General features: G+C 42.1%; 8 protein-coding genes across 17 annotated transcripts in view; 7 read left to right on the top strand and 1 right to left on the bottom strand.

Moving 5' to 3' along the window:
- Positions 1 to 20,663, top strand: part of LOC306912451 (zinc finger E-box-binding homeobox 1-like) — a gene marked incomplete at its 5' end in the record, with an annotated part of 88,862 nt that extends 68,199 nt beyond the window's left edge. Inside the window, 6 exon segments of the mRNA XM_079488692.1 lie at positions 1,322 to 1,489; positions 2,929 to 3,131; positions 9,793 to 9,901; positions 10,446 to 12,211; positions 14,181 to 14,367; positions 15,926 to 20,663. Of these exon segments, the coding sequence (XP_079344818.1) occupies positions 1,322 to 1,489; positions 2,929 to 3,131; positions 9,793 to 9,901; positions 10,446 to 12,211; positions 14,181 to 14,367; positions 15,926 to 16,827 (3,335 nt within the window). The 3' untranslated portion in view covers positions 16,828 to 20,663.
- A 5,159-nt stretch (positions 20,664 to 25,822) lies between these two features.
- On the top strand, positions 25,823 to 49,577 carry LOC306943931 (uncharacterized protein). 6 transcript variants are annotated; one of them, XM_079530479.1, is made up of 8 exons: positions 25,823 to 26,101; positions 26,835 to 26,888; positions 28,898 to 29,002; positions 30,205 to 30,309; positions 34,101 to 34,220; positions 34,395 to 34,593; positions 35,672 to 36,848; positions 48,644 to 49,577. In XM_079530479.1, the coding sequence occupies exons 1-8, from the start codon at positions 25,845 to 25,847 to the stop codon at positions 49,084 to 49,086; spliced, it is 2,460 nt and encodes an 819-aa protein (XP_079386605.1). In that variant the 5' UTR covers positions 25,823 to 25,844; the 3' UTR covers positions 49,087 to 49,577. The 6 variants fall into 6 exon arrangements, with proteins under 6 accessions (XP_079386605.1, XP_079386609.1, XP_079386604.1 ...); XM_079530483.1 differs by having other exon boundaries at positions 34,392 to 34,593; positions 35,672 to 35,963; XM_079530478.1 differs by having other exon boundaries at positions 34,392 to 34,593.
- A 271-nt stretch (positions 49,578 to 49,848) lies between these two features.
- Positions 49,849 to 66,517, top strand: LOC306943930 (uncharacterized protein). Of its 3 annotated transcripts, none has more exons than XM_079530476.1 (9): positions 49,849 to 50,166; positions 54,078 to 54,155; positions 54,779 to 54,853; positions 55,651 to 55,777; positions 56,072 to 56,255; positions 56,568 to 56,763; positions 57,238 to 59,748; positions 61,151 to 61,228; positions 61,555 to 61,617. In XM_079530476.1, exons 1-7 carry the CDS (start codon positions 49,879 to 49,881, stop codon positions 58,636 to 58,638), a joined length of 2,349 nt encoding a protein of 782 aa, XP_079386602.1. In that variant the 5' UTR covers positions 49,849 to 49,878; the 3' UTR covers positions 58,639 to 59,748; positions 61,151 to 61,228; positions 61,555 to 61,617. The 3 variants fall into 3 exon arrangements, with proteins under 3 accessions (XP_079386602.1, XP_079386603.1, XP_079386601.1); XM_079530477.1 differs by lacking the exon at positions 49,849 to 50,166 and adding an exon at positions 50,270 to 50,946; XM_079530475.1 differs by lacking the exons at positions 49,849 to 50,166; positions 54,078 to 54,155; positions 54,779 to 54,853; ... (1 more) ...; positions 56,072 to 56,255; positions 56,568 to 56,763 and adding exons at positions 62,279 to 62,429; positions 62,639 to 62,846; positions 63,459 to 63,654; positions 64,360 to 66,517 and having other exon boundaries at positions 58,656 to 59,748; positions 61,555 to 61,629.
- A 1,843-nt stretch (positions 66,518 to 68,360) lies between these two features.
- On the top strand, positions 68,361 to 75,098 carry LOC306942990 (uncharacterized protein). Its single transcript, XM_079529196.1, has 7 exons — positions 68,361 to 68,985; positions 70,250 to 70,346; positions 70,509 to 70,639; positions 71,147 to 71,327; positions 71,703 to 71,871; positions 72,013 to 72,211; positions 72,629 to 75,098. Exons 1-7 carry the CDS (start codon positions 68,575 to 68,577, stop codon positions 73,832 to 73,834), a joined length of 2,394 nt encoding a protein of 797 aa, XP_079385322.1. The 5' UTR covers positions 68,361 to 68,574; the 3' UTR covers positions 73,835 to 75,098.
- Positions 75,099 to 76,835: 1,737 nt separating this feature from the next.
- Positions 76,836 to 85,138, top strand: LOC306942989 (uncharacterized protein). Its single transcript, XM_079529195.1, has 7 exons — positions 76,836 to 77,396; positions 81,188 to 81,284; positions 81,433 to 81,563; positions 82,132 to 82,288; positions 82,557 to 82,725; positions 82,869 to 83,067; positions 83,441 to 85,138. Exons 1-7 carry the CDS (start codon positions 77,043 to 77,045, stop codon positions 84,920 to 84,922), a joined length of 2,589 nt encoding a protein of 862 aa, XP_079385321.1. The 5' UTR covers positions 76,836 to 77,042; the 3' UTR covers positions 84,923 to 85,138.
- A 1,036-nt stretch (positions 85,139 to 86,174) lies between these two features.
- Positions 86,175 to 96,218, top strand: LOC306943212 (uncharacterized protein; the record flags this gene model as incomplete). Of its 2 annotated transcripts, XM_079529417.1 has the most annotated exons (11): positions 86,175 to 86,486; positions 88,189 to 88,318; positions 90,304 to 90,417; positions 90,667 to 90,820; positions 91,070 to 91,268; positions 92,730 to 93,708; positions 94,016 to 94,181; positions 94,341 to 94,828; positions 94,936 to 95,132; positions 95,252 to 95,426; positions 95,895 to 96,218. In XM_079529417.1, the coding sequence occupies 10 exons, from the start codon at positions 86,175 to 86,177 to the stop codon at positions 95,423 to 95,425; spliced, it is 2,913 nt and encodes a 970-aa protein (XP_079385543.1). In that variant the 3' UTR covers position 95,426; positions 95,895 to 96,218. The 2 variants fall into 2 exon arrangements, with proteins under 2 accessions (XP_079385543.1, XP_079385544.1); XM_079529418.1 differs by having other exon boundaries at positions 91,073 to 91,268; positions 95,252 to 96,218.
- Positions 96,219 to 106,144: 9,926 nt separating this feature from the next.
- On the top strand, positions 106,145 to 116,509 carry LOC306943365 (DEP domain-containing protein 7-like). 2 transcript variants are annotated; one of them, XM_079529652.1, is made up of 12 exons: positions 106,145 to 106,268; positions 106,928 to 107,113; positions 108,485 to 108,626; positions 108,756 to 108,851; positions 109,068 to 109,231; positions 109,685 to 109,886; positions 111,014 to 111,150; positions 111,461 to 111,607; positions 112,174 to 112,316; positions 113,953 to 114,078; positions 115,708 to 115,783; positions 116,210 to 116,509. In XM_079529652.1, the coding sequence occupies exons 1-12, from the start codon at positions 106,184 to 106,186 to the stop codon at positions 116,419 to 116,421; spliced, it is 1,716 nt and encodes a 571-aa protein (XP_079385778.1). In that variant the 5' UTR covers positions 106,145 to 106,183; the 3' UTR covers positions 116,422 to 116,509. The 2 variants fall into 2 exon arrangements, with proteins under 2 accessions (XP_079385778.1, XP_079385777.1); XM_079529651.1 differs by having other exon boundaries at positions 106,159 to 106,283.
- A 6,168-nt stretch (positions 116,510 to 122,677) lies between these two features.
- Positions 122,678 to 135,986, bottom strand: LOC306943022 (carbonic anhydrase-related protein-like; the record flags this gene model as incomplete). Its single annotated transcript, XM_079529227.1, has 8 exons — positions 135,693 to 135,986; positions 131,763 to 131,954; positions 130,260 to 130,384; positions 128,779 to 128,874; positions 127,855 to 127,917; positions 127,691 to 127,739; positions 126,892 to 127,004; positions 122,678 to 122,818 (listed from the first exon to the last, which is right to left on the bottom strand). Exons 1-8 carry the CDS (start codon positions 135,763 to 135,765, stop codon positions 122,678 to 122,680), a joined length of 852 nt encoding a protein of 283 aa, XP_079385353.1. The 5' UTR covers positions 135,766 to 135,986.
- Positions 135,987 to 144,179: the final 8,193 nt, after the last annotated feature.

Raw genomic sequence — 144,179 nt, 5'->3', positions numbered from 1 at the left:
GCATGTCCAACTGGGGGTCCTTGAAATTAAACGGGTTGAGAATCACTGCTAGAGCCGTAAAAATCTTCTTTTATGGTGGTCCCTGGCATATCTTTTCTAATGGGGGTCCACGGGGCTAATTAGTGTCACTTTTGGGGTCCTTGACATGAAAAGGTTTGGGAACCACTGCCATAGAGTAGCTGCACACCAGTGAGATTATTTCACAACATAGCACAACCTTACGTGTATTATTGCGATTATACTACAGTTTTAATATACATGATAAAACCGTTCCCTCTCCCTTTGTAGCACATCCAGGTCCTTGTTTGAAAGAGGGATAAAATCTTAATTGGGCCCATTTGGGGGTATTTTTTGATGCAGGCAGGCCGTTCGTCAGTTTAGGGTTTAATTGTGATCCAAAATCAAATCAAAAGAGATTTGTTCAAACCCAACAGGTATGACGCATTGTTATGATTAATTCTTGCCCAGTAGCAAACTGATAATGGTTAATGTTCCGTTGTTCTTTCTTGGCAGCTGGCAGCCGTTGCTAGGTTACAGGTATAATAAGCTAGGTAAATAAGGCTGAGTGATACTTTTATAGAGATGCGGTTGTTTTTTCGTGACTGCTGTTTTCAGAATATAGTGGCACTGATTACAATGCCCCTCAACCATCAAAATACCAAGTGTAGTATACATATCACACAATTCCCAGTCACAGTTAAAACCATTGAAATCAATAGTATACTTTGGGTACTTGGTTATCACAGAAAACCATGAACTGCCCTGGGGTTCCCTCTAGTGGTATGTTCTTGCAGCTGCGGGGGTTAATTCACTTTCAGCCTAATATTTACAAATAATGTTCATGAGGAGATTGTCATACCCAGTAGTTACTTTCATTCAGGCACTGGCAAAGAAATACTAACCATATTGTGCTTGTATGGTGGCATTTGGCACACGCGCACACACACACACACACACACACACACACACACACACACACACACACACACACACACACACACACACACACACACACACACACACACACACACACACACAGAAAGGTCCACTACCCAAAAAGGTCATGTTTTTTTTCCTATGGCTAATATCTTTTTGAAGCTTCATAGCTTCAATTGCACTCTGCATATCTCCAAAGCAACTTTGAAAACACTACAGTTCATAATGCACAGTACTTTGCTTGGATGCTATTCGTACCATACACACCAGAAGGACATTTGATGTAATTCCTTTGGGTCTTCAGCTTGGAGTTTTGTTTTGAAACCCTGCGTGCCCATTTGTTGCCTTGTATTTTACCGTGCATCCATCCGTCTGTGTGTTTCAGTGAAACAAGAGTGTGTGTCAGAGGGCGAGGAGGAGGAGGAAGAAGAGGAGGACGAGGACGAGGAGGTGGTGAAGGACACCTTCCTGGTAGAGGAGATTCTCCAACAGGGAGACACAGCCATCATCTACCCGGAGGCTCCCGAGGAGAGAGGAGGCTCAGATGAAAATGGTACCTACAGACAATCCCGCTAGACCTGCAGCTTGCTTCCAATTCCTAGAACTCAACTAGAAAACTACTAACCAGTGGTTATTATTGATACTTAGTAAAACTAAGTATCAATACTGCAATGTAGAAATACTCCCTTACAAGTAAAAGTCTGGTAATCATAATTTGAGTAAAATTACAAAAGTATTGTCGTGGGGGGCACGGTGGCACAGTTGGTAGTGCTGTCGCCTCACAGCTAGAAGGTCCTGGGTTCGATTCCCGCTAGGGGCGCTGTGGGTGCTGGAGGCGTGTTTCCTCCTCCGCGTCATCAGTGCCCAGGGTTGGCGAAAGGGCCTTTCTGTGTGGAGTTTGCATGTTCTCCCCGTGTCCCCTAGGGTAGGTACCCTCACATGCAGTAATCCTGGTCTCTAAACTGCCTCCCCCCGGCCAGCCGGGGCGCCTGATGGAGGGGAAAGGAATAACGTGTTCCTTCCACGCGCTACATCCAACCAGGGAAACTCCCCCTGTCAGGTGTAAAGGAGCAACTTGGACACTCAGGCATGAAGGAAGCATGAGTTCAAGTCCGTTGCTCTCCCCATGTCCCCCATATATGGGGACTAGGTTGGCAGAGGGTGTGTAGAGCCCAGGTTCACATTAGATAATTGACACAGGGGTGAAAAAGGGGTTACAAAATCGTGGGATAAAAAGTATTAAAAAAAAGTATTGTCGTCAAAATATACGTAAAATACCAAAAATAAAAAGTACTCATTATGCAGATTGTCCCGTTTCACAAGGTATCATTATGTATAAAATGTATTCAAATCTTATGGAAATAGCAGATCCACAAGCACACAATGCTCTGCTATTTTCAAATATCCAAAGTTTAAATAGGGCTGAAGTGGTTAATGTGTGTTTTGTAATAATAATAATTCAAAAAGGTCTACTACTCGAGTCCTACTACTAAAGTTTTCAAATAATTGTAGTGGAGCTTTAACGACCTTACAGGCATATGCAAAGGCTAAACTTTGCAAACTTTTAATTTAGACAGCATATTATGTAGACATAGCACTCTATAGTGTATATAGTATAGACTATTTCTATGTATTTGATATATTACCGTGTTGTTGCTTACTGTAAATCGCTCTGGATTAAGAGCATCTGCTAAATGATTAAATTGTAATTGTAAATTTTGTAAAACATCAAAACGTCATCAATTAAAAATAACATAAATAAAGACATCTAGGAATAAATAATTCCTGTTCAAGTTGTACAGTAGAATATAAAACAGAAGAGCGGTAACAAGTACTTCTTCCACCACTGATCATCATCATTGTACCATACATTGCTCTGCATACTTTACAATCACATACACTTATCAAACTCGTTGTATTATAATACAAGTAATGCCATATTGCATCTCCACATGTCCTCTTGCCCCCCCCCCCCCCCCCCCCCCCATGCAGGCACTCCAGATTCCTTCTCCCAGTTGCACACCTGCCCGTACTGTTCCCGCGGCTACAAGCGCAACGCCTCGCTGAAGGAGCACATCAAGTACCGCCACGAGACCAGCGAGGACAACTTCAGCTGCTCCCACTGCAGCTACACCTTCACCTACCGCTCGCAGCTGGAGAGACACATGAGTCACCACAAGAACATGCAGGAGCAGGTACTGCACACAGGACAGGACCAGTGGTGCCAATGCCAGCTCTCGTGAGAGAAATAAGCCAAAACCCACTTCCAAAAACAAGCCAAAAACAAAACAACTCTTGCCAGAGAAATAAGCCCCTCGAAAAACAAACCAAAACAAGCCGAACAATATGGCCATATAATCCTAATAAAAAAAGATTCAATGCATTATCATTATAAATACTATGCATGTCTATAATATTTTATGTTTTAGTAATTTATTATAGCATTACACACATACTTTAGCCAGGGCTTAAAGAGTAGGGACACCAGACCGATTCTGTCAATCAATGTGATTCACACTACTCCCCGAACATTTATAGTATAGTATACATCTCATCGTCCTTTTTTCCTGCAACTCTGGAAAAAAACAAATCCAAAGTTAAGTGGACTTGGCAACCCTGGACAGGACAGCTAGGGAACCTCATTTGGCACCCTGCCAGTGGGTGTTTTCTCAGTGAGTGGTCAGTTTAGAATACGTGTCTGCTGAATAGTCTGTTGAAATTTCAACAGTTGCTTAATAAATCTGTCCTTAATAAATGCATTGATTGATCTAACACACATTTGCACTCAAAGGACCACCATGGAAATAAGTATGCTCTAAAGGGTTTTTTGTGTTTTATCCTTTTGACAGATATGTACATAGTCATTCATTCATTCAAACCTTTATTTATTCCTGAGAGACATTGAGGTTTCCCTCATTTGCAGTGTCGTCGAGATACAGTACAACATAATTCAACATTTTCAAAGCAATAAACAAAAACAACAAAACAGAACAGCAACTGTTCTGTTTTGTTTTGCAACAGCAACAGCAACAAGGAAATCCTCATTGTGTGATCTAATTACTACATGTTTAAAAACAGTTGCAGACACTTGGGGGTAAGTCTGCAACCAAAGATTTAAATTGACTGTATGTAATGGGAGAGCAGATCTTTTAATTTAAGCTGTAAGTCATTCCATGTGGTTGGGGCACTAAAACAAAAGGCTGTTTTCCCCAGTCATACAGTACAGTCATGTACAGTATATGCATTTTTAACACAAACTCAATCAATCAATCAATCAATCAATCAATCAATCAATCAATCAATCAATCAATCAATGTGACAGGCAACAGCGACAGACACTGAGGCTGTTTTACCAGTTGTGTCATTTTTTCTATTTCTATTATCTCTATGGCTATTGTATTTTTGAAGCTTGGCCGTTTATTGCACTCTGTATAGCTCCTAAGCATTAACCACTTAAAAACACTAATGTACAGTACTTCACTGACCAGGGTGTGATACATTTGTGTAAAGTTAAAGCTCTAAATGCAATGCTATAAAGCTTGAGGAACCGAATATAAATGGCCACATGTTCTTTTGAATGGTGTGCTCGTCGTTGTTGATAGTGTTGAGTCACTGAGTGTTTGTTCAGCACTGCGTTGTGAGCTTGTAGATCTGCTATGTTTTCCAAATGGTCGCCTATTATGACGTGCCCAGAGTAGGGAGCGTTCAGGTGAGGTGAGGTGCAACATCATACACTTAAACGCCAGTCAAAAGGAGCCTCATTAATTAAATGAACGCGGAAGAATGCAGGGAGATTGAGTGAAACAAAACAAGCCCCCCCCCTCCCCTGTCATCTGACACCTGAGTGACACAAAACAAGCACTCCCCCGTCACCTGACACCACCATGTGGTCAGGGCTTCTCCAGACAATGAGGAAGTCACAGTGCAGTGCTTTGAATGTGCTGCTGTGCCTAGTAGTGCAGTCTTGGATTACCCACATTCTGCAGGATCAATTCTATGCATGCTTCAAAAGGATATGGAATAATACATTTGTGCAAAGAAAAAGGTACTGTAAAGCTCCTTAATAATTGACATTTACATGGACATATTGAGCAGAGACTATGTTTTTCTGAGGATTTAAACCACACCTTGATGGGACATAATGTGTGGATTGGGACTTTAATATAAATCTGAGCTAGTACTTCTGTAACCAAATGGACTCCAGAAGAGTGTATTTGTATATATTAATACTGGGAATTGTACTTAGTCAGTGAGAGCACATGGTGAACGAGTACAGCAATTAAAAATGACTGTCTGGAACTTGTTTTAGCCAAAACAACTGTTGGCCAATTCCAAAATTCACCATGTTCATTTACTATTTTGCTGGTGAAACTGATTTTGAATAGCCTAGAGCAGAGCATCCAAGCATGGTGGGTTACCTGATAGGCCAATGCAACTAGTCACTGCCACTGGGGATAATGGTAGCAAGTAGTTGCATGTTGCAAGGAGTTGCATTGATGTGGACTGGCCTTACTAGGTAAATGTTTGTGGCATGTATCAAAAAAGACAAGCAAAATACAATATACCATTTGCAATAAATGATAGACTGCAGAGGCTGTTACTATAGCTTTGCCTGGAATTGCATGGGTGAAATAGGCACTCTGAATACATAAATAAATACAAATAATATAAATAATGGTATGCTTTTTTAATTAATAAAATAACATTTTGTACAGAGTTAAAGTATGCTAATTCAATACAACTGATACAACTGGGGTGGTTGTATTGTGTATCCCTGCATGCTCTTTTATTGAGACATTTAGATCATTTGTGTCAAAGCCTACTCAAAGGTCACGTCTCACCTAGACACAGGATCTGACACCAAGATTAAATGTATTCCCACGAGCAAGCAGGCAGGCTCTATTAGCTCATTGATAAATATGTCAGCACTTCTTGCACAGCAAACCGGTTCAAATCCAGGGTAGAAGACGAGGAAAGTTACATAGTGCCAGAAGTCTGTTGGGCAACTCTGGCCGTGGCTCGGTCAATGGAGCTCTTGCACAAGCTCTGCTAAAAGACGGAGGCGGGAAGAAAAATCTTCTCCTCCGACAACAATAGATACATTGGCTGCCCCATTCGCACCTTTAACCAAGTTACAACATCTGCCAACGTGTGCATATCAATGGTCTATGTGTGACCAGTTAAGTACTGTAGTCTGTAGCTAGGCATAGCATAGTAGGCCATAGGCTACTGCCAGTTGTCCATGAGAATGGATAATGTTCCTGCATTCATGAATTAAATGTGCAGAGAATTCTAATTGGCCCAGTCACATTTTTATTCCACCCTACACGGCTGCATAATGCAGCTATAGCTGTAACAGAATAATAATAAAACACATGAATAAATCAGAACAGCTAAGTATGAACAAGGAAGCTTTCCTGTCTTTTATCAGTGCTAGTTAATCAGTAAGGGGCGACCAGGTGCACAGCCAGGGGTTATCTCACCTCACCTCAGGACAGCCCCTACCTCCGTCGCACACAGTCTAGATCAGAGGGGGGCTGGGCACCAAGGTTATCCACATGCGATAGAAAGGGCTGCCGAGCTTCATTCAGTATTTTTCAGTTGCTCAAGTACTCTACTGGTGTATTTCCAGTTTTACGCCTACTCCACTACATCTCAGAGTTAAATATTGTACTTATTCCACTACAATTATTTAACAACTTTAGTTACTAGTTTCTTTATAGATTTTTGATTATTATTACTGAACATACATTAACAACTTCTGCTGGACCTTCTGCACAATGAGTACTTTTGCCTTTGGTACTTAAAGTACATTTTTGTTTCTAATACTTTTGTACTTTTACTTTTGCTCAAAACTTGAGTACCGTACTTGTACTTGTAACATTAACAAACTATTTGTACGATAGGGTATTGATACTTTTACTTAAGTGAAAAATGTGAGTACTATGCCCCAATCCATTTGGTATTTTATGGTGGATGTGCTTTCAATAAAGTATTATTAGTATTATTAGTATTAGTATCAGCAGCATTCAAACCCCAAGAAGCACATTGAAATGATAAACTGCTGAGGCAATTTTGTTATAACACAGAATTTTGCTTAGAGCTCAATGCAAAGAAAAAACTAAGTGAGTTAGTCACCACCATGACCATGATAATGTCAACCCAACAACAACACATCATATTTTACTCTGTGCTAAGGGCAAATATTTGATAATTACCTAACAGTCAAGAAGGTCAAGAAGAGCCTTACCCCTGGAAGGCGCCAAAGGGTGTTTGTGTTTCTGTTCCATTAGCATAGAGCAGGTTCTGTGCTATTACTGCAGAGATAAGCTAATATTACAAGCAAGCAAATTGTTGACTGAAAAATAGCATACCTTTTTATTTAACCTTGTTTCTTCCTGGGCTCATCCTCGTCATCGCTTTCCAAAAACGGATGGTACAACATGGTTTTGGTGCCGGCCAGTGTGAAATACCTGTGTACTACTGAGTATGCAACAAGTCCAACGAGTCATGTCATGTTCTTGTCATTGTTGGCGTTGTTTATTGTCATTCCTCGCACGGTTGGACATACAAATCGGGGAAATAAGCTACTCTGTGTCTCTTCCCTGTGTCATCATTACAACCATGCACAATACAATTAGATGGTTTATGCTGCACAAAAGTAACACAAATCATGCAAACAAGTTGTTTTGTTTTGTGTAGAATTGCAATTTAAAATACATAATGTAACCCAGATAAAATAAGTTATCACATAAAAACACTGACAATAATCAATACCTATAGTACATAGTAGTAGTATAGTGTTAACACTCTAGATTTTTAAACCAATGTGTGTCCAGAAGTTAATAAACGGACAGATAGCTCTAAGCCAGTTAGACGCCAGTGTCAAAACTGCTCTAAGCCTATCAGAAGCTAGAGTAAACGCTTAGTTCCGCCCCTCACCTCCATGCTACTTCCTTGTTGGATAGGTTTGCCCTGGAGAAAGAGAGCACATGTGATCCAGAGAAGAGAGAAAAGAACTGAATAATTATCAAGTTAGTTATCAACCTAGACTTTGTGGTCAAAGTCCTAACATAAAGTAAACCGCTGAGGAAACTGAAGATGAATCTGCTCGCTCACCTGTCACCCTTGTGGAAGGATTTTTGAGGGGAGTTTTCTGAAGAAAAGAATTGGCCAGGTGTTTTTGGAGGGATTATTCCAGTCCCCCAAAGCAGCCCACCAGACCAGACATCGTGAAGATTTGCATGTGAAGATTTAGCTTTTCCTTGGACAGCGGATATCTATATTCAATCAGTTTGCTACACTACGCGCGTGGTAGGACTGTGTACACTCACATTCACTATTGAGTCCTGCTATTGAGTCCTAATAGTGGGACTCACATATTCCATTCACCTGGAGAGGGGGGGGGGGGGGGGGGGTTACAATGTGGGTGAGATTGGGAAATTTGAGGCACTGTGGGCCCTATTTGCGTCAGTGCTAAACCCCTTATCCCTTAACTTCTTTGCTGTTTTTAATATTTTGAAAAACATTTTTGAATAGTTCAAATAGCCGATCTACAAGCTCACAACGTGTTGATGTAGATCAGCTTGTTGAACAATTTTAAAAGGTTTTTTCAAAATAGTAAAAAATGCACAGAAGTTTAGGGATAAGGAGTAAGGCACTGACAAAAATATGGCCGTGTTTTTAAGTCCTTTGTTTCTTTTTGAAATTTGATATGCATTATAATCTGCCTGTAACACATGTAATTACTCAAGGGCTCAAGTGCTCATAATGCTTTATTTATTTTTTGCTTCGTAATGCTTTATAACCATGATAATAACACTTTATAAAGCATTCTATAATGGCATATGGTCTATATAAGTATCATTATGCAATGCTTTTACATTGAGGAGGACTGTGTTGCTGAAGGTTGAGTACGGGTTGCTGGTAGGCCACTCATTTTCTTAGATTAGATCTAAAGTAAACCCCCAGGTGCACCTAGACATTTAACTAGACCTAGGAAACCAAACTAAACCTAGAGTTAAGCTGACAAAAGCCCTTCTAAAAAAAGGGGGTTTTACATTCCATACAGGATCATGCGTTATCATATTTCGTGGTGTTTGTATTTTATAATACACAAGGCATATCTTTCTTTGTTCCGCTTATGGTCTGGTCTCTAGTGTTATTTTATGCTTACTGTTCTCCTTCTGAACCTAGATTTATGATCCATAACTGAGGGTAAGGTATTATCACGTAGACTCTACGTGATAATACCTTACCCTGTCTACGTCGTAGAGGGTGCTACATTAACTTTTCATACCACTTTTCTGAGTGGTATGGATTGCATTTCTTTGTGGGTCAGACAGACGCCAGAGGCTTGCACTCCATGCATTCTGGTATATGTAGGAGCTGTTAGACGGGCTCTGTGAGCTGGAAATAGTGAATAGTGAGGATGATTATTGCTTCAATGCACTACATCAGTGGTTTTCAACCTTTTCCATGTCCATTATTTATTCAGCATTTGAGCCACGGACCACCGTTTGATGACATTTAGCCTCTCCGACCCAACACTTAAAATATTTTGTTATTGTTGGATATGATTTTGTCCACAATTAACATTTTACACTCCATTTTAACATTGTTAAAATTGAGTTTTAATTTACAATGGGTTTATATAGGAAGGGGGTGTGTAATATCAAATATCTAAATATTGAATCAAGCAACATAAAAACTTTTGGGGTGCTCATAAAAGCCTGAGTAGACGTTAAAATGACCCTAAACATGTTTGAAAGTGAAAATATCTTTTTAAGTGGCCAAGTGAGTGGATTTTCTAATCACTCTCTCTCACCTGTCTCTTTCTCTGTGTGCTCCCTCCAGCGCCACGTGGCTCCCACAGCCGGCGGGAACCGCAAGTTCAAGTGTACCGAATGTGCCAAGGCTTTCAAATACAAGCACCACCTGAAAGAGCACCTGCGCATCCACAGTGGTGAGTACAATAATGAATGGACACTGCTCTGGCAACCACAGAGAACACACGTGCACACATACACATGTGCTCGTTCGCTTGCTGTAATCGAGGTCTCTGCTCAAGCCGTTAGTTGGTTGGCTGTAGTACGCTGTACCTCCTTTCATTAAGAATGTAATATGTGTTCTCATGTCTGTTTTCTGATTGCAGTTATCAAATCTACACACCGTTTGTATGTCATAAATTATAACAATAATACAATGATAAAATATTAACTCTTATAGAGGGTATGCGTGTGACATCATCATCAAACCCGGAAGTTATGTAGGAACACCTACTGAGTGGCAAAAAACTACTTTCTGGCCTTGACAGTCCATACATCCGAACAGAAAACTTGAATTTGATTTGCCACAGACAAATGTGATTAGGTTTATAAATATAAACTTAAGTTTCATTTGTATTGTTTTTTTTTAACCCAGACTGATTGATGTGTCATTGTGCTCTCCACAGGAGAGAAGCCATACGAATGCTCCAACTGATTGATGTGTCATTGTGCTCTCCACAGGAGAGAAGCCATACGAATGCTCCAACTGTAAGAAGCGATTCTCCCACTCAGGCTCCTACAGCTCCCACATCAGCAGCAAGAAGTGTGTGGCCAGCGCGACCGCCAACGGTGTTCCCCGGCCGCAAATCAAACCAGCAGCGCCCACTGCCCCGCTGCCTGGACCCATCATCACCATGGCCCGCACCTTGGCTCCCACCCGCGTAGTCGTGAAAGAGGACCCCGAAATCAAACAGCACCCCATCATCCAGATCAAGTCGGAACCTGTGGAGTACGTTTGCAAGCCGGTGGCGGTAGCGCCAACGGCGCTGACATTAACCAATGGGGTGGTAAACGGGGGTGTGGCCATGGCACAGACAACAATCACCACTGCGACGTTGTCCACGACGACGGGCCTGCCGCCAGGCGTCGCCATGGTGGTACCCACGGTAGGCCTGGTGTCGCCGTTCAGCATCAACCTGAGCGACCTGCAGAACGTCCTCAAAGTGGCCATGGATGGCAACATCCTGAGGCAGGTGCTGGGCACGGCCAACGGTGGCAAGGGCATTTTGTTGCAGCCGGCCCAGCAGCAGATCATCAGCCTGCCTGCCTTCGTGGACCAGGACGGGACGACCAAGATCATCATCAACTACAGTGTCAACCCCGCCGCCCCCGCTACCGCCGCCCCCCTGATCCTCAAAAAAGATGCTCCCCCTGCTCCTCCCACCACTACCAAGACCATCACCACCCTTGGACCCATGGTCCAGCCGTCGGACGCAGACGTGCAAAAGCTCCCCACGGACCTCAGCATCGTCAAGACAGAGCCCAGAGAGTACGAGCCCATTAGAACAACGGAAGTGGTAGGGCTGGTGACTCAGCCGGCCACAGAGACTGTTCAGACGGCAAACCCAGAGGCCGCTGAGACGCCGAAAGCACAGAGCACCAGCACGTGTTTGCTCTGTGATGAGTGTCCCGACGGCCTGGAGGCTCTACACCTCCTCCAGCACCGCAAAGCAGCCAATGGGGAGGCGGTGGACTCGGCTGCCCTGGACCCCTCGTTCGCCGCTCTGCTGAATGACGCTGGAGTAACCCTGGAGGAGTCGGAACCTGTGGACGACCTCCTCTCCCTCCTCAAAACGTACTTTGCCTCCAATGCCAATCCGAGCAAGGAGGAGCTGGCCAAGCTCTCAGACTCCCTCGCCATTCCCGTGGAAGTTGTCAGGAAGTGGTTTGCCAAGATGAAGGCTGGGAAAGTGGTGTCTGAGAAGACTCGGGCTGCAGTTTCCGACCTGGAAGGAACTGCAACTCAGAACGGAGACCTAGACAAAGGCTCTGCCCAAGAAACGCCTGCCAAATCCCTTACTGGTACATCCATTACACCACTAAACTCACTCATCGTTGTCAAAAGTGAGCCAGAAGACCCAGAACTCCAGGACACCCAAGCTGAACCCCTGGACCTTTCCTTGCCCAAGCAGACGCCGACTGGATCTGACACCCCGAAGTCCCCAGCGCCAACCAAACAGCAGGAGAAGCCCCTTAACCTGACCTCCCCGTCGAGGAAGGACCATATCATAGGTAGTACCATCTACATCACCTCGCCGGAGACTGGCCTCGTCACAGCAGCCCAGCTGCCCACTCTGGTGGCCCTTGCCGGGCAGGGCACAGTGGGGTGCCTGGGCGCCATCGGCACTGTCACCAAGCGCGCCATCCTCATCCCCCAGCTCACCTACACCTACACCACTACCACTGGCAGCACCACCGCCAAGACCGTCGTGCTGAATGGACACAAGGTCTGTAGGAGTGGGCTTTAGTTCCCAAGACAGCACTTCTTTTGTGATTTAAAGCAATGTAACAGTGCTGCTAGTGAATAATCCAGGGATTGGGTTTTTGGTTTTACACATTATTGTCTGCTTATTTGCAGCAGTCTATATGCATAAAAAACATTTAGGAGGAAGGGAAAAAACACATCAAATAATTATTATTGTCACCTACGTACATAAAGTACTTACTAGTCTAGATTGATTATGTAATATATCTGATAAAAACTACAGAAGGGCGAAAACACAGCAGGCTGCAAAACTATACCCATGATGTAACAACAACACAGCTGAAGCTAATCAAATTAACAATGGGTGTGTGGGGCGCCCGCTGGCCAAGTCCAGGCGCATGCCACATATAGGCTTTGGCCTGAGCGCGGTGCGTGTTCGAGTCCCGTTCATGACGGCCTTTGCTTCGTGTCTCTCCCCTCCTCTCTCCCTCTTTCCTTTCTATCTTCACTTGATACTATCAATAAAGGCAGAAATGCCAAAAAAAAAAAAAATTATAAAAGCAAAATGGGTGTGTTAGATTTGGCGTGTGAATGACAGTATTTTATGCTTGGTACGCCCACAGCTATGGGCACACCTAAATCTCGCACACCCATTATTAATTTTACTAGCTGCAGCTGCATTGCTTACTAGCCTGCTATGTTTTACCCTTCTCCAACAAAAGAACAAATTCACTCGGCATGTAAACATCATCATCATCATCATCTTCATTGTGAAACAAAACAAAGTGGGAAAACTCACATTTCTACACTCACATTCTCAGAGTAAAACTATAACACTCTGGATTGTAATGCGTAGACTACATATCGAAGTAGAGACTCCCTGATTTATTTATTACTTGAGCTTTCGGTATCTTCTTCAGAACACGTGAGAACACTTTGTACATTTACGAAACAAACTTAATACAGTAAGTGCTGCGAGTGGGAAAAGCTCAACATTTACTCTGTGTCCTGGCTAAGTCATTTGGGCTCCATCCAGGCAGAGACCTCCTCTGGTGTGATGACCGGGTGAGGTTAACCAATACCGCCTGTGTGCATGACTGCTGTAGACATTACAATAGCAGCAGCAGTTGGATTCTCTCCCAGAAAAAAAGGGTGGGGAGGGGCCGGGGTCAGGTAGAGCAGACACATTTACATTTGCCAGGCTCGTCATGTGAAACCCCCCTTATATGTCTGTCATGTTGACACAGGTGTCCCCACCTGGTGTTGCTGCTGTCCAACACAAATGCCTATGTAATGTATAAAAACATGGTGCCTCAATCTGAGACTTAATTGAATGCCTAAAATGTTATTTAAACCAATCTGCATGTACTGTATGTATGTTACTACAATATACAGTAGTACATGTGAAGTGGTTGGAGGTGGTCTACCTACTCTTCCATTGAAAAATGTAGACCATGAATAGGAGGGTGAGGGTTCATAGGGGTTAATATCAGAATGAATAGAGCACCAAAGTCTGACGTCAATATCGGTAGAGGGCGCAAATCTACGGGTTCAGGTACTTTTTATTTGCATTGTAATCCCCATAGGGGGACTTTAGACCGCCTCATATAAAAACTGTGTTTGAAAAATAAACATGTCATCCCGGGCCGTTTCACTCATGGATAGGAAGAATCAACTGACTGAGAGAAAACGCTATTGTTACTGCTACTGAAGTTACATTTTCGCTAGAAACAGATATATGAGTGACTGACTGTCGCAAACGATACAGAGACACCTCCCTGACAATAACGCAGATACAGCTTGTTCATTTTTGGACCACAATGCTTATATGAAACGATTTTAAGATGACCCCATGTTATTCTCCATAGAGAAATTACTTCTGTGAACCAGGCAGAACCAGGGGATGAGCGAGTGACATCAGGACTTCGGCACTCTATAATGCCATGTTGCATATTTGCTAATTATTGTTACATATCTTCTTCCGTTTGCAGCAACAGAAAAGGCCAGAAATCAGCACAGAGGTTGTGAGCCCGACAGAAGACCCAAATGACTCTGACTCGGCCTGGCAGCCCTACAAGAAGCGGCGGTTGTTGGACAATGGCGTTTTCCCTTGTGACCTGTGTGACAAGGTGTTCCAGAAAGGCAGCTCTCTGCTCAGACATAAATACGAGCACACAGGTATCCTCCAACTCCTTTTTCTATACAAGCTTATACAATTAATTGTGTACCGGCACCAACCCTAACCCAGAGCCATAGAGTAAGACAGAGTTACGACAACTCTGTTCACTTCACGGGGCCAGTCCAATGGAGGCATTTCTTAGTTTTTTGTATTCATTTATTTATGAAATGTTCGAATTTGTTTTGATAATAATGAGAAACTGAACAAAATGTGGGACATTTTTGAAATATTTTTCAAAATTTAGGAAACAAAACCACCCACAAAAATGTGTCTCCAACACACAAATGGGTCCCGACCCAGTGTTTGGGAAACAGTGACCTAACCCATGAGACTTCTTTTGCATTCTCATGCTGAACTCGAGCATATACTGTAGAGCTACTGCTGAAATACAGTTTAATTTCCAGTGGGAACTTTACCCTCCCACACATTATTAATTTAGCTACACAGGGAATGGATTGACTAACTTCATCAGTGTTAGTGCCATACCCAGGCAGGGGCATGTGCACTGCTGAAACATCAGCTTGTCTTGGGGTGACTGAGATATACATTCTGTAGATTGAGTGAGCCATCGGTCACTTGAATGTGTGCAGATGATGGCCTTAGCAGCCAGCAGAAGTAATACAAAAGTAAGGACATTGTTTCAGCATCAGAGTGTACCGTACTACTTCTAGTACTCTCTCTAGTACTAGTACACTACTATACTAGTACTGTATCACTTGATAAAATCAAGTGTTCAACCTATAATGCACCCACAGTACAGTACACATCTTCTGTACTGTAGTGTAGACCACCAAGGACCGCCCTGTCACTTATTGGAGAGGAAAGATAGTGCAACCACATTTACTGCAAGAGATAGACATAAATAAAGGGAGAGGAGCAGAGAGAGTTAAGTGCACACTTTGCACAGATAAACATTTATAATTCTTAGAAAATAAATACTGTAGCAGGTTAACCAAATGTAATTTTTCTCACAACCACAGCCAGCAGCAAATGTATAAAATCACAATTTACTCACGTACCATTTCTATAGATACACACCATTTTTGACAATCAAGTTGGCCTATTGCATGCACCTGCTGATGGAGATTAATGAATGCTGTAGGCATGGCAACACGTTACACTGGCTTCTAAGTTAATTCAAAACAAATGGTTGAAATATATTTCAACCACTTTCTTTTTTTTGTGGCTTTTTCTGCCTTTATTGATAGGTTGAAAGTAGACTGACAGGAAATGGGGAGAGAGATGGGGGCACTCCGTCAGGCTGGCTCAGCAGCCTAGGTGCCGGGCCATATTTCAACCACTTTTTGTTTCACCTGGTGTCGGCATAGCAACTTTATAAAAATAGCAGATCTACAATCTCACAACAAGTCACGGTGCAATACGTTGTATGGTGAAGTGCACAGGGCTTAAACATAAACAAATATAACCAAATAAATCAAATCGGGACATGGAGGTGCAAGATCACTAGCCTAGTGACTGGACATCCCTGACTATACAATACTGAGTCTAGACTCAACTCTGACTCATGGTAACTGTCTCTCGTTCTTACTTTTCCAGGAAAACGTCCCCACGAGTGCAACATCTGCAAGAAGGCCTTCAAACACAAGCACCATCTGATCGAGCACTCGCGGCTACACTCGGGCGAGAAGCCCTACGAGTGCGACAAGTGTGGCAAGCGCTTCTCCCACTCGGGCTCCTACTCGCAGCACATGAACCACCGCTACTCCTACTGCAAGAAGGAAGGTGGCTCGGGTTCGGGCTGCAGTTCGGTGGCGCTCCGGAGCAGGGGTCTGTCGTCGCGCAGGCATGTCAGGTCAGAAGGCATGATGGTCCGCAGCCCCGGCGGCGGGCCTCTGTCGGACAGCCGGACCACGACGCCGCCCTCGCAGCTGGACTCGGACGAGAATGAGAGCGATGAGGACGATGAGGACGATGACGAGGCCATGTGCATGGAAGACATCCGCGTCGTCCAGGTGGACGACGGAGAGTGCGAAATCTACGAGGGCAACTTCGAGGACGACGACGATGATGATGAGGAGGAGGAGGAGGAGGAGGATGGGGAGGGAGAGGAGGGGGCAGGAGAGTGGAAGTCGAGAGAAGAAGAGACGGAAGTGACAGTAGAGCTTGAGGCAACGACACACAGGGAGGAGAACGTGAGAGACGGGGATGAGGCGATGGAGGGGGAGGAGGAGGGCCCAGAGGGAGAGTTGGCAGAGGAACAGGAAGAAGAAGAAGAGGAGGAGGAGGAGGAGGAGGGCATGGAATGCGAGGTGCTCCATTTAGAATTTGATGAGGACGAAGAGGAAGAGAAGGAGGAGGAGCGAACAGAGGAAGCGGAAGCCGTGGTAAAGGATGTGGTTGTGGAAACGGAGGACAACGTAGCGCGTAGTGACACGAGCATCAGGGAGGAGTCGGACAGCGTCCAGCCAACAGAAGAAGTCGTGACAGGCGACCAATAAACATGGAATCAACATGATTTGTGGGACTGGGGATTCAGGATATACGGAAGTCATACGCCTGATTTAAACTTGGGTCGAGTGTCTGTATCGTGCACCGGAAATAGCTGTCTACAAAACGCTGCGATATGCGTTGTGAGAAGCTTGAAGATCGGCTATTTTCGGTGTGCTGGCCAAGTATAAGTCAGGCGATAGGTGTCAAATAAAAGAGACGAAACCACGTTTCGCCATCAATTGAAAACCACCGCGGTTGCCATGATATCGGTCCACTACTGTGTGCAAAAACCCAGGTGTGCCTGAACTTAAAAAAGGTAGACATTTTTCTTTCTTGAGGAAACAAATAAATATCAGTGTTAAAATTGTTTATAGTTCTATAGATTTTAAAACCAGAACTAAACTTACCCATGGACTTGTCAGTATAGAGTGGAACGATTTTAGGTTTTTTGGTTACTGAGACATCTCCGGTTGGGTTCTTCTTGTTTTGTTCTGTTCAGTTTTTTTCCATTTCATCAGTGTTACTAATCTTGTTGCTCATGTTCGAAGACCTTTTAACCTGTAAAGATGAGAAAGATTTCTATACCTTTTTATTGCCAATGAAGTTTGCTAAATCAGTATTTTATTGAGTTCTACGAACAAAAACCTCTGCACTACAGTATTCCTGGTTTACCTATGGATACAACATGCCTCATGCATTGCCTGCCCTTTGGTGTTATATACATACACTAGCTAGCAAAATGTTGTTCGTGTTAGCATAACTTAGCATATGCTAGCTAGCATATTTTTTTTGTTTTCCATGTTGACTGTTAGCCTTAAGGAAAAAAAAGTATTCTCTCGGGGGAGGGATGGAGCAGGGGGGTGATGAAGAAACTGGTTTATGACGTGGCTTCTGTTCTGTTTGCCATCACAACCAAACTTTGTCCTATCAGGGAAGGCAGTCACAACCTCAAAGCCAGCATTGGGTGCTTAACTTTTTGCTACCCAGCAGAGGCCAAATGGATGATTGGAGACTTCACCCTTTTGAGGATGGGATTGGTCCTACAAACGTGGACTCCACTCATAGGGCCTAACTGAGGTTCCTAAACAAAGAAAAATATGCCCGTTCTTATCAATCTTCTCCTTATTCTTGGTTTACTTTGGTTTTCAGTCAGTGATCAGTGTTATTCTCATACTGTGTGTGTGTGTGTGTGTGTGTGTGAGACTGTGTGTGTGTGTGTGTGTGTGTGTGTGTGTGTGTGTGTGTGTGTGTGTGTGTGTGTGTGTGTGTGTGTGTGTGTGTGTGTGTGTGTGTGTGTGTGTGTGTGTGTGTGTGTGTGTGTGTGTGTGTGTGTGTGTGTGTGTGTGTGTGTGTGTGTGTGTGTGCGTGCGTGCGTGCGTGCGTGCGTGCGTGCGTGCGCGCGCGCGCGCGCGTGCGCGCGCACACAGAGTATATCGTCTCTGTCGGGTGGAAACCTCATATGTCCAAAACTGTTACTTTTCACGATTCAAATTCAAAAACATCAAAAGTAGCACCTCTACAAGCTCAAAACGCTCCGCTTCGTGCCGCTTTGCATGCTTGTACATCTGCTACTTTTGATGATTTTGTGTGATGCTGTAGTATGATCAAGTAGGGTGTTAATTAACAAAAAACACAAAGTTAAAATATGGAGATATGAGGTTTCTGCCTGACAGCGAATATATAATCGCGTGCATGTTGTATGTGAAGGAACGGGGTTAGAACCCCACCCCAATGCCTCCAGCCTTATGCAAGACCTGTGTGCTGTTGAAAGTGCCATTGATCAGTCAGTGTTGTGCTTTTTTCTTCACAGATGTAGCCAGTATTATGTCCCCCTGTGTGTTACACCACAACAATATTGACTAATGTTTGTTCACTTGCTTGGACTTGTGTTTTCACAACATGGGTTTAAAATAGGTCGTTGACCGTTATTATGCTTCATAGCATTTAAAAAGCCTGCCACTGATACATTGTTTGACTACGAGCTGACATGGCCTTGGAATAGTAAAGTTACGTTAAGGCGCTTGTGTGAATTATAGTCGCCTTTTCATACAACGTACCTATATGAAAATGTTTACGTATGTACTGTAACACAGCAAATTATAAAGGCTGCATAAATTTGGCTGATGGCACAATTAATTAGTGGAAACTTTGACAAAACTTTACAATGGCCTTATCCCAGAGTACAGATCCAGGTAACTGCATTGTCAGACAATATATAACGACTGACACTGTGATTTATAGAAATCCTCTCAATACATACAGTAAGGTTGTTAAGACGTATATTGAGGACAAAATGTGGAGAAGTGTCATTCTTAGCTCTTAAGATTGTGTTATTTCAGCCTAGTAAGTATAACGTGTTAGATTTTCATCCTATTGTTTACATAGGCTATAACATTCACCCACATGTAGAGGGCCACTGTAAAGTATTTTAATTGATTTCCTACATGACCATATGGTACTCCCCATAGGCTCAGGAGAAAAGAATGTTTACTAAGATGAAATTGAGATAAGTATCCTGTATAGAATACATTGACTGTCCCCAGTGATGATATAAGCAGGGATATTTAGCCACATCAACCCCTGTTGTGGGCATGTTATTATAGTTCAACATTAAAATAAATAAATAATAAATATTTTCTGAATTTTCCAAATGTTTCAAAAATATCTGGTTTTACAAGCTGACAATGCGCCACCTCGCAATGTGTTGTAACTCGTGAGTTTATAGATTGGAAGTTTTACCTGTTTGTCGTACGATTAAGTATACTGTGTATGGCTATTAACACCAGCTGAACAAGGGAAGATCAGATGTTCCAATTGAAGCATCATTTAGATCTAAATTTAGTTCCAAAGTGAATTTTGGGTAATTTTGGGTACCCCCCGCCCCTCCTACAAGTCACTGTTTCTGGGGACAATTAATTTCCCCCTCCTGATTATGAGCCATTTAGCTGAGTTGAGTGCACTTGCTTTTCTTTCCTTTTCAAAGAAAATGGTGGCAGGCTGTTCCGTAGTCCAGGTAACAAACTTTAGTGAATGTGGTCCCTGTTTTTATGAATGTTTTAAGTTGTTGATTTTACCTAACAGTGTTCTTATCCAGTTTTGTTTGTTTTTTCCATGCGTGTCCTGTGTATGTTTTTTTTTACAATGGCAGTATTAGAATCCCATACCCTACCCCATGTGTACCGGTTTAGTTTTTAGAGTACTTTTTATATTTATGTGTCTTATTTTTATATTTTCTTTTATGGTTATTTATTACACATTGTAGTGTACAATACTGTAGTTTGGATTGATACAATAATATATTTTAGTATGAAAAATAATCTGAAGACAAACAGAAATCCCAATGTGTGGTTCTGGGAGATTACGTTTGTTTCCAAAAAGAAAAACACACAAAAAAAAAAGTATTACGTAAACACAAATTCAGTTTTAAGCTAAAATAAAGGAGAAAAAAAAAGACGGGAATGAAGTGAAAATGGAAACTGTTACATGTGCATCCGCTATCAGGTCCACTGGACCTATTCCTTGCGTTGTTATGAAGCTACTGAAAACTAAAACTCTGTGATTTAAAAAAGCATGAGTCCTTGGTGTTGTCATGAAGGATCTTGTTATGAAGATGTTGCCCCTGCCTCCCCAATCTCCCCCTTTATTCCAAAACCAAATTTATATTGTTGTGCATCCCTTTGTTCTGGTCTGTGCCAAATTGTCACATTGTACTGTTATGTCAAAGGCTACATATTGTCCCCCCCCCCTTTTGAACCCACTGTCATTTTGTATTGTTTTTATTTTAGTTTTGCTCCAATTTTATGACTCCCCATCACAATAAAAATAAAAAATATAAGCAAATGTTTGGAATGGCTTGGTTGAACTCTATAATAATGCACTATGTTTTGTCACTGCATGGTTGCCATAGGCCTACAGTAAATAGTAAATACCCATTATTTTATATGACCTAGGTATGTAGCCTACAGTATAGGACTTGAACCACATGAACTTCCGGTCACAATGTTGTTTCTCCAACCTCAGGGATTGGGCACCATAATAAACCCATTATATGCACATATAGTAATCTGAATAATATGTCATGAAATGAAAGCCAGGAAAAACAAGTGTTTTAGAGGTAGCATTGGTTCTCATCCTGTGGGTCGGGGCCCACGGTGAAAAAGACCATTAGACGGTGCATCGTAATAAAAAAAGTATACATTAAATCCTGGTCAAACATTGGCCAAATTGTCAAACAATATCTGAATTGGAGGACATCGATTGATTGATTGATTGATTGATTGATAATTGTATTAACGGTTTGTAGAATGGGTACAGTTCAACACAATTACAAGTCAATACAAAAACTGCTAAGAGGATAAAACCAGAAAACCGCAGGGCAGTGTAGGCCTAAGTGTTCCGTTCACATCTGTTTTCTCCCCTCCAGGTAGGATTGCATCCACCTCACTGTGCTGGATGCAGGAGGTTCCTAAAATGTGGTGGAAGTTTCAGTTTCTGGCGATGAGTTGAACAAGACATTGAGGGTAGGATTCTCATCGACACGATTTGGTCCTGATGATACTAGACAATTGAGTGATGACTGAATGATATTAGATAATGTGGGGAATGGGAACACGTTGAGGTACATTATTAAGAAAGAGATAGATACTCTCGACCTGTGGAGGTCAGCAATGAGCCGAAAGGCATCCATGCAGTCTGCCAGAAATTAGAAGAAGAAGAAGAAGAAGAAGACGAAGAAGAAGAAAGTTGTTGTAAATCTCCTCCAATCAGAATAGACCTCTCTACCATGTGCAGTTTATTTTGTTTACAATTTGGCGGAACAGGGTAAAATACCGATTCCAGCTGTACCAATTACAGAAATACATGCCAAAAGAATAATGATTAGGGAATGGAAGAAAGCTGTTAGTGAACAGAAGAAAGCTGCACAAGCTGAAAGGAAAAGGGCGCAACAAAAGACCCGAGTTTACATTGGAACGGCTATTGAACGTTGGAAACTGATCAAAGAAGCAAAGGCTTTGAGGAGCGACGCAGAAGTAGCGTTACTTCTAATGTATGATATTTTACTTTGCACTTTGCAGTGGGTATTCTAATGTCGTTAGGCATTTACACTAGTTGGTGTTTACACTTTTAGTTTTTACCCATTCATCGTTTAGCATACTATTTTTGTAAAGCACAGACTTGTTTACATCAAGGTCCTCCATTTTCAATTCGTTATATACACTTCTATGAAAAACAAGAAATCATCATATAAAGAAAGTAAAAAAGGGGGAAAACATGTACAGTATGGGCACTGCAAGTCTGCAATGTTAACTACGATAGGCCCAATTAACTTGAGTTGCTTGTTTTGATTTGCCCAAACATGGGGATATTCTCATCCTATACTATGCCTGGCTGGCATCAAGTGGCATGCCACCACAAATGTGGAATGTGCAAGTTGGCATCTCTATTTCTAGTTCCCTTTGAAATGAGGGGTCAGACACTGCCAGTTTATTTTGTACAGGTATTGTGTTAAATATGGAGTGTCGTGATTTTTATCCACCCTAAAACATGATCATCAGATATTATTATTATGTAAAGGTGGAAGAATTTTTTCAAAAAGGTGTACAGTATTTGTTAAAATGTCATTTTTATATGGACATGCCCACCAGTTCATTAAGTATGCCTGGTGGGTGCGGGTGGTGATAGGTGGTGATCCACCTGAACTGAAGGCGCACCCTATCTTGCCACAACAAAATATATGTACGAATTCCAATCAGAACATCCCACTCCACTGACACATGCCTCCTCTATTTGAGTAGCCTTGGTCGGTACCCAGGCTTTCATTTTCGTCAGCGCAAAAAATGAAAGTCTGGTCTAGAAGAGGCCTATCTCACAGCCCGCTTTCCACGCCCACTTCCGGTAAATAGTGGTGTCTTTAACATGAGCATTTACACGTTTTTTTCTCTGGAGAATCTAAGTACATTTTCTAATGTAAAAATGTGACAGACCAATATTATTATGAAGCAAACAAGATGGTAAATCAGGTCGAACAGATAGAACAAACCTTACCTTGAGAAAACAAAAGTTGTAGACTTATTAAATTACCTCTGTTAACATGTAGCGTCTATGGAGTGACGTCACGCTATCACCACTAACCCCGAAAGGGGGCGTATTTAGGGGGGGGTGGGGAAATTCTGTGAGATAGGCTTATCGGGAGTCAACCCTTCCGGGTGGGCGTCGCTCCAAATTATGTGACGTAGTGCTGCACTAGGGGGGGGAGAGGAGGGAGCGGGGCTGACGGACATTGGTGAACCAATCAGGGTGTGCGCAAATCTCATCCAGTGATAAAATGGCCACCAATGTAATCAAAATGGTCAACAATAACACCTTGAAGACCCTAACAGGAGCCCTCGTACAAGGTTTCTTCGACTATGCATGCTCTTGGTACCACAGCACCTCAAAGGCCCTTAAAACAAGGCTCCAGACTTCCCAAAACAAACTGGTCAGGCTACTACTTGGCCTCACTCACCCAACCCACCTCACCCCTGCCCAGCTGGCTGGAATGGTTTAGGGTTGACGACAGAGTACACTGTACTCTGTCAGTACAGCATCTTACAATGGGTCTGGTCCACAAGATTCGCTACACCACCATGATACCCATGTACCTGTCTAAATACTTCCTTAAGGGGAACTTCACCCTTTTTGCAAAATAATATATGTTAATGACATTTAGAAGATTTAGAACACTTCCCTGGGGGTCTTTATGTGTGTAATATGTGGTTTTAGATATTTTAGATTTTAGCAGTGAGCCCAGTGTCTCTGATGTCATCAACAGTGGGCTCACTTCCTTCCTGGACTACAATTCCCATAATGCTTTGGTACACTGCTCCTCCTTGTGGATAGGGAGAGGGCTGTCTTACAGCGTTTCCAGACCTGAGCCGACAGCCGCGGCCGTTTTCTCTGTCGGCCAGCATCTTTTCCAGGTTTTTAGACAGCTGGTGGATGGAAAAGAAGCTCCACCCACGCGGCTGAATGCCGCGACGGACATATTCCCGGAAACGCTTGCCCCCTGCACGGTGCTGTCTTGTGTCTGTTGGTATTTGTGAAAAAAGAATTGAATGCACTCATGTTAATGTCAAAGCAAATTCCTAACACAATGGCAAATAAAGGTATCTGAATCTGAACCGCCATTAAGACATGCAAACCCCATGACTCCTTCAAAACCGCTCTCATAGGGCACCTACGGACGGCTGCAATTTGAAACTAGCCTCCATAAAATCTGAATTGTGTGTCGTCCACAGTATCAGTCTTTGTATTGAGTTGTAGCCATTCTGCAAACTGTTAATAAATACTTCAATCAATCAATCAATGTCAAGGTTTCAGCCTCCAGGCCGACATGGCCGTTTTAAAAATCGCTGCCCAGCCCAATTGATACATTTTTATAGTGTTTTTTTTATTTCAGTACCAGGGCACACTGGTTGACACCATAGTTGTGATACTCAGCATGGGGTTCAATGCTAATACATTTTCTAGTTTCCTGATTCCGCCTTGTGGTTAGCCAGGTGACTACAAATCATTGACTACAACATGACGAAAGTTACCATCCGCTCCCGACCGATCATAAACCTGAAATGGAATGCTGCCCAGGCTAGGAATTACATAGCATTGGATGAATGATCGGACTGTGCCAGGTAGGATAGTGATGTTATTATTTGAGCCCAGTTATACCAGTTGTATCCCATATTGTAAAGTGTATTTGTTATTGGTGGTAAAAGGATAAGCCCTCATCTTCATCACAGGAAGACAGTACAGTAGGCTACATAGTACAAGTACATCCAATTGGAATCTGTGCTGTTTGTGCCAGCATAATATGGTTGAAATTGAAAAGTTAGTTGATACCACTAGCAGTGCAGGTTATCTGAAATTGGCTACCAATATTCCCCAGTTTTACAGAATTAATTGCATGCCAATTATTTTTGACCCCAAGCGACTTGTTGATGGTGATGGAATCAGTTGACACTTGAACAAAGCTACATACTGTCACTGTATCATGACTCATGTAAACAGATGTTAAGAACATCAAAATTGTAAGGAAAAAATAAGTCAATGTCATCAGAAGAGAAGCATTTGTGGCACATTTTAAAGTGATTTGGTAGCTTTTGAATGACCTTTGTAACCAAACGGACAACTTGAATCTGCACCGAGCCATGACTCTCCAACTACATACCACGCTGCAAAGATGTGCCGAAAACCTTCACCAAGCATTATAGGATTTAAGTTTGTGTATAGTGATGGTGACCATATTTCAAAATATGTCACCTTATTTGAACCTATTTGAACCATTCAAAAGCTACCGAATCAATTTAAAATGTGCCATAAATAGATTCTGTGTGATGGTAATTATTAATACGACTACAAATACTGTACATGTGTTATAAACTCATGTGGATTAACCATAAGCATATGTACATTTCTGCAATTTATCAGCAGCCATATTGGAAAACATGATGCCATATTGGAACCTAATGGTTACCTCCAGAACATATCCTCATATCAAAATGAGGAGGATAGCCCCAGCAAAGTGATCTAGTCCAAAACATATGCCCAGTTGCAGCCATTTCAACTGGCGAAAACTGGAGGAATTTTGCGTGGCTCGAGGTTGATTATCAATGAGGGTCATCTGTGCCAAATTTCATGCTTTTATCACCTACTGAACTATCATGTCAATTTCCCGCCTAACTACAGTAGGGTGGAAAATTATGAATTGAAAAGGGTGGACCCTATTGTAATGCTTTATGGTGTCGTCCACAGTTAACAGTTTTTGTATTGAGCTGTGCTTGAAATGTACTGTAATTCTCCAAACTGTTAATAAATACTTCAATCAATCAAAACTAGCTCGACCTGTGGAGGGCAGCAATGTGCCGAAAGGCATCCAGTGACTCCAGGAGTCCAACTGCCGGAAATTACTAGAAGAAGAAGAAGAAAGTTGTAATCTCCTCCTTTTTTCCAGAATAGACCTCTCCACCATGTGCATTTCTTTGTTTACAATATGGCGGAACAGGGTAAAATACCAATTCCAGCTCTACCAATTACAGAAATACAAGCCAAAAGAATAATGATTAGTGAATGGAAGAAAGCTGTTAGTGAACAGAAGAAAGTTGTTAGTAAACAGAAGAAAGCTGTGCAATCAAAAGCGCAATCAAAGACCCGAGTTTACATTGGACCAGCATATGAACGTTGGAGACTGATTAAACAAGCAAAGGCTTTGAGGAGCGACGCAGACGTAGCCTTACTTCTAATCGATTAGTATGTCATATTTTACTTTGCAGTGGGTATTATAATGTTGTTACTATAGGCATTTACACTAGGTTTGTTGGTGTTTATTGTTTAAACTTTTTACCCATTCATCATTTAGCATACTATTTTTGTACTCTGGCATCTCATTGACTGATTGCACAGTATGAGTATGTAGAATGGGAGAAGTCAATACAATAAACTATGAAAAGCTAGGGGCGCGTTCGGAAATAGCGCACTGAGCGCACGGTGCGGTATTTCCGAACGCGCCCCTAGTAAGAGTAAGAAGCTTGTTTCCATTAGGGTGCTCCATTTTCAATTCATCAGCACATTTAAAGACGTACACATATCCACTTCTATGAAAAACAGGAAATCATCATATAAAGAAAGTAAAAGGGGGGGAAACATGATAGAGAAAAGTACTGCCGAAGCAGACAACCCGCAACACCAGGTTAGAGAAAACATCCTATAGCATGAAGGAAATGCCAGCACTCAATATGTCCTTTTCACATGATTTATTTACCTCTGCCTCTGACGAGCAGACTGCTCTTCTTCATTCTGTTTTCTTCATTCTATCGGGAAAACATGATAGGCCTGGCCTACAGTATGGGGAAAAACCTAAATCTGTTTAGTTGCTGCTTGAGTTTCATTACTTTCATAGCAACTATCTTACTATTGCTCAGTGCTGTTTTTTTATTGCTAATAAAGAATTCAACCAATCAATGTTTATTTATTTATTTTTCAGCTACGACTGTATATCCAAGGGTCCTCCGTCGAGCATTGACGTGGAATTGGAAAGGTATGTTTTTTTCCTTTATGTTAGAACTTAGAATCTAACATAAACACATAAGTCGATCTAAAGACCAGACCGCACCAATGTAACTAGTTCCAACTCCTTGCAATAAAACAGTTTTAAGGCAGTCCATACCAATGCAACTCTTTGCAACTGCCATTGGGGATAATGGCTGCAAGTATAGTTGCATGTTGCAAGTAGTTGCATTGGTGTGTGGTCTGGCCTTAAAAGGATCCCTGGCTAATTAGACAAATATGCCTTAAAACTAAAATAAAAACACCTTATATATTTTATTTCTTTCATAAATAAAGAATCTTTCAGTCAATAGTAACTGCTCCTGTCGCAAGTTGGAATGTATTGGAATAGATTTGCTATAAAAATAACGTAATACTTCCTATGGATAATATGAGCATCAAAGCAATATTTTAAATACTTTTTATTAGCACGTACATTCCATATATTCCATAGGGCGTGACCACACATGGACATATGACATCATCAACTTGCGAGTAGAGCAGTTCCTATTGAGTAAAAGATTCTCTATTTATGAAAGAAATTAAATATTTAAGGTGTTTATATTTTTACATTTTTGTTATTGATTGGAAGTATAATGTTTAAGGCATATTTGTCTTATTAGCCAGGGATCCTTTTAACAGTTAGATGGACTATGGATGTATAATGTGCAGTGTGCACTTTTAGCACAGGTATCTGTGTAAAAGAGTGGGTGAAATTATTATTCTGTACAAACTCACAACTCATTTATGGACCCTACTACTAGATTGTAACAATTTTATAGAGCTAGTATAGAGTCAATCCTAAGGTACGGTATGTCCAGCTGGTTTGGCAATCTGACTGTGAAGTACAAATCTCAAATAAGTAGGCTAGCAAACATGGCTGGGAAGATCATGGGCATGTCCACCCCCCCCCCCCCCCCCCCCCATCACTCCCCAGGCCATCTTTGAACAAGCAGTGTTGAGACAAGCTCGGAATATTATATGTGACCCCTTGCATGTGTTGTACAGAGAGTACGAGCTAATGCCATCCGGTAGGAGGTATAGAACTCCACGGTATGTGTATAACAGATTTAAACACTCTTTTGTTCCCCTGTCAATCAAAATGCTCAATCAGAGATCGCCGAATGCACTTTACTGACTGAAAGCACTTTATTGACTAGTTGCACTTTATCAAGGGAATGTGTGCAATATCTCTGTTTTGTGTATGTTGGGTGTTTCATGGTGTTTTTCCTTTTCGTATGTGAATGTGTCTGTTATTTGTATGCAGCTGTGACTCTGTCTCCAAGACAAATTTCTCCCAAGGGAGACAAATAAAGACAAACCTTGAACCTTGAACCTTGAAACTCATGTAAAAAAAATGGAAAAACCATGCCCAGCAGGGGAGGGGTAAGAAAAGCCCTGCACAGTAAGGGAGGTGATGGGAGCAAGGCGAGGCTTCCCCTCCCCTCTCCATAATCAGAAGCCGCTGAGGGCTGATTTCACCCAACACCGAATACAGGGCACCAAATCAGAGTGGCCACTAGGCACCTGAGAAGTCTAGGCACCATGCTGATGGCCTAGTAGTGGTTAAGGTGCATACGATATGTGTGCAGGTTCAATTCTCAAGCCTGACGACCTTTGCTGAGTGTCTCTCCCTATCTCTCTCCCTGTTTCCTGTCACTCTCCACTAAAATAAAGGCAGAACATACAGTATCTTTAAAAAAAAAGTGATGTGAGTGACGAGGCAAGTTTATTTATTTTGTTTAGGCATTTCAAAGTGCTTTACTCAATACATTAAGCAGTAGCCTAAAGACACACATTATGAATAGGCATTTGAATATAATAAAGAAAATGGAGAAAGTTAAATCATCTCAAGGAAGAAATGCCTATCATCACAATGATAGGCAACAGAAAAAATAAAGTTTATTGGACCCTGTGCACTGCCCTCCAGTAGTACCTTCCTAGACTATGTTTTTGTCCTGCAGGAAACCCTGAAAATACAACGTATGTGTCTTCTTGTAGTTACATGTCTGATGATGATTCGTCCCCTTTGACACCAGAAGAATGTGGTTTTCAGACTCCGAGAACACCAAGCCCACCTCATGTTTCCGAGTCTCTTTCTGACCGGTGAGTCTAAAGTTCAAAGTTGAGAATGTTTACCCTGACAATGGCAACTGGAACCATGTGATGCTTTGTTGTCAAAAGCAGAGTTTGTTGACATTGGATGCAAGCCATTATGTACAGTATTTAGTAACTGGTATTAGTATCTCTTCATTGTGTGTGTGTGTGTGTGTGTGTGTGTGTGTGTGTGTGTGTGTGTGTGTGTGTGTGTGTGTGTGTGTGTGTGTGTGTGTGTGTGTGTGTGTGTGTGTGTGTGTGTGTGTGTGTGTGTGTGTGTGTGTGTGTGTACCGGTGTGTGTGTGTATATATATATATATATATATATATATATATATATATATCCACATTTGGGCAAGTGGATATGGCCGAATTTAGGCCAAGGAGTGTTTTCCGTGCAAAACTAATGCTTGGAATGGATTCAGAATCATGAAAACCCCCTAGTTTGACATGTCACATTCTACTTAAAGTATGATGAAATTTTGCCTTATAATGGTTGTCTATGCTATGGTGTGGTATACAAAAACACATACAAAAATGGCCATAACATTTTTTCGCGATATTTCCAGCAGAGCAGACCCTAATGACCAAGTGAATAGAAAAAACACAAATTAAAAGTTTGTCATGACATCACAGGTCCCTCTCAAATCTTTGGTGCTGGCCCCTCCGGCTATAACCGGTGTAGTCTGTCTCTGCGTTGTGTTGAAAGGACTAGACGGACCCAGAACTCTCTTTGGAGACAACCTCCATTTATTCTGACAAGAAATAACAAATATCACGTCTCCAGGTTAGTTCTTTTCGTAGTGCAAGGACTCCCCTCTCATTCCAACACGGAAATACAGAAGCAGAGCGACAGTAACAAAACATGCCTGACAAGAAATAACAAATATCACAAAGGCATACAGAATCTTAAAAAAAGAAAAAGTGATGTGAGTAACAAGGCAAGTGTATTTGTATAGGAATTTAAAACTCATTAGTCTTCATTCAAAGACAACACATTATGAATAGGCATTTGAATATAATGAAAAATAAAAACAAGTACAAATTTAACAGAAAGGGGAGAAAGTAAAATCATCTCTCAAGGGAGAAATGCCAGAAAACAGAAAGTTTATTGACCCCGTCCCCGTGCACCCCCCTCCAGTAGCACCGTTCTAGACTATGTTTTTGTCCTGCAGGAAACCCTGTAATACAACATATGTGTCTTCTTGTAGTTATATGTCTGATGATGATTCGTCACCTTTGACACAAGAAGAATGTGGTTTTCAGACTCCGAGAACACCAACCCCATCTCATGTTTCCTCGTCTCTTTCCGACCGGTGAGTCTAAGGTGCTGTCTACACGAGGACTTATTTTGCGTTACCCGCACAAGTACTTAGCCGATCTGCCCTTTCTGCCACACGGAGACGGCGTTTTGGGGGACTTAACCGGTTCTTTTTTAAACCGGCTCCCAGAGTGACAAACTTCGGAGACGCTACTTTGTCGTTTCCGTGTGTACAGCAAATGCCACCTATTTGCTGAAACGGTGACGCCCCCTCCAAACTAACCTCACGTCACCAGGCTTTCCACCTCCAGTAGCCTATACAACAGATGGCTGCGTCCATGATCATCAGCCGTGTGTGTATATTGTATTTGTATGTGAATGAATGCCTTTAATATTGTTTGTGCATTTGTTCATGAAGTGCTAATGGTTTATTTCACCATAACAACACATAAGTATCACAGGCAGCTATTTTATATTTGCACATAATGGTCCTCATTCACAAAGGAGAAATACGCAAGAGTGTAACGGAAGCGGAACGGAAGCGTAAACTGATGCGGGAAATTCCGTCCGATCACGCAACGTTGTTTTGCCGTGCAATTCAAAGAGCGGTGTGTACCACAGGTACGCAGGTGTATGTTGTGAGGTACGCAGGTGAATGCGAGCGGGTGCCAAATGATCGGAAAATCAGCGGATAACTTCATTTGCATTGATCCACGCCCCATTTCACACCATAAAAGGAGTCAAGCATGACTCAGCAGACAGCAGTAAAAAAAACAAAAAAGAACTATAGGCCTTACAGCTCAAACGAAATAGAGGTCCTCCTGACGGAATGCAACAAAATAATGATATTTTCCAGTATAGTGGCTTCACAAATTAAAATAAAAATGAAAAGAAATTAGGCTATACTGCCGCGGTCAGTCAGTGCTGTGCAGATATATCATGAATATAGCCCTCTATTAATTTCCTAATTCCACAGGACCACAAACAAGTTTTTGCACCATTGTATAAAGTATACCACTATAGGCCTACCATACAAACTGTACAAACTGACACTCAATCCATCAAAGGACAGGAAATTAAAAGAAAATGATCTGACCATGTCAAGCGACGACCACCACCTGCAGTCTCTTTTTTTACATCCATATACCATTACATTTGTGCTTGATTCTTTATATTGTCTATAGCCTACCATTAAACTATATAAATCATTTTCCCAAGCTTACAAAACGGTGAACGCTGCTCCGCACCGCTACAGCAATGGCAAGCTGACTTACGGTATAAAATGCAGCTTGGCCATTTATTTATTTAAGTTCGGGACCAAGGCAGCAAGCTAGCCTATACTTGGCAATTATATTATAAAGCCTTTTATTTTCTATTGAACAAGTCTCACACCTTTGCAGAGGTAAAACATATATCCGATATTTTTATCAGAGCTGCATTGATTCATGCGGGGAATAGATTAATATCATCTCACTGTCATCTGTCTGAATGCCATGTGGAGAATGGATTTGTTCTGATCATGGACACGTAGGCATAGGCCTATAGCTATTTAAATTTTCAACCATATACGGCGGGTAGCCTCCTCTTTGTCAGATCTAAGTGCAGGTTCATTTCATGATGTCGTCATATTAAAAATTAAAATGATTCACGGGACATTTGGCACCAAACTTGATTGATCTCATGATGAGATCAATGTAGTAGCCTACAGCCTAGCTATAAGTTCCCCATATTATAATTAATTAAGGTGCACTGGCTTAAAACTATGACTGGCCGAATTGCACGCGCTGATGCAATAATGTGGACTTCTATATTTCTATAGGGCTAATTAGCCCTCGTGACTGCTGTCTGTCTGTCAGACCGGCATGTCTGTGAACCATAGAAATAATCTGTTCTGTCCGGGCCAGGCTCGCCGTTATATTCATTTTCCAATGTGAATTTCACCCAGATTGGACTGTCCACACACACACACACACACACACACACACACACACACACACACACACACACCGACAGTGTGACTCAAAGGAGCTCCGTAACAAAACAATTTCAATAGGCCTACTGCAGGCATTACTACACTAAACAACGTTGGATTCGTACAGTGCAGAATGCAGATAAGTGTATGTTCTTATAATAATTGTGAGTTTGTTTTTTAACATGCAGCGCGAGTCCGCGAGAGCCGATCTACAAGCTCACAACGCGTTGCACTGCGAGTAGAAAGCTGTCAAGTGAGCAGCGCAATCGCGCATGCTAGAAATATCCTAATAAATAAATAAAAAGGTGTCGGGCTTGCAGGGGCAGTTTCTGTATGGGACTCTAGGCTAACCTGCCTCTAGAATGCTTGCATTTAGGCATACAAGTGATACTTGGCTTTTATATAAGCTATCATTTTTTGTATGTGCTGACCAATGTTGACACATGCCTACATATTTTATCTGAGGTTTGGGGACTTTTAATTGAGTCAGCATGAAGACTAAAGCCTTCTGAATAAATCTACGCAAGCAGTACACGACCCTCTGAGGTGGCGCAGCTTATAGCGGAGTTTCCGACCAAACAACGTCACCGTCAAGTTCACGTTCAACTTCATGAATTCCCACGTAATGTGGGAATCCACGTAAATGCCTGTCCGCTCACGCTCCGCTCACGTTACGTAACGTTATGAGCGTAAACGCCGTTGTGAATGAGGCCCACTGTCTATAAATCTCTTCTCCGAAAATAGTCGATCTGCAGCCTGTGAGCTTGTAGATGAGCTATTTTCGGAGAACATATAATGGAGATTATTTTACAATATAGGCTACATCAACATACATGACTACTATACATCCATATCTAGTGTTTATTTAATCACTCGTTCCTAACCTGTTCATGAATTACTTCAAAATTAATACATTGGTTGTAATGATAATATGTAAACACTGTGTATACATTCATTCAATCACCATCACCTTTAATCACCATCTTAACACAATACAATACATACAGTACAATGTTTGAAACCCCCAACAGTTAAAAAAGCTATGACAAGTCTGTAAAGTGTGTATAAATTGTTTAATTAAATAAATAAATAGGCTATTCCAGATGAGTGCTTAACAAACTGCTTGTTGCTTTCTGCTCCAATCGGTTAACCTGCTCATATCTCGGTTAAAGTTTAGAACATGTTTATGGATGGCATAAATAGGCTACTATACTGGTGTAGTGTAGAATAGATTAGTATATCTAAGATAGGCAGCACACAGCCACCGCTGCTCCTCACCGCTCCTCTACCACTCTCTGGACGACATGCATAATTAACATAACCGCAATGTGGACGCTCGAAACTTTGATGCCGGCTACAAACTTGTGCGGGTAACAGCCCGATCCGTTCTCGTGTGGCGGGGGTGAGGGGGGTCTAAAGTTCAAAGTTGAGAACGTTTACCCTGGCAATGACAACTGGAACCATGTGACGCTTTGTTGAAATAAATAACAAAAGCAGAGTTTGTTGACAGTGGATGCAAGCCATTATGTACAGTATTTTTGGTAACTGGTATCAGTATCTCTTCATTGCATGTATATTCAGTATATTGTGTGTGTGTGTGTGTGTGTGTGTGTGTGTGTGTGTGTGTGTGTGTGTGTGTGTGTGTGTGTGTGTGTGTGTGTGTGTGTGTGTGTGTGTGTGTGTGTGTGTGTGTGTGTGTGTGTGTGTGTATATATACTGTATATATATGGAAATGACAAAAGTACCCCTTCCAACCCTCTCCAATATTCCACAAACCATTTTCCTTCTTGCATCCAACCCTGTGATGTCTATTTTAAGTGTGCTGTCTGTGAGTGTTTGTGATGGCATTACTCCAATCCACCTTCATTCCTCAGCTCAACACACCAGCTGAAACTAAATGATGTTCATGAATGTTATGGAGACTCTGTTGAGGTGAATACCGATGACACCACTTACATCCCTGCTCAATCTGTGTTGACAGAGTCAGCACTATCGTAAGTCAGCTCTAATTCATAGCTTAGCTATAATAATGGCCAGTTGAATATAACTAGTGTAATATAATATAATAGTCGTAGTAATCGTACCAGTACTAGCATAACAGTCACTTGTTCTGGTATTGATTATATCATTTGTTTAATGTGTCCCATTCTCTCCTGTCCTTTAAGCAGACAAGACTCACCCTCCATCAATGATGTCGCTAAATACATTGTGGATGAATACTGTCTCCTCGAGCTGTTTGAAGACTGTCCAGAGTGTGGCTCCATGTGTGACGTCCAAAAGACAACAACAGGGACCTTCCTGGCTGTTCAGCAGCTGTGCCCCAAATGCCACTTCAGCAGAAACTGGAGGAGTCAACGAACAGAGATGGTATTTAAAAGCTAATTATGTATATTCATTATATCTTGAATATTGATGTAAATAAAGGAATGCTGAAAAACACAAACATATTACACACTCATAAATAGGCCCATGCACAGGAATGTCTTACCAGCCATTAATACATGTTACATTAAGAAATCTTATATGGACCCCAGGAAGACGTCAGCGTCAGCTAATGGGGATCCATTTAATAAACAAATGAAACCACATGGATCAAAAACACTATCTGATCATGTTTTTGGCACACCCCAATGTCTACCCACCAGAATGACATACAGCCCCTAAGGTTTTTCTCTGCCAATAGAAAGTCTGCAGCATTTAGCACTTAGCAGGTGCTAATTTTGGATTCTGTCAGTAGATACAAGTATCAGAATAATCAACTATTCATTCATACCACGCATTTTTGGTTAAACCGTTAAAAAATAGTTTTTTTTAATTGTTAATAAATGGTTCATTATCCGCTAGACAAATTAGCCAAAGTTCCGTAGATGCAAATCTTGGAAATCCTTAGCCCACTTTTAACAGATGGGCACACCTCCAAGCTAAACCAAATGTACGATCTTCCGCCGTAGTCTGAAAACCCACCTTTTCAGACTCCATCATGGCCCATAGCACTTACCCTACCCCCTTAGACAGCACTTCTTAGACTTATATAGCATTTGAAACAGACTTATAGCATGTCATGTAGACAGCACAATAAGTGCATTGTATGTAGTCATAGCACTTCATAGTATATATGTACAGCATAGTATAGCACATATGTGTAGTTTATATGTATAGTGTCATTATATAGATATGTTCTAGTTATAGTTTATATGTATAGTGTCATTATATAGATATGTTCTAGTCACGGTCTTAGCTTACGCATGTTTCGCGATAAATGCATTTTGTTACATATGTGATGTATTCCCATGCTTTTTGTTCTTGCCTATTGTAAGTCGCTCTGGATTAAGAGCGTCTGCTAAATGCCTAAATTGTAAATTGTAAATTGTATGTAATGTAACTGAGAGAATCGTTCCAACTGCAGACTTTACTAGTCATCTTATCTCTTCTCCATCTTTTACAGGCAGTCCCCTCTGGTGAGGCTCACAGCTGCACCGGTGATCCAGAGACAAGCAACCTCAAAGCCCACATCCGTGTCCACACAGGAGAGAACCCCTATCAATGTCAGCACTGTGACAAGTCCTTTAATCACAATGTTAGCCTGAAGAGTCACATCCAGCGTTATCATGGACAAGTCCCTGACCCAGGGGAGAAAGTTCAGATGGAGAAGACAAGTAGAAATGAGTCTGAGGTAGAAAAAGATGAAACAATTGAAATGGAGAGCAGTGATGTTGATGCTGAGGAGGCCGAGCAAAGTATGGAGCACCACAATATAGACGACGAGCTTCCAGGTGAAGGACCAGATGGCGAGCTGGATAGTGGAGATCACAATTCAGACCTCGATTATGCTCCCCTTGAGTATCACAGTAGCGACAGTGACTCAGATTCAGACGACAAACATACAGATAAGAAAACATTGCCTCTGTCCGCATTGGGAAAGAGGAAACTCTGTTCTGAATGCGGAGCATTTTTCTTCAGTCAGACTCGGAAGGCTCACACGTGTGAGTACAAAAAGCCCTATTCTTGTAATGTGTGTGGCAACAGATATTTATGTGAGTTTACTCTAAAAGCTCACAGCAAGATCCACAAGGATGGCTACAAGCATGTGTGTAAGTACTGTTTATCAACCTTCACAACGAGGACAGACAAACTTATCCATGAGCAGAGCCATTCCTTTGCAGAGAAGCCCTATCAATGTCCTGACTGTGCAGAGGTGTTTGCCAAGATGCGAGAGCGCCATGACCACCTGCTGACTCACAGAGGTCCCAAAAGACATATTTGCCTCGTATGCAATATGGAGTTTTCAAATGACAACAAACTGCAGAGGCATGTAGTTGTGCACACAAAAGTAAAGCAGTTTGTATGTGAGGTGTGCCAGCGCTCATTCAACCAGTCAAGCCACCTCAAATCCCACATGCGTGTCCACACAGGAGAGAAACCCTATCAATGTCAGCACTGTGACAAGTCCTTTAATCACAATGTTAGCCTGAAGAGTCACATCCAGCGTTATCATGGACATGTTCCTGACCCAGGGGAGAATGTTCAGATGGAGAAGACAAGTAGGAATGAGTCTGAAGCAGAAAAAGATGTCACTCAAGAAATGGAGAGCAGTGCTGTTGATGCTGAGGAGGCTGAGCAAAGTAAGGACACATTGTGCAACGCTGAGAATGGTGCTGAGGAGGAGGCAAAACAAGAAGACAGATGTACAAATAAATATCCTAGGCCCACAGGCCTAGGGTATTTAGACCTACCTAGAGGAAGGCCTAAGAACAATGCAGTGATCACCTCAGTTGACGCAAACCTATTGAAGAGACAGATATGCATCGGAGATGAGAATGAGGAAGGTCAGGGCAGCAGTGACACGGCAGATGTGGAACAAGAGCATGACAGTGACTCAGATTTTGACCCAGCACCAGCAGGGCAGAGAAGCAAGAAAAAAGGTGGGGCCCAGTCCCGTAAGGTCAGAGGGAGATGTAGAGTGAAGCAAAAGTAGAATCCATTGGTCTGGCTGTCCTGTAAATCAGTGGTTCTCAACGTGGAGGTCCTCAAGAGGTTTCCAGGGGGGGGGGGGGGGGGGTCACAATTACTACATATACAAGTAAATAGAAAACTATAGATTCTATAGAACATACAAGAATGGCTATTTTGATCAGAGATTCACTGGTATCTCTCTATCTAAAGGACATAGACAGTAAAGGGATACTGGAATGATTTTTTTTTCTGGCAGCGGAGCTTGAAATAAAAATAATATAATATATAAATTCCACAAATCTCTGTGAGTCTGTATGTGAGTCATGTCTGTCATGGTATCTCTAGAACCGTGCTTAGTGTGAATGGCCCAGCTGCTCAACAGTGTGTGACCCGAATACGACCCCAATCATCTGCAGGGGTCAATAGGTCGTTCTCTAAACAGACAGAAATAGGGACACACACAGCCCTACTATACAAGCCCAGCAATACAATAACAATTGAGGTCAATTTATTGAAAGTTCATCCCATCCAAAGGCCTACAAATATGACACCTCTTAAGGTGGGTTTCCATAACATGGCCTAGCACCACATCAACCAGTTGTGTCAGCGTTTCCACTACAAGGTACTGGGCAGAGTGGTGTGAAAGTGGTACCATCTCTAGGGTAGGTCTGAGTTGGGCTAAACGCGTATATCTATTCTACGTCCGAGCATAGACATGGTAACGCCCCTCCTGCCTCTGATTGGCCTACCGACACTGCCTGTCTTGCCCCAATGGTCTCACCAGAGTGACCAGACTGTCCCCCGAGACGCGAGGTTACACCGTGGTGGGACATAATACAAGTACAAGAGAATGGCAGCTTGGCACGCACGTAACTTGTAACTTTTATTTTTGTAGAAGAGGCAAACTAATATTATTTATGCCGTTCGCTTTGATTGAATGATTGATTGAGCACGATTTGATTTGGGTGTGTTCTAAATTAAAGTGTCAGTGTTGATTATCGTGTATTATCGGGGCGACTGTGGCTCAAGAGGTAGAGCAGGTCGTCCAATGATCCATGGGTCGGCGGTTCGAATCCCGGCTCCTCCTGTCTACATGTCGAAGTGTCCTTGAGCAAGACACTGAACCCCAAATTGCTCCCGATGTGCTGGTTGGTACCTTGCATGGTTTCCGCCACAATCGGTGTATGAATGTGTGTGTGAATGGGTGAATGTAATGCACAATCTATGTAAAGCGCCTTGGATAAAGGCGCTATATAAATGCACCATTTACCATTTTAATCTAATTATAGTAAACTAATACTATTATACTAAAAAAGATAAAGATCAAGGGAAAAGAGACCTTTTTACAGTACAATAATGTTGAAAGTTTACACTGTACACATGTAAAATAAACTGCATAAACAATATATTAGTTTGCCTCTTCTACAAAACATAAAAGTTACTGTTGCGCGTGCCAAGCTGTCATTCTCTTGTATTATATTGTATTGTATTATTTATTTATTTCCCACCATGGAGTAACCTCGCGGCAGACTATCCAGCATAGTGTATAGCTAGCTATATCCACCTTGGAGGAAAGTCTGGTAAGGCCGGCAGTGTCGGTAGGCCAATCAGAGGCAGGCGGGGCGTTCACCATGTCTGTCTATGCTCGGACGTAGAATAGATGTACACGGGCTAAACGGGGCCAAAGCAGTGATGTATAACCCTACTGCTACTGATTGGTCGGAGAATCCTCAACACATCTTGTCACAACTCACAACTGATTTTAGTTTGTGAGTTGCAGCTGCTATCGATGCTTGATTGTTTTTATATATTTGTATCTGTGAGATGTGTTTTAATATTGTTTGGTAGCTCGGCAGTGTACAGATATACAGAACCAAATACATGGATAGACCCAGCCATTCCTTAAAGGGATCGTGACATAAAAAAATATGTTATTATTATTATTTTTTTTGAGGGGCGCTACAAACATTAAACAGGTTTAAGAGTGTCGCAGAGAAGTAAACAAACCAAGAGAAGTAAACAAACTAAACATGGAGGAGCTGGAGGAGACACCGGCACCACAAAACGTTTCATTCACTACTTGGAAGTATTCACATTATTTTGAGTATGTCCGCGATAAAGACGAGATGAACATTATTGTCCGCTGCAAGTTGTGCAAAGGGAAGAAGGTGTGGTGTACACTATACAGTACACTTTTCAGAGTTAAATAAACACTGCAGAATAGAGCGTCGCAGTCCCGCCCCCTACCATGGCCCAGGAAATGATTCTCCATTCATTTTCCTCATAGACATTTCAGAAAGTATTTATTTAAAGACGTTTACGCCGCGGACAAAGCCAACTCGAGTCGTGACAAATCATGACCGAACAAATAATTAGAAAGAAGAAAAAAACGGCAGGTTACAACACTTTTTTTGTTGTTTTTCTTCTTTGTAATTATTTGTTTGGTCCAAAATATTGTTTGTGTTGTCATGAGTTGTCACGACTCGAGTTGGCTTTGTCCGCGGCGTAACCGTCTTTAAATAAATACTTTTTGAAATGTCTATGGGAAAAATACATTGGGATTCATTTCCTGGGCCATGGTAGGGGGCGGGACTGCGACGCTCTATAGGGGGGGGGGGGGGGGGGGGGGGCGACGACAAAAGATGCAATTACTGGGGGTGAGAATTAAAAGTAATAAGTAAAGTAATAAGTAACTAGTTACTTTTGACAGGGAGGGAGTAATAAGTAGTGTAACTATATTCCTACCTGAGAATGGTGGTGATGAGAAGAAAGAGACGGCGGGGAAAATAAAAAGGTGCATGGGTAGACATAGGAAGGCCTAAGAAGAATTCAGTGATCAGTTAGATGATGCGAACCAGTTGAAGAGACTGTTGTGGTTTAGTAATGGGAAAGGCCAGGGAAAGGGTGACTCAACAGATGAGGAGCAAGAGCATGACAGTGATCCACTTTTCGAAGCAATTAAAAGGAAGAGGAGAAAAAAGAAAGAAACATGCAGAGGCCTAAGAACATGCAGTGAGAGGCTTTTATGTATTATCACTGGGCCCCACCAGTGAATGGGTGGGGCCCAATCCCATAAGGACAGGGAGAAATATGAAAAGGTTGGTCTGGCTGTCCTGCAAATCAGTGGTTCTCAACGTGGATTCCGGAAAACCCCCAGGGGTACTTGAGAGGTTTCCACGGGATCCTCGACTAAATTATTGATATCTTCACAAATATTATGTTAAGTAAATACAACTAGAGAATTTTAATCAGTGTTTCACACTGTTCTCTTTATACCTACAGGACATGGACAGAAAATGAATACTGGACCAAATGACATGCCAAATTGGACCAAATAATGTTGACTCAAACAAACATGTTAGACTAGATTTACCCAGAAAACAAATCTTATTAAAGGGATTGTGACATAAAAAACACATTTTTATTTTTTTGTGTTTTTTGGCGTGTCTTGACATCAATTTCACACAAAAAAAGTACTTTGAACATTCAGTGTATTCTCTGTTGTCTGGACTTTTGTGATTACTTATGGCTCATCTGGTTGGACGGCGGTGTGATACGTATCATACCGCTAAACCTCCGCCCCTCTCCTCTGCTCCCTGCCTACCAATTATTCTCCTCCCCCTCGTTCCTCTCCTCTTCCTCCTTCTCCATTCTGACCGCGAATGTATTGTTTGTTTCAGTAATAATGGCTTCTAGAGATAAAGCAATCTGCTCTGTTGTTGTCTGTGTCAATCAACACAAATCTTTACACTATCCACCAACTGGCCTAGATGAAGACACACGCTCTAGGTGGATGGATTTTATTTTTGATGGTAACGTTCCAACCAAGATGCCAAAGAAGCGCCTCTTGGTGTGCGCACATCATTTCACCCCAGAAAGTTTTTCCAACCTCGGTCAATTTCAGAGTGGATTTGCAACCAAACTTTCTTTGAACCCAGGAGCAATACCCAGTGTTCGTGTTCCAATCCCAACTGTAAGTATTTATAAGCGCTGCTTTGTGTTAGCTGTGCCACAACAGTTGATGTTTTGGTTGTCTGATCACGTGGACTAGCAATGCGTGTGATAGAATCATCCACGTTATCAGTCATTTTATATAATCGATGGAATTACATATCCCCCATGTTATGCAAACTTGTACAGTATGTCTGGGACATTCGTGTGCAGGCAGCAGGAGCATAACATATGACTTTACTGCTGTTTACAAACATCTGCCCATAGGCCACGTTGAATAGAGTCTCTAATTGTGGTTCACCCCTTCAGTACATGTATGCAATGATAGTCTTATGACAAATAACACATTTTTATCTGAATTACTTTGTTACGTTACAGCCGCGGCATACGGCCCATCAAACGGACATGGTTCAACACACACGCTGCAAAATATGGCCTAAACCATGTCCGTCCGTTCCAGTCGAGAACAAGTGTGTCAGTAAAAGCATTCCGTTGAAATGAGACTGTTCTGTAGTTGTACGAAGGAATTATTATAATAAAGCCGTTATTATTGGAGAGAAGTTGTTTTCGTTTCCGTGCCGTTCGCCACAATATTTCGGGCTTGTTGCATTGCATGAAATGGTTGTTGAAACCGTCGCAGAACAATCCGTCTCGCAACTAACGTCTTTCAGAATAATTTCATGTGGTTAAGTGGTTAGCCTTTCTGTGTGCTGTGTGGAAAGGTCCCCCATAGAAAAAGTTTGACAACCGCCGCCATTGTTGTTTTTCACGACTCGGACTCGATACTATCATGTCTAAAGCTAAGGGTAAATCATCTGTAAGGTCCCATAAATGTGCAGTTAGAGACTGTATCAACCAAAGCTACGCTACCCATGCAGTCCCTGTTCAAGAGGACATAAAAGCGGAATGGATTCATTTTATTTTTAACGGCAGCCTTCCTACAGTGATTAAGTCGAGTCTTTTTGTGTGTCAGAATCACTTTACGGTGGATTCTTATGAAAACTTGGCGATGCATACGGCTGGTTTCGCAGCAACCAGGCGTTTGAAGCGGGGAGCAAAACCAACAATCCGTCAGTTAACTGTAAGTACTTAAAGGCATATTATTATTTATAGGCAACATTTAAGCCTACATTTAAAATATGTATACGGTTCTTCTTCTATCGATTTAAATGGCTGGTTACTACCATCAAAGAATGTCCATACCGCCACCTACTGTATGAAGTATAAATCGTACTCATTTACAAAATTCCACACAAAGTGATCCCCTTCCATATTCTGTCCATTTCTATATCCCAGACCATGAGGCCTGAGATGATGACGTACATCCCATAGACCTAAAAAGGTTCCGGCTCTGGGGCGTGTGTGAAATGGAAGGCACCATTTTCCTGAGATTCCTTGCGAAGCATGAGTGGAAGCGTGGAAAGTAGTCACTTGAGTCACAGCGAGAGGCTCGTATGGTATTTTCAGCGGATTCCGTCGTTCTTCCGGGTCCTTGGAAACGCCCCCAGTCACTAGTTTTATTGCGTCCGAAGGTCGCAGTTAACTATGGAATCGTGCATTTCCCATCTTTGTGTGTGCTTGTGTGTGTGTTCGCCCCAGGTGAGAGAGCATGTGACATCACGTGACATCTTCAGGGATGGAGCATGTGACATCACGTGACATCAGGAGCACGTGTCATCACATGACATCATCAGGGATGGAGCACGTCACCCATATATGGAGATCCCTGATGTCATCAATATTAGCCAGCAACTCTAGATCTGACCTCAAACCCTTAGATCTCCATATATGGAGCTGACCGGTTCTGACATTCCATATGTTGATTCTTCCCCATCCATCCTTCCTCTTTGATGTCTCCCTTTTGACTGATACTTGTCCATTTAAACTAGATGGGCCTGCCCCAAAGTTATTCGTGCAGCCGCGCCCCACAGCCGGCAAAAACTAGAGTTCTTAACAGGCCTGAAAATTAAGATCTTTAATACCCCCCATGCCAAAGCGCCAGCACTCGCCCAGCAGTCTGCTGTCACCCATTCAGATATGTTTTTTTATTCTTTTTTTCAACATAATAATTATATAATAAAATATCTGCTAAAACCGATTTATTTATTATTTTACCAATACCGATTACTGATATATCCTTTCAAGGCCAATATCGGCCGATACCGATGTGTTTGGTGATTAATCTCCCATCACTAGGGTTCATACATACATTGTCAACAGAATGCACGGGTTGTGCAGAACTCTCCTTTAAGTGTGGTACAATGTCTTAAAATATATATTTATGCAGCCCACTAATGGTACATGTTCACAATTCCATTTCTATGCAAAGGAGATTTTTTTTTGGCTAATTGGCATGAGAAACATACGTTTGTATTGTCAACGCAGAAAGTAAATAAAAATAAATACTTGCCCCCCACAGAATGCCTGATCATAAAATATTCATCAAAACGGAAATGTATATATTCCTCTGTATGAATGAGTGATTTTGTTTGGTTATTGTCTTGTCCTGTCTTGTCTATTTTTAACTTTGCTTTGTTCTGACACTTGACTTTCAACTTGGTTATGCTGTTATTTATTTTCACTGATCAGAGTTTTTTGTTGAAGTGAGGGGTGCTCTTATCATTGTACATCATCCATTCATTGTCAATGGGAATCTTTGTGTAGGACAAAAAAAAGCCGATTTGCTCGACTAGATATGACGTAAATTCTCCATTGTCAATGAGTATTTAATCTTTGTGTAGGACAAAAATAGCCGATTTGCTCGTCCACATATGACATAAATTCTCCATTCATTGTCAATGGGAATGTAATGTTTGTAAGACTAAAATCTACACTATAGCAGGGCTAGCGCCCCTCAAAAAATGGGGGTGATGTATTCCTTTAACAATCCTGCTATGATCTGTAACTAGTAATACAGGGCATTCAAAGAATATGTAGAATATGTTTTTGTGCTATTAATGTATGCATTGATTGTTGTTTTCATTGTCTTTTTCCCCAATAGAGTTCATCACAACAAGAAAACACCCACAACCAAGGTTACAGCACAGCTCCCATGTTGAAAGTTCAAGTTGAAGAGCGTGACCAGGTTATTAACGACAACTATAATGGATACTACACACACACACACACACACACACACACACACACAATGCTGTAGATTATATGTACAATGTAAGTGTTAAATTCTTTATATTGTGATAGTACTCATTAGCATAGTGTTTCTTCAGTAACGGGTCTCCCCGTCCCGCAAGCTCTTGAATAAACCGAATGCATTTTCATGTTTAGATACCAATTTTATCCAATCAGGAGAGAAGATAAACAAGAAGTGAATTTAGAAGTGATGACACAAAGAAATGACACTGCTGAGAAGCTAAGCCTGGGAGATAGAAACTTGTGTGATGCACAAACTAAAACAACTTGCGTCCAGACGAAAGCTCAAGTTTAAAAATGCTTTACTTCAGTATTATGTTGAAAATACAATTTTCCAATTAATATATAATATGAGCAAACATAAATTAAACTGTGAGAAAAATGTGGTCAACAAAAATGATCTCTCCTCATTTCAGAACTTCACTTTACTTGCACCTGGTTAAAATCCCAGGAAAGTAGTTACATAGTGCAGCTTTTAGTTTGACCCACTAAAATGGAGACTTTTGAAAATACTACTAAGGGGGCAGCCGCAGTCACAGTCACACCAACATTTTACCAGATTCTGCCAATGCTTTTCAATGGAAACGGAGCAGGTTCGCTCAAATTTAGTCTAATTTGTTGACCATCAATGTTGTAGATACGTATTACTAACCTTGTTGTCTATGCTAGTAGGTGTTGCAGTTAAATTATGCACGTTATACTATACATACTGCCTATACAACATGTGCATACTATTAGAGTGCCCGTAGATCTACTTAACTAATTATAAATATGTATCATCACTTGCAGTCCTTTCCATAAGGGCTAGCTGCCAGCCAAACAGCTTTTAGAATTTATTTTTAATTCTAAAAACAAAACAAAACAGAACCTTTTATTCTCAGACTGATAGTCTTCCATGAGACCAGACCACCATCACATTTTCTGCACTGATTTCTCAAAGTTGCATAAGGATGTCTCTTTTGGCTAAACGTGGCAAATGTAACATTAAAGAATAGATATTTTAATTAATGTGTATTGTCCCTTCTAAAAATACATGTGTAGCTTGCAGGGGTCAGTGTTTATTTATCGACTTTACCTGGATTTTACAATCAATTGGGAGAGGGTGGCATAGAGTATTCTTTGCTTCATCCGACCTAACCTATTCCAATGTGTTCTTAGGATAAGGTATTTCTGCAGTACCAGGAACGTTCCAGGAACATAGGTTGCCAGACTGACAGAGCTGTTCATTCTGTTGGCACCCAGCTCTCCAAGAATTCCCTAGTCACAGTGCATCGAAGAAGTAAAGGTTTGTCAATTGGAATATTTCTGGTTATTTAATAACTTATTTTTGTGGTGTGTTGCCCCAATATCCACTTTCATATTACAGTGTTGTGTGAAAATAGTACTATTTTGGATTATATCTAAAGCTATTTTTTAATTTGTCATATCGTGTGAAAATAGCCAATTTACCAGCTCACAACGTGCTGTGATGTGACATATTGTGAGCTGGTAGATTGTATATGTTCGACCCGTCCTTTCTAAAAAGTTAAAAATAAATAAATGCCAATTGTTTTTTTGGACATTTTTTAAATGCCAAAAATGTGTACACCAGGTTGAAAGTAGTTAACAAACAAGGCTATATTTCCAATTAGGTTCTCAGGCAACAGTGCTTACTGTAAGTGTTGCCATTGGTACACCAGTCCAAAGACCACCTCCAATCCAGAGCTCAACATTCCGGAAGCCCTTTAAACCCTCTAGACGAGGGTTGAAACAAGATGACCATGGAGTCTTCACTGAGCCTTACATCCCTGGAGAACCTGTCTCGACAGAGTCAATGTTATCGTAAGCCGGCTCCAAAGCATAATGATGATAATGGCTAGTTGAATAGAACTAATATAGTAGTAGTCTCACGTAGCCAGACAGCGATTTCACAACCTCCAAAAGCTATATAGTCTGGAAGTAGACATCCCGAAATCCGAGACAGGAAGCTGTCAACTGTTCCATTTCTGCAAGCTATATATGTTTAGATGATTTTGATTTATATTTAAATATATTTATATTTGCACCACTGAAAAGACAAAACGGAAGTGGGGAGGAGACTTTTCCGTGTATGACGGAGGCATTTGAAAATTGTGGGAAGCAAGATTCTGGCTCGCGAGACTAGTGTAGTAGTAATACTATTACTGGACTGCACTGACCTCCCATGCAGATTTATTTTGTTTAGCCTGTTATGTTTCTGTGTTTTTTGCGCCGTGTTCTGTCTAATCATGCACAGCACATAGTAGTATACCTGCCGCTATGTGGACCTTATGTACTAATTACACTGTATCTGATGATGGTCCTATGCTATTGCTATGCATATACATTACCTTATTTATGTTCTGTTGGACATGCCTATATAATGTTAACATTTCCCCACCTGCTCTGCCTTCTCCTCTTCTTCATTTTATTACAAAACAACAAAATGATTGAGCTAACGCAACATTTTCACCCACTTCTTTACATCTTTAAATCAGTGATGTGACAAAAGTTCATTCTGATTAATAGTAGTTGTATTACTTTTGGTATACACTGACACTTGTTTCATGTAGCTTTTTTTCCCCTTTTTCCCCATTTGTCTCCTATTCATTGTGTAGACAAGCCTCACCCCCCCTAAAGGATGTCCCTAAATACATTGTGGATGAATATTGTCTCCTCGAGCTGTTTGAAGACTGTCCAGTGTGTGGCTTTGTGTGTGAAGTTCATAAGACGACAACGGGGACCTTCCTGGCTGTTCATCAGATGTGCCTCCAATGCAACTTCAGCAGGAACTGGAAGAGTCAGCAACTGGAGGTTATTTAAATAGTTCATTAGTATCCATTATATCCTTAAAGCTGCTACTATGTCAACATTTTAATTACCTCCTTTTTTATTTTATTTTTTTGACGGCCAACAATGAGTAAAACGTACTGCAATCTGCATTCAAATATTTTCCTAGAAGCTTAGTCATTGGTCTATTTGCCTGTCCAATTCTTGATTGGTTAGTCATTTCGACCGGGTTTTTTTTCGACCAATGACAGCTTCTAGGAACATCTTTGAATGCAGATTGTGGCCCCTAAATGTGTCATAGAGATTACATTTTTTTGGGAGCGTTTTACTTATTGCTGACTGTCTGAATACCAAAAAATAAATAAAAAAAGGTAATTCGAATTTTGACACATTGCTTATAGCAGCTTTAATGTTGAATATTGATGAGAAAGGAATGCGTTGAATAACAACACATTCATGAATAGGTCCATATTTTCTCTCTTTATCTCAAGGCCGGAATAATGGCAGGTGGAGATTTTAATTTACCAACCTCCTCAGCTAATACATTGTTTATTATACAAACTTCCCACCTTTTACAGATGGGCACACTACTGTACCAAGATAACCAAATGAATGTAATGTAAGTTATGTAACCACGAGAGAATAATTCCTACTGCAGGGATTACTGGTCATCTATTCTCTGTTTTACAGGCAGTGCCCTTGGGTGACCCTCGTAGCTGCACCAGTGATCCAGAGAGTTCTGCTGCTGTCATTACTGAAATTATTGGTTTTAGTGATGACAATGACACCTCAGGTGAAGAATCTAGTGAGGTGGATGAGGGAGAACATAATTCAGACAGTGATTGGGATCCACTGGAGCACCAAAATATAGATGGCAAGCTTGCAGACAGTGAGTCTGATGCAGATGAAAAACATGAAGAGGATTGCCACAAACTCTGTCCTGAATGTGGAGCTTTTTTCTACAATCAGAAGACTCACACATGTGAGAACAAAAAACCCTATTCTTGTAACTTGTGTGGCAAGAGATTTTTATGTGAGGCTAATCTAAAATCTCACAGCAAGATCCACGAGGATGGCTACAAGCATGTGTGCAAGTACTGCTTCTCAACCTTCAGAACGAGGACAGACAAACTTGTCCACGAGCAGAGCCACCCCCCTGCAGAGAAGCCCTATCAATGTCCTGACTGTCCAGAGGTGTTTTCCAAGATGCAAGAGCGCAGTGACCACCTGGTGAGTCACAGGGGCCCCAAAAGACATATTTGCCTTGTATGCAATATGGAGTTTTCAAGTGACGACAAACTGCAGAGACATGTAGTTGTGCACACAAAAGTAAAGCAGTTTGTATGTGAGGTGTGCCAGCGCTCATTCAACCAGTCAAGCCACCTCAAATCCCATATACGTGTCCACACAGGAGAGAAACCCTATCAATGTCAGCACTGTGACAAGTCCTTCAATCACAATGTTAGCCTGAAGAGTCACATTCAGCGTTATCATGGACAACTCCCTGACCCAGGGGAGAAAGTTCAGATGGAGAAGATGAGTACGAATGTGTCTGAGGTAGAAAAAGATGAAACAGATGAAATGGAGAGCAGTGGTGTTGATGCTGAGGAGGCTAAAACAGATGAAATGGAGAGCAGTGGTGTTGATAATAATGAGGATGAGCGAAGTAATACATTGTGCATCCCTGAGAATGGTGGTGATGAGAAGAAAGAGACAGCGGGAAAAAGAAAAAGGTGCATGGGTAGACTTATAGGAAGGCCTAAGAAGAATTCAGTGATCACCTTAGATGATGCGAACCAGTTGAAGAGACTGTTGTGGTTTAGTAATGAGAAAGACCAGGAAAAGGGTGACTCAACAGATGAGGATCAAGAGCATGACAGTGACCCAATTTTTGAACCAAGCAAAAGGAAGAGAAGGAAAAAGAAACGGGCAGACCTAGAGGGAGGCCTAAGAACATGCAGTGAGAGCCTATTATGTATTAGTGATGATGAGAATACGAGAGGCCAGGGAAACGGTTAAAAGGTGGGGCCCAATCCCATGAGGTCAGATGGAAAAAAAGCAAAGGTAGAATCCATTGGTCTGGCTGTCCTGTAAAATAGGTGGTTCGCAACATAGATTCTGAAAAACCCCCAGGGGATCCTTGACTAAATTATGTGAAGTAAATACAACTAGAGAATTTCAGAATTTTGATCAGTGTTTCACTGTTTTCTGAATACTGGACCAAATAACAGACCATATTGGACCACATAATGTTGACTCAAACAATAAAGATGTTTTATAATAAATAATAATAATAATTATTATTGTGAATTAAGATGTTTTAGAGATTACATTTACCCAGAAAACAAATCTGAGGATCCATGGCTAGCCCTGATGCAAATTGGGTATCCTTGAAATTAGAAGGGTTGAGAATCACTGCTGTAAATTACCTTTTGAATTTGCTGAAGAATGACATTGAAATTATGTTTTTTTATTTGGTAGAGGAGATTGAAATAAAAATCTATAAATTCCACAAATCTGTCTTCATCCGGTTGGATGGCTCTCTCTTGTTTGTGTTTTCACTGTTTTGGCATAAATTTTTATATATACTGGTAATGTGTTTATAATACACATACACACACACACTTTTTCTTTTTGAACATTCAGTGTATTGTCTGGGGTGTTCTGAATAATTAGGCTCAAACAGGTCCTCTGGTTGGACCGTGGACTTCTTCGTCACAGCCCACAAACCTCTATCCCCTGCCCACCACTTCTCTCCCCGCCCCTTCCTCTCCTAAATAACATGTTCGTGATGCTGCTGTAACTGTAATAATGGATGCTAAAGATCGATCAATCTGCTCTGTTGTTGGCTGTGTCGATAGACACAAGTCTTTACACCATCTCCCAGCAGGCCTAAATGAAGACACACGCTCCAGGTGGATGAATTTTATTTTTGATGGCAATGTTCCACCAGTGATTTCAAAGAAGCGTCTCTTGGTGTGCGCTCATCATTTCACAACAGAAAGTTTTTCAAATCTTGGTCAATTTGAGAGTGGATTTGCTAACAAACTTATTTTGCAACAAGGATCAATACCAAGTGTTCGTGTCCTAATCCCAACTGTAAGTATTTATATCGCAATGCTTTGTGTTAAGTTTTTGTGCAGTACTATATTTGAACATCAATGTTAGTTGTCTAATAAATCAATGAAATAGAGAGCCCCGTCAAGGCTGAGCCAAATAAGCCAACTCTTCCTGTTTACTTCCTGGTTGAGAGCTAGCAAATACTTCAGAATAAGACCTCGGTCAATTAAGTAAAAAGTGTCAGTAAAAACATCCCGTTGAAACTGTTCTACAAGAAGAAATTCTAATAAATCCGTTATTAGAGATGAGTTGTTTTCGTTTTCTTGGCGTTCGTTTACTTCGCGTCACCAGGCTTGAGGCTTTCCACAGCCGTTCGCCAGTATATTATTGTGTGTCCACAATCTGGCAACATGGTTCAACGTCAACATGTGACCACGCAGCTGCAGAAGATCACCTCTGGTGGAGCTAACTGCGTTACACGTGGAGCATGTGTTTACATCTGATTCATCATCCGAAATTATTTTCTTTCCCTCGTTGGACTCTAACACCATGGCATCTGGAGTTCATCGCTGTTCAGTTGTTGGCTGCAAGGACTTTGGCCTCTCGAAACACACAGTCCCTGCTCAAGAGGATATCAAATCGAAGTGGATTGATTTTATCTTTGACGGCAACGTTCCCGCTAAAATGCCCGCTAAGATGTTTGTGTGCATAAATCACTTTTCTCTGGATTCATATGAAAACATTGGCATGATTAGGGCTGGTTTTTCAAGGAAATGGTTGTTGAAACCGGGAGCAATACCAACAATCCGTCTCTCAACTGTAAGTCTTTCAGAATAATTTCCTGTGGTTAGCCTTTGTGTATTGTGGAAAGGTCCCGGGGTCCTCCAGAGAAAAAGTTTGTTGACAACCGCCGCCATTACTGGTTTTCACGATGTCTAAAGTCTTAAATCATCCCATACTTGTGCGGTAGGTATCAACCAAAGCAGTAGCCTATTACACATAGTCCCTGACTCCCTGCTCAAGAGGACTTTAAATCGGAGTGGCTTTAATTTAATTTTTTAACGGCAGCGTTCCTCCACTCCCTCCAGTGATCAAGCAAAGTCCTTTTCTGTGTGTCAATATCACTTTACGGTGGATTCTTATGAAAAGTTGGCGATGCATACGGCTGGTTTCACAGTAAGCAGGCGTTTGAAGCGGGGAGTAATATATTGCCAACCGCTCTTCACAGATTAATCACAGAATTAAACGGAGCCACTGTTTAATTATGCTGGCTGGGGTGTTTTGTTTTTCTGCAGACGCCCTCCTCTCTTCTTCTATCGGTTTATTGGCAGTTGCCAAACCAATTCATGTGCATTACCGTCACCATCTGGACTGGAGTGTTCCAAAATTATGCAGTACAAAATCAAATGTAATAAAGTGTCCATTCAAAATAATCCCATTCAACAAACATTGTCCGCTCTGTTATATCATATAACAGCGGACAATGTAACTTATATGTCTACTCAGTGATGCAAATAACCTGCATCCTAAACACAGCACTGAACATAGGCATCGTCACAGCCTCAGGTAGAGTTGCATTCAATATTTTCACAATTTTGGCACAATTAAATTGAGACAATCGTGTTACTCTGCCTGACTCTGCCGGTCATATGGTGTGTGTTCAGTGATGCAATTAGCCTGCATCCTTTAAGGCTCATACATACATAGTTTTTGGTGATAGCTTATCACCGCGGTGTAGTTTTTAAAGGGTTGGAAAACTACACCATTACGTCAGTCACAGTGATGATCACCAAAAACTGGAGTATGTATGAGCCTTTAGTAGACTCACTAAATTGAGAAAGGACGCAACCATGTCACCCTCTGGGGGTCCTGGGATGCAATACTGAATACTGTACTCTAATGTTGTTGAAGTAGGGCTCATAAAATGTCCCTGGGGCTCATCTCCCCAGGCCAGGGACATTTTATGAATCCTACTTGTGGGACGCAGGGGTGGTCTTTTAGAATCCTTTCGATTCTAAAAGACCACTCCTGTGTCCCACCATCCTAGGACCCATTACATTGAAAACCTATTTACATCACTGCCTCCTATAGAGTCGGAGTAGGCGTGAATCCCTTCCTCTCTCAGGACAGGACATCCATCACATCCATAAATGTTCTTGCTGCATCCAAAATAATCTTAATCCTTTATGATTTGCCTTTATCTCCCCCGCACAATTAATCACCATGGTTGGCAATAAATGCCAGAAATCTTTTCTTGTCCATGTAGATACCCCGCTCAGCTCCATTTCACTTTTTCCCTCGCTTCCTGTTCAGCCTGTTGTGAAGCCATCCTTTCATTGATTGCTCCCCTCCACTTTCTCCACTGCTTCAGCGTATGACGTCTTTCCTGCTTTACTCACTTTAATCTCCTTTTTCCTGGGACACTGTGACGAACCTACGTAATGTTCACCTTCAGTGCAGGGCCTGAGTTAGGACCCCCTGAGTGGTCGCGACCCACGGGTTGAGAACCCCTATCCTAACGTACTCTGTCTCCAAAGTACCATTCTTGTCTCTTGGCATACACCGTCAACATAATAGAGGGTATGCGCGTGACATCATCATCATACCAGGAAGTTATGCTGAAATGCCTACTGAGTGGCAAAAAACTACTTTCTGGCCTTGACAGCCCATACATCCAAACAGAAAAGTCATATTTGATTGCATTAATGACTTTAATCAACATTAAACTCACTTTGCCACTCGATCTGCCATTCACTTTATGCATGCGCATACCCTCTATTGACAAATGCTCCTTTCTTCACTGTGGTACACCACTTATTACTCCCTTTCTTCAACTCTTCATTCACCGGACATTCTCTAAACTAATAGATTTTATCCATAGCGTTGTACATCTGATCCTTGTTTTTGCATTCTACTATGACCATCCCCCTTCCACTCTCACTGAGTTGACTTCTTCAATCTTTCCGACAATCAACTTTCTCACAGCATGTGGATCGCTGAAGAGGCCATCAATCTGTTTCTCTGCTACCATCCCTATTACATATTCATTCACTTCCTTCAGTTGCCTTTCTTTCTTTTCGATTTCTTTTTCAATCCTCTTTTATCTTCATCCTCACTGACAGATGAATATTCCAAATCTATTTAAAAACGGCCACATCCCTCAGCGTTGGCCATGTGCTCGACACCGTAACCAACCAGGAATCTCCTCCACCCTCCTATCGGAAATCCGTGTTTTTGAGTGGTGCAACCATAGGGTGCAGCCACTCCAATGCCCAGCTTTGTCCGTTCCTGGCTGTTTCCCTAGGTACCAAAAGGGGGCGCTGTTGCAGCACTCACTTCAGACAGTTTAGATTTTTTCATTGTTGGTGTGTTCACATCCGGGGATTCAGGGTGTTCGGGCCGTGTATAATGGTATTAAATGGTATGGTAGTGGTGATTTAATAATATGGGAAAATGTATACAACATCGCAGTCACAAACGTGATTTCAGCTATATATATATCCCCCAAATCTTCTGGTTATCAATATCGTTCATGTGAAGTGGTTTGTGAAGTGGCTCATTTGTTGAAATGGTGGAAGTCGCTAAAGTGAGTCACCAGTCACCACCCCCAGATGACCGCCACTGCCTGCCGGGTTGAAGCCTGGATTCTACCCGTACAGGAGGGAGGAATCGTCGGGCACAATGGTGCTCATTGGCCGCGAGAGGTGCGGAGCTGTCGTGGCGAGGAGTGCCTCCAAAAGCTATAACGATTTTGAACGCTGCATCAACCATTTATTTAACATCTTTTTAGGCCAGTCCTAAAAAGATTCCTTTAACAATGCTGCAGAAACGATCTGCAATTAGTAATGATGCAGGGCATTCAAAGAATATGTAGCTTATGTTTTTGTGCTGATACATTAGTGTATGTATCCATTCATTGATATTGTTTTCATTGTCCTTTTCTCCAATAGAGTTCATCACAACAAGAAAACACCCACAGCCAAGGTTACAGCACACCTCACATGTTGAGAGCTGAAGAGCGTGACAAGGTTATTATTAACGACAACTATAATGGATACTAGATGTGAAAACATTTTAAAAACGTGTGTGTGTGTGTGTGTGTGTGTGTGTGTGTGTGTGTGTGTGTGTGTGTGTGTGTGTGTGTGTGTGTGTGTGTGTGTGTGTGTGTGTGTGTGTGTGTGTGTGTGTGTGTGTGTGTGTGTGTGTGTGTGTGTGTGTGTGTGTGTGCGCGCAAACACTGTAGATTATGTACAATGAAAGTGTTAAATTGCTTTATATTGTGATATAGATAGAGCTCTTGAGTAACCAGAAAATGCATTTTCAGGTTGAGATGCCAAATTGCCAATTTTATCAAATCAGGAGAGAACTGGATGAATTTGGAAGTGATCACACAAAGAAATGAGCAGAAAAAACTGGAACTATATACAATTGAAGCTAATGTAGGCCTATTAGTACTTAATCCATTTTGGCTGAAGATTTCATACCCACCTGAAAATGTATTTTCAAATTAACACTATAGCAATGCTTACTAGTATCAATGTAGTGCTCTAACGATGTTGCCGAAATGCTCTGCAACTAATGATGCAGTCAGGGCATGTTTTACATGAATGAATTTATTTATTGTTGTTTACATTGTATCTTTCACCAATAGTGTTCATCCCAACAAGACACCCACAACCAATGTTACAGCACACCTCTCATGTTGAGAGTTGAAGACCGTGACAAGGTTAGTATCATGGAAGAATCATCAAAGAAAGGATACGTTATGTTGTGGCTGTAGTACAGGCTAAGCCTGGGAGATAGAAACCTGTGTGACGCACAAACTAAACTGAACTGTCCAAACGAAAGCTCAAGTTTAAAAATGCTTTACTTCAGTGTCACCAAATATTAAAATACAATTTCCCAATAAATATGTAATATGTGCAAAGAAATTTAAATCATGAGCAAAATGCAGTCAACAAAAATGATCTCTCCCAGTTACATATGGATACTGAATTACAAGTATTACTATACTGACCTTGTTGTCTATGCAAGCAGCTCTTTGTGCAGTTCAATTTTGCACGTTATACATTAATGCTACTACTGCCTACATGTGCAGGACGCAAGCTATAGACTATGAGGGTACCAGTAGATCTACTTAGGTAACACCACTTGCAGGGCTTTCCATAAGGGCTAGCTGCCAGCCAAACAACATTTAGAATGTATTACTTTCAATCTAAAAAAACCCCACAACCTTTACCTTTAGTTTCATGAGAGCAGGCCACCATCACATCTGCACTGATTTCTCAAATTTACATAAGGATGTCTCTTGGCCAAACGTGGCAAATTTAACATTAAAATAATAGATATTTCAATGAATGTGTATTGTCCATTCTAAAAATACATGTGTAGCTTGCAGGGGTCAGTGTTTATTTATCGACTTCACTTTACTTGGATTTAAAAATTATAATCAATTGGGAGAGGGTGGCAGAGTATTCTTTGCTTCATCTGAACTAAACTAAACCTATTCTAATGTGTTCTTAGGATAAGGTATTTCTGCAGTACCAACGTTCCAGGGACATAGGTTGCCAGACTGACAGATCTCTGAGATCTGTTCATTCTGTTGGCACCCAGCTCTCCAAGAACACGCTAGTGCATCGAAGAAGTCAAGGTTTGCCAATTGGATTATTAACTGTTATTTTTGTGGTGTGTTGCCCAAATATCCACTTTCATATTACAGTGTCGTGTGAAAATAGCCAATCAACCAGCTCACAATGTGCTGTGATGTGACACATTGTGAGCTGGTAGATTTGCTATTTTTTTGTCCATTTCTAAAAAAAATTACAAACATGTAAAATATGTTTTCTTTCTTTTTTTATTTGTTGGACATTTTTTTAATTGTTTGTCGAAAATTGTTACGCCAGGTTGAAAGTAGTTAATAAACAAGGCTATGTTTTCCAATTAGGTTCTCAGGCAACTGTGAGTGTTGCCATTGGTACAGCAGTCCAAAGACCACCTCCAATCCAGAGCTCAACATTCCGGAAGCCCTTTAAACCCTCTGAAAGAGGGCTGAAACAAGATGATGGTCATGGAGTCTTCACTGAGCCTTACATCTCTGGAGAACCTCTCTCGACAGAGTCAATGCTATCGTAAGTCGTCTCCAAAGCATAATGATGATAATGGCTAGTTGAATAGAACTAATATAGTACTAGTCTCCACACCATTCACAACCTCTGAAACCTATAGAGTCTTGAACTACACCTCTCAAAATATGAGAGAGGAAGCTGTCAACTGTTTGTCATTTCTGTACAAAAAAACATCTTTATATTTTAATTTCCATTCTATATATGTTTATATGATTTTGTGTGTGTATGTTACTGGACGGGACAGTTTTTTCTCCCTTCATGTGGATATGTTTCTCTGTGAGGAATTTACTATTTTATCTCCTATTCATTGTGCAGACAAGCCTCACCCTCCATAAATGATGTCCCTAAATACATTGTGGATGAATACTGTCTGCTCGAGCTGTTTGAAGACTGTCCAGCGTGTGGCTTCATGTGTGAAGTCCAGAAGACTATAAGAGGGACCTTCTTGGCTGTTCATCAGCTGTGCCTCCAATGCAACTTCAGCAGGAACTGGAAGAGTCAACAACTGGAGGTTATTTAAATAGTTAATTAGTATCCATTATATCTTTATTCATGGATAGGTTAAATGTTTTCTTTCATTTTTCATCTCCCCAAGGCTGGAATGATGGCAGGTGGAGATTTTGCTTGTGTGCGTGCATTTGTCTGTCCACAGCTAATCTTTACACTTGCATGCATACTCCCAGTAGGCCAAGGAAGGCACGTGTTTTTTCTTGAATTTATTTACACAATGCTGCCTTTTTTTAACATCTGTGGTACATTGTGTTACTGTTACTGGGTGTCTGCAGTTTTCATCAACAAACATATTAGGATGATGATGTTATAATATCCTGTTTATATTACTACATACTCAATGGCAATCAGTACCAACCTCCTCAGATAATTGTTTATTTTACAAACTTCCCAACTTTAACCAAATTAATGTAATGGAACCACGAGAGAATCGTTCCAACTGCAGAGATTACTGATCATCTATTCTGTTTTACAGGTAGTGCCCTTGGGTGACTCTCGTAGCTGCACCAGTGATCCAGAGAGTTCTGCTGCTGTCATTACTGAAATAGTTGGCTTTAGTGATGAAAATGATTCCTTCGATGAAGTATCTACTGAGGATGCAGAGACTTCTGTTGCTGCCATTACTGAAATTGTTGGCTTTAGTGATGACAATTGTGAAGTTTCTACTGAGGATCCAGAGACTTCTGTTGCTGCCATTACTGAAATTACTGGTTTTAGTGACGAGAATGACTCTTCGGATGAAGGATCTAGTGATGAAGAACATCATTCAGACAGTGATTGGGATCCGCTGAAACACCACAATAGAGACAGCAAGCTTGTAGACAGTGAGTCTGATGAAGATACAGGCAGTGAGCCTATTGCAGATGAGAAACATGAAAAGGATTGCCGCAAACTGAAACTCTGTCCTGAATGTGGAGCTTTTTTCTACAGTCAGACTCACACATGTGAGAACAAAAAGCCCTTTTCTTGTAACATGTGTGGCAAGAGATTTTTAAGTGAGGGTCATCTAAAAGCTCACAGCAAGACCCACGAGGATGGTTACAAGCATGTGTGCAAGTACTGCTTCTCAACCTTCGGAACAAGGTCAGACAAACTTGTCCACGAGCAACGTCATCCCCCTGCACTGAAGCCCTATCAATGTCCTGACTGTCCAGAGGTGTTTGCCAAGATGCAAGAGCGCAGTGTCCACCTGGTCAGTCACAGAGGCCCCAAAAGAAATATTTGCCTCATATGCAACACAGAGTTTTCAAGTGACCAGCACCTGCAGAGGCATGTAGCTGTCCACACAAAAGTAAAGCAGTTTGTATGTGAGCTGTGCCAGCGCTCATTCACCCAGTCAACCCACCTCAAATCCCACATGCGTGTCCACACAGGAGAGAAACCCTATCAGTGTCAGCACTGTGACAAGTCCTTTAATCACAATGTTAGCCTGAAGAGTCACATCCAGCGTTATCATGGACAAGTCCCTGACCCAGGGGAAAAAGTGCTGATGGAGAAGACAAGTAGGACTGAGTCTGAGGCAGAAAAAGATGAAACAATTGAAATGGAGATCTGTGCTGTTGATGCTGAGGAGGCTGAGCGAAGTAAGGACACATTGTGTAACCCTGATGAGGAGGAGAAGAAGGAAGAGAAGGTGGGGAGAAGAAGGTATTATAAGCCCTCAGGCAGACCTAAAGGAAGGCCTAAGAAGAATGCAGTGATCACCTTAGATGATAGACTGTTGTGTGTTAGTAATGAGAATGAGAGAGGCCAGGGAGAGGGTGACTCAACGGATGAGGAGCAAGAGCATGACAGTGACCCAATTTTTGAACTAAGTAAAAGGAAGAGAAGGAAAATGATAGACAGACCTAGAGGGAGGCCTAAGAACATGCAGTGAGAGCCGAGGATGTATTAGTGATGATAAGAGAGGCCAGGGAAACAATGAAAAATGCAAAGGTAGAATCCATTGGTCTGGCTGTCCTGCAAATCAGTGGTCCTCAACGTGGATTCCATGGCTAGCCTGATGCGTATTAGAATCGTTGAGAATCACTACTGTAAATTACTTTTTTCTGAAGAATGGCTGATGTTAAAATTATGTTTGTTCTGGCAGAGGAGACTGCAATAAAGAATAGAATATAAATTCCACAAATCTCATGTCTATGGTAGTGTGTATCATCCTCCCTCATATCTTGAGAACCATCCAACCAATTGACTTGATACACATAGAAGACATAGTTGGAGCGCTTCGTGGATCCTTCCTTTAATACAGCTAACTGATTTTCAGATATTTACAAACTTGTTTCACAAATGGCACAACCGTAGGGTCTCTTATCTACAGGCAGAGTACAGCTGTACAACCAAGGATCTCTTTTTCCACAAAGAAAATTACACACAGTGGTCTGAGATATTATTAAAAAAGACAAATGACAAACATAATTTGTGTTGTATATTTATGTTTAAATAATTAATTGTTTTAATAGTTTGTTTACTCTAGTCTAGAGGATACTTTTATTCTGAAGAGATCGGCCATAGTTCTCCCTCTGAGTTCACCATGTGGCCACAGCACAGCTGCAGAAGATCACCCTCTAGTGGAGCTAACTTCTCATTACATGTGGAGCATGTGTTTACATCATCCGCCATTCTTTTCTTTCGCTGCCTGGACTCTAGCTGTAACATCATGGATAACTCTTCTGGAATTCACCTAGCCTCATATGGAACTAGAGGTCCAGTTGGTGAAAAGACCTGTTCAGTTGTTGGCTGCAAGGACCAAAGCATCTTTACACACAGAGTCCCTTCTCAAGCGGAGATCAAATCGAAGTTGATTGATTTTATCTTTGACGGCAATGCTCCTGCTTCGCTGCCCAAGAAATGTAGTCTGTTCGTGTGCAAGAATCACTTTTCGCTGGATTCATATGAAAACATTGGCATGGTCATGCCTGGTTTTGAAGGAACATGGATTTTGAAACGGGGACTCGGAGCAATAATGCCAACAATCCGTCTCTCAACTGTAAGTCTTTCAGAATAATTTCCTGTCTGTGGAAACGTAGTCAGACTAGTGTACTTGAGTAAAGATGGAAAGAGATTCACAGATTCGCTCTTCCGGGCTCAATAGCTCAGGAACGAAACAATCACAAAACACATCTTTCACATCTAAAGTATTTCCCCACGTCACCCACTGAGTTATACCATCTTCTCTTTTTTAACGTGCTTATTTTTAGGGCAGTTTTGAAGAAAGCCAGAGATGTCAATCTCTGCATGACTTCCTTCAAACTGGCTTGAAAAGGCTAGATTTGCCAAAAAGACAGAGCCCTTAAACTAAAGCAACTGTTAGAAAATCACAAGTGGAGATGCATTTTAAAGCCCCTTGAAAAAATTGAAGGGAGTACACTGTACAAGTACTGTTATTCCTCTCTTTTGTAAATATAGCTATTTTTATTTGCCATTCAATGATACTGTATGTAAAGCCTCATTATGTAAAATGTTTAATTAATACAATTAAAATGTATCCAATCTGTATGGTAGAGTATGTTAATACCAGTAAGACACATATCCTGAGGGTTAGAAGAATGCCCATATATGGATTTTCTCTTCTTTTAAAATAAAATTGAGGGCGTAAAATGTGTGCTAATTAGTGTAAGGCCAGGCGGGGCCTCAGGCAAGACCAGTTAGGGCCCACCGGCCCAGGTAGGGCTGGACCTTAATTTTCGGGCCTGTTGAGAACTCAAAAGGGATACATCGAAGAGGAAGGACAGGTGAGGAAGGATCAGCATATGGAATGTCAGAGCAGGTCAGTTCCATATATGGAGATCTAAGGGTTTGAGGTCAGATGTAGAGTTACTGGCCAGCTCCATATATGCAGATCTAGGTGATGATCCAGTCTTCTCCTTGTATGGCTATCCAGGGTTTGATGAGGTCAGTGTCGTGATCTTCATATATGGAGCATCTCACAAGGCGTGACGGACTGACAGCCATATAGTGGCGTGACGGACGGACAGACTGACTGACTGACAGGTTTTGCAGATTTTCATAGTAATGTGACCTACTGTCGCAACAATATAACGTATACAATTGGGTTGGTTGTATTTAGTCTCCCTGCTCTTCTATCTAGATATTTAGATTGTGTCGAGATTTATCAATTTATCACCCAAAAATGTTCACCTATGACATGCCCAAAATAAATACTTACCCCCAGAATGACTGATCATAAAATGATCAGGCAAAACCGAGTAATGTATATTGCATATAACTATATTATTAAAAAAAAAAATTGGGGGTGAAATTTTAAAATGCTACAGAAACAATCTGCAACTAGAAATGATGCAGGGCATTCAAAGAATATGTAGCTTATGTTTTTGTGCTGATACATTAGTTAATATATGCATTGTTATTATTTTCTTTTTCTCCATTAGAGTTCATCACAACAAGAAAACAAGCACAGCCAAGGTTACAGCACACCTCCCATGTTGAGAGCTGAAGAGCGTGACGAGGTTATTATCATTAACAACTATAATGGATACTAGATGTGAAAACATTTTCATTAAAAAAAAAACGTGTGTGTGTGTGCACGTGCGTGTGTGTGTGCATTATGTATGTGTTAAAATGCATTTTCTGTTTAATCAAGTGATCTATACTAATGAGTACTATTCATTAGTATAGATCACTTGATTAACCAGATGTATTTTTAGGTTGAGATATTAATTGAATCTTATTCAATCAGGAGAGATAACTCGCAGGCAGGGCATTCAAAGAACATGTATGTTTTTGTACGTTAGTGAATTTGTTTATTGCTGGCCTGTCTTTTTTTCAACAATAGAGTTCAACCCAACAAGACACCCACAACCAATGTTACAGCACACCTCTCATGTTGAAAGTTGAAGACCCTGACAAGGTTAGTAGCAACTAACTGGATACTAGATGTTATGGCTGATGATGGCAATCCCCAATAAATTGATCTTCCGGCAGGCTAAGCCTGGGAGATTGTATGACGCACAAACTAAAAGGACTTGCGTCCAGACGAAAGCTCAAGTTTAAAAATTCTTTACTTCAGTGTCACCAAATATTAAAATACCAGCTAATTTCAGCACTTACATCTGGGTCAAATCCCGTTTGTTGTCATTCACAAATGTTGTCAAAAGAACGCTCCATTCTCATTGAAAAGCATCGGCAGAATCCACCCTCATACAGTGTGGACAGGCAGGAATGGAGATCTTTTGTAAAACAATGATGCAGACAGTAACCCACATTTGTTGACCATCAATATGGATACTGAATTACATGTATTACTGACCTTGTTGTCTCGGCTTGCAGCTTTTGTGCAGTTAAATTATGCACATTATGCATTAATGCTACTATTGCTACTACAAGCTATAGAGTCTAATGTATAGACTATGAGGGTACCCGTAGATCTACTCTTATTCATTATAATTACGAATCGCCACTTACAGTACTTTCCATAAGGGGTAGCTGCCAGCCCAACAGCCAGCTATTAGTATTAATTTATTTTCAATTCTAAATAAAAGCCAACACTTTATTTTCAGACTGATAGTGTATCTTCCATGAGACCAGGCCACCACACGTACCAACAGTACCTACGTTCCAGGAGTGGACTGGTAGGTCCGTCAGAACAGATTGTTCGTTCTGTTGGCACCCAGCTCTCCAGCAACACCCTAGTTTATCGAAGAAGTCAAGGTTTGTCAATTGTAATATTTCCTGGTTATTTAATAACTGCTATTTCTGTGGTGTGTTGCCCAATTATCCACTTTCACGTGTTATAATGGCATTTTAGCAATCTAAAGCTATTTTATAATTAAGTACGAAGGGAAAAAAAAGTTTGAATGCCGAAAATTGGTACGCCAGCTTGAATGTACTTAACAAACAAGGCCATGTTTTCCAATTAGGTTCTCAGACAACTGAGGCAACTCAGACAAGGGTGCTTACTGTGAGTGTTGCCATTGGTACACCAGTCCAATGGAAAAGACCACCTCCAATCCAATTCCGGAAGCCCTTTAAACCCTCTAAGAGACGAGGGCTGAAACAAGATGACCATGGAGTCTACACTGAGCCTTACATCCCTGGAGAACCTGTCTCGACAGAGTCAATGTTATCGTAAGTCGGCTCCAAAGCATAATGATGATAATGGCTAATTGAATAGAACTAATATAGTAGTAGTAGTAGTAGTCTTACGTAGCCAGACAACTATTTCACAACCTCCAAAAGCTATATAGTACACATAGTACAACACAAAAATATATCTTAAAATATCTTTACATATATTTTTAATTTAAATTTCTGAAAGCTATATATGTTTAGATGATTTGGATTTATATTTGGGTAAATTTGCCCCACTGTAAAGAAGACACGGAAGTGGGGAGGAGACGTTGCATCCAATTTATAGCTTAATCATTTTCAGAGCTTCCGTGTATGATGGAAGCGTTTGAAAATTGTGGGAGGCAACATTCTGGCTATACTAGTATAGTAGTAATACTGTAACTTGACTGGACAGTTTTTTTCTCCCTTCATGTTCCTCTGTGAGGAATTTACTTAACCTGTAAAAACAAATGTCACCCACTTCTTTACATCTTGAAACCAGTGATGTGACAACTGACAATAAAGTTGATTCTGATTTAATATTATCACTTCTGGTATTCACTGACACTTGTTTCATGTAGCCTTTTACCTTCCCCCCCCCCCCCCATTTGTCTCCTATTCATTGTGCAGACAAGCCTCACCCTCCATAAATGATGTCCCTAAATTCATTGTGGATGAATACTGTCTCCTCGAGCTGTTTGAAGACTGTCCAGCGTGTGGCTTTGTGTGTGAAGTCAAGAAGACGATAAGAGGGACCTTCCTGGCTGTTCATCAGATGTGCCTCCAATGCAATTTCAGCAGGAACTGGAAGAGTCAGCGACTGGAGGTTATTTAAATAGTTAATTAGTATCCATTATATGCTTATTAATATTGCATATTGCGGAGAAAGGAATGTGTTGAATAACACAACACAGCCATTAATAGGTCCATGTTTTCTTTATGTTTTTTTTTATCTCCCCAAGGCCGGAATGATGGCAGGTGGAGATATTTATTTTGTGCGTAGTTGCGTACATCTGTCTGTCCACAGCTAATCTTGCAAATCACTGGACCGATCAACACAACACTTTGCATGCATACTCCCAATAGGCCAAGGAAGGGACTTCTTTTTTTATCGGCCTCATAGTGGTGTTAGGCCTGGCTGCTTCATGTTTTAGCTTGAATTTATTCTCACACACAATGCTACAAATCTCTATATTATAGAAACATCTGTGTTTGAATAAAATGAATTCAAACTACAACAACCTGACTTTTTGTCATTGATGATCTTGTCTTCAAATATAGGTATTTGCAATTTTCATCAACAAACATATTAGGATCACAGGATGATGTTACAATTATAATGTCCTGTCAGTACATATTCAATGAAAATCCGTACCAACCTCCTCAGCTAATATATGGTTTATTATACAAACTTCCCACCTTTTACAGATGGGCACGATACTGTACCAAGATAACCAAATTAATGTAATGTAACCACGAGAGAATCATTCCAACTGCAGAGATTACTGGTCATCTATTCTCTGTTTTACAGGCAGTGCCCTCGGGTGACCCTCGTAGCTGCACCAGTGATCCAGAGAGTTCTGCTGCTGCCATTACTGAAATTATTGGCTTTAGTGATGAAAAACTTTCCTTGGATGAAGGACCTAGTGAGGATCCAGAGACATCTGTTGCTGCCATTACTGAAATTATTGGTTTTAGTGATGAGAATGACTCCTCGGATGAAGGATCTAGTGAGGAAGACCATAATTCAGACAGTGATTGGGATCCACTGCAGCACCACAATATAGACAGCAAGCTTGCAGACAGTGAGTCTGATGAAGATGCAGGCAGTGAGTCTGATGCCGATAAGAAACATGAAAAGTATTGCCGCAAACTCTGTCCTGAATGTGGAGCTTTTTTCTACAGTCAGACTCACACATGTGAGAACACAAAGCCCTATTCTTGTAATGTGTGTGGCAAGAGATTTTTAAGTGAGGGTAATCTAAAAGCTCACAACAGGATCCACAAGGATGGCTACAAGCATGTGTGCAAGTATTGCTTCTCAACCTTCGGAACGAGGTCAGACAAGCTCGTCCACGAGCAGAGTCATCCCCCTGCACGGAAGCCCTATCAATGTCCTGACTGTCCAAAAGTGTTTGCCAAGATGCAAGAGCGCAGTGACCACCTGGTGAGTCACAGAGGCCCCACTAGACATATTTGCCACGTATGCAATATGGAGTTTTCACTTGGCGATCAACTGCAGAGGCATGTAGCTGTCCACACAAAAGTAAAGCAGTTTGTATGTGAGGTGTGCCAGCGCTCATTCACACAGTCAACTCACCTCAAATCCCACATGCGTGTCCACACAGGAGAGAAACCCTATCAGTGTCAGCACTGTGATAAGTCCTTTAATCACAATGTTAGCCTGAAGAGTCACATCCAGCGTTATCATGGACAACTCCCTGATCCAGGGATTACGGTTCAGATGAAGAAGACAAGTGGGAATGAGTTTGAAACGGAAAGAGATGAGACAGATGAAATGGAGAGAAGTGCTGTTGATGCTGAGGAGGCTGAGCGAAGTAAGGACACATTGTGTAACCCTGATGATGAGGAGGAGGAGGAGGAGGAGGAGGAGGAGGAGGAGGAGGAGGAGGAGAAGGAGAAGGCAGAGAAAGTGGGAAAAAGAAGACACTATAAGTCCTCAGGCAGACCTAAAGGGAGGCCAAAGAGAATTGCAGTGTTCACAAGTAGATCAGTGTCTGAGGTAGAAAAAGATGACGCAAATCAAATGGATAGCAGTACTGCTGATGTTGAGGAGGCTAAAACGGATGAAATGGAGAGCAGTGGTGTTGATGCTGATGAGGCTGAGCAAAGTAACACATTGTGCATCCCTGAGAATGGTGGAGATGAGGAGAGGAAAGAGAGGGTGGGAAAAAGAAAAAGGTGCACAGGTAGACCTATAGGAAGGCCTAAGAAGAATGCAATGATCATTCCAGATGATGCGAACCAATTGAAGAGACTGTTGTGTTTTAGTAATGAGAATAGCCAGGGAGAGGGTCACTCAACAGATGAGCAAGAGGATGACAGTGACCCAATTTTTGAACCAAGTAAAAGGAAGGAGGAAATAGAAAGAAACAGGCAGACCTAGAGAGAGGCCTAAGAACATGCAGTGAGAGATTGTTATTAGTGATGAGAATGAGAAAGGCCAGCGAAGCAATGAAAAGGTGGGGCCAAATCTCATAAAAGGGAGATGTAGAAAATGCAAAGGTAGAATCCGTCTGGCTTTCCTGCAAATCAGTGGTTCTCAACGTGGATTCCGTAAACCCAGTGGTTCTCAACGTAAACCTCAAGGGTTATTGAAAGGTTTAATCTTCACAATTATTATGTGAAGTAAATACATCTAGAGTGGTTTCCAAAGTGGGGTCCGGGGACCCCTAGGGGCCCTTGAGGGATTTCCAGAGGGTCCCCAGCTAAATGATAGTTAGGAACCAAATGACCCTTATGATGACCCTTATGGGTTTAAGGGTCCATTTGGTTCCATTTGTACACTCAAAGTTAAATTAACAGTGATTTTACAATATACATTGGGGTCCCAGAAATGCCAATAATTAGGGGACCATAGCCTAATTCAGTTCAAACCGGGGACCCTTGAAAATGAAAATGCTTGAGAATGTTAAAATGTTGTTTGTTCTGGCAGAGGAGATTGAAATAAAAATAACATAATTATCAATTCCACGAATCTCATGTCTTTATGAAAGTGTAACTCTTGAGAACCCATCCAACCAATCGACTTGATACACATGGAAGACATAGTTTAAGTGCTGTGTGTATCCTTTCATTAATACAGCCAACTGAAAATAGTGTGTTTTGCTGACACGCAAAATTACTAGTGTAGCTATTTTTGTGACTTGTAATCTACAGACCTGGTGTGTGATGATTAATTGTAAGAAACGTAGAGGTCATAATGGAAATGTCCATGAATCTCCAAATCGTTAGGGAGAAAAGTACATATTACTCTCATATTTACTCTCCCATTTGTATTTATTTTTATTTTAAATAAAACGCCCCTATAGCTTTTACATGGATTGGACAATATAAGTTATGTAATATAACAGTGATTTTTTTTCTGTTGTATTTTTTACTGTGCTACACTTACTGTTAATCATTTTGTTGACAAAGTATTCAAAAGTTAGCCTAAACCTGCACCAGTGGACCTACTATTTCTGTTTAATTCAACTCGCTGTAAAAAACAAAACGAGAAAAGAATCACTGGCCGCAGATTACATCATGGAGCGAAGACGGTGTAAATTTCTTTAATAAAGACACCAGAAATTGTGAGACAGATTTTAATTAGGTGCTCCGAGATAAACACAAGGTGGCGGTATAATTCAACGATTGTGGAGGTTCCAAACCGGCCAGAAAATGAAAATGAAGTCCATTTCCGTATCCGCTCTAATGCAAAAAAGTAATAATAAAAATGCAAAGCGGGAGCTTTGAATTTGTAATGTGAACACAACACTCTCCAGCTAGGTTTTAAAACCTAACGTGAGTGTTACCACTTTGTGTCTGCATGATGGATTAGTAGTCCAAACTTGTGTTTGTCCGCGTTAAAAAAATACGAATGAGTTATGAGATTATAAATGTGTTTTTCTTTTGCCATTTAGCACTAGCTAATGCTAACAGCACTTTACAGTAGGCTACCCGGTAGCCTACTGTAAAGTGCTGTTAGCACGTTAGTGCTGTTATACGTCTTAGCTAGATAAGTCTTAAATTAGCCCTGGTGTGTTAGCGCGTTCTCACAAACGCACTGGACCAGGGCTAGTCTTAAATAGGTCACTGTTAAGCCTATGGGTCAAACCTTGTCATTTGTGTGTACTGTGCAGTGGTGCAAACTTAACTAAATATATGCAATTCAAGTACTATATTTGAAGGTGGTAGTATTAGTGTATTATGATTTTGTTTTATTTGGTTAAATAAAAACAAAAAGGTTTTGGCTTAAAGGTTAAAGCACTGTACATTCTGTCTGATAGTTTGATATCAGTAAAGGGCCTCTGCATCTGTCCCAAGCCAGCTCTTTAATAAACCGAAAATATATTTTCTGGTTATTGCCAATTTCAGCCAATCAGGAGAGAGTGCCCATTAAATAAGTGTTCCAGTTCCAAATTAGTCTGCTCATTTTTTTGTCATCACTTCCAATTTCACTTGTTTAAGCGTAACAGACTACAGGCCTGTCTCTGTGAGTTCTCTCCCTGATTGGATCAAATTGGTATCCTGACCTGAAACTGCATTTTCTGTTTACTATTATTTTAACAAAGCAATTTAATTTACAATACCCTACCTTAAGTACAATGTTGTATCTTTATCAGCTTGCAGAGCTGATCATGTATCAGCCATCTCATACTTCAACACTAAATGCACTTTTTGACCATTGGCTATATTTGTGTATAGTGTTGCAGAGTTTCATGTGGTATCCAATCCATGCGATTTAATAGCTTTCTTTTCTTATTTCAACAGCTTTTTTTTTTTTTAAGAAAAAAAAGCTAACAGCATGCCAAAGCGGTGCGCCATTGGAGGGTGCAGTAACTCCAACTATGATGGAGTTACTTTGCACTGTTGGCCCAAAAACGAGAAGCTTGCTCATAAGTGGGACCTCTTTGCACGGATCAAGCGAGCAGATTGGGTAAATGGAATCCCGGGCGTGTCCATTATATGTGGAAGCCACTTTCTGCCGTCTGACTATGACAACTATGGGCAGTGGAAAGCTGGAATGATCTCAAGGCTGAGACTGAATAATGATGCCGTACCAACGGTCAATGTCAGCTCTGGTGCTACAGACATGGGTGTTCAACAGCAAAGGCGCTGTGTTATCGAAGGGTGCAGTAACTCCGACTATGATGGATTTACTTTGCACTTTTGGCCTACGAATGAAAATCTTGCTCGTAAGTGGGACCTCTTTGCACAGATCAAGAGAACGGACTGGGTTCATGGAATTCCTGGTGTGTCCAATATATGTGGGATCCACTTTCTGCCGTCCGACTACCACCAGTGGAAAGCTGGTTTGTCCCCGAGGCTGAGACTGAAAAGCCATGCCGTTCCGTCAGTGCATGTCAGCGTTGGTGCTCCGGACACAGGTGTTCAGCAGCAATCGCAAACCCCTGCAGTGGTCGAGGTCAACCGGGTGAGTGTTCATCATTGAGGCATTGGCATGTAGATTTTTTCACAACCACAAAAACCAAAACATTATTTGGCTAGTTATTTTTGAGGGGTGCTAGCCCCTCCTATGCCCAGCTTTCCGGGTTTGTGTAAACGCAAACACTGAAGACGGAAAAGTGAGGACGCAAATTGTGATTGGACAGAATGAGAGGATGTATGATGATAAGGGCACCCCTCATTTCATATGGGAGTGATTTTTAAACTTAAGATTCCACCAAGGGTTCCATTTCATCCTATGCGGGACCCTCATTTGCAAGTGGTCACGAAAAAAAAGGAAATTATTCCTAGACCAGAGAACCAGGGACCTTTCCTTTTCAAAATAATGAATCTATCGACTCCCTAAGGATAAACGATAAATAAAAAAAAGACTTAAACAGAGCTCCCTGTAGAAGAGGCTTTCATTACGCGCGCAAGTAAAGTTGTTTGTCCGGTGCTCCGATCCGTATGCCGTGGCTGCATGATTCGAGAGTGACATAATGAAGATATCTACCAATGCCAGGGTATAACTGGCTCTCGATGGTGTTGTGATAAAGGTAGGTTTCAGATTACATACATGTATACATAGAGGCATTACCTTTAATCCACCCGACACTGAAACATATCTTTATTACGTCACCATCGAGAGCCAGTTATACCCTGGCATTGGTACATGTCTTCATTACGTCACTCTCAGAATCATGCAGCCACGGCATACACATAAAACAACCTAAGTAACCATAGTAGGGGGGGGTGGAATATACAAAAAACATTCAACCAAAAACAAAACAAAAAAAATAATACACTGTATAGACTGAGGGAGTTGAAGTGCAGGGTCGGAATTGTGTATTAGTGGTATCAGTGGTAGTACGGTAGTTTAGTTTTAGTAGTAGTATCTTTTACCAAAACAGCTTTTTTTTCAAGCTCAACAAAACATATTTTTAAAAGCTAATAAGATGCCCAGAACTTGCGTTATTGGAGGGTGCAGTAACTCCAACTATGATGGATTAACGTTGCACTTTTGGCCAAAGAACGATACGTTTGCTCGCAAGTGGAAGGGCACATTTGAAGGGCATGCCCTTTTCCTGCGGCTGCCACAAAACCAAACGCCTCTAAGAAAATAAATGATTAGATGAACGGTTAGACTGCGGTGTAACCAGTCACCACAGTCAAAAAGCAACTCATCTCTGTTACAGTGTTATTTTGTACCGTTGCATGTTGGAAATGGTTGTACGTTCTGCGTTTTTGAATAGAGCCTTGCAGCTGACACTAACAAAGAAGACGACTCTTCATCCTCAGTGTCTGACTCCGATGACGCTTCTTCAACCTCCGTATCTGACATTGATGTTGGTGAGTCAACTCAACACTCTTGCTTCCAATACCAGAATTGTGTCACCAAGGTTGAGCGGACTCACGCATAGTATGTTGGCACTTGGCACACATGACAACAGGCACTGGAGGCACTTTGGGGGGCTAATAACTGTTTGTTCTCACTGTTTGTTCTCACCACAGAAAACTCTGTCGGTGATAAAGCCCAGGACAAATGTGGAGTTTCAGCTGGTCTAGTACGGAACGACGCAGGTTTTCCATCTAGGAACCGCAAGATTCTGAGGACCGCTGCTGAGGAGTCAAAAGCACATGCTGTAAGTGACATATCACTGAAATGTTTGTTACCGCTACAATGTAGATGAAGTTGTTTTATGGAACGATTATTTACACACACTCAAGCAGCCAAGATATATGCCCTATGTTTCTGGGTTTTTTCCACAATCACCAGGAATATAATGTCACCATCCCCCGGACCCTCAGTCACATTATTGCTTACAAATTGGAAACGGGAAACTGCTAACTTCTAATGGACTGAGTCTGACAATACATTCAAGTTTGAATGAACATACTCTTATTTATCTTGCTTAAATGACACACGACCACCATCAAATTTACTGCACTGAGTTGTGCAAGTTACATTATGCAGATCTTCTTTTGGCTAAATCTGACACATTTACATAATTGAATAGAGATCATAGTTATTTTGTGTTGTCCCTGCTAAAAACAGCTTTTTCGGGTTCAGTAATCATTTCTAGATTGTACAATCAAATTATAGAAGAAGATAACATATTCTTTCCTGACATGTTCCAAATTGTTCCTAGGATTTTCTTTCGCAGTTCAAACTTTCCAGGGACATAGCTTGTCAGACTGACGGTTGCCAGACTGACTCTCGACAGAAGAGATCGGTTGCCACCCAGTCCACGATCATCAGAGCTGACCCCCGACTGAAAAGATCTTACGGCACCCAAGTCTCCTGGACCAGGAGACTCACCAAAAGTCAAGGTCTGCCACATTACAACGATTACAACATTTAAGTTGACATTTAATTGTCATACTTTTTTGCATTGAACATTGGACCGTTACAATTTGTATTTCTGTTTCACTATTTAGGCTTCGTAATAACAAATTGAGGGCCTCTGACACATTTAAGATCTTTCAACATGGAAACGATTGACAATTATGCAAACATAATTGCGATTATCTCAAATAATTGCGATTATCTCAAATAATTGCGATTATCTCAAATAATTGCGATTATCTCAAATAATTGCGCAGGCGATCATGTAATAATTGTCAGGCCTGCATAATATAGGTTACACATGTTTTAATAGTTACGCCAGTTTGAAAGTGGTTAAACAGGCATTGTTTTCTAATTAGGTACCCAGATAAGTGTGCTTTCTGTGAGTGTTGGCATCGGTACACCATTCCAATGGAAAAGACCACCTCCAGTCCAGAGCGCAACATTCCGGAAGCCCTTTCTACCCTCTAAAAGACGACGGCTGAAACTAGATGATGGTAAATCTGTCTTGACAGAGGCCACACTATCGTAAGTCGGCTCCAAAGCATCATCGTGATGGCTAGTTCAATAGAACTATTATGGTAGTAACACAATTACTGGACTGTCATTTCTGGCATTGTTGACATTTGTTTAATGTCGCCTTTCCCTTCTCACCTATCCATTGGGCAGACAAGCATCACACTCCATAAATCATGTCCCTACATATGTTGTGGATGAAGACTGTCTCCTCCAACTGTTTGAAGAGTGTCCAGTGTGTGGCTCCATGTGTGAAGTCCAGAAGACGACAATAGAGACCTTCCTGACTATTCATCAACTCTGCCCCCAATGCCACTTCAATCGAAACTGGAGGAGTCAGCAAATGGAGAAGGTATATTACGTTGCACTAGTTGCATCTAGTTTTGGGTATCAGTGGCCAATATTTGCATGGCCAAAACACAAAGAACATGGCAGCCAATCTTTGTAAGGTAAAAAACATATATATAACATATAACATATTGTTTGGAAAAGAAAAGAAAAACATGGCAGCCATACATGCTGCGATGTAACAAGTGTGGCATGCAGCTCCTAAAGTTTTCACCTTGCCAATAGAAAATCAGCATTTCATACCACCCATTTATTATTCTAACATTAAAAGGTTTTGCACATCCACTACTAACCATCTCAGCTAACTGTTAATAAATGGTTAATTATCGATTAAAACATTTGGCAAACTTTCATACATACAAACCAAACTACACTACCGACCAAACTGCAGACATTACCGCTCATCTCTTCTCTCTTACAGGCAGTGCCCTCGGATGACGTTCACAGCTGCACCAGTGATCCAGAGAGTTCTGCCATTACTGCAACTGTTGGTTTTAGTGATGAAAACGACTCCTCCGATGAAGGACAAAGTAGCGAGGTGGATGGTGGAGATTGCAATTCAGACAGCGATTGGGATCCCGTGGAGCACCACAATGGAGACATCGAGCTTGCAGACAGTGAGTCTGATGCAGATGGCAGACATGACGTGGCTTTCCGCCAACTGTGTCCTGAATGCGGAAAATATTTCTTTAGGCAGACTCACACATGTGAGAACAAAAAGCCCTATTCTTGTAATGTGTGTGGCAAGAGATATGTATGTGAGGTTACTCTAAAAGCTCACAGCAAGGTCCATGAGAATGGCTACAAGCATGTGTGTAAGTACTGTTTATCAACCTTCAGAACGAGGGCAGACAAACTTGCACATGACAAGAGGCATCCCCCTAGAAAGCAGCCCTATCAATGTCCTGACTGTCCACGGGTGTTTGCCAAGATCGAAGAGCGCCGTAAACACCTGCTGAGTCACAGAGGCCCCAAAAAACACATTTGTCAAACATGTAGCATGGAGTTTTTCTGTCCCAGTTCACTGGAGAGGCATATGGTTGTGCACACAAAAGCAAAGCAGTTTGTATGTGAGGTGCGCTCATTCACCCAAACAAACCACCTCAAATCACAAATGCTTGTCCACACAGGAGAGAAACCCTATCAATGTCAGCACTGTGACAAGTCCTTTAATCACAATGTTAGCCTGAAGAGTCACATCCAGCGTTATCATGAACAAGTCCCTGACCCAGGGGAGAATGTTCAGATGGAGAAGACAAGTTGGAATGAGTCTGAGGTAGAAAAGGATGAGACAAATGAAATGGAGAGCAGTGCTGTTGATGCTGAGAAGGCTAAAACGGATGAAATGGAGAGCAGTGGTGTTGATACTGATGAGGCCGCTGAGCGAAGTAACACATTGTGCAACCCTGATGATGAGCAGTTACAGCGGGTACCAAAAAAAAAGAGATACAAATATAAGTCCACAGGCAGACCTAGAGGAAGGCCTAAGAAAAATACATTGCTCACCTTAGATGACGTGAACCAATTGAAGAGACCGTTAGGTGTTGGTGACGAGAATGACAAACGCCAGGGGAACTCGACAGACGAGGAGCGAGAGCATGACAGTGACTTTGAACCAGTGAAGTGAGAACCAAGAAAGAAGGGTGGGGCGGATGGGGCCCAATTCCAAGGACAGAGGGAGATGTAGAGGAAAGCGCAAATAGAGTCTATTCGTCTGGCTGCTGTCCTGTAAATCAGTTCTCAAACGTGGGGGTCTGGTGACCCCAGTGGTCACCATTATTACATTACATGTACCAGTAAATACAACTAGAGAACATACAAGATGATCAGTTTCACTATTATCTTTATACCTGACTGAAATGACAGGTATGATTCAAATAAGAGTATACATTTTAATCTTATCAAATGGGGATCCTTGCATATCAAATTGGGTGTCCTTGCTGTTCCTGAAGAATGACGGAGGTTAAAATGATCTATTTGTTCTGGAAGAAGAGATTGAAATAAAAGTGTGTGTGTGTGCGTGTGCGCACAACACTTTGTGATGATTTTGCTGATTTTGCTCATAGCTGGGTAGCATCCGATTCCTAGCATGCTATTACATGGTAACCTTGCGTCACCAGGCCACATTTGGTTTCACTCGTTGACTTATATACACTACATTGTGTTTGCACTGCAGTCTACCAACATGAAACTTGTTGTCTTGGTATTTTAAAACATGGTTCATTGATATTTGTGTTTGTGCTGGGTGTACCCATTCCAAACTGGCTACAAAACACAGGCGTTTCCAAAGAAAAGCAGTAAAGCTTTCAGATCGTGGGTCAGGTTTGTCCATTTGAAGAGAGCTCATTTTACTGCGTTGTCAGTGTCAACACAGTCATCTGTGCAGCCCACTTCAGTGATGAGAACTACATGCCAGGGGATCTCATGGAACACAGGCTGGCCCTTGGTTTCAAAGCTCTGAATCGCGTGAGGCTGAAACCAAATGCAGTGCCTTGCATCCAGTCACCTGTTCATGGTGGAGCCTCTACTCACTGAGGGGCACTTTATTAGCTATTATTTGTTAGCTCTAAATTAATTTCACTCTATATGCCACCAAAATTTGGAACGCCCTACCAACAGTCATTAAGACATGCAAATCCCTTGACTCCTAAAAAAACACTCGCAAAGGGCACCTACGGGCGGCTACAATTCGAAACTGGCCCCCGTAAAATCTGAATCCACCACCCACCCCTTTTTCCCCTCACTGTATATGTTTTTTTTTCCCTTTTTACCTCCTCTATGATGATTTCCTGTTTTTGGCTATATAGAAGTGTATATTTGTACGTCTCAAAATGTTATGATGAATTGAACATGGTGGACCCTATTGTAAACAAGTGTAATGCTTTATGGTGTCGTCCACAGTTAACAGTTTTGTATTGAGTTGTGCTTGAAATGTACTGTAATTCTCCAATCTGTTAATAAATACTTCAATCAATGTTAGAGTGACGCTGCAAATAGATAACATACTTTGTACATGATACTGTGTAGTGTGTACATATAGGTCATAGGATATCACACATTGAATATGACTCTTCCCACCCTCATCTGGATGGGGGCTCATATCACCAACGTTTTTACACTTGTAATGATCTTCACCATAGTTGAACTTGGAACATTAATAATGTTACTGTATAGGGTGACCAGATCCAAACTGTTAATTTTAGGGACAGTCAGAAGTATCGCTGCTGTGAGACAGGGGGACGGGACGGGGTTATCAACATATTAGCCTATAGCTGTGAAAGATTTCAAGTAAATTGCACGCTGCGTTCATGATTTGAGGCCTTTTGTTCAAAACGGGCCAATCCTGCAAACTTTGAAAGCCAATGTTAGCCAATTAGGATGGAATATGAAATATCGGACAGATCCGTCTTGAACACATGACTATATAGAGATAGTGTGTAGCGATGTGCAGGATTTTTGGACAGAATCTGGAGGAGTAATATAAAAAAATGTGTTTTTCAAAAGTCAGCGCCATAACAGGCCATACTGGAAAATGTGGGGCAGAGAGGTTCATCGTTGGCAATATCCAGGGAGTGTGCGTGCAAAATTTGGCAACGACCGGGGTAACGGTGCCGGAGATTAGCTGGCAACAGAGGATGGATGGACGGACGGACGCGCACACACACAGACACACACACACACACACAGAGTGCAAAACATACTCTCTCCCCATGCCTTCGGCCTGGTGGAGACATTGAAAGGATCTCACACTGTATGAGACAACATTAGATTTAGTACATAATTCTACTCTATTACAGTGGAGAGTCGAACCTAATTCTTACTTCTAGCAGGTAGAATAATAGTGAAATAAAACGGTTTCTTGTTGTGATGGCCAGTACAGGGGACCTCCTGGAACCTGTGTTGTAGTGTGCTAGTAGTATCCTACTGTACTTTGATTATTTCGTGTTGCAGCTTTCTGTGCTCGGAGTCTCGGACACACATACCGTACACTATACATGCAGGCACGCGCGCGCACACACACACGGACGGACGGACGTAGGAACACCTCAAAAATAAAATACTACTTAAACAGAGCTCCCTGTAGAAGAGGCTTTAATTCGGTAGTGGTGGAAAGTACATTTACTTCATACAATTTTTAGATATTACTTTACTTGAGTATATCTAATTAAAGGGGGGGAGCAGGGACCTTTTAAAAGTAATGATGCCTACCGTATATCATCAGACCCCTTTAGGATGTCCAGTAAAAAAAACGTTTTAGAAAAAAACAAGACACAGGCACAGTTTGAAGAACAGTGTTCAGAGCTCTCTGAACACAGAGCCATAGAGTAAGACAGAGTTACGACAACTCCGTTCACTTCATGGGGCCAGGCTCTTCTAGACTTCTATTGAAAAGGGACTACCGTAAGTTTACGGAATGCATTGGAGTCTATGGGCTCGCGCGAGTACATGAACCGCGTGACCAGGCTGTTTTCTGCCCCCTCAATGTCGTAACTCTGTTAGTTACTCTATCTATGCTATGGCTCTGCGTGAACAGGCTTGCATTCGGAAAACAACCGAACGCGTCATCACGTGACGTCAGGGTGAGATGGGGGCTTCGGCTTGAGTCGGCTAGCCTAGCACAACAAGTTAACATTGCACGTTGCTCAGACAGTGACGGAGACAGTTGTGTAGTTAGTAGTGCAGAGTTGGAATTGTGTATTAGTAGTAGTATTAGTTTAGTATAGTAGTAGTTTAGTTTTAGTATTAGTTGGAGTAGTAGTAGTTTCGTTTTAGTCAGTTTACTTTTACCAAAACATATTTTTAAAAGCAAAACAGCCCTTTTAAAAGCTAACAAGATGCCTAGGAGTTGCGTTATTGGAGGGTGCAGTAACTCACAGTGTGATGGTGTAACTTTGCACTTTTGGCCAAAAAACGAGAAGATTGCTCGCAAGTGGGACCTCTTTGCACAGATCAAGAGAGCAGACTGGATTCGTGGAATTCCTGGTGTGTCGACGATATGTGGGATCCACTTTACTCCGAGTGATTATGATGGCTATGGGCAGTGGAAAGCTGGACTAATCAAACAGCTGAGATTGAATTCGGATGCTGTTCCCACAGTCAATGTTGCCGTTTCTGGTGCTCCATCAGCCACAGTTACCCAACCTGAACCTTCACAGTCGCGAGCGTGTGCCATGATAGAGATAAACAGAGTGAGTGTTTACGTGTTAATAATGCTTTTTTCCCCCATAACTAACATGCTATACACTCCCGAAGTTTCTGGGCGGAGGTGGTTTACTATATTTCACTTCTCAACAAAAGGGTGGATGCCTTAAAATGCTTTGAGATAAATGGCTCTGCGCAAATGAAAATGTATGTGCTGTCATTGTGCTTGCGCTGGTAGATTTGCACGCTAATACTGTGACTCAGAGCCTAGCTCTGGTCCATAGTGGCAGAAGTGTTCCTAACGCCCAGAGCTACTAGTTGCTGTGAGAGTGAGGTCTAGCCAACACCAACTCAGGATTCCTGGATCGCTGCCCTCCACAAATTCCTATCCAACATCAGGTTCTTGAGCTCTGCAGTGTTGTCAGCCATAGGTGGTACGCTTCTTTCCCCTCCTGGCTTTGCCCTGGGTTGGCTCCCATAGGGTCAATTTACTTGCCTCAAGTTCTGGGTGCCTGAGGCAGTGCCCTGCCAGCCTCATCCTTCTCTCTCTGACTTTGTCCGTGACGCGTGGTAGGTCCCCATAGAGGTCCACATTTCTGATGCAGTCCGTCCATGTGACACCTAGTGCCATTCGTAGCATTCTTGTGTAGACTCCATCCAGGGCTTTTTCCTGTTGTACTGTGAGGGTACAACTGTGAGCTACTGTGTGAGCGTAATAGCTATACCAAATGTTCGCTGAGGAAGGCCATACAGGCCGAAACGCGTCCGTTTGTCAGTCAGAGGTAAATAAAATCATGCAAAAGGACATACAATGAGTGCTGGCATTCTTCATCTCTACTTATATCCTCGAGCCTTGCACCTATAAGGATTTTGTTTGAACCTGGAGTGCTGCGGGTTGTCTGCTACAGGCAGTACTATTCTCTCACTATACCAAATGTTCCAAATTGTATTTCTATACAAATCAGCAAAGAAACATAACTGCCATGACCAAATCTGCAAAAATAAACTATCAATGATAAAGCAGAGGAAAACAAAAACAATCCACTGGAGCTCTGGAAGCTACTCAACAACCATGCTGCAGTCAGAAACTGAAAACCAGGTTTACAAACATAAACATCAAAATTGAACAACACTCATCAGTCACTGACAAGCTTGATGTGGCCAACTACTAAAGACGATTTTAATTTAACTGGTAATGGTAATGGTAACAACTAACTGAGTGAAAAAACGGAGTGCCCTGTAACCCATGCAGCAAATGCACAAATTCCAATCTGGCTTCAGAACACCCCACTCCACTGACACATGCCTCCTCTATTTCTCCCTCCATCGGCGTCTCCAGTCGTCTCGGTTCTCCATACATCTGGCCAGCTCATTTGTGCTTTCTGCACCAGCATCTTTCTTTAGTACGTCCACGTAGGTCGGTGTGGGACGTCCTCTCGATCGATGCCTGTGTGTTGGTTCCCACAGTACAAGCTTTTTTTTTATCAACCACATCAAACACGAGGTGGATGCTGGCAAATACTGCAGCGCCGCCATGGCCATGCTGGACCTCCAAAAGGCTTTCGACACTGAACCACTCCATACTGGTTAATAATAAGCTAAAAGCAATTGGTTTTGATAGCACATCAGTGAGCTGGATGCAATCCTACCTGAAGGGGAGAGAACAGATGGTGGAGGTGAACGGAACGCTGTCCCCCCCCTCGTGTGTGTGTGTGTGTGTGTGTGTGTGTGTGTGTGTGTGTGTGTGTGTGTGTGTGTGTGAGTGAGAGAGAGTGAACAAGAAAACAACATGACATGGCTTGTGACTGCAACTTGTTCCTGTTTACAGATGACTCGGCACTACTGGTCTCAGACAGGAATAAACTGCAGGTTGAAAAGGCCCTCAGCTCTGAACTCGGTAGAATGTGCACCTGGCTCGCTGATAACAAACTATCTTTATACCTGAGAAAAACTGAATCCATTCTCTTTGGATCAAATAGTAATCTCAGCTAGGCTGATGGCTTCTTGGTTAAAGTGGGTGATATTATCACACGAAAATACGAAATGACCTACCAGTACCTAGGTTCCATCCTGGATGCAAATCTTTCCGGTGATAAAATGGCCACCAGGATGAGACATGACTTAAATAATGATAAGGCCATGAAATGCACAACAGGACGGGGACAAAACAACAAACAACTAGGGGCGCGCTAGGCCAGAGAGATATGATAGGGACATTGTTACAAATATGAGTGACATGGAGAAACCTTGATATTGGTTGTGGGCAAAATCAAATCTATCCATCAATGGCTTTCAGAGTTGACGACAGAGTACAGCATCTTGCAATGGGTCTGGTCCACAAGATTCACTACACATAGTGAATTGAGGTCTTGGTTGATACGCCTTTTCAACATTGCATGGAAGTCTGGGGCAGTGCCGAGGGAGTGGCAGACTGGGGTGGTGGTCCCACTGTTTAAAAACATGTGTTTTGTGGATTTGGAGAAGGCATATGACCGGGTCCCCCGGGAGGTTCTGTGGGAGGTGCTGCGGGAGTATGGGGTGAGGGGGACCTTGTTGAGGCCAGGGCCATCCAATTTCTGTACACCCAAAGCGAGAGCTGTGTCCGTGTGCTCGGGAGTAAGTCGGATTCGTTTCCGGTGGGGGTTGGCCTCCGCCAGGGCTATGCATTGTCACCTATCCTGTTTGTGATTTTCATGGACAGGATCTCGAGGCGGAGTCATGGCGGAGAGTGTATACGGCTCGGTGAGCTAAGGGTTGCATCACTGCTCTTTGCAGATGATGTGGTCCTGATGGCACCATCGGTCCAAGACCTGCAGTTCTCACTGGATCGGTTCGCAGCCAAGTGTAGGGCGGCTGGGAGGAGGATCAGTATCTCCAAATCTGAGGTTATGGTTCTCAGCAGGAAACAGGTGGATTGTGCAGTCCAGGTAGGGAATGAGGCATTACCCAAGGTGAAGGAGTTTAAGTATCTCGGGGTCTTGTTCATGAGTGAGGGGTGGACGGAGAAGGAGATCAGCTGGATAATCTGAGCGGCAGGGGCGGTATTGAAGTCGCTGTACCGCACTGTTGTGACGAAAAGAGAGTTGAGCCAGAAGGCAAAGCTTCTACTGAGCAATCTTTGTTCCTACTCTCACCTATGGTCATGAAGTGTGGGTCATGACCGAAAGAATAAGGTCGCGAATACAAGCGGCCAAAATGAGTCTTCTTTGACGGATGGCTGGCTTCTCCCTTAGAGATAGGGTGAGAAGTTCAGTCACACAAGAGACTCACTGGAGGAAGTCACTAATGTTGCTCTGGAGAGGGAAGTCTGGAGCACTCTGGTCGAGCTGTTTCCCCTGTGACCCGACTACGGATAAGCGGTTGAAGATGGATGGATGGATGAGTGTAAAATATTGGAATTCCCACAGCCTTTTCAAAGCATTTCAGTACAGGGAAGCCAGCTAGAATATGTGTGACACTTTGTTTTGGCTCAGCCTTCTCCGAGGCAGTGGGAGGGGTTTTCGCAATCATGTCCAATAATCAACTCTCACAGGTAGAGTTGCATTAGCAAATATTTTCACAATATTTAACAATCGTGTTACTCTGCCTGACCTGAAGATACAACACCAGGTACTTCCCAGTGTATGTGAATTAAACGTGTGGACGGAGATGGTTTTAATTAGGTTCTCTAACAAGGATGTTTTTGTAGTTTTTTTGTTATGTCATACAAGTTGTTCGGACAGACTCAAGGGCGAGGTGTCACCAGTCACCACAGTCAAAAAGCAACTCCTTTCTGTTAAAGTGTTATTTTGTACCGTTGCATGTTGGTAATGGTTGTACGTTCTGCATTTTTGAATAGAGCCTTGCAGCTGACACTAACAAAGAAGACGACTCTTCATCCTCAGTGTCTGACTCCGATGACTCTTCTTCAACCTCCGTATCTGACGTTGATGTTGGTGAGTCAACTCAACACTCTTGCTTCCAATACCAGAATTGTGTCACCAAGGTTGAGCAGACTCACACATAGTCTGTTGGCACACAGGAAAACAGGCACTGGAGACACTTTCTTTTTGAGGGGCTAATAACTGTTTGTTTTCACCACAGAAAACTCTGTCTGCGATAAAGCCAAGGACAAATGTGGAGTTTCAGCTGGTCTAGTGCGGAACGACGGGGGTTTTCCACGTAAGAACCGCAAGATTCTGAGGACCGCTGCCGAAGAGGCAAAAGCACATGCTGTAAGTATCACTGAAATTATTTTAGTTATGCATTTAATTAATACTAATTGAACCAAAAATCTTAACGGCAGATGGAAACAGGAAACTGCTAACTAAACTTACTAACAGGGAATAATTAGAGAGGATGTAGATTGTAGAACATAAGACCTCACTTAGAGTACTTTCCTAAAGAACGCTGCCAGAGACGCCTCAACCTACTCAATTAAGTCCAGCCGGCTACTTAATTATATTGATTTTCATTCCATAAAAAATTACAACACAATGTTTTTCTAAATAATGGACTGAGTCTGACAATAAATTAAAGTTTTAATGAACATACTCTTATTTATCTTACTTAAATGACACCCGACCACCATCAAATTTAATGCACTGTGTTGTGCAAGTTACATTATGCAGATCTTCTTTTGGCTAAATCTGACACATTTAAATAATTGAATAGAGATCATAGTTATTTTATGTTGTCCCTGCTAATTCTTTTTTTTTTGCCAGGTTCAGTGTGTGGATTGTATAATCAAATGATGGAAGAAGGTAACATATTCTTCCCTGACATGTTCCAAATTGTTCCTAGGTTTTTCTTTCGCAGCTCAAATTTTCCAGGGACATAGCTTGCCAGACTGACTCTCGACAGAAGATATCTGTTGCCACCCAATACACGATCATCCCCCAACTGAATAGATCTTATGGCACCCAAGTCTCCTGGACCAGGAGACTCACCAAAAGTCAAGGTCTGTCACATGGAATACATAATATTAGGGCGATTAGTTGACCATTAAGATATGACAAATAACTTAAATATACAAAGAAATCACTGACACATTTTAGACCTTTCAACATGGAAATGATTGAGGATTATGAAAAATGAATTGTGATTTCAAATAATTGCGATTAGGCGATTATGTAATAATTGTGTTAGGCCTGCATAATATAGGTTACACATGTTTAAATAGTTACGCCAGTTTGAAAGTGGTTAAATAGGCAATGTTTTCTAATTAGGTACTCAGATAAGTGTGCTTTCTGTGAGTGTTGGCATCGGTACACCATTCCAATGGAAAAGACCACCTCCAGTCCAGAGCTCAACATTCCGGAAGCCCTTTCTACCCTCTAAAAGACGACGGCTGAAACTAGATGATGGTGAATCTGTCTTGACAGAGGCCACACTATCGTAAGTCGGCTCCAAAGCATCATCGTGATGGCTAGTTCAATAGAACTATTATGGTAGTAACACAATTACTGGACTGTCATTTCTGGCATTGTTGACATTTGTATAATGTCGCCTTTTTCCCTTCTCACCTATCCATTGGGCAGACAAGCATCACACTCCATAAATCATGTCCCTACATATGTTGTGGATGAAGACTGTCTCCTCCAACTGTTTGAAGAGTGTCCAGTGTGTGGCTCCATGTGTGAAGTCCAGAAGACGACAATAGAGACCTTCCTGACTATTCATCAGCTGTGCCCCCAATGCCACTTCAACAGAAACTGGAGGAGTCAGCAAATGGAGAAGGTATATAACGTTGCACTATATAGTTTTGGGTATCAGTGGCCACTATTTGTGTGGCCAAAACACAAATAACAGCCAATCTTTGTATAACATATTTTTTGGAAAAGAAAAGAAAAACATAGCAGCCATACATGCAACAAGAGTGGCATGCAGCTCCTAAACCTTTCACCCTGCCAATAGACAATCTACAGCATTTCCACTCATTTATTATTCTGCCATTAAAAGGTTTTGCACATCCACTACTAACCATCTCAGCTAACTGTTAATAAATGGTTAATTATCGATTAAAACATTTGACAAACTTTCATACATTACAAACCAAACTACACTACCGACCAAACTGCAGACATTACCGCTCATCTCTTCTCTCTTACAGGCAGTTCCCTCGGGTGACGTTCACAACTGCACCAGTGATCCAGAGAGTTCTGCCATTACTGCAACTGTTGGTTTTAGTGATGATAACGACTCCTCCGATGAAGGACAAAGTAGCGAGGTGGATGGTGGAGATTGCAATTCAGACAGCGATTGGGATCCCGTGGAGCACCACAATGGAGACATTGAGTCTGATGCAGATGGCAGACATGACGTGGCTTTCCGCCAACTGTGTCCTGAATGCGGAAGATATTTCTACAGTCAGACTCACACATGTGAGAACAAAAAGCCCTATTCTTGTAATGTGTGTGGCAAGAGATATGTATGTGAGGTTACTCTAAAAGCTCACAGCAAGGTCCATGAGGATGGCTACAAGCATGTGTGTAAGTACTGTTTATCAACCTTCAGAATGAGGGCAGACAAACTTGCACACGAGAAGAGGCATCCCCCTAGAAAGCAGCCCTATCAATGTCCTGACTGTCCACGGGTGTTTGCCAAGATCGAAGAGCGCCGTAAACACCTGCTGAGTCACAGAGGCCCCAAAAAACACATTTGTCACACATGTAGCATGGAGTTTTTCTGTCCCGGTTCACTGGAGAGGCATATGGTTGTGCACACAAAAGCAAAGCAGTTTGTATGTGAGGTGTGCCAGCGCTCATTCACCCAAACAAACCACCTCAAATCCCACATGCGTGTCCACACAGGAGAGAAACCCTATCAATGTCAGCACTGTAACAAGTCCTTTAATCACAATGTTAGCCTGAAGAGTCACATCCAGCGTTATCATGGACAAGTCCCTGACCCAGGGGAGAATGTTCAGATGGAGAAGACAAGTAGAAATGAATCTGAGGTAGAAAAAGATGAGACAAATGAAATGGAGAGCAGTGCTGTTGATGCTGAGGAGGTTGAGCGAAGTAAGGACACATTGTGCAATGCTGGGAATGGTGGTGATGAGGAGAAGGTGAAAAAAATAAGAAGGTCCACAGGCAGACCTAGAGGAAGGCCAAAGAAAAAGGTGAAAAAAATAAGAAGGTCCACAGGCAGACCTAGAGGAAGGCCAAAGAAAAAGGCAAGTTGGAATGAGTCTGAGGTAGAAAAAGATGAGACAAATGAAATGGAGAGCAGTGCTGTTGATGCTGAGAAGGCTAAAATGGATGAAATGGAGAGCAGTGATGTTGATGCTGACAAGGCTAAAATGGATGAAATGGAGAGCAGTGGTGTTGATACTGATGAGGCCACTGAGCAAAGTAACACATTGTGCAACCCTGATGATGAGCAGTTACAGCGGGTACCAAAAAAAGAGAGATACAAATACAAGTCCACAGGCAGACCTAGAGGAAGGCCTAAGAAAAATACATTGCTCACCTTAGATGACGTGAACCAATTGAAGAGACCGTTAGGTGTTGGTGACGAGAATGACAAACGCCAGGGGAACTCGACAGACGAGGAGCGAGAGCATGACAGTGACTTTGAACCAGTGAAGTGAGAACCAAGAAAGAAGGGTGGGGCGGCTGGGGCCCAATTCCAAGGACAGAGGGAGATGTAGAGGAAAGCGCAAATAGTCTATTGGTCTGCCAGCTGTCCTGTAAATCAGTTCTCAAACGTGGGGGTCTGGTGACCCCAGTGGTCACCATTATTACATTACATGTACCAGTAAATACAACTAGAGGACATACAAGATCTTTATCTTTATACCTACCTGCTGTAAGTATCGATAACAGTTCCTTGAAATTAGAAAGGTTGAGAATCACTGGTGTTTTTTTTTGCTATTGCTGACTGAAATAAAAATGTCTTTGCATGTGCAGAGGAGATTCAAATAAAGAGTAGAAATTAAAATGTGAGGGAGAACATGTTGTACTATTTGGGAGGATCTACTTTGACATTTTGTTTTGAATGGAACATGTTGACCTCGGTTGAGTGACTGCCTTTTTGATGAACCTGTGTCCTGGCAAATTCCACATCAGTTACAGTATATAGTGTATTACTGTATCATCAAACAGGAATAATCTCAAATGGCAGCAGATTCTGTTATTACACAATTGTGTTGTAAATTGTGGTCCCAGGAATATGAAAATTGAATCTTATCCAACAGGGATCCATGACCCAATGCATATAAAATTGGGTGTCCTTGACTCCTTGCTGTTCCTGAAGAATGACTGAGGTTAAAATTATCTGTTAGTTCTGGAGGTTAAAATGATCTGTTAGTTCTGGAGGTTAAAATGATCTGTTAGTTCTGGAAGAAGAGATTGAAATTGTGTGTGTGTGTGTGTGTGTGTGTGTGTGTGTGTGTGTGTGTGTGTGTGTGTGTGTGTGTGTGTGTGTGTGTGTGTGTGTGTGTGTGTGTGTGTGTGTGTGTGTGTGTGTGTGTGTGTGTGTGTGTGTGTGTGTGTGTGTGTGTGTGTGTGTGTGTGTGTGTGTGTGTGTGTGTGTGTGTGTGTGTGTGTGTGTGTGTGTGTGTTGTACATAACACAATAATTAATTTGTTTCATACATACTGTTGGGGTCACCGAGACTATTACATGTACAAGTAAAGAAAATAAAATACAGACTGAGAAAAACACATGTTGCTAGCTGGTCAGAAGAGGGCGCTCTGAGCTGCTCAAGCAAGCAGGAGCAGTGATCAGTCCTGTCCTCTTGTCACATTCTCCTGGTTTCACTCGTTGACTTATTTTACAACGTGTGCAGTCTTCCTGTTGGCACAACAACAACATTAACTTGTTGTCGTGTTAGTTTTAAACATGGTTAAGATCTGTGTTTGTGCTGGGTGTAACAATTCCAGACTTTCTGGGCACAAAGTACATAGGTTTCCAAAGAAAGGCTGTAAACGTTTCAGATCTTGGGTGAGGTTTGTCCAGGTAAAGAGATCTAATTTTACCGCGTCGTCGGTGCAACAAAAACACTCGGTCATCTGTGGAGCCCACTTCAGAGATGAGTGCTACATGCTTTCACCAAATGCTGTGCCTTGCATCCAGTCACCTGGTCAAAGTCAAGCCTCTACTACTGGAAGTATAATATCCTCTGCAGCCGTTTACAAACTTGGTCTGTCTCGGGTAAGTGCAATCTGGGAATCGGTAAAACAAAATGTGTGGATCTAACTCCAGATGAAGCTGCGAAGAGACTATTCAATTCGTGATCTGACTCCAGTACACAGTGTCATGTGCAAAGTGGGAAAATTCGCAGGATAGGATGTGCAAAATTCTCAGGATAGGATCCGTGTATACTATGATTTATTTTTAAATCCTCTACCAGCCACTCTACCCATAAAGTTATACATTAACTCTCCTGACCCACTGCCGCCCCATATTGTCAAATAGTAATTCTTATTAGTGCGGCACGATTCTTGCTCAAATGTGAATCTCAATTTTGAGCATTGAGATCACGATTCTCACACAATTCTCATTTTTCCATGAACATATTTATAAAAAAAACAAAAAACATGAGTAACAAATGAATTGGACAGTCAACTAGTGCTGCATGATTAATCACGCTGATAACAAACTATCTTTACACCTGGGAAAAACTGAATCCATTCTCTTTGGCTCTATTAGTAATCTCAGCAAGGCAAATGGCTTCTTGGTTAGAGTGGGTGACAATGTTATCACACGTAAAGATGAAATTACCTACCTAGGTTCCATCCTGGAGGCTAATCTTTCCGGTGATAAAATGGCCACCAACGTAATCAAAAAAGTCAACCATAGAACAAGATTCCTCTACAGGATCTCCTCACTGGTCAACAAAAACACCTTGAAGACCTTAACAAGAGCCCTTGTACAGGGTTTCTTTGACTATGCATGCACCTCCTGGTACCACAGCACCTCAAAGGCCCTTAAAACCAGGCTCCAGACTTCCCAAAACAAACTGGTCAGGCTCCTACTTGATCTAGCCCCCCGAACCCACCTCACCCCTGCCCACTTCGACAGGCTGGAATGGCTTAGGGTCGACGACAGAGTACAGCAACTTGCAATGGGTCTGGTCCACAAGATTCGATACACCACCAAGATACCCATGTACCTGTCTAGATACTTCCTTAATGTTAACGAAGTCCACACCCACAACACCAGAGGGAGTGCAACGAACCATGTACAACCCAGATTCGGCACAAACAAGGGACTAAATTCTTTTCGCTCCTATGCCACCAAAATGTGGAACGCCCTACCAACTGTCATTAAGACATGCGAATCCCTTGACTCCTTCAAAACCGCTCTCAAAGGGCACCTACGGATGGCTGCAATTCGAAACTGGCCCCCGTAAAATCTGAATCCCCCCCCCCGCCCCCCCCCTTTTTCCCCTCACTGTATATATTTCTTTTCCCTTTTTACCTCCTTTTTGATGAATTCCTGTTCTGTATGGTGGACCCTGTTGGAAACAAGTGTAATGCTTAATTGGGTCGTCCACTCACAGTTAACAGCCTTTGTATTGAGTTTGTGCTTGAAATGTACTGTAATTCTGCAAACTGTTAATAAATTCTTCAATCAATCAATCAAAACGTCTTCGATTAATTGTGCAGCACTACTTCTTATACATTCTCCCATTGGGCAAACTTCTAGCAGGTAAAATAATAGTGAAATAAATCTGTTTCTCATTGTGATGGCCAGGGGACCTCCTGGAACCCCCTCAAAGACCCCTGAGGGTCCCTGAACCCCACTTTGAGAACCACTAGTGACGATAAACACCTTGAGCATTATTGTTTACAATTTTGCATGCTATCCTCCCCCCATACCCCCCCCCCCCCCCCTTTTTTTTTTACAACAGAAACTTCAAAGCCATTGTGCGACCCCTGATGTGGCAGAGCCAGAGAAGCCTATGGAGGAGGAGGAAGATCCTGTTCAGTCGTCTGAACCCTCTCTTCAGGTGTCCTCCCACGAAAATGACGTTGGAGATGGTAAGTGTTGGAAAATCTGCCGTTGAATGGGTGGCGTGTTCACTGTCTCATCGGGTCGAAAGTAAGTTGTAGGGAGGGAGACATCGAAAGTGACCCTAATAGCACCATAGTAGGGGGGGCAGCAGTGGCTCAGGGGTAGAGTGGTCGGCGGTGGGGACAGTGAGGTTACCAGTTGGATCTCGACTCCCCCATACATTTACCCATGGGTAAATGTAATGCACAATCTATGTAAAGCGTCTTGGATAAAGGTGCTATGTAAATACATAATTTACCATTTATATAGTAGTAATAGTAGTAGTCTGTTTTTTCACACCTTTGATCTCCCGACTTCATTCTAATGACAGTCTGTAGTAATCTGTAGTAGTCTGTTTGTTGGGGGGACACCTTTCCACCCTCTGAGACACACAGGATATGTGCATTGTGCATACACACTGCTATGGCAATATTGGACTGTCATATTGATCTATCATTTCAAGATGGCATGCATATCACTCACAACCACTGTTGTGGGTGTCCTTTCAGGGAGCCATACCCCACCTGTATAGACAAAGCCAGTGTGGCCCATTGTGTGACCTGTGGTGCATACGTTGGTGTGACAAACTAACAGGCATTAGTTTGACAACACTACGTCACGTCACGACTCGCTCCCCACATGCCTGGCCGGTTACAACTAACGTGTCCGGGTTAAAACTCACCTGTGGCTCCCGACATGCGTAGCAGGTTAAGACCAACCTGTGGCTTCCGACATGCGTCGTGGCAGGTTAAAACTAACCTGTGGCTTACTCAGAGGTGGACACTTAAGTAAATGTGCTTAAGTACTGTACTTAAGTACAGAATTTCTACTTAAGTACTGACTTGAGTACAACATTTGTACCACTTCTGGGCTTACTGGCTTCCTCGTTCCTGTGAGGTTAGGTTTAGGGTTGGGTTTTGGGTAGGGTGTCGGACTAATGCCTGTCGAACTGTTAGTATAGTATAGTATGTCGGACCAAACACATTCACCTGTGTGACCTAGCTAGTAGTGTAGGTGTTAAGCATGTGCGCGTGGCGTGGGGCGTCCCTGCCGCCCCGCCAAAAATAAAATCGGCAATGCAACACTGGACAAGGCACTGGTTAGCCAGGGGGTAAGACACTTCCGTTGTGTTTATTCCTGCTTAGAAATTAAAATAAAGGTGACTGACAGGGGCATATGGAGAGACTTTTCGAGGAGATGGGCTAACTGTGAGGACATGCAAGGCTGAAGCCTTGTTGGGAGACAAATATGTTTGTTGGCTTCGTTTGCATTCGTAGCGTCCATTTTGAGTCAAGGAAATGGCTTTCTGTACTATTATAATTTATGAGCAGGAATGGGGATAATTTTCCCCATGTGATGTCACTGTCAGCACCACTGATAAGCACCTTGTGCATGAACATTTTAAACTCTTTCTGAGTAGAATTTCCACTGTCAGTGTCATTTGGGGGGGGAAAGGAAAATGTGTAATTAAATGCCAACAATGTTTACTACATTGATTGATTGAAGTATTTATTAACAGTTTGCAGAATTACAGTACATTTCAAGCACAACTCAATACAACAAAAATCTGTTAACTGTGAGTGGACGACCAATAAAGCACTAGACTTGTTTACAAGAGGGTCCACCTTGTTCAATTCATCATAACATTTAGAGACATACAAATATACACTACAAAAAACAGGAAATCATCATCATAAAGGAGGTAAAAAGGGAAAAGAAAACATATACAGTGAGGGGGGAAAAAGGGTGGGTGGGGGATTCAGATTTTACGGGGCCCATTTCGAATTGCAGCCGTCCGTAGGTGCCCTTTGAGAGCGGTTTTGAAGGAGTCAAGGGATTTGCATGTCTTAATGACATAATTTATGAAGAGTAGGTTTATCCTGCAAGTTCTATTTGAAAAACAATTATGACACTTAAAAGCATGAAAGGTAGCCTATTCGTGTTCCAAACCATGATTTATATTTGTGCACAGATTGCCAGACTGACCACCAGAAATCTGATGACACACTCAAGATTGAACCTCAACTGAAGAAGTCTATTGGCACCCAGCTCTCCAAGAACACACTAGTGAATCGAAGAAGTCAAGGTTTGTCGATTGTAATATTTCTGGTAATTTATAACGGTTAGGGTTACCACTCTGTGGCCTGTTGCCCAAATATCCACGTTAACGTGTTATAATAGCCATCAAAAGCTTTCTATAGTTTGTCAGGCCCACCAAGTTTTCTTTAATCACGCATGCCCTGTTTTTTACTAAAATGGCTTATCTACAAATTCACAACGTGATGTGAGCTTGTAGATTGCCTATCTTGGCTTGGTAATATTTTTTTCTAATTAGGTTCTCAGACGTCAATTCACTGGAAAAGACCTCAACACTCAACACTCCTGAAGCCCTTTCAAGCCTCTGAAATAATACGGCTGAGTGTACTTGATGATGGAGATGTTGGAGACTCCATTGATCACAGCCCTGCTCAATCTGAATCAACACTATCGTAAGTAGGGACAAGAGACAGTGGGGGCAGTAGCATGCCACTTGGACACAGAGACAGTGGGGGCAGTAGCATGCCACTTGGACACAGGCCGGAGTCCTGATGATGATAATGGCCATTTGAATCGCACTAGTTTAATGGCCATTTAAATACAGTTATAGCTTAAGTCACTCAGTCACTTCTGATGTTGTTGACATCAATTGCTCAGTGCTTTGTGTCCCCCGTTTCTTTCTTTGTCTCCTATCCTTTGAGCAGACAAGCCTTACCCTCCATAAATGTCCCTAAATACATTGTGGATGAAGACTGTCTACTCCAACTGTTTGAAAAGTGTCCAGTGTGCTGCTCCATGTGTAAAGTCCAGAAGATGACAATAGGGACCTTCCTGACCGTTTCTCAGCACTGCACCCAATGCCACTTCATCAGAAACTGGAGGAGTCAGCGAACCAAGAAGGTATTTAACTAGCGTGACTAGGAGCATGTCATCTTTCCGGTCATTTTTAGAATGGCTAACATTAAAAAAAATAGTGTAACTAAGTGCTGTATGAGAGCAGTTTATTAAAAGGAGGAGGCAGGTGTTTGCGATGCAAACGTGATTGTTTTAATGAGCCAATGTTTTGACCCGGAAGTCTGATGATTAATTTATTCACACACAACATGCTTGTTGTGTATGAATACATACTGTAACTGTTTGTCCATAGTACATAGTTGTGTTTTCTTCCTGTTGAAGCTGATGATCCTGTGCTGGACCTATATCTGATTTAGTTACAGTTCCAAGTGGAACACATTAACTCTTGTTTAACCCATTAAGACCTGAGTCCGATTCTATAAATGCCTTCTAAATCAGTAGTTCTCGATTTTTTTTATTGGCGTGCTGTGAGCTTTTATATCTGCTATTTTTGGCCAACACAAAAAATACAAATGACCCGTTTTTTTAAAATGGGTTAAACATTCTATCATTTGGCTCTGCGCGCTGTCGCACACCAAATATGGATCTAACACGTGACGTCACACTGCAAAACGATGGGAGCTTTGATTTGGATGATTCCCTGGCTCAGGGGTCGCCACAGCGGATCATCTGCTTCCTCTGTAAACTCCAGCCACCTGCATGACCTCTTTCACTGCATCCATAAACAACCTCTTTGGTCTTCATCTTCAGCATTCTTCTCCCAATCCGTCCTCTGGACATGCCCAAACAATCTCAACCTCGCCTCTCTCGATTTATTCCCAAACCTTCCTTGGCTGATCCTCTTATGTAGTCATTTCCGATCTTGTTCCTCCTTTTCACTCCTAATGAGAATCATAGCATCCTCAATTCTTTCACCTCCAGCTCCGCCTCACATGTTTTCGTCAGTGCCATCGTTTCCAAGCCATACAACATGCTATGTCAATAGTATTAATATACAAACATACAGTATACATACATACACCCAATCATATATTTACACACACGATATCCCCTCTACCCACAACAGCAATGAATGAAGTTATATATTATATGCAGTCATTGTTATATCGACTTGTATTAATCATATGAATGATTTGGTCAGTGCACAAAAGTAAGGCAGGAAGAGGCTGGTAAAGTGAAAGACGGCCCCTTGATTTTCGACCACAAGACATTTTATAATGGATACTGTGGTGACTTGAACTTCAGGTCAAGAAAGGACAATACTCTTTATCTTTGTTTCTTTATCTCAAGATTTGCAGAACATAGGATTCATCAACATGGCTACATATCTGCTGTCAAAAGAGGAAGTGAACACTTTTGCCTACATGTGACCATAGGAAAACTGTGCCTGCCAACAGATCTACTGATGGACTAATAATGTGGCATGACCATTTATTATTACAATGGAGAAGAGCACACTGTGCACGCACCCGATAGAATCATTTAAATTCCATCTATCTTTTACAGACAGTGCCCTCGGATTACCCTCGCAGCTGCACCAATGGTCCAGAGAGTTCTGCTGCTGCTGCCATTTCTGAAATGATTGGTTTTAGTGATGAAAATTACTCCTCGGATGAAGGATCTATTGAGGTGGATGAGAAGAAACACAATTCAGATTGTGATTCCGTGGAGCACCACAATATAGACGGCAAGCTTGCAGACAGTGATTCTGATGAAGATGCAGACAGTGAGTCTGACGCAGATGCAGACAGTGAGTTTGATGCAGATGAAGAACATGAGAATCTCCGCCAGCTCTGTCCTGAATGCGGAAAGTTTTTCCTCAGTCAGAGAAAGAGGGCTCACATATGTCAAACCAAAAGGCCATATTCTTGTAACATGTGTGGCAAGAGATATAAATCTGAGGGTAGACTGAAATTTCACAACAAGATCCATGAGGATGGCTACAAGCATTCGTGCACATACTGCTTCTCAACCTTCAGAACTAGGCATGACAGACTTTTACATGAGCAGAACCATCCACCTGCAGCAAAGCCCTATCAATGTCCTGACTGTCCAGAGGTGTTTGCCAAGATGCGGGAGCGCCGTGACCACCTGGTGAGTCACAGGGGACCCAAAATACATATTTGCCTAGTATGCAACACAGAGTTTTCAAGTGACCACAAACTGCAGTGGCATGTAGCTGTGCACACAAAAGCAAAGCAGTTTGTATGTGAGGTGTGCCAGCACTCATTCACTGAGTCAAGCCACCTCAAATCCCACATGTGTGTCCACACAGAAGAGAAACCCTATCAGTGTCAGCACTGTGACAAGTCCTTTAATCACAATGTTCGCTTGAAGAGTCACATCCAGCGTTATCATGGAGAAGTCCCTGACCCAGGGGAGAAAGTTCAAATGGAGAAGACAAGTAGGAGTGAGTCTGAAGCAAAAAAAGACGAGACAAATGAAATGGAGAGCAGTGCTGTTGATGCTGAGAAGGCTGAGCAAAGTAAGGACACATGGGCCCGATTCACAGTAGTTTACATATTTTGAACGTACCGGCATTTACGAAAATTCCTACTTTTAAGTGTCTGATTCATCCATCAATATGGGAGAAAAGCTTTCTTATGTCATTAGGTAAAAAACAAGTAGTTTATAAACTGCACTAATAACAAAAACAATATCAATGGCCAACATTTGTCAAATATAAAATCAAATGCAATCAAGTAATCAACATAAATTAAAATGCAAACAAAAATCCAGTAATCATGACCTGCTTGTTCAAAGTGCTAAATTGTGTCAATCCTGATTGTTAGATCATTCTGCCAACCGAGCCATGAGAAGAGAGCGTGTCTTCAGGGACCGCACAAACATGTTTGAGGAAAGCGACGAATGGCTACAATGCCAATTCCGTTTACCGAGGCACAGTCTGGTCGAGCTCTGCATTGCACTGGAGCCACAGCTGACCAGACAAACAAACAGGTTCAAATAAACATGTTTTGAATTTAATGTTTTCAATTTGATTATTTTGGCCTTTTTATGCCATGCAGCAGAGCAGTTTGAGAATTGTTTCAAATGTAAGGTGCATTGCATATAACATTGAAGCCTATTTAGTATTATTAATTAGTATTATCATTACAGGTCTCATGCCATCCCCGCACACGTGCAGGTTTTGTGTAGTCTGAGTTTCCTCGCCACCGGGACGTTCCAGAGGGAGATAGCCGACAGGTCCTACATGTCCCAGCCATCCCTCAGCCGCACGCTTCCAAACGTGCTGAATGGCATCATCGGCCTGGCACCACAATACATACAATTTCCATATACTGCTGAACAACAGCGAGAAATAAAACAGAACTTTTTTAACATGGCTGGCTTTCCTGACACAATCGGAGCAATAGGTTGTACGCATGTGCGCCTCAAAGCTCCATCTCCCAATCCATCTGCATATTTGAACTGCAAAGGGTATCATTCAATCAAAGTGCAAATCATGTGTGATGCCGACATGAACATAATTAATGCCGATACCCGCTGGGGGGGTGCCAGACACAACTCGTTCATTCTACAAAAGAGCAGTGTGGGCATGCGTCTTGCACAGGAGGCTGACGGTGCTGGATGTGCATGGCTCATTGGTAAGTGTTTTGCCAAATGCTTATTTTGTGCTTTTTCCCCCCTCACTTGGCTACATGGAAATTCAATTCACAGCATTGTATGGCTAACTATTAGCCTATCTCTATAGGTGATAAAGGCTATGCCTTAAGTACCTGGCTGATGACACCCCTGCACACGCCCCAGACCCAACAGGAGCAGGCCTATAATGACAGCCATGTCCACACACACGCAATTGTGGAGCGCACTATCGGGGTGCTGAAAGGCCGCTGGCTGTGCCTGGACACGGACAAGGAAGGAGGAAAGCTCCTTTATAATGCCGATAAGGTATGAAATGTATAGTATAACCTCCACATTATTGGACCAAGACCTGAAGACGGTATGCCTATGCTATAACAGTACATGTTTTGTGCAGTCTATTAATTTGCTCCCATCTACAATTACAGGTAGGTAAGATAACCATGGCCTGCTGTGTTCTACATAACATTGCGAATCGGCATGGGGTACCCCTTCCAGCAGCAATGCCCCCACCAATAGACATGCCACTGGACCCACCTATTGAAGCTGAGGACAACAAGCCAGCACTGGCACTGCGCCAGCAGCTAATCGCTCGTTTTTGAAGTAAGAATTATTATTCATTAAAAACATTTACTGAGAGCCCTTGACATCTCCACTGCAGTTGCAATCCCACACCACCACCTGAAACCACCTCCACCCGCTGAGGTGCAGTTGCGGCCGCTGTAGGCCCACTGCGCACGCCAGCTCCTGGGTGGGCAGCAGTGGCAGGCAAGAGAGCAGACGCAGAGGTTATCAACTGGTGGTGGAGGAGGAGCAGCAGACCCCGTGGAGCGCTGGGAGATGTCCGGATTCATCATGGCATACACTTGTCATCTACACATTGTGACTTACACACTGCTTTGTGTATTGCAAGTTAGTTGAGAGGAATTACACATTAGTTTAGTAACATGTGGGCGTAAACAAGCTTAGTGAATCGGGACAGAGGAAGGAGAGGATGTAGAGGAAAGCAAAAGTAGAAACCTGTCTTTCCTGTAAATCGTTTTTCTTTTCTTTTTTCAACGTGGAATCCAGGAATACAAGAACACTGGGAGGACACTAATATACGGTAACTACAATGCCACTGAGAGGGTTAAGGAGGTCCCATATTGAAGAATGTCTATTTTGATCAGAGTTTCACTGTTATGTCTATAACTATCTACCTTGCATACTGTGTAAATCGGAAGGAATTTAACAGACCTTATTGAACCAAATAACAGACCTTATTGGACACATATTTTTCTGGTTTTGTCCTTGCTTTCCTACTCCCTGCCTCCATTTTCTTTCTTTGTGACAATAAAACTGATTCTGATTCTGAACCATTGTAATTAGAAGAGTTGAGAGAATAAATAAATCGTATTACCGTTCCTCCAGAAATGATTTGACTCCAGGTTAAAATGATTTGTTATAATTTATATATTTTTTATTTCAACTCTTTCAGAACAAACTAATCTCTGTCAGTCTACATTTGCTTTTGCGTATCTGCTTTTTATTATGGAGAACCGTCCAAATCGACTTCACATTTTAGGCCAGTCAATCTAAGGTTTGAACCAATTTTTTTTTAATTGTTAATGAAGTAATTAGTGGATCATGATGAATTCAGGGGTTGAAAGTTGGGGTACCATTAACCACCTATACAATTTGTGCCAGGAGCTACATTTGCATGCAAAGGAAATTGACGTCCATCGCCCTCAAATGACATAGTTAAAGGCAGATTGACATACATAATATTGACCATTGTCTTGTGACTGCCCTTTTGATGTCCCTGGCCTGTGATATAGCTGGCAGCGGTGGCCGAACGGATTGCGGAGCGGTCTTGATACCGGAAGGTCGCCAGTTCGAATCAGCGGTCCGACACTTAAAATTACCACCGCTGAAGTGCCCTTGAGCAAGGCATTGAACCACTACCATGAAATGTTTTATGAGCAGGGCCTGGCTGGAAACAAGTTCTTGAGCTTAGCCCAGATACCCTGGGTAAATATGCTTTTTGCTTTTTGCTTGTGTGTCGGTGAATGGAAGGCTGCGGGGAAAGTGCTCTGAATATTTTCTACTGAATCTTGAACAACACATAGGGGTAACTGTTGGTGTAAGAATTAGATTATTTTTAATTATTATTTCATTTCATACAGGTTTTAAGTAAGTGCTCCAAGCGAAACAGAAGGTGGCGGTATAATGCAAAATATGAAGCCAATGCTAGAAAATACCAAAAAGAAGAATATTGTTTCCTGATCTACTGTAGACCGCATGCAAAGTTAACCATCCATAAGAGACCTCCGTGAAGTGTTAGTGTTATATCAAAATGAAAAATACAAAGCAAATGCATTGTTGAAGCCGGCGACGTCCATTATATCTACTGTAGCTCTGCAGTGAGTGCTAAATTTGTCTGTCTGCGGGATAGTTTTTTTTGTCCATTACAATAATTATTAAAAAAGAAAAAAGGTGAGTAATAGGCTATTATTACAATTATTTTAAGGGCTACGTTTTTATTTTTGCCATTTAGCTCAGCCAGGTAACGTTAAAGTGGGATATTTTTGTCACTACGACTCGAGTAACAGGTTCTAACAACCATTCATCGTAGGCTACTAGAAATAGTTATTGAAATGTAGTGGAGTAAAAGCCATGTTTAAAAAATGAAATGGGCCTACTATAGCCTACAGATATTCAAATTATTACAGTAGCCTATAAAACTCAAGAGAACTAAGTCCTTTAATTATAGGCTAGGCTACTGTAGAGTTTAGGAGTCGGAGTCGGGTCAGATGCGCAAGCCGCTACATCTTTGTATGGTAATTTGTATTGATTACCATACTAAATGGTTTTTGAATACCGTTTCAGTAATTATGAGCTATAGCAGTGATTTGATTTGCACATACAGCTGTGTACCAACTACCAAGCTGTCGGAGAAAATACATCCAAACTTACGCCAGTAAAACTATGCCTATTAAACCCTATTACCCTAAACTTATTTCTAACATTCTCAGTAAAAAACAAACAAATACAAGAATGAATTGAAGAATATACAAGAAGAAGCACCCCACCGATCGGTTGGCGTGAGGTCGGTGGGTAAACCTTTAAAGTATAATGACAGATAAACGACAATTCTTTATCTTCACGCCAGCTGGGGAGAAGTGAGAACCGAAATCATTGGGACCATAGGGCACGAAGATACAAAGGCCTAGGGCACATGTACCGATTCATAATTGGGGCATATAAGATTTAAGTCATTGGGAATTGTAAACAAATCCACAAACGATTCAATCTTAATAATTCCAAATTATCCATCAATGACATAATTATTTTTTAAAGTCTTTGTTTCGTGGTCCTTCAAACAAGGTGTATTAAAGGTTTTAACAGAAAAATCGATCCACTCCATGCCAGGTGTTTATCTCTCTGGTTCTAAAGCTTCTTCAGATGCAATGGACAAATGCCTTATTTTAGCCAGCAGATGGCATTTTGTCTGTCAATCATCGCCCCTAGCTGCTTCGACACACTTGCGTTCCAGTTCCACACCACCACAGGGAGTGCAGTGCCGTTGTCGACCCAACACAGTTAGTGCCCGGTGTCGAGTCCGTCGGATAGCCGGTTGTCCAGAACCAGCACAAAAGCCTCTGCCTGGGCTCTGGACCTGATCACCCCTATATCTCCATATATGGGGCTGGTCACAAAACTTCATATAGGTATCAGGTATGGTCGCCCAAAATCCATCTCATCCTCGCTTTTTTCCGCCGACCTCACACCGACTGCTCGGTGCGGCGGTTCTTGCATTCTTTATTTTGTTTTACTGAGAATAAGGTTAGAAATACGTTTAGGGTTAGGCATAGTTTTACTGGGGTTACGTTTAGGAATAGGGTTAGACGGATGGATGGAACGGGTACTCTGACACGGGTACAGGGTATTGCCGACTTGGTGCTCTACAGCCGGGCACCGGTCTAGTTGAGCCTAATTATTCAAAAAACCTCAGACCACAGAAAATCTTCTGTTTTTTGGGGTGCAATTGAGGTCAGAAAACCTTTCAAAAATAATAAAATTACATTTTTTATTCTGGATACCAGAATGAAAATTTAGGCATTTGGCAGACGCTCTTAATACAGAGCGATTTACAGTAAACAAGAACAAAAATCATTGGTAATACACCATATACATAAAATCATCATCATGAATCATACTTAAGCTAAGAACCTAACAGTGGAATATCATAATGAAACTATGCATATATAGTGCAAATATTAATTTGGGTTCCAATAAGTCTAATTCAATAATTGTATTGCATTTTTGTCCTACAACACCCATTTCTGTCATTTCAGCCAGCTACTGAGTCAACCGCACAGGTGTCAGCTGAAGGAGCTCAGCAGTTATGGGGCGCAGTCCATATCGACGCTGCGTTTTTGGTTGTGAAATCTTCAACACTCTTTTCCACTTTCCTCCTAAGGAAACTAAACCATGGTTGAGAAGAAAATGGCTGGACTTTACTCATTTTGATGAAAGGATAATTTCTACTAACTCAAGGTTATGTGACACTAGGCATTTTATAGATGAATGTTCACGGCAGGACTGGCAAACTTTCTTCTTCTGTCAGAAAACTCCATCCCTTCATTATACACTGTTGGCGAGTCTGATGTGAAAGTAAGTAATTAAATGTTTCAGTAGCCAATCTAGTTTCAGTGGTTATTAAATATGGAATAATTTGTCCTTTTGCAGGTTTTTAGCCAGCTACCAGAGATGTTCTGACTGAAAATGATTGCTAGCCATGTGATGGGGTCTTTAAATTTGTCACCTCTTCAAAAGCAAGCTAGACCCCTAATTCTGCCCACTGACTGTATAACCAGCTGGATTGCCAAAATGTTTGTCTCTTGCGACATGTAAAGATAGAAAAGGAAGATAGAAAAGCTCTTGCCACCGTGTGCGACACAGTACTTTATGAATGCTATTGATCTAAGTATTAGGATACAGTGGTAACACGAATAGTTATTCGTCTTTAAATTGCCACCATAGCCTATATTTTTTCACAACCCCGGAGGATAAATATCACCACCTCCAAACACATTATAAACGGCTCTTTATTAAACTGAAAATTCATTTTTTTGGTTTTTCCAATCTAAAACCAGATGTGTAACTGAACTCAAACTATCACTATCATAAATATCACCACCTCCAAACACATTATAAACGGCTCTTTATTAAACTGAAAATTCATTTTTTTGGTTTTTCCAATCTAAAACCAGATGTGTAACCGAACTTGAACAAGCAAAATTGGAAGTGATGACAAACAAATGAGCAGACAAAATAGCAACACTATAAAAATTAAGCTGATAAATGGTACTCCTTTGTTTAGTTATTACCTTTTTTCCCCCCGACGAAAATGAAAGCCTGGGTATCGAGGCTAGTTTTCACCTAAAAATACCACTTCTTGTCTTCAAAAATAAAAACCCTTCATTCTTCAGTCTTGTTACGATTCTATATTAAAATTTGCACCATTGCTCTTATCTACACCAAACATGGCACAATACCTCCTCTGGTTAGCTGGATATTACAATTTGTTCTTATGATAGTATGTTTTTTCACATACTAGGAACATAGATTGCCAGACTGACCCCCCACGGAAGAAATCTGTTGGCACGCAGAATAAGAAGACTTACTTTAGAAGTGAAGGTTTGTGAAAAAATAAAATCACACCGGTGTGAAGTGAGGGGCGGTCTTATCATCATACATCATCTCATTCCGGCCAATCACAATTTGCGTCCTCACTTTTGTCTTCAATGTTTATGTTTACACACTTTTGTCTTCAATGTTTGTGTTTACACAAGCACTCAAAACTGGACATAGGAGGGGCTAGCGCCCCTCAAAAAATAATATTTCTGGTAATTAGCAAGTAGCAAGTGTGTATTCTAACTTATTTATATGGTCTATTGCTCAGAATATCCATTCTTTTAATGTGTCATTTTGGTAGCTATGTGTATTTTAGCCGTCTGAAGCTTTTATAGTTTGGTATAACTCATCTTCTTTAACCAGGCTATGTTTTCTAATTAGCTACTCAGACAAGTCTGTGTTCTGAGAGTGTTGGCGTTGGTCCACCAGTTGACTGGAAAAGATCACCTTCACTCCTCACATCAACATACCCAGAGTCCTTTCAACCCTCTAAAAAATGCAGGCTGACCCTAGATGATGATGATGAATGTGACGGAGACTCCATTGAGGTCAAACTATCGTAAGTCAGCTCCAATGCATAACAGTAATGGCCAGTGAATAGCATTACTGCACTAGTGTAGTATTATATTATAATAGTACTAATACAGTATAACAGTCACTTTTGATGTCATATTGATGACATAATTTGTTTAGTGTTTCATGTCCTCTTTCTCTCACGCAGAAAGTGGAGGAGTCAGCAAATAGAGAAGGTATTTAAATGGCTAGCTGTGTGTTATGTCCTGATATGAATTAAACTTGAAAATTGTTGTAAATGAATCTGCAAACTAACTAAAACTATATCACCTACCAATATCTACCCACTAGGAATGCATAATATATTTTATTCTCATAAACAATACTCTTAAAATAAAATAAATGTATCTTTGTATTTTGATCATGCTGAACATAATCAGATTTTTCTTTATTAATTTTTCAAGTCACATATGAGTCAAAAATAGCATACAAAAATTGCCTATTCTATTTCTATAACCACTTTGCTTTCAGTAGCTCATCAAAGTTGCAACTTTACTCATCGATGGTCAATCACTCTCAAGTACTGTAGGTCTGCCAAGTGGTCTAACATATTTTTCAATCTCCTTGGTCAGAGCAAACAAATCATTTTAATTGTATGTTCTCTAATTGTATTTACTGAAATAATAACGTGTAATAATTTGTAAACCCTCTCAGGGACTCCTGGACCCCACGTTACAGGACAGCCAGACTAATGGATTCTACCTTTGCCTTCCTCTACATCTACCTCTGACCTTACAGGATTGGGCCCCACCTTTTTCCTTGCTTCTCTGCCCTGCTGGGTCAAAATCTGAGTCACTGTCATGCTCTTGCTCCTCTTCTGCTGAGTCACTGTTGCCCTGACCTTCCTCATTCTCATCTCTGATGCATATCTGTCTCTTCAATTGGTTCATATCATCTGAGGTGATCACTGCCTTTTTCTTTGGCCTTCCTCTAGGTCTGCCTGTGGACCTTCTTCTTTTTTTCACCTTCACCACCATTCCCAGCGTTGCACAATGTGTCCTTACTTCGCTCAACCTCCTCAGCATCAACAGCACTGCTCTCCATTTCTTGAGTCTCATCGTTTTCTGCCTCAGACTCATTCCTACTTGTCTTCTCTAGCAGAACTTTCTCCCCTGGGTCAGGGACTTGTCCATGATAACGTGCCTAATAGTCTCTGTACCCAACTCACGAAGTATAACAAACATTGTGATTAAAGGACTTGTCACAGTGGTGACACTGATAGGGTTTCTCTCCTGTGTGGACACGCATGTGGGATTTGAGGTGGCATGACTGGGTGAATGAGCGCTGGCACACCTCACATACAAACTGCTTTACCTTTGTGTGCACAGCTACATGCCTTTCCAGTGTATGATTATTTGAAAACTCCATGTTGCATATGAGACAAATATGTATTTTGGGGCTGTGACTCAACAGGTGTTCACGCCGTTCTTGGATCTTGGCAAACACCTCTGGACAGTCAGGACATTGATAGGGCTTCTCTGCATAGGAATGGCTGTTCTCATGGACAGGTTTGTCTGACCTTGTTCTGAAGATTGAGCAGCAGTACTTGCACATATGCTTGTAGCCGTCAGAAATATCTCTTTCCACACACATTGCAAGAATGGGGCTTTTTGTACTCGCATATGTCAGCCTTCTCATTCACGAAAAATGCTCCACATTCTGGACAGAGTTTGCTTATACGAGAATAGGGCTTTTTGTATTTCTTTTCACATTTCTCATCTGTACCTAACTTACTGCCACGTGGAACCCAATCACGGTCTGAATTGCGCCATCCACCTCACTGTCCGAGGAGTTATTTTTGCGATCTCCACCATCCACCTCACTGTCCGAGGAGTCATTTTCATCACCAAAACCAATAATTGCAGTAATGGCAGCAGCAGAACTCTCTGGATCACTGGTGCAGCTGTGAGCATCATCAGAGGCCTCACTCTTGTTACTGTGGTTCTCTGGGGGATCCAAATCGCGTTCTGAATTGTGATCTCCACTATTCACCTCACTACTTTGTCCTTCATCTGCAAGCTCATTGTTTACATCAGAGCCATTGTCATGCTCTTGCTCCTTGTCTGTGGAGTGACTGTTGCCCTGGCATTCCTCATTCTCATTACTAATGTGCAATTGGTTTCCGTCATCCGAGTTGTGGGATTTGAGTTGGCTTGACTGGCTGAATAAACATCGATATTGTGACTCTCCAGGAGATCCCATACTGTGGTCACCCACCTCCCTATTTTGTTCATCACTGAAACCAATATTTGCAGTAATGGCGGCAGCAGCAGAACTCTCTGGATCACTGGTGCAGCTGTGAGCATCACCAAAGGGGACTGCCTGTAAAATATAAAAAGATGAGATGACTAGTAATTTAGTAAAGTCTGCAGTTGGAATGATTCTCTCATAGTTACATTACATTTATCTTGGAAGTGTGCCTATCTCTTAAGGGCTAAGAATGTATTAACAGTTAGATTGTTGGTATGGATTTCAAAAACTCCCATTTTAATGGTCAAAAAAGAAAAGAAAAGGGGTGGTATGAATGAATAATTGATTATGTATTCGGATACTGGTTATGTACTGCCTACATGGTCCAAAATTAGGGTCAGCGTCATTATTTGTTGGTCCGACTCGGCCTATTACTAACTAACCCTGTCCCTAACCGCAAGCGAAGCCACATTGTCGGACTAATGCGCTAGTCGGAATTACAAGTGGATCCCCAAAATTAGCACATGCCAAGTGCTAAATAATGTTCTTCTATTGGCAGAGAAAAACTTTAGGGTCTCATGCCATTCTGGTGGGATGTGCCAATTGCCAAACACAGGAAATAATATTGTTGTATCCATGATCAGATACTGTTTTTGATCCATGTGATTTTCTATCACCAAAGTAGAATACAACCCTAATCAGGTACAGATGCAGGACAATATAATAAACACAAAAATCTAATGACAAAAAGTTACGTTGTTTGTAGCTTGAGAGCAATGTATTCATACAACATGCTACAGATGTTTCTACAACAAAGACATTTATTTGCAACATGTTGTGTGTGAATAAATACATTCAAGAAAAAAAGTGATGACTAGCTGTGCACAGACACACACAGAGGGCAGACACACACGCAAAATTCCCGCCTGGTGGAGCTTCAAAAAAAATTTTTTTTTAAATCAGTATCAATGGCTGGTAAGCCATTCCCATGCATGGTCCTATGTATGAGTGTGTAGTATGTTTGTGTTTTTCAACAGCTCTTTACATCAATATTCAAGTTATATGGATACATAATTAGCGATTTAAATACCATCTCAGTTCGTTGACTCCTCCAGTTTCTGCTGAAGTGGCATTTGGGGCACAGCTGCTGAACAGCCAGGAAGGACCCTCTTGTTGTCTTTTGGACGTCACACATTAAGCCACATGCTGGACAGTCTTCAAACAGTTGGAGGAGACTGTCTTCATCCACAATGTATTTAGGGACATGATTTATGAAGGGTGCGTCTTGTCTGCTTAAAGGATAGAAGAGAAAGTGACACATTAAACAAATTATATAATCAATACCAGTGACTGTTAGTACTGGTACTGGTACTATTACTGCGACTATTATACTATACTAGTTCTATTCGACTGGCCATTATTATAGCTACGGTATGAATTAGAGCTGATTTACGATAGTGCTGACCCTGTCAACAAAGATTGAGCAGGGATGTGGTGTCAGTGGTGTCATGGGCATTGACCTCAAAATATACATCACAGGCTTGCATTCACGTGCTCTATACCCAAAATCTCAGCCACTCACTCAGTCACACTTGTCGGGTCACACAAGATATTTAGGCAGGTCACCAATGTCACCGTGACACCACCATAGGCTACTGGAGTGACCAAGTGTGAGTGAGCCATGTGGATTTGGATTTGAAAAGGCGGTCGTTGGCAGCTCATTGGGCAGGGCCCTCCCGCCCGCCCAGGGGTTATAATGATTGACAGACCCCTGTAACCAATCAGAACGAGAGACTTCCTGATTGGCTACTCATAGAACGACGGGTTTTTCTCCAGCAATGGTAAAGGTTATAGGAACATCTTTGAAGACAGACTGCGGCCTCTATCTTAACCTCGGTCCCAGGCTTACTTATCTGCCTCTACCTAGGGTTGTCATCATTTTCTCTTTGCAGATGATAGGCTGGGACCTGCTAGGTTGTCATAGAGACTAGATTTTTTTAGTAGGCTAAGTGGTCCACTAATGGGAAGCTCTATGAAAAAAAGAAAGGTCATTAAAATTTGAGAAATATTGCTTATACCTAATAGCATCTTTAAGTAATATGTTTTTTTGAGTAATATTATTACATTTACTTTTTCCCTAAAGTAACTAGTTACTATTTTCACAAGCCTTGTGATATATTGTCATTAACATAGGCCTATGCCTAGGCTTGCCTGCCCTCTAGTGGTTGTCAGGTTTTAGAATAACTTTGACAACACTGTGTATAGCCTATTTAGAAACAGGGTTTACGATGCTTAATCGTAGCCATTAAAGTTAAAAAACTTATTTTTGCACAAAAATAAATGTAGGCTTGAGAGAAGTGTGTGTGTGTGTGTGTGTGTGTGTGTGTGTGTGTGTGTGTGTGTGTGTGTGTGTGTGTGGGGGGGGGGGGGGGGGGCAGTGGGAATTTGTGGAATGTGTGTTTTATGTTTTTACCAGTCGAAATATCAAATTTAAACTTTGTTTTATTGAAAAAGTTACACAGTAGGGCTTTTTTGGAATCAGGGACATTTTATTCCCTTAATTATTTTATATATCACTTCTATATTATCCAACGTTGACCACAAGTCACAACAAGACAACAGTTGTCAGCCTTGTTACTGTAGATTAGACGATCATGGAAATTGCAGATCTACAAGCTCACATCATGTCCTCCTTATCGTCATTACTCATTATGAGAGCTTGTAGATCGGCTACTTTTGGCATCTCAATGTGGGATTGTGCAGACCAAAGTAATGATGTGGCGTGTATGTGCTGCCATCTAGTGGTTGAATGTAGTGAACTGACTGAGTTATTGATTGATAATTGATTGATTACCTGTATAAAAGGTGTGTGGAGTCCACTGGAACACTGATTGCCTTTTACGTCAGCTTGGTGAAAAATGGCCTCAGTCAAGGAGAGAGTCGCTGCATTGAAAAGCCTTGAAGAGAAGTTGTTTGTGGGACCCCAGACTCTCTATTCCAAGGGTAATTCACTCACATGTGAGCGAGAGTTTAAAGCTTAAGCTAGTGTCATAATAGGCCTTTGGAGGTGGCGTTTGACTGGCTTTAGTTGAACCACTGTGATTGTTGCGGCTGTTGCCTGACTTGCCTCACATTTGTTTGCTACCTTAGGTGGAATAATACATTTTCATTAGAATTATTGGTCTATTCAGCCTTTCTTTGTGCACCCAGCGCTTGCTTTTGCATGTACTGTAGCCCCTTTCGGCACCCTCGGTTAAGATTTTCTGAAGTTTGGACGTTGCTTACCCTAGGGCCCTTGATCGGTTATTAAGCCCTCCGTAGGATGCAGATGTACATACCCTCCGTTCACGGAGAGCGGCACGCCGCTTGAGTGTTTGTGATGTTTCAAAGATGCATAACGCGGCTATAGGAGACAACGGAAACGTGGGCATTAACCGCCAATGCCGTTAATTTTTTGGCTTCTCTGAAATTCTCTTCCTTGACTTCCTTATTGACTTCCCATTGTACCGCCTCCCGAGCGGCGTCTGGCTAGCTGCGTGTCCCTACGTTACTGCCTCGCACCGACACCTTGCCCTGGTGCGGGAGGCGGTACAAGGGGAAGTCAATAAGGAAGGCTACATGTACTGTTGAGTGTTGACTGTTCATATTCTCTTCTCGTTTAGGTCACAGAGTGGTAACTAAGGCAAACCACTCGACCGCCTTATGGAGGGGGCTCATCTCCCATCTCAAAGCCTCAGTGAAGGTTAAGGATCGACGCATCCATCTCAAGTCGCACAGTAGCTGTTTTGTTGGCTCTGATGCTATAGATGTGGTGATGGATCATCTCTCCCATGCTAGTGGCTTCGAAGGTATTTTCTATGCCTACTACAGTGATTCTCAGTTGAGGGTTCAGTGCCTTGCTCAAGGGCACTTCAGCGGTGTTGGGTGAGTGATGATCAATCACTTCCCGACCCAGATCTTTCCTGCCCGTCCGGGGAATCGAACCAGCAACATTTCGGCAACAAGAGCACTTCTCTAACCCTTGGGCCGCCGCTGCCCAAATTTTCAAGTCTTGACTTGAGTGTTCATTTAACTCTTGAATGTACAAATGGATGGAACCCGCAAGGGTCCATTTGGAACTCTGGTGGTCTGGACGCTGCATTGAGAACCATTGTACTACTACACCATAAGTCTTTCAACAATGTCCTCTGATAGATTAACCACTTGATCCCTATATATTGTATGATGAATAGTAAAAAAAAAAATACTGTTGATTGAAAAAGGTTAAAATGTCATTTAGATGGTATTTATATGGATGCTAGGTTCATTTGTTTACCTGGCATCCAATAGTTTCAATGTACAGATTTGTTTTTTAGATGTTATATTGTTTAGACTGATTCTTGTTTTTTGACGATCCTAATTTACTGAGGTGCTAAAACGGTAGCCCCTCTTTTTTTTGACATTTTGATGACTTTAGACGTAGGGTCCCTTCCCACGTATCTTAATCTATATGTTAAATATAATATACAACCCGATTTCCCGTCGCAACCCGCCTTTGCTGCGCCGTGTGTGTGCTAGTTATTTGTTCCAAAAGAAGCATATATCTGCTATAGGAGCCAACGGAAACATCAATGAAACTTTCCTTTGGTGCAGAAGCCGTTAAGTATTTTTAAACTTTGCTTGACCATTTTGGCAGCTCTGAAATTCTCTCTTCGGTCCTTCCTTGTTGACATCTCGGTTGGCTAGCTGCGCCTGTGAGGCGCGTAGGGAGGCGCAGCTAGCCAACCCCGATGCTGGAGGTGGTACAATGGGATGTCAACAAGGAAGGACGGAAGAGAGAATTTCAGAGCTGCCAAAACGGTCTGACAAAGATTAAAAATACTTAACGGCTTCTGCGCCGTTCGCGGGGGGTTCGGTTGTCTCCGTTGTCTCCTATAGCTCTTATATGCTTCTTTTGGAATATGTCAGCATCACACACACACAGCGCAGCAAAAGCAAAAGCAACGGTGTCAGTGTGCGTTTGAGAATTAGCATGTAGCTTTGCTTTGGTGTCACCGGACCCTATGGGTTGGGGTCCAAAGGAGCTCAACCCGGGGGGTCCGGAGACGGGCTACTAAAACAGTCTCTCTGCATTTGTTGTATGTATTTGTTGTATGTCGCTCCAAAGAGTGTCTGCTAAAGGATGCCTACATTGATTAATGGTACCCCTCCCACCACCATCACTTTCTTCACAACTGCAGGTGTCGATATCCAACGGGACAAGATTATGTACATCTGTCAGGCATTGTTGAACTGCAATGTGTTTGAAGCAGTGGACACCAAAATGTTTGGGAAAGATAAGAAGCAGGATGTGTTTCAGGACAGCAAAAATGCTCTCTACAGGTTAGTCTCACACACACACACACACACACACACACACACACACACACACACACACACACACACACACAATGGGTTTTATAACACTGCAATCTGAATATGTTGTAACTTTCATTTGAAAATATTTAACAGGTTCCTGGACACAGAAATGCCCCCAACGGGTGAGTTGGAGAGAGGCAAGCTCGGCCATGGAATCCACGACTTATTGTGCTGTGCTCCTACAGACGGGTATGCAGAAAGGCTCGTATATCAATATTGATCTTTTAGTTTTTACTTGGTTTGTAGTTTTAGCACCATATACAATATACATACAGTGATCAGCCAATCACAAGCCAATGTTTGTGTTCAGACAAACCCGGAAAGCTGGGCCTAGGAGGGGCTAGTGCCCCTCAAAAACAACTACTGCAATATAAACTTTCAATTATCTTTCTTTATGTTGTTTAGGCATGAACATCCAACATCTTCCCATGGGTCATCTGGGCAGCAGCGCACTTCTTTGGAATCCGACCATATGTACACACCAGGGAAAACCAGGAATCATCTAGATACCCCTGGCAGAGCCAACCAATCCTTGAGTTTTAGTTCCAACTCTGCATTACCGCAATCATGTAAGTCAGCCATTTCATCACAACTAAACGCTATTGGCCATAAGATGGTCTCAGACAAGACCACCCAAAAGGAAAAATATCCACAGTAGGCTATGGACCTAATGTATCATTGATGCTTTTCCACATTCGCACAAAGTCTGTTACAGGATTGCATGGCACCCTACTACAGTATTTTTGCCCTGACACACACTGGGATGCAGTGCAGAAGCTACCCCTCTTGTGTCAGTACTTTCGGTACTAACTGGGAGAAGAGAACTATCCGTTAGGACTGTCCGTAACCCAGACATGTTCTGGCCTGGGCATGTCATAAATGGGCGAATATGGTAAATTTCAAATCTTCAGGCTATAGGCTTATATTGGCGGGGACGACAACACCAAGTATAGACCCTGGTCAGCTGACGTATAGGTGGTTAACTGTAATACTCCTCCCATCTCTGTCTTCTTCCATTGCAGTGGTGGATGAACTGTGGCAGGAACAGACCATGGTCAGGCTGTTAACAGTGGTAGAACTCCCCATGCTGGATGGATTGCTTCAGTGCAACCAGAACCCCTCACCTTCTCCATGTCGTCAGCTGGCTCACGACAAACCAGACCTCGTCTACAACAGCAGCAGTCACCTGGACAGACGAGTCCTCAAGGCGCTTAGAGACTCACAGTACGTCTGATTTTGTGACTGTTATTACTAAAGCCAGAGGATATGGTATTTTGGTGGTCCTTGGCATGTGAGTTTGGGAACCTTTTGATTGATTGAATATTTTATTAGACAATATATAAATGCAAACCGCACAAGGTACAGTCTAACTGCAATTTGCAACTCTAGATCTTTTTTATAATGGGATGAATCTAGAGTTGCAATACCCTCCATTGACTCCGCATTCATCCAAATTGCACCTGCGATCTGCTTGTATTAAACTACGTTAAACTCAACATTCCAGCTGTAGGGCAAGCTTGAATTATCATCTTTCAATCTGCAAAACGTTTGTTTCATAATAATCCACCGTAGACATGTTATGAGCTACTTTCTGTCAAGAAATTCTGTGCAGGTGATTCTTTTTCCAAGTGTTGGAGTTTGGAAGTCACTGAATGGTCCTGCGTACCACCTGTTTAGAATTTTCACATAATGGAGGAGTCAACAGCACGACCCGTTAATACAAACAAGTGCGGCTAGGTACAGTCAAGCATTTGTCCAAAAGGATTACACCGAAGAAAGACCTTGCGGTCTTGTTTCCATTCTGGTCCTATGCACTCACACACAATCATGACATGAATAATAATTTAAAACAATAATTGAAAATTCGCAAAAGCATGGAATCTATGTACATGTTGAGGCCGAAGTAAGTCGGAGAGGGGATAAAGAGGTGGGTTCGATCACCTCCTCTCTCTTTGACCTCCTGACAGGTGGAATTCTGCCCAAGAATCTTGTCCTTTGATTTACTCTTTTGATCTCCCTTGTTGCCATGCTTTCGCCTGTCAGTATATATATTGCCAAGGATAGATATTTTCTCATTTTGGTTAAGGTGCAACTTGCGGATCAAGCGGTTAGTGCTGACGTTTGTCATTTTGATACATTCTGGGAAAAGCCAAACTGTTGAGGAAAATTATAGCTATCAAAGAAAGAAAAAAGCTACTATAGCGGCGTAGTTGTTTTTTAACGGGCACAGCTTTCTTTCCTTTTGTACTGACCATTTAGAAGCTTTATAATTGGAATACAGAATACAGCCTACTGGGGGTTTCACATCACCTTTTTGTCTTCTAGTAAGAAGAATTTCTTGTCTTCCTCAGGGAGGATGAGTGGTTCTGTGCAGCACTGGACTGTCTGGACAGCCTCCCTGATCAGCCAGTGGTGGAGCTCAGCAGGGAGCTGCCCAGATGCTCCGCTCATGATCATGACCGTCACAGTCCTGGCTACACTACGGCAGGTAGTCGCAATGCAAATGAAAGCAAGTGTCTTCACCGTGCGTGTGTGTGTTTCAATTTTGACAAATACACCTGACGGCTTGTTTACAAAAGATTGATATATGAAAGGCAGTGTTTTCCTTTATCCTTCATAAAAGGTGAATAGACTAGAGGCTACAATTTGGGTTGCATGCATGCTCAGTGAGTAATAAGATTGTCCCTTTTTACTGTATAATTCAGAGCAAAACTATTTAACGTGCATATCTTTAGATTGTATTTATAAACTATGTTTATTTCAACACAGTATGAAAGTAAGGTTTGTGTCTACCCCAGGCCTGGTTAGGTTCTGTCTGGATTCCATGGCCCAAAGTAAGCTGATGATTTATGAGGCCTTGGTCAATCACTACAGCCACACAGACAGGCCTGCCCTGCTGCCCAATCACATGAGTGACGTCTACACCGCCATCATTGACCTGCTGGGTGAGAAGTGAAAAATCAGACCCTTCACATAATGATTTTCTTTATCTATTGTAGGGCAGGCCTACCCTTACTGGATTCTAAAGTGATGGGAATGTCTTATGTTTCTAGTGAATCTGTAACTTATTAGTTCAAATTAAACTTGATTCAAACTAAGTATAGTTATTTATAGCAAAACTAATGCTCGACAACAAAGCCCTGTTAAACTTTAAGGACCCTTCTTTCCCATACACTTGTGCTTAAGGGATGAGAATTCATAAGAATTTTGGGGGGGAAAACTGCCAAATGTTGCCAATGTTTACACTTTTTCTTCCTTTTAATCTTTACAATAAAGTGGACATTAGACTGGAAGGGTTGGTACAGTAGGATGACACACCCATAACCCACCATGCACGCCAAAGTGCAATTGCAGTTTGTAACTCCACGTCCAGTCTTAACCTGAGTTTAATCATCATTCTGCTGTATAACCCATTGCGCAAACGCAACCATATGAGGTGTATCATGGGTGTTTTCCTGCCAAATGACAAATCCATTCTAGGTACCCTTTATGCTGGTTTCTCTCTCCCTAGTGAATGCAAAGCTGGACAAGGCACTTGAGGCCCTGCAGCTCTGTCTGAAGCTGCTGCCTCCTAGCTGTAGAGAGGAGCTGCGCAAGCTTCTGACTTTCCTGGCTCTTGCAGCTAACCCTGGGGCGATAAAACTGGACAAAGAGGTTGGAGACACACACACAAACACACTGTCTTAATGGATCAGTCCCCCAAGGTACTGCAGCGTGGCACAGGAGGACTGTATTTGCCCCCATTTTCAGCTTGAAATATTATCGCAAAGAGTAGGGGGTGCATACTTAGTTTAGACTAGTCATTGATTAGACACCCAAAGAGTAGTACTGTTCTTATAGGCTAACTTCCAAAGCAGTGCCATATTTGGCCTGACTTGTTGAGAATTGTAATTTCTATGTTTTGGTTTAACACTAGGTATGTGCTGTTTTTTTTTTTAAATACATTTTATTCAAAGAGTATGACATCATATTATGCAAGTTTCACAGAAAGAAAATGCAACGCTTTGTTTTTATATTTTCTCCCACAACTCCTTTCCCAATCCTCCCCACCCACCCACCATCTTTCCCCACAAGGCCAGACATACAAACATAAATTATATACAGGTATAAAACCAATAAGTTGAGTACATAACTAAGATAAAGATACACACAACATACAGGTATAAAACCAATAGGTTGAGTACATAACTAAGATACAAAGAAAGGGATCATATGGCAACTTAAAAGGGGGTAAAATAAGAGACATAAAATTAATTTAAAGAAAAAAAGAACCAGAGTAATAAATACAAATAATAATACATGTAATAATAATTATAATAATAATAATACTTATATATATATAAAGAGATAAAGCTTGTAAGAGCTTAATTGGCTCATTTCTTGACCCTCATGTGTAATGATTTCTGATATATTAGGCTATATATCTTGCACCAAGTAGAGATCTGCACCACCAGAGCACACCAACACCATGTGTCTTCAGTCAGGTGAAAGTGATTCCAAACTGCTTACATACGATATTAAAGGTTGCCAATGGTTATAAAATTTATCAGAGGACCCTCGAATCGTGAATTTGATTTTTTCAAGTTTCAGAAAGGACATAACGTCAATCAACCATGATTTAGCCGAGGGAGGGGACTCTGCCTTCCACTGTAAAAGTATCCTCCTGCGGGCGATTAATGAGGCGAAGGCAATAACATTAAGTTGCTTTTTGGGTAAAACTACATCCTCCTCTGGGATTCCAAAAATTGCAATTTGGGGGCAAGGCAAAATGGTTGTCTCCAGCACCTCAGAAATTATGTCAAAGAAAGATTTCCAGAATGGTAACAATTTGGGGCAAGACCAGAACATATGGGACAGATTTCCTGGTGATTGTGAACATCTATCGCAACTGTCCGTCACGCCCGGATATATTTGAGATAATCTTGCTTTACTGTAATGAGTTCTGTGGAGAACTTTGAACTGAATGAGGCTAAGCCTAGCACAGGAGGAGGAGGAATTAACCCTCTCCGTTGCCTGCTCCCACCACTCGTCTGAAAATGTGATCCCCAATTCGGCCTCCCAGCCAGTCCTAATCTTATCCAAACCCGGATCACTGCGGGGGATAGTCTAGAGACATGAAACAACACCTCTAGCTAGGCTCGCTGCAGGCATAAAGACCTCCACACCCGACCGCGCAGGTAACTGCGGGAATGTTGGAGAGTGGGTCTTAACAAAGTGTCGAACCTGAAAATATCTAAACCGGTCAGATTGTCGCAGGTTATAGGTTTCACACATACTGTTGTACTTTTAGATGGAGAACAGACAGGCATTGGTGAGATCCTTCTGCAGGGCTTTTCTCCACAGCAAGAAGCTCTCCATGGAAAGAGATCAACTGATGGTGCTCTTCATGATTGACAACAGAAAGGAAATCTTCAAGGTAGACTGTAGACTATGAACTTAAATAAATATAGCAGACATTTTGACTAATATGCTGTAGAATATACAGTAGCAGAAGGCTACTAGGCTCTCTTCTAAAATTACAAGAGGCTTGGAGCTGATTATTAAGAGACTTGAATTTATGGACATATTTGTGAGCTTTTATATCCAACAAACTATTTTTGTAGGACTAGCAGCTGCTTAAGGGTAAAGTCTATTATCCCTGAGGTGAAATGTGTCTAGGGTGCAGTGCTACAGTGCTTCACATTAAAACGGCAGAAAAAACTCAAAATGCCCTTTGGCCTCCTTTTACTTGGAGGAAAGCTCATGGGGTGACCAAAAGGAGGGGTCAACCTCTCAGGACTTTCTGAGCACACAAAGTTGAATGGCAATAAATGGTGCATTTATATAGCGCCTTTATCCAAGGCACTTTACAGAGATTGTGCATTACATTCACCCATTCACACACACATACATACACCGATGGCAGCGGAAACCATGCAAGGCACCAACTAGCACATCGGGAGCAATTAGGGGTTCAGTGTCTTGCTCAAGGACACTTCGACAGTAACTCTGCGGGAGCCCGGGTTCGAACTGGCAACCTTACGGTTACTATCCAGGCACTCTACCCCTGAGCCACCACCGCCCCCAATCCATGATATCCATCCGTCCATTAATTGTTAAAGTTGCATTCCACTCATTTTCAACATTTTACTATGTCATTAATGTACCTTAGAGCTGTGGAAATAATAAAGTTCCCCCATTCTGTGTTTCCCAGAACTAGAGGTCTGAAAAAAATCATTAACATGGTGAAACACATCCTGATGATGTCATCAAGATGTGTTTCACCATGTTAAGGATTTTTTTCATAATTACAGTTCTAGGAAATACAAAATGGGGGGACTTTTTATTAACAGCTCTAAGGTATATTAATGACATAGTAAAATGTTGAAAATGGGTGGTTTTCCCCTTTAAGAGATATGAGCATCGCGCCTGTCACAGACATGCGCAGAGAAAGTTCAGTCAGGAAACCTCAGTGCAGTTGCTGCCGGCCCTTAATTGGGCCGCCTCAGCATCACATTCACATCCAATCACACACACATTCCGTCTTCATACCGGCTATTTAAACTGGAAGTTTGAACGGCTCAATCTGCTTGCTTGTTTGCTGCTGCACACTGATACTGCTGCGTTGCTGTCTGCCTAAAATTTTGCCTCTCACCCTCCTCCACCCCAGCTACCACCTGTCGTTTTGGATCTGCTGTTTAGGTACGGGGGATTCAGAGTCCCTATGGTTGGGACTGATGCGCTTGATCTGAGTACCTAAAAAGCAGATCCAATTCATCGCCAAACCATAATAAATATATTGCTCATTTTATATTCAATAAATAAATATATATTCCATCCATTCTTGAGTTGTCCTGACTGAAGTGGGTTTTCTTTTTAACCAGTTCTAGGCGGACGTGCTGATGGATATAAATGGATTACACTGTTTCACCTACTATCAATCAGCATTGTCCTCACTGAATCGTTTGTTCTAAATGGTGCATTTATATATACATACGGTTTCCATCTGGCTACTCTGCTGGCTACTCTACCCCTAAGCCACTGCCACTTATTTTTGTGCCTTTAGATACCTGGGGCTCTACACAAGAAGGTCAGCGATATGTTGGACAGAATCTCGCATGGGACTCAACCAGATGTAACGGGTAAATCATTTTCAAGAAATTATTTGTAATGGAAAACTAAATGGATAAATGCAATACATAATGGCCTGGGGATCCACATGGACTGCTTACAGTCACCATAGGTTGCAGTTTACCATTGCTCCCATTCACATTGAATGTCCCTGACTAGACCATCTCAGCATCTCTAATATCATAGACAAACATTAGGTTTGCTACTCGGGGGTTCTACACCCATAATCAAGTCAAAGTAACTAAAAAGCAGCTTTTATAAGTGGAGTGCAAAATGTTCATTGCTTGGTCAAATTAAATTGATTTGGATGGTGTATATATTGGGGGGATTGAGAGAGGTAGGGTGGTGCCATAGCACCCTCTACTGACCAGCCACCATTGGCACTGCTGAGCTTAATCTTTGTGCATAACTCTAATAGTTTTATTTTAATCTCCTAGGCTCTACATTCTGCCAGCAGGACCCTAGCAGCATCTATCCTGACGCTACCAGGCGCAACACAAACCAGCATCTGTGGGATTTGTTGAAGAACATCCACCTGGACCCTAAAATCTCAGCCAAGGAGAGAAGGCGCCTACTGGGTCAATTTCACCAAGCCCACCCAGTGATATTTAATGACTACTTTGGTGATTCTGCTCTTGATGTATTATAAATGTTTTAGTAGGAACACCAGGTTGAAAGTAGTTGTGTCCTGTCTGTTGTGATAGCCCTGTCAAAATATTAAAGGCTTTTTAAATGTTCTTGCTCAAGAGTGTGTTTGAAGCCTCTCCCGATTCACTAGAAACTAGTTTTAACTTGGTGAGCACCTCACCACCAGGACTGGGGTTGCCCTGTGAATCTCGGCAGCACTCTGCTCTCCTTTGTTCTTCAACATATGACAATTATTTGACTAAACTGCAATAGATCCATTTCAACATGGTTCGTTTTTCAATTTCTCAAGTTGTGTAGAGATTGTGTCCATATTATTTTTGTGTTTTTGTAAACTTTTTTTAATCAACAAAATCTAAAACGTCATGCTTCATTTTCTGCTAGTTCTGCTATATTATGTCAATTTTCTGGTTGGGTTAAATTAATTGTTCTGACCTAGTGTTCTGATATCTGGGGCCATTTGATTGCACTGATTCAGGAGTTTTATAAAAAAATAAAGAAATGTTTTGTTTTTTATGCTGTGGATGATGGCATAGATGACCTTTTCCACCAGAAAGGTTCCAACCTTTCCTCCTTGCATCATATTTAGTACTTAGTATTTAAGATACTTTGAGGAGTTATCCGATACTGGATGACTCCACAGTCTAAGGTTTTGTGGATTTGAATAATCCTGAAGTGGAAGTATGTTAGGATTAGAAATGACATTTAATGACCACAGTCATGAACAAACTGTGTGAATATTCGTGTTCGTGAGAGAGGTGTTGTATCAAAGTGTTTTAGTCTCATAGTAGCCAGTCAGAAATCAAGCATCCTTTTGTGACATACAGTATACAGTAACACATGAAATGGCCTGGGTTCAACCACCAGGTGTCCTCATCCATCCAGCCATGGATAGCCAGCCATAGTGCTGCTTGAACCCCCATGTTCCCATTCTACATACTGCAAAAGATCTACAAGCTCAACGTTTTGCAATGCTTTGTGGGCTTGTAGATCGGTTATTTATAAGGTTTGGTACAAGGGATCTGATTTACTACACCCCAACTGGAGTGCAGCATAACACCTCTCCGATACGGCCTGTGTGGTGTGGATCAATGTTCATTATTTTTTTTAGGGGCTCCCCAGAACTCCAGAAGTAAAGCAGTTTGTTGGGCAGCCTTAATCTTTGTTGTCTACTCTTAATTTCTTTTTGTGTTCTAGGGTTAATCTCCTCTCCTAGCCTCCATCACCTCCAGTCCTCTCCACTCAGCAGATCTACAAGCTCACAACACCTCACAGTCATATCACAACGCAGGTGGTGAGTCATGTGGTGTCTTTACTCTTTAGACTGACCAATGGTTCTCAATTTCGGGTCTGGGGGAGACCACTAGGTGTCCAAAATGGACCCTTACACGTTTGTGAATCAGAGTGTGTAGCCAACTACTGGAATGAAATGGACCCTGCTGTTCAATGTACAACTATATACTAAGTACTATATTTGCCTCAGAGATGTAGTGGGTATCTCTGTATATGTGTCTGTCTGACAGAACAGAACCTGAAGGCCACCTTAAGACAGACCCAACAAACACACACACACACACACACACACACACACACACAGTAATTAGAACAGAAAGTTATGCACTTATTGTTACCTTTTAATATTTTTGTACAGACATCCAGAGTATACAAAATACAATGTATCAAAATCTGAAATTAGGAGCATCGTCTAGCACAGGGATCGTTTTCATTTTCTTAACAGAAGGGGGGAACTTTTTATTATTTGCACACTCTAAGATATATTAATGACATAGTTCAATGTTGAAAATGAGTCCTATTCCCCTCAAGTACTCAAGTACTGTACTTAAGTAAAATGTTGAGCTATTTTTTACTTTACTGTAGTATTTCCAATTTTCAGTACTTTTACTTCTACTCCTACTCTCTCAGAAACAAATATTGTACTTTCACTCCAATGCAATTATTTGAAAACCTTAGTTACTAGTTACTTTGTAGATGTTGATTATTATTACAAAACATAGGCCTACATTAACCACTTCAGCCCTATTTACATTTGAACAACTTATACAACTTGAAATGGGACATTCTGCACAATGAGTACTTTAACTTTTGGTACTTCAAGTACGTTATGATGCCAATACTTTTGTACTTTTTCTATATTGCAGTATTGATACTTCAAACATTTGAGTAGTTTTTCCACCACTGCGTGCGGGTGTACTTGTGTGTGTAGGACTACTGTATGTGTGTGTAGGACTACTGTATGTGTGTGTAGGACTACTGTATGTGTGTGTAGGACTACTGTACGTGTGCACACAGCAGGCACACCCACGTGTGTGTGTTTAGCTGTAATGTGTGGCTGATGATGTTTCCTTTGTGTGTGTGTGTGTGTGTGTGTGTGTGTGTGTGTGTGTGTGTGTGTGTGTGTGTGTGTGTGTGTGTGTGTGTGTGTGTGTGTGTGTGTGTGTGTGTGTGTGTGTGTGTGTGTGTGTGTGTGTGTGTGTGTGTGTGTGTGTGGTGCAAGCCTCTTTTCAGCCAATCAGGAAAGTAACGTCGTAGAATATACTCTAGTCTACGTACATAATCAAACAGAAAAACATACAGACAGATACAGTAGTAGAGAGAGAGAGAGAGAGAAATATCACAGTAAAATCCTCAGTGGCTCACAGAGACAGATAAAGCAAGACGCAAACACACACACACACACACACACACACACACACACACACACACACACATGGCGAAGGTGTGGAGACAGGAGGAGGGTAATGCGGTCCTAGTCCACTCAAACCCCAGGTGATTTGGCATCAGACCAACTTCTCTTCCTCCCCTCTCTCTCTCTCTCTCTCCCCTCTTCTCCATTCCTCTTCCATATCTCTCTCCCTCTCTTCCCCTCCACCTCTCTCTCTCTCTCTCTCTCTCTCCCCTCTTCTCCATTCCTCTTCTTTATCTCTCTCCCTCTCTTCCCCTCCACCTCTCTCTCTCTCTCTCTCTCTCTCCCCTCTTCTCCATTCCTCTTCCATATCTCTCTCCCTCTCTTCCCCTCCACCTCTCTCTCTCTCTCTCTCTCCCCTCTTCTCCATTCCTCTTCTTTATCTCTCTCCCTCTCTTCCCCTCCACCTCTCTTTTACACCCATCCTCTCCTCCTTTCCTTCTCCCAGCGTCATTCTTCTCTTCCCTTCTGAAAAACAGAAAGAGGTTGACGATGGAACAGATGGTTTTTCTTTTAGGCAGAGTGAGGTGTGTGCATGCGTGCGTGCGTGCGTGCGTGTGTGCGTGCGTGTGTGTGCGCATGTGTGTGCATGCTGATGGAAAGTATTTTTATTGGCCCTCTGTTTCTGGCCATTAAATGGCCTCCACAGCAACACAACCCTTTTTTGTAGAATAATAATAATAATGTTTGGTGTTGGTTTCATATAACATGACTTATTTCAATCTGTTTATTCATGTAACTGTTTATTCATGTAACTCATGTAACCCATGCTTTTTTGTTCTTGCTTAATATAAATCGCTCTGGATTAAGAGCGTCTGCTAAATGCCTAAATTGTAAATTGTAGTAAAATCCTGTTTACTGTAATTTACTGTGTAATAAGTGAAGCAAAAACGAATTACCCAACAAAATACATAAATGGCACATTTTACACTTCTGGGTCCTGAGTCAGGATTTTACTGGGCACCTCAGAGCAGCTGGTTCACACGCTTTTTACCTCGAGACCTAAAAAATAAATTTGAGTGAAAACTAGAGAAAATAGCCGATCACATGTAGCGATGTGACGTGATGTGATATTTACTCGTGACCCATGGGTTCACAATCAAAAAATGGGTCCTGACCCACCGTTTGGTAAACACTGCTTCAGAGCAGCATTCGCTCCTGTGTTCATTCCATCTCTCCCCCTGTCCTGGTCTGCTTGTCAGGTGGGCCTGGGTTGGTGTGACCGCTGAGATATACCTTACATGGAAAACAATGGTCCTCCTGTTTTTACCAGCGCTCTCGCTCTCTCTCTCTCCCCTACTCCTCTTTCACCCCACTGACATTTTCAACTCGGCCTCTCTGTCTTTACACCTCTCTCTCTCTCCCTCCCTCCCCTGAAATATCCCTCTGTCGTGGTCCTTGTGCAGACTTTGCTCTATTCACACCTCTCTCTGTCCCTCTATAATATTACTATACCTCCTTCCTCCCTCTCCCGCCGTAACCTTGTTTTCTCTTTCTCTCCCTTCATTTTCCCCTCCTCCGTCTCTCCCACCCATCCTCCATTCCCCTCTGAATCTCTGCCATTCATGAGCTCTGTTTCAAAATGGTTGCCCACACCCATCACTCTTTTCACCCTTTTTGTTTGCACAGGAAAATACAGTACACTTTATTTCCAAATTACCCTTTTAAGTATTTTTGATGCACTGATAACTTATTCTAAGGCAGTATTCCTGGAGGCAGTTGCTTTATTATAGTAAAACTAGAGCTACCAGTGAGTTTTAATCCGAAACAGACAATGCAAACTAGCCACTTTTACAGGATATAATGTATTTGTGTTAAAGCTGCAATCAATAACTTTTCTTTGCAAATAAAGGGGTTATTTTGAGCAATCTGTATCGTAGAGTATGATCCTGTGGTCGGGTTTTCCATGTATTATATCTTCGGGTAAGACATAGTTACGTATTGCAGCTTTAATCGGAATACCAGAGGAAATTTGCAAAAGTGTTTCCTTTACACAATCCAGTTGCACGGTTACTAGGCCTATCTGTAACTTCAATAGGTCAATCCCAGGACTATAGTTTCTAAAAAGACTCATTTGTCTTTTTCGCCTGCCACCAAAATATATACCTCCTCCCCTGTCGCAAGACAGCTATGCTAAAATAGGGATTTTCAGGCCAAGTCAGTGCCAGATTGAGGACTGAACTGGTTTACTTCCACTACTACAACTGCTACAATTCTATTTTTTTAGTTTTTAATGTTTTTTTGTGGCTTTCGCCTTTATTTTATATTTTTTTATGGATGGACAGACAGTAGGCTGACAGGAAATGGGGAGAGAGATGGGGGGAAGACATGCAATAAAGGCCGTCGAGATCGGGAGTCGAACCCGCGGCACACTGCCAGACTGGATTACCAGCCAAGGTGCCTACTGATCCTTTCATCTTACATCCCAATTCCAGTCCAGGGTTTGAGGTGAACCTCAAAGGCTACTGGGAGATCTTTCATATGTCCGTTATTAGGTCATAGTCGATCCTGTATGTAAAATGCGATCTTGAATAGACCTTTTATGTAGACTACTGTCTGTAAGTATCTTCACAGTAAAGTTAGACTATTACTTCTTCGTCAGTGATATTGTACCGCCATAGTGGTTGTGGTGGTGTGCACACATGCTACACAGGGCAACAGATGGCATTGGTCACTAGTCACTACCAGTGAGGTAAAGTAACTAAGTACAATTAAGTACAATTTTGAGGTATTTGTACTTTATTTGAGTTTGCGACACATTGTGAGCTTGTAGATCTGCTATTTTCAAAATGTTTATACATTATACATTTGACAACTTTAGAAATGGGACATTCTGCATAATGAGTACATTCTACTTTAAGTACATTTTGATACCAATACTTTTGTACTTTTTTTTCCCCCAACTTATTGTTTTTTATTGTCATTGCCGGGGTAGACAATACATTTTATACATATGCATCATATATCATCATTCAGTTATTCAATACAGAATTGTCTCCCCAAGGAGACAGCAGCAACATAGAAAGTAACACAAAAATAATAATCATAAATAATACTAACAACAATAATAATGAAGAAATGTAAACATGAAAGACAACATCTTGATCGAGTAATTCAACAGACATGAAAGAAAATAAATAAAGAAATAAAATAGAATAAAAATAATAAAGTAAAGAAAAGGAAAGAGGGGGAAGGGGGGGGGTGTCCATCAATCTTTGTAATGTTAAATCTCGATGCGCGCGAAGGGCGTCCATTTCTTAACAAATTGCTCATTTTGTACTTTTGTACTTTTACTCAAGTAATGTTTTATTTCAGGATTTTTACTTGTATTTCAACATTGCAGTTTTGATACTTTTACTTAAGTAAAAAATCTGAGTCCTTTTTCCACCACTGCATGTTATCTTTGCAGTAAATTTAGACTATTATTACTTCTTCTGTCAGTGATTGTACGGTAGTTGTTTGGTGGTGTGTAGTGTACACATACATGTAGGGCAACAGATGGTATTGGTCACTATAGTCACTACCTTTCCAACCAGTGTCTGTCGGTCCCCTTGCATTATGTGTGCTGAAAGGAGGCGTGGATGATCCTGTCACTGAGCGGCTGTGTGGGACGGAAGTTATCCCCCAGCAACCTGTCAGTCCCTTCAGCAACCTCTGCTCCTTTGATATGAGACCGCAGCCTCCGAAACGCCTCGATCTGGAGGACAGAGAGAGACAGAGTGATTATGAATGGAATGCATAGGACCACAATGGAAACAAGCCCTCAGGGCAAACAATCAATCAAAAACACACCTTTAAATCCAGAAGAGGTTGTTAGCCCATACCTATAGTTTTTACACAGCACAACCTGTTACCAACCTTTTACACAGTAGCCTATCACTGTAGGCTATATGTCTTGAGGAGCCTGAGTCCCAGGGAAAAGTGATTAAATTTGGCTTAAAACTTAAAAAGCCCCGTTGGTGGGAGGTGCGGGTGTGTGTGCGCGGGCAGGCGGGCGGGTGGTCGTGTTTGTATGCATGTGTATTTATAAAGTCTAAAGTAATTTAATGTGCAAACATTATGGCAGGAAGTCAGCTAGAAGTTATATAGATAGTAAAATCGCTGTTTGTTCTTTCTTCACAAGCATTCATGGTGTTAGTAGGATCAAGCTGGTCTACCAGCAGCTCCACCAGCTCCAAGCCAGCTTGATTCAAGCCGAGTCATCAGGCAGGGATGTGTAGACACCAGCCTCCTCAACCATGGTAATAGTAAACAGTAACACCATTAGCCACAGTAAACATAGAAAATTGATTTAGTGCTTCCCATAACAAACATGGCTTTAGCCCCAAACAAGCATACGACCGATTAATAAAGGCGTGAAAATGGGCTTTTCACGGATCGGACTCTTTGCAGATCAGATTTTCTGATAACGGTCTTAACAGAGAGATCATCACACAAAAGTATCTTGCATTTGCAAGTCACGTCTCAAATCTGTTCAATGCAGCCATTGTAGATAGACTCAGCATTGGCCGCAGGAATGGGCTACAGCAGATTGCTGCTGCCAGGCAGAAACCTTGTATCTCTATAACTTTTTATGTTTTTTGCAAGAGTGAAGCAAAAGTGGCGAAAATAGTTGATCTACAAGCTCATGGCGTGTTGCGACGAGTTGTGAGCTTGTAGATGAGCCATTTCCACTATTTCTGAAAATGTTCGTTTCATTTCCTGAAATGTAACAGTTTTGGACATACAAGGTTTTCACCTGACAGTGACTCAGAACAAACATGAAAGCAGTGTTTGAGCCTCCACAGTGCTGTCAAAATGTTGCCTTAACCACTGACCACTGCTGTGGATTTATAACTCAGATTACATGTACGGTAAGATTTATAGTTGTCCTCACACAACTGTTGCACTGCACGCACGCACTCGCGTGCACGCACACACACACACACACAAAACAATCATTTCTCTTGTGGGGACCAGAAAATTGTCTTATTTCGCAAATTCTACTATACTTGTAGGGACAATTGGCCCTCACAAGTATAGCAATACAAGTGTGTGGGACTGCATGCACACACACACACACACACACACACACACACACACACACACACACACACACACACACACACACACACACACACACACACAGAAGTGCCATTGGCAGTCAATATTAGCCGGATGTTTGATGTATCTTAGGGCCCCAACCTGCCATAAAAGACTGCTACTGTTCACAACACAATAGAGTGTCATTCAGCACAAAACTATGGTCAAATGAAACAGAAGAACTCTCAAAAATAGCCAATCTCAAAACGTGAGCTTCATCGATCCGTTCTTTTGTTAAATGTTGATGCCAGATGAGGAACAGTATGATTCATGTCTCCGCATTTGACCCATCCCCCAATCTAACCCATTGATGCTGAGTGCCAAGCAGGGAGGCATTGGGTCCCATTTTTATAGCCTTTGGTATGACCCAAGGCCCCAGTGAGGCTCTCCAACATTGAAGCACTGGGCCCTAGTTGTAAGAGGAGGGACTGCAGGCGGACCCGTGGAAGTATGACGAGGAAACCCCGTGCAGCTGGGCTTTAACGTTGAGCGCGTTTGCACTTCCGCATTTTGGGCACCAAATTTTGGTGCCCAAATCGAAAAAAGTCGGAAGTAGACGGTCCTTCCGGGTACTTCAAAACACCACTGAGCAACTTCCACTGACATGGGCGGAGCTTCCAGTTCAGTCTCTATCCTTCTTTATACTCTATGGTATGACCTGGCCGGAGATTGAACCCCGACCTCCCATCTAGATTTAGATATTTTTAATGTAGCATGACTAATTTAGAGCCCTGAGGGACCACAGTCAACCAAGTATATGTCACATCTCCTGTTGTGACAGAAGTTAGAATGGTGCCTTTTCCAAGTCGGACATCCCACCCATGACCCAAAATTGCATTATAAAGCAAAATGCCAGAAGCCAGAGAGGATTAACCCGATGAGCAAAATAGACGGCCAGGGGTCTGTCAGGTGACAGGTCTCTAGAAGGCCAGGGGTCTGTCAGGTGACAGGTCTCTTAGACGGCCAGGGGTCTGTCAGGTGACAGGTCTCTTAGACGGCCAGGGGTCTGTCAGGTGACAGGTCTCTTAGACGGCCAGGGGTCTGTCAGGTGACAGGTCTCTATAGACAGCCAGGGGTCTGTCAGGTGACAGGTCTCTATAGACGACCAGGGGTCTGTCAGGTGACAGGTCTCTTAGACGGCCAGGGGTCTGTCAGGTGACAGGTCTCTTAGACGGCCAGGGGTCTGTCAGGTGACCGGTCTCTTAGACGGCCAGGGGTCTGTCAGGTGACAGGTCTCTTAGACGGCCAGGGGTCTGTCAGGTGACAGGTCTCTTAGACGGCCAGGGGTCTGTCAGGTGACAGGTCTCTAATAGAAGGCCAGGGGTCTGTCAGGTGACAGGTCTCTATAGAAGGCCAGGGGTCTGTCAGGTGACGGGTCTCTTTAGAAGGCCAGGGGTCTGTCAGGTGACAGGTCTCTAATAGACGGTCAGGGGTCTGTCAGGTGACAGGTCTCTTAGACGGCCAGGGGTCTGTCAGGTGACAGGTCTCTATAGAAGGCCAGGGGTCTGTCAGGTGACAGGTCTCTTAGACGGCCAGGGGTCTGTCAGGTGACAGGTCTCTTAGACGGCCAGGGGTCTGTCAGGTGACAGGTCTCTAATAGAAGGCCAGGGGTCTGTCAGGTGACAGGTCTCTAATAGAAGGCCAGGGGTCTGTCAGGTGACAGGTCTCTATAGAAGGCCAGGGGTCTGTCAGGTGACAGGTCTCTTTAGAAGGCCAGGGGTCTGTCAGGTGACAGGTCTCTAATAGACGGTCAGGGGTCTGTCAGGTGACAGGTCTCTGTCATATAGACGGCCAGGGGTCTGTCAGGTGACAGGTCTCTATAGAAGGCCAGGGGTCTGTCAGGTGACAGGTCTCTATAGAAGGCCAGGGGTCTGTCAGGTGACAGGTCTCTATAGAAGGCCAGGGGTCTGTCAGGTGACAGGTCTCTTTGAAAAGGGCAAGCAGACTAGAGGGGGGTTCAGATGAAACGGTTTATATAAATGTCAGGTGATTTCCACTTCATCTTTTAACCTTTCAACAAAGTGACTTATTTTAGTGAATCATCCAGTGATCATTGACTCATTGATTGGTTAGATAAACTTAGATTAGAAGGTTGTCTGTCTGTCTGTCTGTCTGTCTGTCTGTCTGTCTGTCTGTCTCTTACATAACTCAGGCACGTACTGTCTCAGCGTTCAAACTTGCCGTGTGTATCGCCAAGGACCCTATGGTGTGTGTTCTGCTGAGTGGAATTTGGTCAGGCTAGCGGTTGTCCAGAACCAATGTCTCTGTGTGTCAGTTTCTCTGTGTCCCGCATTTAATTCCCATATATAGAGATGCCTGCCTGCCTGCCTGCCTGCCTGCCTGCCTGCCTATCATTATGATAATGAAAACTGCACTTAGTACTCTGACAATGGGTACAACAAGTAGGCATAACACAAGTTACACAACGGCCATGTCTGGTTATAACCTGCTTTCATTCACTGTCTGTCTACTGTGTTGTACTGTATGTTCTCAGTCACGTTGTGAGCTTGTACATCGATTCTTTTTTTCAATATATATATTTGTTGTACGAGTCGCACAGGGCTTAAGAAATGAATAACATCTGAAAAAACACAAGTGGATCCCAGCTTTTGCGAATCATATCAAGGGCGGTGGGCTCCAAGCAAAACAGTTTTGCTACCAGTGCCTATTAGAGTAGGCTTTCCTTACCTGCATCTGTGAGATGGTGAGAGGGTATTGGTACAGTATCCAGGTCACCTGCTCACTACAAGGAGGTGTGGTGAGAGAACCTTCATACACCCAGTAGCCTCTGAGCGCGGGGTCTGGTGGGCGGAGCAAACATTACCATGAAATATCGCATTATAAACAATATACAGGAGTACCTCCTACATCATAACTCGTTTGTCAACAAGAACGCACTGAGAATGCTAGCCGAAGGCCTCATCCAGTGTCCATTTGACTATGCATGCACGATGCACCTCATGGTTCACAAATACCCCAATGTCACTAAAAACTAAACTTCAGACCTCTCAAAAGACTAAACATCAGACTAAAGACTAAACCTCAACCCCAGGACTCGCCTAACCCCATGCAGCTCAATTTGCTAGGCTAGGATGGCTCAAGGTAGAAGACAGAGTGCTGAGTGCAGCAACTTGCAACGGGCGCTAACCCCTCATATGCCCAGCTTTGTGTGTGTACCACAGAAATGACTTGATTGGCTGATCACGGAATGTGATTTATGATGATGTATGATAAGAGCGCCCCTCACTTCACATAAGTGTGATTTTTCAGATGCTCTTAGGAAACTGCCCATGCAACTGTCCTACTACTTCTCTAGAGTGCTGAGATGCCCATGAGCAGAACACCAAAGGGAGCTGACCTTGTTCCCCCCTAGGTTTGGTTCAAACATGCAACACCGTCTGTCATACGACTAAGAATAAAATAGGCCTTAAGTGCAGGTTGATGTCAAATCCACATGTGAGACACTCATTCTCAAGTTTATTCTCACCAGGTAAGAGAGTCATGGGGTCAAAGCAGGGTATTATCTTGGTCTTTCCCTGAGAAAAGAAAACATAAAGACACATAAAAAAAAAGTTCACCAACCTTCAACTGCATTTATTTATTTATTGTTCTTGTCATTCTTCTATTAGCATGTTTGTCATCACTCATCACCTTGTACCGCAGATCCTGTAGAACGTCAGTAATGGCCTTCAGACCATTGTGTTCCTTACCTATCTGGAAAACACAGGACAGGTCATGTGTGTGCGTGCGTGTGCCTACTGTATGTGGCTCACTTGATTATACGCACGCATGCATGCAACACACACACACACACACACACACACACACACACACACACACACACACACACGTTGAGCGGCATTTTTTAAGACAAAAACATTGTGCATACTGTGTATGGGGGTATTGTTTTGGTGCGTGTGTGTGCGTGCACCGTGGGGCGCATGCATGAAACAGGCTTACTATGTTCACATCCTCCCTGAGAGGTCAAAGGAACGGAGAGGTCTGCTAGACTAGAGGAAGTGCAGCAGGGTATGGCTGAAACTCTCTGAAAGTCATGGGTCTTCTTCTATTTAAAGAGACAGATCCGGGGAAAACGTTGCCTTTTCCGATGTTCCCACGCTTAAATGGGGATTCTCTCATTGGTCCCACCAGGCTGACAATACTCAATAATACTTGGTTGAATAGGCCTATCTCACAGCCCGCTTTCCACGCCCACTTCCGGTAAATAGTGGTGTCTTTAACATTAGCATTTACACGTTTTTTCCTCTGGAGAATCTAAGTACATTTTCTAATGTAAAAATGTGACAGAGCAATATTATTATGAAGCAAACAAGATGGTAAATCAGCTCGAACAGATAGAACAAACCTTACCTTGAGAAAACAAAAGTTGTAGACTTCTTAAATTACCTCTGTTAACATGTAGCGTCTATGGAGTGACGTCACGCTATCACCACTAACCCCGAAAGGGGGAGTATTAAGGGGGGCGGGGAAATTCTGTGAGATAGGCTTATTGATTTGAATTAGTACCTGTACAAAGAGAGCTATGAGGAGAACCCCATTCTTCTGAATTAGTACCTGTACAAAGAGAGCTATGAGGAGAACCCCATTCTTCTTTCCTAGTGCATCCTCAAAGCAATTGAACAGAGTGCTGTTCCAGTGGATCAGATGTAGCTGAAGAGAGAGATACACAGGGAGAGTAAAAACATCATTCATACTTCTGTCACTTGTCAAAAACAGCCAATATGCAAGCCCACAACGTGTCACGGATGCAATGTGTTGTGGGCTTATAGGTCTACTATTTCTGGCACGTGCGTGTGACACCATCATCAGATGGAGCACGGCTCTAAGAAACTTAGGCTATACTTAGGCTATAAAGATGGAGAAGGCAAACTGGTGAAACAGTAGCTGCATTTGACAGGTCAATGATTACAACAGGTGTGGGGGTGTACTTTAGTCAGCATAAGCCTCCTTGACAGTTTTAAGAAGAGGAACCATGATCAGCTGCTGGTGACTGATATTTAGCATGACTATTAGACCAGTAAGACGCCCTGAGGGAGAGAAGCGCCCTGAAGGTCAGATCAACATATGGAATGTCAGAACAGGTCAGCTCCATATATGGAGATCTAAGGGTGGCAGCGGGGGAAGTGTCTTGAGTGTAACACGGTTTGATGAGGGCCCAGGTAGGGCCGGGCCTTAATTTTCAGGCCTGTTGAGAACTCTAGTTTTCACCAGCTGACGGGCCCGGCTGCACTAATAACTTTGGGGTGGGCCCGTATAGAGTTTGAATGGACAGGTATCAGTCAAAAGGGAGACATCAAAGAGGAAGGACGGGTGGGGTTGGATCAACATGTAGAATGTCAGAACAGGTCAGCTCCATATATGGAGATCTAAGGGTTTGAGGTCAGATGTAGAGTTGCTGCTCCATATATGCAGATCTAAGTGATGATCCAATCTTCTCCATGTGTAGTGTGCCTATCCAGGGTTTGATGTGGTCAGTGTCGTGATATATGGAGACGGTCATATATAAAAAACAAACAAAAAAAAACATTTTCTTTATTTTTTATTTTTTTAAACTTTTATTTTTTTTTACTCTGTCCCAACTCTGGCTGCCCAGTGTCCCCCCAGTGCCCCCCCAGTGCCTCCCCAGTACCTCCCCAGTGTCTCCCCAGTGCCAGTGTCCCGCCAGTGCCTCCACAGAGCCTCCCCAGCGCCGCGAAAAATCCTGCTTGGGGCACCAGATTGCTCAGGACCGGCCCTGCGTGCGTGCGTGCGTGCGTGCGTGCGTGCGTGCGTGCGTGCGTGCGTGCGTGCGTGCGTGCGTGCGTGCGTGCGTGCGTGCGTGCGTGCGTGCGTGCATGCGTGCGAGAAAGGGAGAGAGAGAGAGCATTAAGGTGTACTGGTGTATTTGTGGTTCAATCTTGGGACATTCTGCATAATGAGTACTTTTACAGACTTTTACTTGTGACAGAGTATTTCTACATTGCAGTATTGATACTTTTACATAAGTAAGAAATGTGTTCCACCACAGACAGTGACGGTGTGTAGTAGTCATGTACCTCCATAGGATAGGCCTTGAAGTTGACTGTGTGTTCGGACCCTCTCTGGTTCTGATTGCCCCAGTGGTAACGCACCTCTTGCAGCTCGTACTCGTGGTTACTAGGCAGTGGGCCCCCGGTAACCACTGCATGGCCACCAAGGCATTATGGGGAAACAGGCACAGAGAGTTATAATGGGAAGATGAATTCAGGCAGAGAGAGAGAGAGAGAGAGAGAAAAGACAGTCGTATAGATTAATCTGCGCTTCATTGCACCAACGAGGATAAACATTCATTCAGCTGTTATTAAAATACACTACACAGCATCCAGAAAACTACTGCATCATCAATCATCAATGTCATTTTTACTCTTTTCGGTTGCTTGAGTATAACGATAACACAGTACTCTGACATTTGTACTGTCTCAGAGCTACAAATGGGTAAATGAACACTGAGGATTTTACTGTGTATAGAGAGGAACATGTAACTATGGAGCAAAAATGAATCACATGCCTGTTTACAGTTAACCTGGCATGGCCAGACAGATCACGTGGGATCACTTACGCGCCAACGTGTGAGTGATATGTGATCAGTCTCAGTCTGGCCATGACAGGCTAGTTTACTTGGTATGTTTACTGATACGCTATTACAGACGTTCTCAAACTATGAGCCGGGACCCCAAGTGGAGTCGCGGGATCAAGGTGACACTGGGGTTGACAATTATACAGTATATTAGCAGCATATTATTCTAATGCATTATACATATATTTATGATGCATTATAGACATGGGCCTCGTATAAAGTGTAACCAATTTTATTTTCCTGAATGCATAACACAAGTAGATAGCCAGCTTAGCCGCTTTGTGGATAAAGTGTCCGCCTTGAGACTGGGAGATCCGGGTTCAATTCCCTGGCCGGGCCATGCCAAATACTATGAAAATGGGACCCAATGCCTCCCTGCTTGGCACTCAGTGTCAAGGGTTGGCGGGGGAAGTCCCTGCGAGCTAGCATCATGTCCAGGGGGTGTATTGTACATCATGGCTGGGGGATGTACTTGTACATCAAGCTCCCTCACGCTATATACAGAAACAGGCCTGGAAATTAGTGAGCTGGTGACTCACTAATTTTTTTCATTCAACAATGTGTCACTTCGGTTTATTGGAATGCATTTGAAAAATGTATCCTGCCCATATTATGATCCAAACTATTGTGCCGCAGGGCAGCAGTGGCTCAGTTGTAGAGTGACCGGTAGATCGGCCGGATAGGACCCGTGAGGTTCCCAGTTAGATCCCGGGCTCCCCCAGAGTCAGTGTAAAAGTGTCCTTGAGCAAGACGCTCCTGATGAGCAGGTTTGTGCCTTGCTTGGTTTCCTCCACCATCGGTGTATGTGTGAAGGGGTGAATGTAATGACCAATCTATGTAAAGCTGCATTTTGGACCTCTGTGTCCATTTACTGTGTGCTTGGACACAGAGGTCTTCATTAATGTTTATCCTTCTTACAGAATAACAGAATTCCAAAAGTCACCTGATTTGGACTTGAGCATGATGCGTACACTGTGTCCATCGTTGATGACCTCACAGTTGCGACACATCGCGTAGTTTGGCGAGAGGCCTCTGTCCAGGAGCGACGTATTATACTGTGCCTCTCTGGTGTTCAAGTTGATTGGAGACTGGTACTCACCATTGGCTGCTGGGAAATGTAGTCCCCACTCTACGCCTGGGTAGTGCCTGGGTAAAGTGCCTGTTTACATAATTTTATGTTAGTTGACATAATAGTTGACATAATAGTTGACATAATTGATGATTTATTGTCTTACATATTTACAGAGTGTTGAAATCATTTTGTCCTTCATATTTTCCTACTCCTCCCTCCGTGTGTGTGTGTGTGTGTGTGTGTGTGTGTGTGTGTGTGTGTGTGTGTGTGTGTGTGTGTGTGTGTGTGTGTGTGTGTGTGTGTGTGTGTGTGTGTGTGTGTGTGTGCGTGCGTGCGCGCGCGCGCGCGCGTGTCTTAAAGAACAGTGCATGTCGGAGGCCACACTGTGATCTAGTTCAAATATTCTAACAGCTCCCGGAGCTCCTTGTCAGTCATGTGGATTGAATGCTGTGTCCTTGTTCCTGTTTGCTTCTCTTCCCTCTCATCTATTCTACAGTACATTGCCTCTCTTTCCCTCTACCTACAAGTATAAATCAGTAGTTCACCCACAAAATGACTTATTTTCTATCAATTACACACCCCATGCATGAATCCTTGAATTCATGGAGATTTTTTTGTTTTTGTCGCATTCCTTCGTCAATAATTTGATGACCGGGTGGTGGGTGGCAGTGGTTCCCTATGGAGACACAAAGGAGACTCTTTGTGTCCCCATAGGGAGCCACTGCTCCACTCCACTGGCTCAATAATATCCATGGGGTGAGTAATCGATAGAAAAAAAGTCATTTTGGGGGTGAACTATCCCTTTAAGTGCTAGAGTTTGAATTACTCCAGTTTGCAGTGTAGCATTTTCCGTTCCTGAACTGTGGTGTAAGTAGCTAAAGATGCCCTAGAATCCTAGATTCACTTCAGCTTTGTGCTAATCTCAACCATTAATAGCAGAACTTGGAACTGTGTGTCTTGTGTAGAAATGACAGACTCATACTATTAGGAATCTAAAAACCTTTGGTAAGTGCCATGTTTATATTGAACCAAGGTTCTATTAACTATTTCCTTAACTACAACTACAGTGGAAAGACACCTTCATCCATTCAGAGACCCTCACATTCTCCATCTCCTCAGCAACAACAGTCCTTGACTACTAACTCCCGCTGTCAGAGTTTCTCTGCGTGAAGCAGTTCACGTGTGTGTGCATGCCATGTACATGTGTTGTATTAATGTGCAAAAGACAGTGTGTGTGTGTGTGTGTGTGTGTGTGTGTGTGTGTGTGTGTGTGTGTGTGTGTGTGTGTGTGTGTGTGTGTGTGTGTGTGTGTGTGTGTGTGTGTGTGTGTGTGTGTGTGTGCGTGCATTTGACTAAAGTCAAAGAGCGGTAAAAGGAGCTGTAGTCCAACTTCCCAATAGAATACTAAGTTACTAACTGTGGTTGTCAGAACAATCCTTTACTGTTAGAGCTCTTACTGAGGGAGGGATACCTGACTGACTGACTGACTGACTGACTGACTGACTGACTGACTGGCTGACTGACTGACTGACTGACTGACTGGCTGGCTGGCTGGCTGGCTGGCTGGCTGACTGACTGACTGACTGACTGACTGGCTGGCTGGCTGGCTGGCTGGCTGGCTGGCTGGCTGGCTGGCTGACTGACTGACTGACTGACTGACTGACTGACTGGCTGGCTGGCTGGCTGGCTGACTGACTGACTGACTGACTGACTGACTGACTGACTGACTGACTGACTGACTGACTGACTGACTGACTGACTGACTGTGCTGCTGTTCAGTGTATGTGTTGTTGTGTTCTTTCTTTGGCCGTCTTTCTTTTCTCAGGCATGCTGAGAGTAAGATGTTAACTGATTCCCAATAGCCTTACCTAAAGCAAAACTTACCATGATTTATACACTGTGTTTATCACAATGTTATCACATGCATTTATTTCAAAGCAGTCAAATAGCAAATATAGGGGGAAAGGGTACATTGCAGCTGTCATACGACAGCAAATATTTAAGCAATTCAGGTCGAATGTGAGCAGTTTAACGGCAGTGATGTTCAGGCCCAAATCATGCAGTTAGAAAGCAGAAGGAAATTATAATTAATTTGTAGTAACCTATATGTCATTATTGCATTAGATCTAAAAATACTGGACCATGGCAAGACATTGTATTATCATTATTAATATGCATATTATTACTCATGGTATTAGTATGATAAAGGTCAGGCAGGCAACACCAATTGCAGGCAATTGTAAGCAGTCATGGTTTTCTGAATGCATAATGTTTATAAGGTATTTCAGAGGCATCTTTAATCCATGTCTCCCCATAAACTGCTCGCTTGCCTCAATAAAATCCTTATAAAGCATCGATATCACTCTCCTGCAGAAACCTGCAATCTCTGAGATTGTATTTCACAGCTGTAGTATAAATGACAGCTGGTATGATTCCACATTATGTAAAAAGAAGAATAGATATTAAGATCCAGGGAATTCTTGCCTTGTTAAAGACAGGTTTCTGCAGTTCTGTGATGGCATTTCTTGAGCCAACCATGAATGGGCCGTTATCTTAAAGTGTTGGCTAGTACAGAGTATACTTACGGTAGTATTGTTACAGTTCATGGTTATAGTTAATTCCATGGTTGCTCAGTAAAGACAAAGTAAAAGTAGAAAGTGAGCGAATGATGACTATAACTTATATTATTAAGACATATCAATGTTAACAACTTATCATAAACGTTATTTCCAACTTTTTATTATTGTGAATAATGTATCACCCAAATCTAGACTGTTATGTTGACAAAGTTTCATAGAGGATACTGTAGGTTAGTAGGTTAACAGTCTAGTAAACAATATCCTGCAAAACCAGTTTTCTTTTTTCACAAGAAGAAGAAACAAATACTTCAAAATGGAGTTCCCTGAGGTAAATGTTTGATTAGCGCCTTTAGGCTACAGTTATGCTTCCACTGTACAAGATGACCCCTAATCCTCTAGCCTACAGGTGATTACCGCCTTTAGGCTACAGTTATGCTTCCACTGTACTAGATGACCCCTAATCCTCTAGCCCAGGGGTGCCCAAAAGGTAGATCGCGATCTACCAGTAGATAACAAAGGCTGTGCAGGTAGATCACATGACCCCTAAAGAGTATTTCATTTAAATATATTTAAGGAAAAAAACGATAAAAAAAACAAAACATTTCTCCCCCTCTATTTCCCATTCCAAGTGCATTTGTCTTATACTGTACAGAATGTAACACGAACTCTACTATTCCGAAGCCCCCTCAGGTACATATTTAAACTATTTTCAGCAATGCTATAATAATTGATTTGGTGGGTAGATCTTGCCGAGCTGGTCATTTTGAAAGTAGCTCTCAAGTCAAAAAGTGTGGGCACCCCTGCAGTCTAGCCTATAGGTGCGTAAGCTGCCTAATTGGGACTGACTCAAATCAAGAATTTGAAACAATTACACCATGCAGTTAAAGTCACAATGGTGCAAACCCTGCTGTACATGCCCAATTTCACAACTCTTGGCAAAGGTGCTGCTGAGCTGCTTGATAGACATTTGTGTCACCTGAAGATGTGCATCTGCAAATGTCATGATCGAGTATGCCACCTTATTCTTTGGAACAGGTTGAATTGAAACTAACCCCATTGCCCTACGGTAAACATCCTATTGATGGCTTGCACTATATACCTTTTTTTATTATCAAGCAATAGTAATTCATCACCTCATATTCAACAATGTCATATACAATGTAGAATTGTCTGTGATCTAGCACATTTGTTTCTAGCATTGCATCTGTGAGAGTTGACTTACCTTCTTCGTATCCCCATTCGATTTCATCCTTGCCAGTGTAATCATCAGATTCCTCATTCACATTGTCGGCCATGGTGCTGGCTGCACAGTGCACACTGAAAGGCTGCTTGTCACTTAGCTCAAAGGAGTCCCTTCTTCCACTTAACACAAAGTTACTGCAGGTTTAGTTTAGTCTAGTCACCAGTCTGAATTTAAATTCTCTTCACCCAATTGATGTTGTCTCGCTCTCGTATGCTTTCCTCAACAGTGTCCTGGCAGTGAGCAGCTTCCCTGATGATCAGCAACTCTTCTCTCTCTCTCCCCTTTTACTGCCTTCCCTCCTCCTCTGTTGTCTCTGTGGATTGATTCCCACTTCCCTGCAGCTTTTTATCCACTGCTCTCTCTCTCTCTCGCTCTCTCTCTCTCGCCCCTTCCCTTTGTTACTGCTTTCTTTTCTCTTTGCACTTTTGTCTTGTCCTCCTTTCACCACTCTTCACTGCTGTCTGAGTCAGGCAGGTGTATTACTGTAGGTCTAATGCTGCTGACAGCTGAAGAAAGACTGATGGTTACTTTGTTCTAGTAGTGAGTGGTGATCTGTTCTCTCTCTCTTTCTCTTTCTCTCTCTCTCTCTCTCTCTCTCTCTCTCTCTCTCTCTACAGGCAGTATACAGGACACACACTGGAGATCTCTTTATATTCTGCCCCCCGCCCCCTCTTGTTTTTGTTCTCTCTCTCCCTTCTTCACTCTCCTTCTCTCCATCTATCTACAGAGATGTTTTCTGTTCCGGCTCTGTGGATTCAATCTCTTCATACCTCCTCATTTGCAGGGGTGATCTGCCCCCCCCACCCCTCTCTCTCTCTCTCTCTCTCTCTCTCTCTCTCTCTCTCTCTCTCTGAGGCTGCAGGTGTGCTCTGGGCTGGGCACCAGCTGTGCCCCCCAGCCCCATGCATATGCAAAGTCTTATCTAATCACTTAAACCCTATACTTTATTGAGGAGTCCCTCAAGGCTCTATATTCTTGTGTTTTCACTCTACACACAATTGTTGTAGCTGAAAAAAAACTTTTTCGACAGAATAAGGATGCTGGGTTAAATGTGGTTAAATCTTCCTGTCACCCTGTACTGGATCTCTGTTTGTCTCTCTGTTGTCTTATGTATCCAGGTTACGCCTTTAAGTCCCCATATTGGTCCACAAATCCAAATTTAACATAATACAGCCTGGAGTGTTTGTTTCGTTTGACCAACGTTGACACTCTGGATTTCACAGTGTACTCACACCACCGCAGAGAGGACTTGGCACTGCTGAGGGTGACTAAATGTACTTAACTCGCTATGCTCCAGAGCAGGGTGCCTAATATACGGTAACTACAATGCCACTGAGAGGGTTAAGGGGGTCCCATATTCAAGAATGTCTATTTTGATCAGAGTTTCACTGTTATGTCTATAACTATCTACCTTGCATACAGTGTAAATCGGAAGGAATTTCTGGACCAAATAACTGACCTTATTGGAATGGACACATATTTTTCTGGTTTTGTCCTTGCTTTCCTACTCCCTGCCTCCATTTTCTTTCTTTCTTTGTGACAATAAAACTGATTCTGAACCATTGTAATTAGAGTTGAGAGAATAAATAAATCGTATTGCCGTTCCTCCAGAAATGATTTGACTCCAGGTTAAAATGATTTGTTATAATTGATATCATTTTTATTTCAACTCTTTCAGAACAAACTAATCTCTGTCAGTCTACATTTGCTTGTGCGTATCTGCTTTTTATTATGGATAACCGTCCAAATCGACTTCACATTTTAGGCCAGTCAATCTAAGGTTTGAACCAAAAAAATAATAATTGTTAATGAAGTAATTAGTGGATCATGATGAATTTAGGGGTTGAAAGTTGGGGTACCATTAACGACCTGTACAATTTGTGCCAGGAGCTACATTTGCATGCAAAGGAAATTAAACATAGTTTAACATAGTTAAAGGCAGATTGACATACATAATATTGACCATTGTCTTGTGACTAACCTTTTGATGTCCCTGGCCTGTGTGCGCGCGGGATAGTTTTTTTTGTCCATTACAATAATTATTAAAAAATAAAAAAGGTGAGTAATAGGCTATTATTACAATTATTTTAAGGGCTACGTTTTTCTTTTTGCCATTTAGCTCAGCCAGGTAACGTTAAAGTGGGATATTTTTTGTCACTACGACTCGAGTAACAGGTTCTAACAACCATTGATCGTAGGCTACTAGAAATAGTTCTTGAAATGTAGTGGAGTAAAAGCCATGTTTAAAAAAATGAAATGGGCCTACTCATGTAAAGTAGCCTACAGATATTCAAATTATTACAGTAGCCTATAAAACTCGGTCTTTGTTTCGTGGTCCTTCAAACAAGGTGTATTAAAGGTTTTAGCCAGCAGATGGCATTTTGTCTGTCAATCATCGCCCCTAGCTGCTCTGGCTCTGCCCCCCAACTTCAAATTCGAAACACACTTGCGTTCCAGTTCCACAGGGAGTGCAGTGCCGTTGTCGACCCAACACAGTTAGTGCCCGGTGTCGAGTCCGTCGGATAGCCGGTTGTCCAGAACCAGCACAAAAGCCTCTGCCTGGGCTCTGGACCTGATCACCCCTATATCTCCATATATGGGGCTGGCCTGTTCTGACATCACAAAACTTCATATAGGTATCAGGTATGGTCGCCCAAAATCCATCTCATCCTCGCTTTTTTCCGCCGACCTCACACCGACTGCTCGTGCTCGGTGCGGCGGTTCTTGCATTCTTTATTTTGTTTTACTGAGAATAAGGTTAGAAATACGTTTAGGGTTAGGCATATAGTTTTACTGGGGTTAAGTTTAGGAATAGGGTTAGACGGATGGATGGAACGGGTACTCTGACACGGGTACAGGGTATTGCCGACTTGGTGCTCTACAGCCGGGCATCGGTCTAGTTGAGCCTAATTATTCAAAAAACCTCAGACCACAGAAAATCTTCTGTTTTTTGGGGTGCAATTGAGGTCAGAAAACCTTTAAAAAATAATAAAATTACATTTTTTATTCTGGATACCAGAATGAAAATGTAGGCATTTGGCAGACGCTCTTAATACAGAGCGATTTACAGTAAGCAAGAACAAAAATCATTGGTAATACACCATATACATAAAATCATCATCATGAATCATACTTAAGCTAAGAACCTAACAGTGGAATATCATAATGAAACTATGCATATATAGTGCAAATATTAATTTGGGTTCCAATAAGTCTAATTCAATAATTGTATTGAATTTTTGTCCTACAACACCCATTTCTGTCATTTCAGCCAGCTACTGAGTCAACCGCACAGGTGTCAGCTGAAGGAGCTCAGCAGTTATGGGGCGCAGTCCATATCGACGCTGCGTTTTTGGTTGTGAAATCTTCAACACTCTTTTCCACTTTCCTCCTAAGGAAACTAAACCATGGTTGAGAAGAAAATGGCTGGACTTTACTCATTTTGATGAAAGGATAATTTCTACTAATTCAAGGTTATGTGACACTAGGCATTTTATAGATGACTGCTTCAACAATAAGGGAATGTTCACGGCAAGACTGGCAAACTTTCTTCTTCTGTCAGAAAACTAGCCTCGATACCCAGGCTTTCATTTTCGTCGGGGGAAAAAAAGGTAAAAACTAAACAAAGGAGTACCATTTATCAGCTTAATTTTTATAGTGTTGCTATTTTGTCTGCTCATTTGTTTGTCATCACTTTCAATTTTGCTTGTTTAATCTGTATCCTGTCTGTTTAATAAAGAGCTGTTTATTAACGTGTTTGGAGGTGGTGATATTTATCCTCCGGGGTTGTGAAAAAATATAGGCTATGGTGGCAATTTAAAGACGAATAACTATTCGTGTTACCATTGTTCCGCTATCCTAATACTTAGATCAATAGCATTCATAAAGTACTGTGTCGCACACGGTGGCAAGAGCTTTTCTATCTTCCTTTTCTATCTTTACATGTTGCAAGAGACAAACATTTTGGCAATCCAGCTGGTTATACAGTCAGTGGGCAGAATTAGGGGTCTAGCTTGCTTTTGAAGAGGTGACAAATTTAAAGACCCCATCACATGGCTAGCAATCATTTTCAGTCAGAACATCTCTGGTACTGTAGCTGGCTAAAAACCTGCAAAAGGACAAATTATTCCATATTTAATAACCACTGAAACTAGATTGGCTACTGAAACATTGAATTACTTACTTTCACATCAGACTCGCCAACAGTGTCTAATGAAGGGATGGAGTTTTCACCTACCACTTCTTGTCTTCAAAAATAAAAACCCTTCATTCTTCAGTCTTGTTACGATTCTATATTAAAATTTGCACCATTGCTCTTATCTACACCAAACATGGCACAATACCTCCTCTGGTTAGCTGGATATTACAATTTGTTCTTATGATAGTATGTTTTTTTCACAGTGCGCTATTACCAGGAACATAGGTTGCCAGACTGACCCCCCACGGAAGAAATCTGTTGGCACGCAGATTAAGAAGATTTACTTTAGAAGTGAAGGTTTGTGAAAAAATAAAATCACACCGGTGTGAAGTGAGGGGCGGTCTTATCATCATACATCATCTCATTCCGGCCAATCACAATTTGCGTCCTCCCTTTTGTCTTCAATGTTTATGTTTACACACTTTTGTCTTCAAAGTTTGTGTTTACACAAGCACTCAAAACTGGACATAGGAGGGGCTAGCGCCCCTCAAAAAATAATATTTCTGGTAATTAGCAAGTAGCAAGTGTGTATTCTAACTTATTTATATGGTCTATTGCTCAGAATATCCATTCTTGTAATGGGTCATTTTGGTAGCTATGTGTATTTTAGCCGTCTGAAGCTTTTATAGTTTGGTATAACTCATCTTCTTTAACCAGGTTATGTTTTCTAATTAGCTACTCAGACAAGTCTGTGTTCTGAGAGTGTTGGCGTTGGTCCACCAGACTGGAAAAGATCACCTTCACTCCTCACATCAACATACCCAGAGTCCTTTCAACCCTCTAAAAAATGCAGGCTGACCCTAGATGATGATGATGAATGTGACGGAGACTCCATTGAGGTCAAACTATCGTAAGTCAGCTCCAATGCATAACCGTAATGGCCAGTGAATAGCATTACTGCACTAGTGTAGTAATATTATATTATAATAGTACTAATAACCTGTAATAATTTGTAAACCCTCTCAGGGACTCCTGGACCCCACGTGGAGGACCACTGATTTACAGGACAGCCAGACTAATGGATTCTACCTTTGCCTTCCTCTACATCTACCTCTGCCCTTACAGGATTGGGCCCCACCTTTTTCCTTGCTTCTCTGCCCTGCTGGGTCAAAATCTGAGTCACTGTCATGCTCTTGCTCCTCTTCTGCTGAGTCACTGTTGCCCTGACCTTCCTCATTCTCATCTCTGATGCATATCTGTCTCTTCAATTGGTTCATATCATCTGAGGTGATCACTGCCTTTTTCTTTGGCCTTCCTCTAGGTCTGCCTGTGGACCTTCTTCTTTTTTTCACCTTCTCCTCATCATCCCCATTCCCAGCGTTGCACAATGTGTCCTTACTTCGCTCAACCTCCTCAGCATCAACAGCACTGCTCTCCATTTCTTGAGTCTCATCGTTTTCTGCCTCAGACTCATTCCTACTTGTCTTCTCCAGCAGAACTTTCTCCCCTGGGCCAGGGACTTGTCCATGATAACGCTGAATGTGACTCTTCAGGCTAACATTGTGATTAAAGGACTTGTCACAGTGGTGACACTGATAGGGTTTCTCTCCTGTGTGGACACTAGGGGTGTGCTGAAATATCGATATGGCGATATATATCGATACGTCCTCCCGCGATAAATAATCGATATTGATTATTAAAATATCGATATTAAAAAACATTTTTTTGAAATGTTGTTCATAATGAAGTGATGAACAACATGTTTAGAAAAGGAGGAAATTATAGCTAAAATAAAGCAAATCCCACTCTCAGATTCCACAGCAACCAGAAGTTACTGAATTACTGGATGGTGATTTGTCCAAACAGCTTTGTGGGAATACAAATTGCAGAATGCTTTTCCCCAGCAGTGGACAAGTCCACTGACACCAGTGATAATGGTCAGTTGGTGGTGTTTGTGAGGTATTATGATGAGGGTATGAGGCAAAGGTGGAGTTTATTGAGTATTAATTTAGTTTTTGAGTGGTGCAATCACTATAGACAGCTATGTGTGTGTCCCTCCCTGTGTCCGAGCACGGAAATAGCGTTTTTTCAGTTCCACGTATTTTGTAGCTGCAGATATCGTGATATATCGTTGATGAAATTGCATACAATATATCGTTTGTCTGACCTTGTTCTGAAGGTTGAGCAGCAGTACTTGCACATATGCTTGTAGCCGTCCCTGTGGATCTTGCTGTGAGTTTTTAGCTTTAACTCAAAGAAATATCTCTTTCCACACACATTGCAAGAATGGGGCTTTTTGTACTCACATATGTGAGCCTTCTCATTCAGGAAAAATGCTCCACATTCTGGACAGAGTTTGCTTATACGAGAATAGGGCTTTTTGTATTTCTTTTCACATTTCTCATCTGTACCTAACTTACTGCCACGTGGAACCCAATCACGGTCTGAATTGCGCCATCCACCATCCACCTCACTGTCCGAGGAGTCATTTTTGCGATCTCCACCATCCACCTCACTGTCCGAGGAGTCATTTTCATCACCAAAACCAATAATTGCAGTAATGGCAGCAGCAGAACTATCTGGATCACTGGTGCAGCTGTGAGCATCATCAGAGGCCTCACTCTTGTTACTGTGGTTCTCTGGGGGATCCAAATTGCGTTCTGAATTGTGATCTCCACTATTCACCTCACTACTTTGTCCTTCATCTGCAAGCTCATTGTTTACATCAGAGCCATTGTCATGCTCTTGCTCCTTGTCTGTGGAGTGACTGTTGCCCTGGCATTCCTCATTCTCATTACTAATGTGCAATTGGTTTCCGACTTTCCGTCATCCGAGTTGATCACATCATTTCTCTTTGGCCCTTCTCTAGGTCTGCCTGTGGGCCTGACACGCATCTTGTGGGATTTGATTTGGCTTGACTGGCTGAATAAACATCGATATTGTGACTCTCCAGGAGATCCCATACTGTGGTCACCCACCTCCCTATTTTGTTCATCACTGAAACCAATATTTGCAGTAATGGCGGCAGCAGCAGAACTCTCTGGATCACTGGTGCAGCTGTGAGCATCACCAAAGGGGACTGCCTGTAAAATATAAAAAGATGAGATGACTAGTAATTTAGTAAAGTCTGCAGTTGGAATGATTCTCTCATAGTTACATTACATTTATCTTGGAAGTGTGCCTATCTCTTAAGGGCTAAGAATGTATTAACAGTTGTTGGTATGGATTTCAAAAACTCCCATTTTAATGGTCAAAAAAGAAAAGAAAAGGGGTGGTATGAATGAATAATTGATTATGTATTCGGATACTGGTTATGTACTGCCTACATGGTCCAAAATTAGGGTCAGTGTCATTATTCCGACGCCGTGTTGGTCCGACGCGGCCTATTACTAACTAACCTTGTCCCTAACCGCAAGCAAAGTCACATTGTCGGACTAATGCGCTAGTCGGAATTACAAGCGGATCCCCAGAATTAGCACATGCCAAGTGCTAAATAATGTTCTTCTATTGGCAGAGAAAAACTTTAGGGTCTCATGCCATTCTGGTGGGATGTGCCAATTGCCAAACACAGGAAATAATATTGTTGTATCCATGATCAGATACTGTTTTTGATCCATGTGATTTTCTATCACCAAAGTAGAATACAACCCTAATCAGGTACAGATGCAGGACAATAATAATAACAAAAATCTATTGACAAAAAGTTACGTTGTTTGTAGCTTGAGAGCAATATATTCATACAACATGCTACAGATGTTTCTACAACAAAGACATTTATTTGCAGCATGTTGTGTGTGAATAAATACATTCAAGAAAAAAAGTGACGACTAGCTGTGCACAGACACACACAGAGGGCAGACACACACGCAAAATTCCCGCCTGGTGGAGCTTAAAAAATATTTAAAAAAAATCAGTATCAATGGCTGGTAAGCCATTCCCATGCATGGGCCTATGTATGAGTGTGTAGTATGTTTGTGTTTTTCAACAGCTCTTTACATCAATATTCAAGTTATATGGATACATAATTAGCGATTTAAATACCATCTCAGTTCGTTGACTCCTCCAGTTTCTGCTGAAGTGGCATTTGGGGCACAGCTGCTGAACAGCCAGGAAGGTCCCTCTTGTTGTCACACATTAAGCCACACGCTGGACAGTCTTCAAACAGTTGGAGGAGACTGTCTTCATCCACAATGTATTTAGGGACATCATTTATGAAGGGTGCGTCTTGTCTGCTTAAAGGATAGAAGAGAAAGGGACACATTAAACAAATTATATAATCAATACCAGAACAAGTGACTGTTAGTACTGGTACTATTACTGCGACTATT

Source organism: Electrona antarctica, assembly GCF_951216825.1.
Source record: "Electrona antarctica genome assembly, chromosome: 19".
Classification (NCBI taxonomy): domain Eukaryota; kingdom Metazoa; phylum Chordata; class Actinopteri; order Myctophiformes; family Myctophidae; genus Electrona; species Electrona antarctica.
Note: the sequence above shows the minus strand (reverse complement) of the source record. Positions and strands in the feature narration are given on the sequence as shown.

What these genes read in the sequence shown, in the direction of transcription:
- LOC306942990 (XM_079529196.1), top strand. Translation starts at nt 68,575, where the DNA reads ATGATCTCAAGGCTGAGACTGAATAATGATGCCGTACCAACGGTCAAT. An exon ending in GAGACTCACCAAAAGTCAAG is followed by an intron (nt 71,328 to 71,702) that starts GTCTGCCACATT and finishes TTTTCTAATTAG; the next exon opens with GTACCCAGATAAGTGTGCTT. An exon ending in TTGACAGAGGCCACACTATC is followed by an intron (nt 71,872 to 72,012) that starts GTAAGTCGGCTC and finishes TCCATTGGGCAG; the next exon opens with ACAAGCATCACACTCCATAA.
- LOC306942989 (XM_079529195.1), top strand. Translation starts at nt 77,043, where the DNA reads ATGCCTAGGAGTTGCGTTATTGGAGGGTGCAGTAACTCACAGTGTGAT. An exon ending in CGTATCTGACGTTGATGTTG is followed by an intron (nt 81,285 to 81,432) that starts GTGAGTCAACTC and finishes TTTTCACCACAG; the next exon opens with AAAACTCTGTCTGCGATAAA. An exon ending in GGAGTCAGCAAATGGAGAAG is followed by an intron (nt 83,068 to 83,440) that starts GTATATAACGTT and finishes TCTCTCTTACAG; the next exon opens with GCAGTTCCCTCGGGTGACGT.
- LOC306943365 (XM_079529651.1), top strand. Translation starts at nt 106,184, where the DNA reads ATGGCCTCAGTCAAGGAGAGAGTCGCTGCATTGAAAAGCCTTGAAGAG. An exon ending in AGCAAAAATGCTCTCTACAG is followed by an intron (nt 108,627 to 108,755) that starts GTTAGTCTCACA and finishes AATATTTAACAG; the next exon opens with GTTCCTGGACACAGAAATGC. An exon ending in GACTCAACCAGATGTAACGG is followed by an intron (nt 115,784 to 116,209) that starts GTAAATCATTTT and finishes TTAATCTCCTAG; the next exon opens with GCTCTACATTCTGCCAGCAG.
- LOC306943930 (XM_079530475.1), top strand. Translation starts at nt 59,293, where the DNA reads ATGTGGCCACAGCACAGCTGCAGAAGATCACCCTCTAGTGGAGCTAAC. An exon ending in CAACAATCCGTCTCTCAACT is followed by an intron (nt 59,749 to 61,150) that starts GTAAGTCTTTCA and finishes TTTCTCCATTAG; the next exon opens with AGTTCATCACAACAAGAAAA. An exon ending in GGAAGAGTCAGCGACTGGAG is followed by an intron (nt 63,655 to 64,359) that starts GTTATTTAAATA and finishes TCTGTTTTACAG; the next exon opens with GCAGTGCCCTCGGGTGACCC.
- LOC306943931 (XM_079530478.1), top strand. Translation starts at nt 25,845, where the DNA reads ATGGCGGAACAGGGTAAAATACCAATTCCAGCTCTACCAATTACAGAA. An exon ending in GCCTTACTTCTAATCGATTA is followed by an intron (nt 26,102 to 26,834) that starts GTATGTCATATT and finishes TTTATTTTTCAG; the next exon opens with CTACGACTGTATATCCAAGG. An exon ending in TTGACAGAGTCAGCACTATC is followed by an intron (nt 34,221 to 34,391) that starts GTAAGTCAGCTC and finishes CTGTCCTTTAAG; the next exon opens with CAGACAAGACTCACCCTCCA.